Source organism: Raphanus sativus, chromosome 6 (assembly GCF_000801105.2).
Source record: "Raphanus sativus cultivar WK10039 chromosome 6, ASM80110v3, whole genome shotgun sequence".
NCBI lineage: Eukaryota > Viridiplantae > Streptophyta > Magnoliopsida > Brassicales > Brassicaceae > Raphanus > Raphanus sativus.
Genome location: NC_079516.1, coordinates 32,830,403 through 32,973,970, shown reverse-complemented (window position 1 = coordinate 32,973,970; position 143,568 = coordinate 32,830,403). Strand labels below are relative to the sequence as shown.

Here is a 143,568-nt window from a genome sequence, read left to right as displayed (position 1 = left end):
TTTTGCAATTGGAAAATAAAACTTAAATATTTAATTTTTCCTAGACGACTTACTTGTAAGTCGTCTAGTGAGACGACTTACTTAAAAGTCGTCTAAGATAAGTAAGGTTTGACCAGAATCTCAGAAAAAAAATTCTGGACGACTTAACTTAAGCCGTCTCACTGGACGACTTTCAAGTAAGTCGTCTAGGAAAAATTTAATATTTAAGTTTTATTTTCCAATCGCAAAACTAACCTGAGAAGACTTACTTGTAAGTCGTCTAGAAATAATAAAATATTGATTTTTCCTGTTTTCCCAGAGATGACTTACAAGTAAGTCGTCCAGAAAAAGTCAAATATCTGACACAATCCGGTCAAATACAAAACTAACCCGTTTATCCGAGACGAGTAAGTCGTCTGGAGTTTTTTTTTTAACAAACAAAACTGGACGACTTACAAGTAAGTCATCCAGTTTGACCAGAAGACTTACTCTTAAGTCTTCTACAGCCAGAAGACTTACGGGTAAGTCTTCTACAGCCAGAAGACTTACCTGTAAGTCTTCTGGTAAGTCTTCTATAGCCAGAAGACTTACCTGTAAGTCTTCTAGGCGAACAGATCTGGAAAAAAATCAATTTCATACCTTAAATTAGTGAGATGACTTCTTTAACACACAAAAGTCTTTTCCAACCACATAGAACCTCAAACGAAAGTAACCCACCAAGAATCATAAGCTTGAATGGTTCTATCAACCATAAAAAAATTTATAATCAAAAACTTGAGTTTTTTTGGATGAATATGGAGACAAAGTGAAAGAAATGTTGTTTTTAGTTCATAACAATTGGGAAAAAGAGAGTGTAAATCGATTTGAGATGCATTAAGAGCTTCAAATTGGTTGTTCATGGTGGTTAGGGTATTGATGGCAATGGTAATCTTGTAAATACTTGAAGATGATGAGGTTGAGAGAGTAAAAATGTCACTTTCGGAAAAAAAAAAGAAAAAAAAATTAATGGCAGTTTCGTGAATAATGTGAACTTGTGGGATGAAGAGGACAAAAGAAAAATTCAAAAAAAAAGCATAGGTTAGTTTTGTATTTGACTTTGAGTTTTAAGTCAATTTTGCAAAAAGCCCTATATATTATTCTTTGATTCTTGATACAAGCCTAGGCTGACAAAAGCTGTAAAATCTCCTAGCAAAAGAGAGGGAGCCGATCTAGCACAAGAGTGACCCGGTTTTGGACTGATCTAATCAACCAAAGGGATCTAGAGAGGAACTGATGGATTGAAGTGCACCACACGAGTGGTGGAAAGCTCGTGATACAACACAAGGTTTCTCAAGGCCGTGGAGGTGCTGGTCTCACAAGGCAAAGAGAAGGAGGCGAGTTCTTGCTTAGAGAGCTCTAGATTTTTCTTTAGAAGAAAGTTTAAAATTATTCAAGTCTGCCCTCAAAAGATGGTTTGAGAAACATACAAATGAGACTAAAGGAACATGCTCCTCTAGGTCACGAATCATAAATGAAATAAAAAAACTATAGTTTAAGATGATAACATAAATAAATGACATAAGTTTTCATAGTCTTGGACCGAGATTGCACTTAAGAGATATGTAAAGCTGGTTGTGGCCTCGTTAAAAACCTTCCTCTGGAAAATCCATTTGGGACAAAACCAAGAACAAGAAACAGAGCACACACAAAAAGCTTGGCCTAGTTGCTAGCTCCGTCCAAGACTCTTGCAAGGCAAGTTGATCTTCTATGGTAATGATCCTCAAATTGTTGTGGGTTCGATCCGGAATGAATGGCCAAAGACCTTCACTCTTTAGTTCATCTTTCTTCAAGCTTGAATCTTCAATCTTCAAGGTAATTTTCTTGATAGTATCTTTGGTAACTTCATCAGCTGGTTTAACCTGTCCAAGGTCAGAAGCAAGTATCATGCTCTCATTAAATTTATGTTGAAGTATCTTATCTCTTTGTCTAGTGATAGCTTCCTTGAATACGGTTGGTATTGGCATTTCTTGGACTATCTCTGGTTTGGTTATGTTGCTGATCATGTCCTGGATATCAGGTTCAGTTAGGTCTGATTCAAGCTCTGGTTTAATGTCCTCATCATTCTCTCCCTCTTCAAAAGGTTTTGATCTCAAAACTGGCTCATCTGCAAAACAAGGAGATAGATCAGTAACATTGAAAGTGGAAGATACATTCAACTCACCTGGCAGGTCAAGACGGTAGGCATTGTTGTTGATCCTCTCAATGATTTGAAATGGGCCGGCTCCTTTTGGCTTCAGCTTGGAACTCCTCTGGTTAGAAACCTCTCTTGCCTCATGTGTAGCCAAACCCACTCCCCCAGTTCAAATATAATCTCCTTGCGGCCTTTGTTAGCATGTTTAGTGTACTGCTCAGTTCTCTTCTCCAGATTCTCTTGAACCTTCTGGTGGAGCTCCTTGACATAAACAGCTTTAGCTTCCCCGGTTAGACTGACAACTTCAGCTGGAGGTAAGGGTTTAAGGTCTAAAGGGGTTTTCGGATTGAATCCATAAGCAGCTTCAAAAGGTGACATCTTGGTAGCTGAGTGCTGAGCTCAGTTGTATGCAAACTCTATGAATGGAATGCAGTCGACCTAGTTCTTCATGTTCTTCCCAATGGTGGCTCGAAGCAGCGTAGAGAATGTCCTATTGACAACTTCAGTTTATCCATCAGTTTGGGGATGACAAGTAGTGGAGAAAAGCATTAGTCCCCAACTTCTTCCATAGTGTTCTCCAAAAGTGGCTGAGGAACTTGGTGTCTCGGTCAGATACAATGGTACTAGGCACCCCATGTAAGCGCACAACATCCTTGAAGAACAGATCAGCTGACGCATCATTCACCTTGGCACAAGGTATGAAGTGTGCCATCTTGGAGAATCTGTCCACCACAACAAAGATTGAATCCTTGTGTTGAATCTTTTGTAACCCTAGTACAAAATCCATGGAGATGTCCAACCAAGGAGCTGTGGGAATCGGCAGTGGCATGTAAAGACCATGAGGCTGCACTCTAGACTTAGCTTTCTTGCAAGTTACACATCTTGCACAATGAGACTCTACTGCCTTCTTGAGATGCGGCCAATAGAAATGCTCCCTGACCACAGCAAGTGTTTTATCTACTCCAAAGTGTCCCATAAGTCCTCCTCCATGAGCTTCTCTAGTGATTAAATCTCTCAGTGAACACTGAGGGATACACAGTCTCCTGCCTTTGAATAGAAACCCCTCATGTAAGTAGAACTTCCCTTGTGGTCCCCTTGTACAGCTTGAGTAGATGTCAGCAAGATCCGGGTTTTCTCCATATAAGTCTGATGAACTCAAATCCCAACACATTTGCTTCCATTGTGGCGATCAAAGCATATCTTCTTGAGAGGGCATCAGCTACAATGTTCTCCTTGCCCGTCTTATACTTGATGATATAGGGAAAAGTCTCTATAAACTCAATCCAGCGAGCATGCCTCCTTTTGAGGTTAGTTTGTCCTCTCAGATGCTTGAGAGTCTCATGATCAGTATGCACCACAAATTCTTTAGAGAACAGATAGTGTTGCCATGTCTCGAGGGCTCTCACCAAGGCATACAGCTCCTTATCATAAGTGAGATAATTAAGAGTATCCCCACCAAGCTTCTCACTGAAGAAAGCCACAGATTTCCCTCCTTGAATCAAATTATGTAGTCACGATATATGACTAACTTGCAACCATTTTTTCATATTATTAAAAATGATGATTTGTAATATTAGTACCAACAAAACGTCAGAAATAGAAAGTGTTTGTGACAATTTCACTACTATTTATCCGTCATCAATTGTGACATTATTTTGGTCAGAGTAAGTGACTAACAACTAACACAAATTTTGTAACAACTTCTAACTAATTAGTGACAAACTTCTGTCACGGTTTATGACGTATCTGTGACATTTTAATCGTAACAAATTGTGTAATTTTTGTGACTTTTATATTTTGTCACAATTCGTGACAAAGTTGTGGTCATAGTTGATCGTCGCTACAACCGTGACGATTTTGATAGAAAAACTGGATTGTGACCATTTTATTGTGACTTGACTTTTTATAATTTATCACACATTGATCACAATACAAAATCTGTGGCGAAAAGATTATATATTGTGACAAAATTTATAGTTACAATAAGGTTATTTTCTTGTAGTGAGAGGGTCTTCCTGCATAATCTATCTTTCCAGTTGGATGCTCCCAAAAGGCTAGTCATTAATGAGAACAGAGTACCTAACCGTGGAAACCCAAAACATCACAATTTCAATCCAATCCACTTTACCTCAAAACCCATTGTCAACAGAAGCGCTCTAAGATACCCCCACTCCACACGATCATACGCCTTCGACATATCAAATTTGATGTCCATGAATTCTTTTGAGATAGATCTCTCTGTCCTCAAAGTGTTATCAGTAATGAGTCTCTCCTCTACAAACGCTGATTGCGTTGGTGATACAATATCTTTCAGAAAGGGTTTGAGGTGAGTGACCAGAATCCTCGAAATTATCTTGTAGAGGACCGAACATAAACTGATGGGACTCAAAACAGACATGAAAATCGGTTCATCAATTTTGGCAACAGGCAGCGATGTGTATAGTTCCATTTGGCAGGGAACTGACCTGTTGCAAAAAAAAATCATGCACCTCTTTCGTCACCTGATCCCCAACCGTGCTCCAATATCTTTGGAAGAATAAGCCATGTCATCCCATCGGGACCGGGAGCACTGCTGGCTTTGATGAAAAAAAAGCATACTTAACCTCTTCTCTATCGACTTCTCTGGCAAGTTCCTTATTCATCCCATCAGTAACTCTGCTCATGAATCCTTCAAACAAACCATGAAATCACCAGAGTTTGTCGACTTGAAAAGCTTTTGAAAGTATTCCGTCGCGACCTCCCCTTTTGCTGCTTTAGAGAAGTGTTCTTGCCTCCTATCATCCATCAGTTTGATGATTCTCCTTCTTGACCTGTTAGCTTTGACAGATACATGATAATATTTGGTTTTTAATCCCCTTTGACAGCCTACTTATCTTTGCACCTCTGCTTCCAAAAAATATTTCTCCTTTTTATAGGCATGAATGAGCTCCATTTTAAGAAAATGGGTTATCGAAATGGTGGGAAACATCGTAGATTGCTCCAGCTCTAAAGCACACTGAATCTGTTTGATCTTATCCCGCGAGTTGAAATTCTCCTTCTTTTTCCATTTACTTAGCGCCTTTCTATAGCTCTTCAGTCTATCTGAAACATTTGTTTTAAATAAGGGATGATTTGTTAGCCAAGCTTTCTTGATCTCTTCTCTAACTCCAGCCTTGTGCAAAAATCTTCCATCAAAACATAAGCTTCTTCTATAGGATTCTGAGGCAGTGATCAGCTTAACTAAAACAGGCATGTGATTTGAGCCTCGCTTATTAGATGCAGGAAAAAGCTGAAATAATTTCTTGTTTCCAAAACATATGTCTATCTTGGATTGAATCGACAAAGTTCCTCTCTGGCAACCCGAAGTAAAACTGTTCCATGTACTTGGCAACTCAGTCATATCTCCAATCTGAAGCATATTTCATCAATTGCCTGAAACGATGTCTCACTTCTTCTAGTTCCACCGATTTTTATCATTGTCTCTAATATCATTGAAATCACCTACACTACACCAACGATCTTTCTTGTGGGCGCCAATACGAGATAATCTTTCCCAAAGCTTTTGTCCATCGGTCATCACCGCTCACCATAGACACATGAAACAAAAAATGTCTTTTCCAAATTTAACATTGAAATCTACCAGATGCTTATCTACAAACTTGAAATCACTATTTACATATTTTTTCCACATTAATACTAAGCATCTGCTGTACCCGATAGGATTTACTGTCATTATTCAATCATAGCCAAGCCATGTCTGTAGATCCACCAAAACATCTATTTTCTGCTTAGTCTCCATCAAAAACAAAATGTCCGGGAAATGTTTTTTCCGCATCTCATGTAGTCTTGGAATGGCCAGGTCATGTGCACGGCCCAATCCCTGGCAATTCAAATTGATCATAGATATTTTAGATAATGTGCGGTCCCTCAAGGTAGAACCACCAATGGTTTCTTAAACCTTGCAGAGCTTTGAGATGGCTCGACATCTTCTTGTGATTTCCTCTTCATATCAGACATCATTCCTTCTCCCACCTTTTTGCCTCTTTTAGTATCCGCCTTTAACACCCTTTTACCATGGGCGTTAAAACATCAGATATTTTAGTGAAAGTGTCTTGCCTTTTTCTCCCCTTTGATTTCTTCAATAGAGTCCCGGAAGTAGTGGTTTGGTAAAAACCAGCACTATAACCCGTTGGACCTACTATAGAGAATCCATGATGATTTAAATCAGTTTGATCCAACACAGGAGGCATCTTTGTCACCACTTTTCCAGACTGCAATATTTTAAATTCAGCCGAAATTGCACTCGCCATAAGTTTCTCAGGTCTTTGATTAGTCTCAGCTTGAGAACTAAAATTATAGACCATCCATTTACCTTTATTCAGAGCTTTGGTGACCGAAGGAGGAGATTCCAGCCTTAAGAAAGTCATATGTGAAATAGGATCATTAGCTAAATCTTCGATGGATTTCCTTACTTTTCTCCCTATCTTCTCAGGGCCCGAAGCTGCACGTATATAGAGTCTCATGTCATCCAAAACTTCTTTAACGATCTTTGGTTTTCCAGATAAAGGATCCACGCCAATAAAATGTTCTTGAATAAGCCCAAACAGAGGATCAGACTTATCTATCTTCTCCAATACCTCCTGTCTTTTACTCTCCGCCGACGATGTTGCCAACTGCTTAGTCACGATTTTCGAGCTCCTGAAGATAGTACATTGAGGTTACTCATGAGTGAGCCTCTGGCAGGTATAACATCTTTTTTGGATTCTCTCATAATCGTATATGAACCCACACTGAAATATATTGAGGACAGTCTTCCAGTGGCTTCTCGACCCATTTCTCCAGAACTATGAGCCACATGTTGTGAGTATAAAAGCCTTTGTTAAGCACATCAAGCATATCATGTTAATGCTTGAAGATAAACTGAAACTTTTCCTTCGATGGAGCCACTCCTCTCACTCTATCATTTAGCTTTTATTTTCTAGGCATGTCGAGGATTAATTCAGACATCTTCTGATACTGAAGATCTAAAAAACAACCCACTAAGTTTAGGGAATTCCTACTTGTTGAGTAATACTCCATATGATCAGAAAGCACAAAAGGTTCGTCATCTTCTTAAGGCGAATGTTGCAGAAGAGTTTTATCCAGATATGACAACATTGACGATTCCCCTCTTTGACAAGCTAAAACGAGAGTTAAGTTGCTATAATCCGATGAAATCCCTTAGAACTGAAGAAGAAACGAACAGAGCCTCAAGAACAAATCTTATAAATTTTCTCAGTTCTGAGATGAGATTGCTAGTAAACTAAAAAAAATAAAATAACTTTTTGCTAAGAGAAACTTATTTTTTGAAACCCAAACACCACTTCACTGAAATGTGAATTTTAGCAAACAGGAAGAAAGCCTAAAGGAAACTGCTAAATTACGTCGAGAGAATTTCTTTGATATATCAAGGTGTATAACATATTCATAAGGATATGCAGAATTAGTTTACCACACACAAAAATACTAATTACCGCTCTTGAGTGTTGAGGTAAGGAAAAATAACATTTAATCATGTAAATGAGATGTAAAGCGACAATCACTGCGATCAGACATGATTTTCTTATAAAAATGCATACATGATTAAAGTTGAAAAGAAAGAAAGTATTTGATAACAAACAATAAAGTTTAAAAGAAAAAGGTAATGTTAATTAGGAGATTCTCTCTTCATGATTTGGCAAATGTCAAAGTAGAAATGTTGTCAACTTTATTGAATTAAACTAAAAACCAAACGATAATAAATATTTATTTTTCTTTTGAAAATATAAATTCTTCCTTTTTGAACAATAATATATTATTTTATATTAAATAACTAACACTAAGAGTATATGGATTATAAATTAAATAAAATATTATTTTAATGAGACTTAATTAGTTAATTAGAATTTATTTCTTAAAAAGAAATTCAGTTATTTATAAAATTGCCAAATGTCGTTATAGGTTTTAAAGAGTATCTCATAATATTTAAATTTAAATGAGGTATTTTCTTAATGTCTCTCTTATTTTTTCTTTTATTATTTAGATACTATGGAATTGCTTTTAATGTCCAACTAGATTTTGACCCGCACGCCCGTGCGGGTATATATTTTAAAAATATATTGCTATTTATTTTTTATGTCAATATCAAAGCTGGATAAAAAATTAAAATCTGAAGAACCGAACCGATCACGATCCGAAAGAGTAATACCAAACCCGAATCAAAGTTGATTAAATATCCAAATTATTCCAAATTTTGATATTTAGACAACCGAAACCATAACCAATTCGAATTGGATATCAAAATGTATCTGAAAAAGATTTATATACTTATATATTAATTATTTTTATTTTTAATGTATATAAAAAATTCAGAATATATATGATACTTTCAGGTTGGTTTAAATACTTGAAATATATATATATATATATATATATATATATATATATATATATATATATATATATTATATAAATAGTCAAATACAAATATCTAACATAGTGGAAGTACACTCAAAACACCAAAATTATTTAAAATAATTATTGGTTTTTGATCCAAAATTTAAACCAAACTAATTTATATGTTAAGTTTAGGTATTCTCACATATGTTATTCAGATTTATATACAATATATTATTTTATCTATAGATTTTAAGAAATTTTAAATATATAATGAATTTTAAAAAATAATTTAAATGGGTTATCCGAACCCGAACTAAACCCGCAAAGATCCGAATATAATTTGAACTGGAATTTAGAAATATTTGTATGGAGCTGAAATTTTTGACCATTGAAACCCAAAACTCAAATAGATCCGAAACGAACCCGAATGGATACCTGAACGCCCAGCCTAGTCATAATTCGATTTGAAATTTAGAAATATATGAATGAGACTGAAATCTTTGATCCCGTAAACCCGAAACCCAAACAGAACTGAAACTAACCGGAATGGATACCTGAACACCCAGCCCTAGTCACTATTATGTATTATATATATATATATATATATATATATATATGTCATCATGTAACTAATTGTATTGGTCCATCATATAAATAGTCATATAATTAATAGTATTTTATATGTACCATCTTATAAATAATCACATATATTATATTCTTAAATTTTAATGTGAAATATAAAACCATAATTTAAGTTGGTATATGAAATTAATCTTTTTGTTGTATTTTTCTTATATATATTGAAAATATTTTTTAATAATGGTTACTGGAAAATATTTTAGTAAAGATAAATTTTTGAATATATGCATATTTTAGATTAATTTTTGATATAAATAAATTTTAAATTATTATTTTGATTTTAAATATGTATATATACCATTAAATTTTATTTTATGATTATTTTAGAAAAACAATGTTTTTAGGTAATTAGATTAGTCCATTTTGTATATTTTTAAACTGATATAATGGATTTCCAATTTTTTTAATAACATAAGCAATTACTTTTTTCTTCTTGACATACTTTTATCCATGTTTTAAATTTTTAATTTTTTGCATTAGTTTTTTATGAATTATTATTAATTTTATGATATATTTTTTTGAAAATTGAACTCTTGAAATTTTTATATTTGACTAAGCTAAATAAGGTAATAATATTGTGTGTTTAAAAATTGTTTTATATAATATACTATTTATATTTCAGTTTGTGTTTTTATTTTCACCATAAAGAATTGTAAATAAAAAGAATTGTAAATATAGTGACAGAATTGTAAATAAAAGAAAATATAGTAAGAATGTTATTTAATTTATTGTAAAACAGTGGCTAAATGTTTAACTAAAAAGAAGTATTAAATATGTTATTCATGTTGCTAAACGATTCTTATTTGTTATTAATTTATTAGAAATACAATGACTAAATGTGTAAATAAAAAAAATACATATTTCTATTATCCATGTTTCCAAACATATTTCATTAATTCTCTTATCCTTGTTTCCAAACACATATCTCATTAATTATCATATCCTTGTTTCCAAACACTTTCAATGGGTACTTCAACTTTAATAAGATTGATTGTTTGGTTCTTAATAGTGAAGTCCTTCACACTTCCCACTAATATACATACGCGCACACACACAAACACGTTACACGTATTTGCTGAGAGTAAGAGCAGAGAGAGAGAGAAAGAGAGCCATGGAGGTTGAGAAGACAGAGATGAACATTACAGAGGAAGATGATGATGAGTCTAAGATTATCTACAGAGGATGGAAAGTCATGTCCTTCATCATTGGTACTAACTGATCCATATCATCTCTTAAACTGTTTTAGTTACTTAAACACTCTAATCTTGAGACGAACAGGAAAGCTAACAAAGTCCACTGTAATTTCTACGAACTTAGACTTTAAAGATCAATAAATTCTTTTTTTTAAGAATCAATAAATTCATGAGTTGATTTTTAACTTACTAAAAAGAGTTTAGCTCTAATGAATCTGTTTCCAGTTTTAACATTTTGATCTTGAAACGAACAAGAACAAGTGGCGAAAACAGTGTAAGCAATTGGTTGCATGTGCACCCACTATTTTTTACAAATTTTGTTATTTTGTTAGGTAAAATGAAAGAATATTATTAGAAAACATATTTTTCTTACACCTATTAATCTGTTTTATACACTTTATGCACCCACAAAAAATATCATCTAAATTCGTCCCTGGCAAGAACTGAAGGGAAAGGAGTTTATAAGCAGCATAAAAGCTTAATGTTATGTATTTTAACTTAGGAAATGAGACATTTGAGAAGCTTGGAATAGTTGGGAGTTCATCGAATCTTGTTATATACTTAACAACAGTTTCCAACATGAAGAGCATCACGGCGGCCACCGTCGTCAACATCTACGGTGGTACAAGCAACTTTGGCACCATCGTAGCCGCATTCCTCTGTGACTCTTTCTTCGGCCGCTACAAAACCTTATCTTTCGCCATGATCGCTTGCTTCCTCGTATGATTAATACCAATTCATTACACAGGTTTTAACTGATATTTGATGTTTGTGTCTGAAAGTATATAATCTTTTGTTTTGTTTCGTTAAAAGGGTTCGGTGGCGATGGATCTAACGGCTGTGATTAACCAGCTGCATCCAGCTAAATGCGGTAAGGAAATAGGAAGCGTGTACAAGGGGCCATCCATTGGACAGATAATGTTTCTCGCCGGAGCAATGGTTTTGTAATCTTCCTTTTGGTGCTGACCAGTTCAACCCTAAGACGAAAGAAGGGAAACGAGGGGTTGATAGTTTCTTTAATTGGTATTTCTTCACCTTCACGTTTGCTCAGATGGTGTCGTTAACGCTCATCGTCTATGTTCAATCAAACGTGAGTTGGAGTATAGGTTTAGCCATCCCAGCTATTCTTAAGTTACTTGGTTGTATCATCTTCTTTGCTGGTTCTAAGCTCTATGTCAAGGTTAAAGCCAGTGGCAGTCCCATTCATAGCATAACAAGAGTCATTGTCGTTGCGATCAACAAAAGGAGATTAAAAGTTATCGGTTCGTCTTCTGCGGGTCTGTACAACTACATAGCAGAGGACTTCAAGAACTCAAAGCTGAGCCATACAAATCAGTTTAGGTACTGAAAATAAAATCCTTCCTTCTGAATTTCTTGTGGAACACGTTTTAGGGTTTTGTTAATTTCCAGGTTTCTTGACAAAGCGGCAATCCAAACACCAGATGATAAATTGAACATAGATGGATCTCCAGCGGATGTATGGAAGCTATGTAGTGTGCAGCAAGTGGAGGAAGTGAAATGTGTGACCCGGGTGCTACCAATTTGGCTCTCCGCCGCCTTATTCTACCTAGCTTATATCCAACAAACAACCTACACAATCTTTCAGTCTCTTCAATCCAAAAGACATCTGGGTTCAGGAACTTTCCAGATTCCAGCAGGGTCTTATACTGTTTTCTTGATGCTTGGAATGACGATATTTATACCTATCTACGACTGCGTCCTTGTACCTTTCCTTAGAAAGTATACAGGCAGAGACGGTGGTATCACACAACTGCAGAGAGTTGGAGCAGGTATGTTTCTATGCATCACAAGTATGTTGGTGTCCGCAGCTATAGAGCAACACAGAAGAACGGTAGCTCTCACAAGGCCGACGCTAGAGGTTGCACCGAGAAAAGGCGCAATCTCTTCCATGTCCGGTATGTGGCTGATACCTCAGCTAGTGCTCATGTGTATAGGAGACGCTCTAGCTGGAGTTGGTCAAATGGAGTTTTACTACAAACAGTTTCCAGAGAACATGAGAAGTTTCACGGGTTCTTTGTACTACTGCGGAATAGGATTGTCGAGTTACCTCAGCAGCTTCTTGTTATCCACGCTGCACGACATCATGGAGGGATCATCGGCCGGGAACTGGCTACCAGAAGATCTAAACAAGGGGAGACTCGAGTATTTTGATACGTTGCAGCAGGTCTACTTCAGGAAGAGATCACGTGGTACTGAGGAAGAACAGATGAAGGGAGGAAACGAGTTGGTTGAGCAAAGCCTCGGAGTGGAGGAGAGGCTTAGCGTTGGAGAAGAATAAAGGAAGAAGAGCAAAGCCTCGGAGTGAGAGAGGGGCTTTGCTAAGAAGATACTTTTCTTTTCGTATAAGATAAGCATTAGTTGTTGCTTTTAGTTTTCATGATGTTATTGATGTGTGTAGAGTCGCTATGAGACCTGCAGCTATGATCGACATGAGATCATAGTATCTTTATCAGCTCAGTACTTTGTAATCGGATTTCCCTTTGTTATATTGCAATCGTACTTTTCATATATTCATTGTTAAGGGAGTTACAAGAGGGAGAGAGATCGTAACTCTAATCTTAACAAATTGGTGCGTTTGTGATCTGATCGAAGCTCGCTGTTCGTTATGGCGGATATGGTTGGATCGTCTGGAGATGGTGACGGTACGACGCCGATGAAACTTCACGAGTTGTCGTTTCTTCGCGACGAGTGGGAACGTTTGGCGAAGAACGCTGAAGATACGGCGTCTCAGTTCGCGATGGTGGAGAGACGTCTGGAAGCTGCCGATGCTAGATCTGAAGCTCGTTTCGCACAAATCACGAAGATGCTGGAACGTATGGAGCTAGCACGTGGTGGTGAGAAACCGAACGGAAAGGGGCTCGCTTCTCCGTCTGACTCCATGAGTCCGATGGGGTTTCCTCCGATGCGTTCGACGTTTGATCACGTACCATCTGGTATGGGTCTTCCTCCTTCGGTGTTTGAGAATAGGGAGGGGATGTTTAAGAAGATCGAGATGCCTGTGTTTTCTAGGAAGAACCCTTTTGGCTGGATTGCACAGGTAGAACGATACTTTCGTTTAGGTAACTTCCAGGGCCTTGATCGTTTGCAGATGGTCTCGCTGAGTTTGGAAGGTCCCGTCTTGAACTGGTTCAACGGTGAAATGGAACATGATCCTTTCATTGATTGGCATCAATTCAAGCGACGTTTGGTAGCTCGTTTTTGGCAGAGGATCGAGGAGGAGCCAGGCAAACGTTTGTTTTCTCTGCGACAGACAGGCTCCATTCATGACTACGTCAACGAGTTTGAGGAGCTTCGTTCTATTGTGCGGGGGATTGATGAATCTAACTTGGTTGATGTGTTCTTTAATGGGCTGAAACAGGAGATATAGGAAGTAGTGAAGCTGAAAGAGCCGCATGGACTACATCAGCATATTGCAGCAGTGATTGGTATGGAAGGGAGCGCCTTTTGTCAGTCAGTCAGCTTTGCGTTGCAGTCAGGGCAGTCTAAGGCAGTGCAGAACCGTTCGTGGGGTACTTCGGGATCGTCTTCGCAGCGTACAGTGCAGCTTGACACGAGCAAGATGAACCGTGGGGGTAACGACAGACCTCGTCTACGCTACACTGACTCAGAACTGGATGCAATGAGGCGTGATAACATCTGTTTTAAGTGCCGTGGTCCTTACTCCAAGACTCACGTGTGTCCCAAGAAAGAGTTGAGGATTATGACAGTGATCAATGGCTTCGAGTTTGAGTTGGTGGACAGAGAGGATACTCAGATAGCGCAGGGAGAAGCGTCTGGTACAGCTGAAGAGGTCATGGGGTTGTCTTTCAACGCGTTTCTGGGGATTGACACTCCGACGACGACACGAGTGACTGGGGTGATTGGTAATGCAGAGGTGGTAGTGATGATTGACAGTGGAGCGACGCACAACTTTGTGGCGCCACACGTCGTCAAACACACTAAGCTACCCTTGGACACTAGTCGCAAGTTTCAGGTTCTATTGGGCAACAGTGTTTCAGTGGAGGCTTTTGGTGTGTGTCGTCAGGTTCCGTTTGTGCTACAAGGTGCTGTTTTTACCGATGACTTCATCTATTTGGAGCTGGGAGGAGTTGATGTGATACTGGGAGTGCAGTGGCTAAGGCGTTTGGGTAAATGTGAAGTTGATTGGGAGCGTCAGGAGTGGTCGTTTCGTCATCAGGGGCAGATGGTTACTCTTCGTGGGGATCATAATCTGCACCAGTCCCCGGCTAAGTTTCAGAAACTGTCCTTGTCTGCAATGGAGGTGTTAGAGTTGGGTGCTACATCAGTGGAGGTTCTGAGTACTACACCGTCAGTTCAGGCTGTCTTGGATCGTTTTCAGGACGTGTTTGCGCTACCTCAAGGGCTACCTCCCTTGCGCAACCGCGAACACTCTATTCACTTGCAACCTGGAGTGACTTCAATCTCAGTCCGTCCTTACCGTTACCCACACGCAAGTAAGGAAGCTATGGAGGAAATGGTGACTGAAATGCTCAAGAGTGGGATCATACGACCTAGTAAGAGCCCATTTTCGAGCCCGGTGTTGCTGGTTTGTAAGAAAGACAAAAGCTGGCGCTTCTGTGTAGATTATCGAGCTATCAACCGGGTCACCATCGCCGATAAATACCCTATCCCGATGATTGACCAACTGCTTGATGAGCTGCACGGCGCTAAGGTCTTCTCAAAGATCGACTTACGTTCCGGTTACCATCAGATACGGATGAAGGAGGAGGACGTTCACAAGACCGCTTTCCGCACTCATGAGGGTCACTATGAGTTCCTCGTCATGCCTTTTGGTCTAACGAACGCTCCTGCGACGTTTCAGGCTTTGATGAACGAGATCTTTCGTCCATTCTTACGTCGCTTTGTCCTCGTCTTCTTTGATGACATTCTAGTGTACAGCGCATCTATTGAGGAGCATGATGAACACTTAGGCATCGTGTTGCAGACTTTGCGTGAACACTCTCTCTTTGCGAACAGCAAGAAGTGTGTGTTTGGCCAACCTCAGGTTGATTATCTAGGCCACATCATCTCTGCAGCTGGAGTCGCCACTGATCCTTCAAAGACTGAGGCGATGCAGAAGTGGCCTACTCCACGCACTGTGAAGGAACTAAGAGGCTTCTTGGGTTTGACTGGGTACTACCGCAACTACGTCAAGAGCTATGGGGAGTTGGCACACCCTCTGACTTCTCTCCTACGCAAAGATATGTTTGCGTGGTCTGCGGAGGCTCAAACTGCTTTTGACAAGCTCAAGCAGGCTATGATGACTGCACCGGTTCTCTCTCTGTCTGACTTCTCGGCTCTGTTTGTAGTGGAGACAGACGCCTCTGGGTTTGGTTTGGGAGCAGTTCTGATGCAGAACAAAAGGCATGTAGCCTACTTTAGTCACACCTTGACTCCTCGGGAACGTTTGAAACCGATATACGAACGAGAGCTCATGGCCATAGTGTTTGCTGTCCTCAAGTGGAAACACTATCTCACTGGGCGTCGTTTCGTGGTTCACACGGATCAAAAGAGCTTGAAATACCTGTTAGAACAACGCGAAGTCTCCATGGACTATCAACGCTGGCTAACTCGTCTAATGGGGTTTCAGTTCGACATAATCTACAAACCGGGGATTGAGAATAAAGCAGCCGACGGTCTCTCGCGACAGATGCAGGATTCTGTTCCGGAGACTTGTTCGTCCTTGTTTGCTTTGTTGGTTCCGAATGTGCTTCAGCTGCAAGATATTTATGCAGAAATTGAGCAGTCTGACCACATTCAGACCATTATTCAGCAAGTGCGAACCGGAGTTCCTATGAAGCTAGGATACTCTGTGGCTGATGATAGGTTGTGGTACAAGAAGCGCTTAGTAATACCCTCTACTTTGCGTTTCATTCCGTTAATCTTACGGGAGAACCATGACAGTCTTGTTGGGGGGCACTCGGGCGTTTTCAAAACACTCAAGCGCATCCAACAGACATTTCAGTGGGATGGCATGCGCAAGACAGTGCAGGAGTATGTGACTCAGTGCGTCATTTGTCAGACTCACAAGTCTTCAACATTGACTCCAGCAGGCCTCTTGCAACCTTTGCCTATTCCCTCACAGATATGGCAGGACATTAGCATGGATTTCATCGATGGTTTGCCATCATCGAACAAAACAAGTGTGATCTTTGTCGTTGTCGACAGACTGAGCAAGTATTCCCACTTCTACAGTCTCAAGCACCCTTACACCGCAGTTGATGTGGCTGCTAAGTTCACTTCGGAGCTTGTGAAACTCCACGGGTTTCCAGCCTCCATCGTCTCTGACCGCGACAAAATCTTGTTGAGTTCCTTTTGGAAATAGTGTATGAAGTTGGCAGGTACTACGCTGAAGTATAGCACTGCGTTTCACCCCCAAACTGATGGGCAAACGGAAGTGCTAAACCGATGCTTAGAGACATACCTGCGCTGCTTCACATCCACTCACCCGAAGACTTGGCTGCAGTATCTGTTGTGGGCTGAGTACTGGTACAACACCTGTTTTCACACTGCGATCCAGACCACTCCTTTCAAGGTTGTCTATGGTCGGGATCCACCACCGTTGCTGCGTTTCGAGCCTGGCTCCACTGCCAACTTCGAATTGGAAACGAACCTTAAGGAACGTGATAGCATGCTCGATCAGTTGAAGTTGTTCCTAGAGAAGGCTCAACAGAGGATGAAGAAGTCAGCTGACAAGCATCGTCGCGAGCTCTCTTTTGAGGTGGGAGATATGGTTTTCCTCAAACTCAGGCCGTACCGCCAACAGTCGGTGTCGCGACGCTTGTGTCAAAAGTTAGCCGCTAAGTTCTACGGTCCCTTTGAAGTTATGATTGGACCGGTTGCTTACCGTCTACGTTTGCCTGAGGGGTCTCGTGTGCATCATGTGTTCCATGTCTCGCAACTGAAACAAGTAGTGGGGACGACTACGCAGTTCACTCCGCTACCACAGTCGTTCTCACCGCAAGGTCAGTTCATTTTGACGCCTGACAAGATACTGGAAACACGTTACACAGCGACTGGGTGTTTGGAGGTACTTGTGCAGTGGATGGACCTACCACCGCATGAGTCTTCGTGGATGTTGGGGTGGGAATTTGCGCAACAGTTTCCTGAATTTCAGCTTGAGGACAAGCTACGTCTCGTTGGGCGGGGTATTGATACGTTGCAGCAGGTCTACTTCAGGAAGAGATCATGTGGTACTGAGGAAGAACAGAGGAAGGGAGGAAACGAGTTGGTTGAGCAAAGCCTCGGAGTGGAGGAGAGGCTTAGCGTTGGAGAAGAATAAAGGAAGAAGAGCAAAGCCTCGGAGTGAGAGAGAGGCTTTGCTAAGAAGATACTTTTCTTTTCGTATAAGATAAGTATTAGTTGTTACTTTTAGTTTTCATGCTGTTATTGATGTGTGTAGAGTCGCTATGAGACCTGCAGCTATGAACGACATGAGATCATAGTATCTTTATCAGCTCAGTACTTTGTAATCGGGATTTCCCTTTGTTATATTGCAATCGTACTTTTCATATATTAATTGTTAAGGGAGTTACAAGAGGGAGAGAGATCGTAACTCTAATCTTAACATATTTCTACTACTTTGTTGCTGGTATGATGACTCTAAACTTTGCCTATTTCTTGTTAGTCTCACATTGGTCCCGTTACAAAGATGTTGTGGCCAAGTATAGTGACATGGACAAGTCTTCTAATGAGCTTGATGAGGTCTCAGTGTAGTAAAGATCTTGTACTTATTCCTGATTGGGTTTAGGGTTTTGAGTTGGGTTTGTGATAATAAAGATAGAACATTTGAACAAAATAATACGTACAAATACAAACCAAAATATTTATCTTTTAAGGACCATCATCTCTCAAAGAACAAACAGTGAAAAACGAATCAAATCAAACAGGGACAGATTGTCCAGTGAGAGCATCATGGAGATGTAGTGACCCATCTTTCATCAAATTAATGCTTAGGCTTTTGAACCTCTCTCTTGAGTATTGCCTTGATGCCTTTCTCCAATCCGTTCCTGCTTTCATCATCGTAACAAACTCATCATAGTTTATACGCCCATCCTGCCAAAAACAAACACTCTCATTATTTACTCTTTACAAGCTCAACTGTTAGGCCTTATGGAAGGTTATTTTAGAGATTAGACAGAACCTTGTCAGAATCAACTTCGCGCATGATATCGTTTAGAACACTGATGTCTGGTTCGCCTAACTCATCAGTTAAAGCTTCCCTTAGCTCATCAAGTTCGATGTATGTACTTCCATCTTTGTCAAAATACATAAAAGCTAATTTGAAAAGCTCGTCGTTCTCTATCTTCTGCAAGTGAATGATCACAGCTACAAACTCTCCGTAGTCCAGAAACCCATTCCCATCAACATCAGCCTGCGTTCAAACCCCACAAGGATTTTCAGCTATGTTTTTTTCTTTCATAAGAGAAGAGGTGATGCAGAAAGTTACCACTTCCATCAACATTTTGATCTCTGGTTCACCAAGTTGTGAGCCAACCTTCTGAAGTCCAGCTCTGAGTTCCGGGTAAGTTATTCTACCATCGTTGTCATCATCCATCAGCGTGAACATGTCCTTGATCACTTCAACCTCTTGAATAGACAAGTGCTCAGCTATTACCTGGGGTCATCAAAGAGAGATGATAATGATCAAAAACAAATTAAAGAGACCAGACAATTTGAAAGTCTAAAAGGCAAAACACAACATACACGAAGAACTTTCTTTTTGAATCTATTCATCATAGAGAACTGCTTCAATCTTGATCTGACTATATCCCCTAACGGAACATTTGGAGCTTTCTTTGCATTCTGTATCCAAGGGTGAGCTGAGAGGCGATACGGTTAGTGATGGCGTTAGAATCAGTTGGACCAAATCAGGGTAACAAAAGAGCATAAAAAGAACATTACCTAACACTTGCTGAGCAGTTAAACGCTTAGTGGGATCAGGATCCAACATCTGCCTCACAAGGCTCTTGGCACTCTCTGATATCTGAGGCCAAGGGTCTCTCTTAAAATCAATAACTCCCCTCAAGATAGCAAGAGCAACACCTTGTTCCGTCTCTGTCAACAGAAACCACAAACTTAGGCAGACAAATCACACAAACTTTGTATATATCAAGAAAAAAAAAAGAGAAAACAAGAAGCTAACCGGCCCAAAACGGAGGAACACCACAGAGCAAGATGTAGATGATAACTCCAGCACTCCAAACATCAACCTCTGGCCCATAATCTCTCTTCAACACTTCAGGAGCCATGTAATATGGACTTCCTACAATCTCCGTAAACTTATCTCCTGCAATAAAGGAATAAACTTTACACACTAATAGTAAAAAATCAGTCTAGGCGGCAAATCCATACTAACCAAAAAGATTTATATAATTTAAATAAACTGGTTATAAACATTCTTTAAAACAGTTTTAAATCGAAATTAGTCTAAATAATAATAATATTACTAATTTGTAAAATTCCTTTAGTTCTATAAATTCATCAAAATAATTTTGTAATTAAATCCAAAAAACTAATATATCTTATAAAAATGTAGAATATATATAAAATCAATCAACAATTAATTAAGGCCTAATCCGCCTAATAGCTAATCCGCCTAGCATTTCACTAAGCATACTAACCAAAAAGATTTATATGATTTAAATAAATTGGTTAAAAACATTCTTCAAAACAGTTTTAAATCGATCTAAATAATAATATTACTACAAATCCACAAATTTGTAGAATTCCTTTTACTTCTACAAATTCATCAAAATAATTTTGTAATTAAATCCAGAAAACTAAAATATCTTATAAAAATGTAGAATATATATATAAAATCAATCAACAATTAATTAAGGCCTAATCCGCCAAATTGATAATCTAGTTATGGCCTAGCATTTCACTAAGCATACTCAAGAGATGGAAACTAGACCAGGTTTGAAGAAGACAGACAATCCAAAATCAATAGCCTTCAAGGCAGAGTTCTCCTTCTTATTAGCGAACAAAAAGTTCTCAGGCTTCAAATCACGATGCACAACCCCATTAACATGACACATCATCACGACCTCAGCGACCGTTCTCGCAACAGCAGCAGCCGCACGCTCCGTGTAATGTCCCCTCGCCACGATCCTATCGAAAAGCTCCCCGCCTTCGCACAGCTCCATCACCAGATGCACGTTCTCGCTGTCCTCGTAAGTCCCCCTGAGCTTCACCACGTTGGGGTGGTCAGGCAGAGTGGACATGATCGAGACCTCGCGGCGCACGTCCTCGACGTCGACGGCTGTTCGGAGCTTCCGCTTGGAGATCGATTTGCAAGCCAGGGCTTCGCGTGTCTCGCGGTCGGTGCAGAGGTGGGTGATTCCGAACTCGCCGCGACCTAGCTCTCGGCCTAGGATGTACTTGTCGGTGATCTTGGTCTGGTGGCTCGTGGGGATTATCACGTCCTTGATGCCGCGTGTTCGAACCGGAGATCTGATGAAATCGGAGGTGAATGGGTTTAGTTTCCGGTTTTGATTGGTTTTCTTCGGTTTAGGAGTCGGTTTAGAGTTTTCCGATTCGGGAGGCCTCACGCAGACGTTACAGTTACCCATCGCCGAGTCAAGAACTCAGCGACTAACAGAAGCTTATTGACAAAAAAAAAAAAAAAAAGCTTATCTCTTTGTTTCTATCCGGCCGGAGATGGCGGTGGCGGTGTTTCCCGGCGGAAAAACGCGGGTTCAAGTGAAGAAAAGTCGAGTCTTTCGAAATTTTCGGTTTCGGGAATGTAAAGGAGATCAAATAAGTGAGCTTCTGATTTGTCTTTATATGAAATTAACTATTGTAAATGCATTTAATATTTTGACGTGTTAACCTGAGATATTTTTCTATATTTCTTCTGGATGGGATTTTGGTCCAAGCGTGTGACTCACAAAATGAAGAAACTCTTTTTATTTTTCTTTAATGTTGAGTTTATTAGATTTAGCTTTTGCATCTAATGGTAAAATAAAAGACATGAAGAAATCACTGAAGATATTATTTTCACTTATGGAATATGAATTGTATAGTCAAGTTAATCGGTTATAAGTATATAGATATCTTCTTGCAGTTCTAAAAATATTAAAAATAAAATTATGGAACTGAATAATTATTAAATTTTTTGGGTCAACAATTATTATATATTTAGATTCATAGTAGTTATAAGAAGTGAAAATAAAAGGTACTGTCATCATATTTTTTATACGGTTATGAAACCATTATATTTTTATTATTTCAACTAACTAGTCAAATAAACTGAAAAATCATTTTGAAGTTAGTACTATTAGTTTTGTACTGTATTTGATTATTTTGCCATACATAAACTAGACTCTACATACCCCCTCATAATTATGACCTATATTCTAGACAAGAGGAAATTGCCGACAAGACAAAAAAGATAGAAAAAATTAGGTGAATAGATTTTGTCAATTATGAGGATATTTATTATGTTGTATAAAAAATAAGAGATTTTTAACAAAAATAAGTCGATCGAAGATTCCTTTAACGGAAGTCAACATAAAATACAATAAAACTCGTTTTCTTTATGTCTTCTTTATTACGAGTTCAAATGTTCAATCGTCAATTCAAACTCGTTTTCTTTTGTTGGGTTTACATTATTTTGATCTACACTACCCTTTGATGCCATTATATTATTAAAATATATTCGTCTTTTTTTTGCTAAAAAAATATTTTCTATTCGTCTTTATTAAAATATATTTTTTTGCTAAAATATAGTCGTCCCAAAATTACAACAATATATATTTCTATTAAATAGAAACGGTACAAAAAAAATAGTTTTTGCTCCTCCCTCATACGAAAAAATATTTTTGAGAAAATTACCCTAACATTTTAATTAGAACTTATCCTTAAGAAGTTTTGCTCCTCCCGCACCTTTTCTAATCCGTACTTATATTTGAAGAATTTGTTTGCACCATTTTGTTGATGTTTGTTGATAACTTGATTAAAGATTTAAATTTTAAAAGGGAAATGAAAATTATGATTTCATGTCAACTATAACTTAAGTGCTTTTGTTTAAATGGGCATAAGGGTGGATTAAGTATGTAGACGTTGAAATGTTTAAATTAAGCTATATGGTTTCATAGATAGGATTTTATATGTTTTTTTGTCAATGATTCGGCCATATTAATACATGGTAGGTCAGAAAGAAGCGGTTTCAATTTATTGCGCAACTAAACCTTTCACCCTCCTATCTATGAACTACTGAAAAACTCACACTGAGACTATTATTCATTCAGTTCTTGCACAATGTTATTGTCTCTAACAATGTGTTCATTTAGTATTTGTACAACATAGGCTTGAAACTAAACCATATATATATATATATATATATATATATATATATATATATATATATAGACAGTGACGAATGTAGAATTCTATTTTTATGGGGTGCAAACACATATAAACTTAAAATTATGGCTAAGATATGACTTTTAGTAGGGAAGGATAACTAAAATTTAAGATATATAATGCAAATTTTCAAAACTTTATGGTGGCACTTGCCACCTTCTTGGCTCACCTAGATTCGCCACTATATATAGACTCAAATCTTGATTTCTAAAGAATATGATGGACTTGCGTATCATCGGCAACTTTAAAGCGGGCATAGATTAAAACAAAATTTGAAGGAAAAGGATTTTTCTTTGTTAAAGAGAATGATTTTTTTTTGATCAAACAAAGAGAATGATTATGTTTGGAAATTGGGATGATGATTTCAACTCAAATGCTTTTTCTGCATGTTATTACCTCCTATTATTACCCCATCTTTTTGCATGCAACTTCATTAATAGAGCCGTGCCAACCCTTATAACTAACATAAGAGATTGAAAATAAAATGCCTCTATATTTTCTTAAATACTGCTATATAAATTATAACATCACTACATAGTAAAATAAGTAAAAGCTAACAAACTATATATTCATTTTAATGATTATAATAATCTATTTTATTTTTATTTATTTGACCAACACAATCATAAGATTAAGATGAAACTTTGGTTCACTACAATTTTTTTTTGTTTGTAAAAGTTAAAATTTTTGGGTCAACAATTATTATATACTAAGATTCATAGTAGTTATAAGAAGTGAAAATAAAAGGCACTGTCATCATATTTTATATACGGTTATGAAACCATTATATTTTTAATATTTCAACTAACTAGTCAAATAAACCGAAAAATCATTTTGAAGTTAGTACTATTATTTTTGTATTTGATTATTTTGCCATACAATTCACTACAAGTTTTTGAAAATTTGATTTGATTATTTAACTACCAAAACTGTTAAAACGTTATCAGATTACCGCGAGAACATTTCTATATTTTTTTATCTAAACCCATCAAATTATCTAAATCCAAGTATGTAAACATTTTTAGTATTTAGATTAGAAATAAGAAACAATTACACTCAAATGCAGTTTTCAAGTTTTTATTACACAATAAAACAGTTTATGCTATTAGGGTACTTTTTACTAACTAATCATATTTTTTACTTAAAATCTAACTAAATGAATTTGTAACTAAAGATAATATACTAACTTTACTTTTTTTCCTTTCTCACGAGATTAAACCACAACCATAATAAAGTGGTGGATCCTTGTGTCTTTTTTTCATCTTCTTCTTTCTCTCAAACTTTGCATCTTTTTTTGTAAAATGAAATTTGCTTAGAAAATTCAGATCTGATTCTTAATTTTTTTTCTCAAATTTTTTTATGAAGTCGTTTTTTCCATTATTCCATCTATCTTTTGAGATCCGTGAAGGTGTATCTCTGATGTTTGTATACACCTTATTTAATGTACACATGTTATTTTGTGTACGCTTTTTGACATATACACGTGTACATTCAAAATGAACCAAATTATGTGAATAAGTTGTACACATAAGGTAGACTGGTGTTTGCTTACTAAAAGAATACCAAACTACATAACAATAGGTGTACATATGATTTTGTGGGTTATTCATATTTAATGATTTTTAGTTTTGATTTAAGTTCATTTAATTTATTTTCCAATACATTTTATTAGCTTTGATATTTAGGAGGCAAAAATGAAAGCAATAAAAACAAGGATCATCGTGCAATTATGAAGAAGTCTTGAAATGAGAATCAAGGAGTTTTTGGTTATTTTGTGTACACTTTGTGACATGTACATGTGTACTTCGAAAATTGACCAATATACACAAGTAGGTGGATTGACGGTTGTTTACTAAAAAACCAAAATACATAATAAAATAGATCAAGTCAAACTGAATATGGTGTACATGAAAATAGGTGTACACACTGGTTGTGCATTTTGTAAAACCTTTGTAATATAAAACCACAATTTTGATGTGCAATAAACATGTTTCGAACATATATGTATATATATAATATATAATAATGTACATAACCACAATTATACACATGTACATAACCTCGAATGTACACATGTGTACACAACCATGATTGTCCACTTACATAATGTATCCATCAGGGTGTGCATGTGTACACTATGCATCCAAATATACACTAATGCTCAATATTTCACATCTACACTATTTTACTTGTATATGATACGTAATTTGAGTGATTTCTCATGATTTTAGTGATTTTTGGCATTTTAAGTTCATTTAATTTATTTTAGGACTCATTTTGAAATTATATACACTTGTACATGGTTACCAAACCACATAACTCAATGTCGTGTTCTACTTGTACATCGCTTAAAATTATATACATATACACATGTAAACATACTATACAATATACATTTGTACACGATTACCAAATCACACAAATCAAACAAAACTATATCTTAACCTTGTATCCTATTTGTACATCACTTCAATAATATACACATGTATACAAGTAAACATGTACACATACACACAAATAATCATGTATATATATACACAAGTAAACATATAAACATATAATCTTTGTACACATGTACACTTTTATATATGCACACATGTTCAAATAAGATGACTTAAGAGTTTTTTGTTCATTAAAAAAACTTAATTAATTCATAAAAATACTGACAAATATGGTGTACATGAGGATTTCATTTGTTTATTCCCTAAACATGTTGAAACAAACATACAATTAATTCATAAAAGTACTGACAAACATGGTGTACATATGCACAATGTTTTAACAGTGTAAGTGTATATATAAATGTTTAATTGAATGTTGCACCATGATAAAATATACATGTAAATATTAGTAAACAAGTGTACATGTTGATAAATTTAATATTGAGCTACTTGTATTCATAAGAGTGTACATGTGGACATTATTAATAAAGTGTACATATGTACACTATGTATCCAAATGTACACTAATGTCCAATATTCTACATGTACATCATTTTACTTGTACATGGTACACAAGCTAAGTGATATCTCATAATTTTAATGAGATTTAGCATTTGTTATTTGTTCATTTGAATGTACACATATATATGTTAAAAACGTACACAAAATAATATATGTACATTAAATAAGGTGTACACCAACCTCGGAGATACACCTTCACAGATCTCAAAAGATAGATCGAGTGATGGAGAAAACGATTTCATAAAAAAATTTGAGAAAAGAAATTTAAGAATCAAATTTGAATTTTCTAAAAAAAATAGAGAATGAAGGAGGAAGAAGACGAAGGAGAAAAAGAAGGAGAAAAAAAGGTAAGAAACTTTAAAAAATCGTAGGACCACTTTAGTTAGATAAAACGGCTCTAGTTGATAATAGTTGTTTTTTAGTTACAAAAAACTATCTCAAGAGCATAAACTGTCCTACAGTGTAATTAAAATCTTAAAACGGCCTTAGAGCGTAAAAAACTCTAGAAAGAATTACATTGTGGGTCACTTATTGAGTTTGTATTTACACTCTAGGTCACTTGTAGCTACTCACACACATTTTGCTAACTAAATACCTAACTAGTTACTATATACCTACGGTAGCTAACTAAATTTTACTTTCCTATTTCTTTTTCTCTATCGAAAAGAAATTGAATTTCATCTAATAGCTTCTATCTTTCTCTTTCCTGATTAATAATTTCTTTTATCTAACACCACTACCACCACCACCACCACCACCACCAATGATAACTCCACCACGAATACCACACATCAGTAACTGTCTTCTCTATTGCCTCTATCCCAAGCCAAACCACCTACGTACTTAAACCACCATCGGACCCAACTCAGCTTCACCACCGACCAAAAAATTGAAATCTAATTAAGATTTGTAAAGTTTCATTTAAAATGACTAAATAGTGATGAAAAAACTGGAAAATGGTGGGGGCGGCCATGTTTTGAGCTTGATGAATTGCAGGAAGGTTACAAGGAAGGAGAAGATGGCGAAAGTACAATTCTGCCCTCACTAAAAACAGAAAAATAAAGAATGTACTATCCAAATTAACTAAAACAAGATACTCAAAATCATTCAAAACATCAATTATCTTGTAAAGTTTCAATCTTGAATCAAGAAGCATGATGTTTTGCTATGTGGGAATTGAGATATTGTATAATATAGACCCAAATACATATGTACACAGATTATGTGTACAATAAAATCGAACACATCCATGTCCACAACAAAATCATACACATCTATATGTACACCCGATCTCATGTACAACTATACATATGTCACCATCTAAAAACTATTAAAACAGAAGTACAAATAAAATTTGACCCTTGTTTTCCTAAATAATTATAATAGTATGCCATTGATCTAATCATTAATTTCTTTGACCAAAAAAATCGCTTACATTCCTTCATGTAGACAATTTAATTAATTAATTTTGATGAGCATGTTGTAAATCAAGAGAATATTCTTAAAATAGTTCCTCCAATTAATAGCAAATAATTAATAGCGTGAACAGTTATGGAATATTACCAATATCTTCATCTTGGTAACAAAAACAACGCCAAAAATCATGGATCGTAATTTATAATAGTTTAGATATCTGTGATTATTTATATGATAGTATGTATACAATACTATTAATTATATGTTTATTGTGTTATTAAAGGGGAAAAAGTAGATTGTGAATTAGGAGTGGGTGTACGAGTACCCATTCGGGTTCGGTTTGGGTCTGTTTGGTTTTCGGGTTTCTGGGGTCAAAGATTTCAGTCTCATTCAGATATTTTTAAATTTTGGTTCGGATTCAATTCAGATCTTTGCGGGTTTGTTCGGGTTCGGATGACCCATTTAAATTATTTTTAAAATTTATTATATACTTTAAATTTCTAAAAATATATAAAAAATAATATATTACATATAAATTTGAATAACATATGTCAGAATACCTGAACTTAACATATAAATTAGTTTGATTTAAATATTTTGATAGAGAATTAATAATTATTTTAAGTATTTTGGGTGTTTTTAGTATTTTTTAACTATTTTAGATATTTACATTTGATTATTTATATATATTTCAATTATTTAAATCAACCTAAAAATACCATATATATTTTGGATGTTTTATATACATTAAATCTTAAAAATAATATATATAAGTATATAAATCTATTTCGAATACATTTAGGTATCCGAAATACTTCAGTTCGGATTGAATTCGGTTTGAATTCTCTAAATACCAAAATTTTGATATTTAATCAACTTCAATTCGAGTTTGGTATGAAAAACAATAAATTTATAAAAACATATACCGCACGCATATTTTGTAAAAATATACACCCGCACGGGCGTGCGGGTCAAAATCTAGTTTCCTTATAGTACATAAAGAAAAACAAGTATACATATCTCGTGTACAACTATACATATGTCACTCAACAAGATACAAATAAACATAGTACAATGAGATGTAACTTATTTAAATCTGTTTTTTCCTTTTAAATAGAAAGTGTACATATGTAGAGCTGTACATGTGGATATCGTCAAAGTCATTTAAATATATATATGTACATGTGGATACCGAATTTGCTATCAATACTGGTCAAAATCGAACTGAAAACAACCAGAAGTTCATAATCGTTTGTGCAATTATATGAGTCAGTTCTGTAAAATTAAAAAGTTTAGGGGTTAACTCAAGAGGACTTATATGCAATTTTTGAAGTTTAAGGCGGAAGTGATAACAATTGAAAATACAAGGACCAAAGCTGCAAATTAAAAAAAATGATCTCAAGGTTCAACAATGGCGATCTAGAACCCGGAACGACAACGGATTCGATCTAAGGTACACCGCAGGTCACCACGCCAGGAGAGGAGCCGCTCACGGTAAGGGGGAGACTGAATTGGCGGCCACCACAGCGGAATCCGAGCATCACTACCACCCCCAAGCTACTGTCACAACGTGAAGGAGATGAGTTGTGGAGCATAACGTGGAGGAGGAAGCTGTCATGTTGATTTCACGACGAAGAAGGAGACAAACTACGATGGTTTGGCAATCAAGTTTGGCTAAAGTTTCCACCAGTCATGGAAGAGAACCAAGAAGTAAGATCAAAAGGAGCATAATTTTCAGAAACAAAAAGATTGTATTGAAGGTGGTGGTTGCAAAAGAAAACAAAGAAATAAAAGAAAGAGAAGAAAAGAACCAAAAAGTTAAATACTCATCCGAAAGAAAGAGAAATTAATGGAAAAAGTGGATCCTATTAGTTTTGATTTAGTTTTGTTTTGGTTATAAAGTAGAGAAATTAACAACTTGAGTCACTTTTTGACTTTTAATGATAGCATAAGTCACTTTTGTATACTCAGACACTTTCTGAGTGGCTAAATACCACACTGCCCTCCTTTGATAATCCTCTCTCTCTTTCACGTTCTCTCTTCATTTTCTCAGTTACTTTTTTTCTCCTTTTTCTTTTTGTACGCTCTTTTCTCAATCTCTCTCAATTATCTGTAGAAAACATTTCAAATTCACATAGGATTCAATAATAAAACATTGTTATCAGAGAGTGACGAAGCAAGATCTAAATTTTGAGTTATACAAGTCACTGGCGTTTGGAGGGGATGTTTGAAAACGGCCATGGCGTTTTGATTATAATCAGTTAAGATTCATAATTTATGGGAAAAATTGTGTGTTTGTTTGTTTCTGACTATCGATTAATCTAATCAACATTTGTAAGTTCTAGATGTAAAACCATAAAAAAAAAAAAAAATTTCATGAAGAAAATCAATTGCGGCTCAGAGATGAGTTGCAGAAATCGTAGGAAACCCTAATTTGAAGAAGACAAGTTTATTACAAAATTGCCATTCTCTTAAAAAATTTTAAAATTAAGCATAAATGAAATGTACATGTGTACAAACCCGTTTAGTGTACATGTGTACATTATCTCTATACATGTGCATATTACATGTATAATGTACATGTGTACATATATATATATGTGTTACTTAAATTTTCTAAAAACCAAACATCAAAATTGCAAGAAATTTTCTATAGAATGCGTGGATGCAATATAAACATTATCATTGGTTTCTGAAGTGTACATGTATAAAAAACCGTTGAATGTACATCTTATATGTATAGTGTACATGTGTACACACATATATATGTACACATGTTCACTTAGTTAGTATAACGAAAGATTAGTATGGTTAGGTGTGGGCAACCGGGTGACCATTCGGGTTCGAGTAGATACTAATCGGGTTTCGGGTTTTCGGATTCTTAAAAATCAGCCCCAATCGGATATTATAAAAGTTCGGACCGGTCTCGGTTCGGATCCTCTCGGGTTCGGTTCGGATTTAGTAACAAATCATAAACCCGGTTGAACCCATTTAATTTTCGGGTTCGGATCTAAACTGGATATCGGTTATCCATATTCCTTTATTTTACCCGAACTAACTGTTTTGTGACTTCGTGTTCGACGAAGGAACGTTTCAAATGAAAAACAAAAGTACACAGAGAAAACTAACTCTATGGTTATGTCATACAAAACGTGAACAAAGAAATAACAAGTATAAAAATATTGTGCAATAGTGAAAAGCAAATACTCCAAACGTGAGAGCTTTTATTAAACTTCAAAATAAAATGAACTTGTTCATAACAAACCAAGCAGAACACACTTCAACTGAAAACGAACTAAAGCTCAAAGAGAACACCAAAACCAAAATAAAAATACGAACTAAAGCTCAAAGCGAACACCAAAACCAAAATAAAAATAAAAGACTTCAAACTTCAGCAACAGACTTCAAACTTCAAGCTTGTCTAGCATTTCAACTTCAGCTAGAATCTGTTCATTAGTTTGGACTTTTTCAGCAAACTTGATATCAGCTTTCATCCATTGCTCACTACACATCAGCACTTCTATCATGTAATGAGTGAGACAGCTTCTATATGGTTCTAAAATTCTCCCACTTGTGCTAAAAGCACTTTCAGAAGCCACAGAAGAAACCTGCATCGCAAGTAGATCCCTTGCCATCTCTGCCAAGACTGGGAATTTGATTCTGTGCACCTTCCACCAACCGAGAATATCAAACTCAAATCCCATCATAAGCTTCTGGTTCTCAACAGGTTCCTTCAAGTACATTTCCAGCTCATCTCTTGCCTCATTTTCTGTTTCAGCCACAAGTTCCTTGTACACAGAATCCATTCTCTCATAACCAAAATCTTCAACGACCAACTTCAATCTCTCCATTTGCTCTTGAGCCTCCTGAACACTCGCAGATGGTGCTTGCTTTGTCTGAGAGGATTGAGTACTTGCAACTCTGAAACGACCAGAGTACTCCTGGAACATGCTTGTAAGGAGATCAAGAACAGACGCACTCATCTCTTTGGACTCGATACTATCCTTCCCATACAATTTCTCAAAGCATAAGTTGGCGAAACCCATCTTCTTCCTTGGATCGATTATTGATGCAATGATCAACATCCTATTCACATTCTTCATGCCATCCCAATACTTCAGAAATTTGTGCAACATATCCTCAGCTTTCAGCTTCAAATCTGGGTCCAAGTTGTTAGCCAGTGCTGTGAGATTCCTCTCAATTGTCACTATCTCACCATAGCATTTGTAGGAGTTGACTTTTGAGGAAGCAGAGACAACCAAGGTGCTGTTGTAGAATATGATTAGAAACCTCTTAAGCTTCTCCACAGCATTCCAATCAATAACATCAGGCGGTCCTTGCCTCTTAACCCCATTTTCTACTTCTAAAAAGTAGTCATTATACAACCTATCCTCTGCTTCCATCTTATCAAAAGCAACTCTAAACTGTAAAGCTCTAGACAGCATGAGAAATGTTGAATTCCACCTAGTCTTAACATCTAGAGGCAGGCTACCTCGTGTCATCTTCCCGCTAGTAACCTTCTGCTCAAATGCGTTCAACCTATGGGGGGAAGAACGGACGTACTGAACTGCATTCCGGATGGCCAAAACATTTTCTCCTAAATCACCTAAACCCTCCTTAGCTATCAAATTGATAATGTGGGCACAGCACCTCATATGCAGATAGTTACCATCTAAAACCAGAGCATCAGGCGACACTTCACTGAACTGCCTATGGAATCTCCTAATAGCTGAGGTATTAGCAGTAGCATTGTCTACCGTAATAGAAAACAATTTCTGAATTCCCCAGTCAGCTAAGCATTCGAGAAGAACAGTAGAAATTGTCTGACCTTTATGATCCATGACAAATTTGAATCCAAGAATGATTTTCTTCAACTGCCATGTTGGGTCAACAAAATGTGCAGTTACAACCATGTAACTTGCACCTGCCATCAAAACAACAACATCTAGTTAGAATGATAAACAAATGTTTTCGTTTTTCAGTTTCCAGAAATAAAAAACCCTTACCTGTCACCTGAGAAACCCAGATGTCAGTGGTGAGTGAAACTCTTTGCTGGTTAGTGTACAACCACCTCTTCAACGCCTCCTTCTTCTTCACAAACATCTCCACAATATCTCTAGTAGCAGTTCTTCTTGAGTGGGGCTTGTAAAGGTTAACCTTAATGGAAATGCAAAACAAATATCATTAGTTTCAGAAATATACAAAAACATTAACAATGCAAATATACAACGCTATACCTTGTTGCAGAAGTATTTCCAGCCTGTACTTTCTATGAAAGAAAGAGGCAACTCAGCTAACACCAATAACTCATTTGAGGCTTCTCTGAAAACCGTCTCAGACACCTTTGATGATTTCACACTGCCTTCATTATCGATCCTAGCTTGATTCTTCCCTTGGCTGATCACGTGAGCTTGGTACTCTCTGCAGATTTGCAGGTGCTTCTGGAGATTGGAAGTTCCTGACTTTGTCTGGCATGAGAAAAGCTTTTGGCAGTAGTGACAAATGCACTTGTCACGGCTCTCCTTTGTTCTGGTGTAGTGTTTCCACACACCTGACCTCGGCACAATAACTTTTGGCATCTTATTTGCCCGAGAACTCTCTCCACACGGTGAGTCAGCTTCCTTCCTCTTCCCACGGCTATCAATGGTTTCACAGTCTACATGTTCAACTTCAACTTCATGTTCTTTGTCAGCACCATTGTTTTGTGGGTTTTTAGAGGACGATGAATCCATCTGCAAGCAATAAAGAAAAATCAATACTCAGGACATGAAGCACTGACACAATACGCCAATACAAGCGACTTGTATTATTATTCTAAATTCTAATAAAACCAAAAATATAATTGCCAAACATTTTCAAAGTAACGAACGGTAAACTACCAAGCTTCTGAAACAAAACAAGCATACAAAAACAAGTTGACAATTATCAGAACAGAACAAACATAAGACAACCTTTATTCTAAAACAAGTTGACAACAAATGATTTAGTATACAACACGTAAAGAAACAAATCAGTTATTGACAATACCAAAGTTCACAATCATCGAAAAGAACAAACATAAGAAATTCTTTTATTGACTAATACATAAACACAAGTAGGACAGTTTAAGAAACAAGACACGAACTTAAGAAACAAGACACGAACGCATATAAAAAAAAGTCTTGAAATGCAAACAAAACTTTTTTTTTTGGTCGCTAAATGAACCCGAAAAAACACAACTTAATACTAACTAATCAAGTACAAAGAAGAAGAAGACTACCTCTGAATGTGCTATTGACGTCTTTGAGGAAGGAAATTAAGACTTTTTGATGGGTTACTCTCTCCATCTCAAACGCTTATATAAGTGAAGATAATCTAGGGTTTAGAACTTGCAAAAGAGTAGATTCGGAAAGGATAAGAGTTAGGAAATGATTTTGGATGTTGAGATTTAGGGAGATTTAGATCTATCTAGAGAGAAAGTTGAGATTTTCTGGATATTCTACAAATCTAATCGTGAATCGAAAGAGGGGAAATGGTAAAGTTAGTCTTAGGGTTATTACATCGGATATACTGAAAACCCGAATGGATCCTGGTATTTAACCCGAACCGGTCCATACCCCATTATACCAAATAATCAGCCCCAATCGGTTTTTAGACAAGATCCGAACCCGATCCGACCCGGTTTTATCGGTGCGGGTTCGGTACGGGTTATCGGGTATGGATTATTTGCCCTGGCCTAAGTATGGTTTCAGTTGTATCATCTTGCCAATTTGGATTACTTTCAAGTGTCATTAAAAATAGATGTAGGAAATTGGTTTTGGTGAAATCAAAATTTTGAGAATATGAGTAGTCATTGCAAGTAGAAGAGAGTGCCTTATATGTACACATATTCACGTTATCCACATGTACATCGAGAAAACTATGTATATGCTATGTCTCGTATCCACATGTACATGCCACAAATAACCAGTGCAAAAAAATTGAAACTTTGTAACAAGTTAATAACATTTCAAAGAAAGATTGAAACTTTTTTGTAAGTTAATACTTTTGACATCTGCTGTGACAGCTTGGTCTTGGGAAGTAGATGTAAGTCCCTTTCCTTTGTCTTCCTTGATCACTCTTCCACGGGCTCTCCCCATCGTGCCCTACAAAACAAAGACCTGGAAAGTGTGTGAGTCTCATGAGGATTTTTCATCACACATAAACCAATTTATCAAGCATAGATCAGTAAACACCAATCGCCTAGCAAGAGTCATCAATCAAGCTAATGGAAGCATAAATAACGATTTTCCCCAAAAAATTCGAAAATCTCAATTCTCAAGAACCCTAACTTTTGAAATTTCAATTCAAGACAATTAAACTCGTTTTTCATCAACCCAACTCATCAATCAAGTTAATGGAAGCATAAATAACGATTTTAGAACAAAAAATCGAGCAAATCCCACTTTTAAAAATTTGAACTTTTTCAACCAAGAAAAATCAACTCGAAATCTCAGTACCTTAGCTTGCTTTGAGGAAAACCGAGATTATAAGGAGAAAGAGATAGGGATTTCGAGTTCTCAGCAACAAGAATCACAAAATTTCGTTGAGAATTGAGGAAATTATGTTCTTGAGCTCTTGAGAGAGTTTGAGAACTTGAAGAAATTGGGAAGGGGAGAGAGAGAGAGAGCGATGAAGAATTCAGTGGTGGGAGGAGGAAGAAAAAGAAAAAGGATAGAATAGAGATTTCATGTTTTTTTTTTTGGTAACAAATGAAGGTTTGGACAAAGTGTCCCGGTAACAACAAGTGACTCTTTATGATATTATAAAGATGAAAAGTGACTTGGAGTGTAATTGTTTCTATAAAGTAATGGAAAAGTTAAAAAAGTGTGTTAGTAGTATAAAGTGACTTAAAATGATATTATAACTCATAAAGTGACTTACAATGTAAATCTCTCTTTAGATTAAACTAATATAATTCATAGATATACCTTAATTAAAAACAGTAACTAGCAAAAATATGCCTATTTTTTTTTCGGCTAAAAACATATTTTATTAGATATTGTCAATACAAATATAATTATACAAGAAAAGAGGACAAGATCGGAACATGCTCCAATCCATCGAAGAAACAATTGCTTTTTTGGCCAAATAATCTGCGGGAACATTACTTTTGCGATTAACATGATTGAAATAAACAGACTCGAATCTTATCTTCCAATCAAAGACTGTGTTATGTAATACCACCGATGGTTAATTGCTTCTTGTTTGACATATTTGAGAATGGTAAGGTTATCTCCCTCAAATATTACTTTCTTGTATCCTAACGAAACACATGCTTGCATCGACCAAGTTAACACTGATAATTCAGACTCCACTACTGTAGATCGCCCTTCAAATTTCTTCATTCCTGCTTCCAAAAGTATACCTTGATTATTTCGTATAACCCATCCCATTGCCGATGCTTGAGATCCTTCACGGTGAGCAGAATCATAGTTACACTTAACCCATCCTAGGGGGGGAGGAACCCAGTTAGTGGTCCCTGTTGCAGAAACGTGTACCTCTATTAGAGATAATTATGCGGGGAGTGTGCGTACAGTCTAACCATTCCTTTAAATCCTCTCGAGCTTTAGTAATGACCTCAACTGCTGTATGAGTAGTTCTGTTGAAAAGTAAATCATTACGAGACTTCCATAAGCGCCATATCACCCAAAATGGTAACAATTTATGTTCATCTGAAAGGTCCGATCTTGATGCATAGGAGAAAATAGTATCTAATTTTTGATGAAGAGATACATTTTCATCAGTAATAGAAATAGGTAAACCTGATAGTCGCCATACTTGTTGAGCAAAAGGACATAGGAAAGAAGCATGGAGACTAGATTCAGTATCATGACAACACCGTGGACAAGTAGGATCCACAGGGATATGACGATGTATGAGATTATCTTTCACTGCAAGTATTCCAGAACCCATTTTCCAGATGAAGTGTTTAAATTTCGGAGGAATTGATGCAGACCAAATCTTCTTTGACAAATCTGGATTAGTCGCTAGTGGTGGGGGTGCAAGCACAAACCTCTTTGGAAGTGGTGATATAATGATAACCAGACTTAACTGTGTAGTTACCGTCTGATGTATATGGCCAGATGATTCCATCTGCCACTGGTTGATGAGGAAGATAAGACTTCTGAATAATAGAAATATCAGACTTCTCGATCAGTTCTTGGAGAACTTCCACATCCCATTGATTTGATGCTGGCTCAATGAGGGTTTTGCAAAAATATGTCTATTATTTTCTTAAGTATGACTACTCTAAGCGAAAGCTTTCATTTTCTCGAATGGAGGCACGGGCATGTCAACATCCTTAGTTAATTTTAATTTATGCATTTTTTTTAAAAAAATATTCTTACTTTAATATTATCTATATTTAACAAATAATATATACTACAACTTATATATCAAAAATGTTTTTTTTGAGCAAATATTGATGAAAAAAATAATTCATATTTTTTATTGCGAACTCACTACATAAATCTACAGTTTTCACCTCATACTTTTTACTGCAAGTTACATCAAATCGTGTGGGTGTTTGAAATGAAATTTCCAACCGTTTCTTCCCGATGATTTCCAAAAACTAGAATAGACTTAGATGTGTATTTTTGAAGATTTGATTGCCAAAAGTTTGGGAGAACTATGAAAAGGAGAAGAATCAAAACGCTTTTTTCTAAATAGTGGTTGGCAACGATGAACTGAAAATTAGGGAATATAATTTTAAAAAAGGAAATAAAAAAGATTTAATAGATTTAGGTAATATTTTGTGACAGTTATTTCCTAGATTTTCGGATTTGGTTACGGATCCGGTAGAAGGTACTTTCTACAACCGGTAGAATATGGATGAATAGGTAGATAGTGAATACTGAGACAGTAGACAAATGAGAATTTAGAAGAAAATATATTCTTCGAATGAAGACATAAGAACATTTATTAGGGCTAATGATCTACCAGTTATGCAGACAAGTGTATAAAATATATATTATGTACTCTGCCTCTGTAGATTTATATGTTTTTGGTGTATTTCGCAGTCTACCACGTGTAGATCGTTATAGTTGTAGTAGATTGCATAATCTGAAACGTCGTAGATGGTAGATCTGATATATTTACACTTTTAGATCATTTTGCAAATTGTTATTCCAAATATTTATTTATTAAAAAATTATTTTTCATATGTACACATACTTGAATACTTCAAGCTTCATATTAATTTATATGAATTTTTATAACCTTAAAGAGTAGTAGAAGTCCAAAAGTAGAAAAAAATTGATTTTGTTGTAAACGGACAGACATAATTTTTTTTGTTCTCTTTTCCCGAATTTCCCTTTTTATTATAAGTCAACTCTAATATATACTACATGTGACCCGGTAGAAGCAATTATTAAAAGAGTATATCAATGTTTTCGGAAATTTACATAATTGAAGCCATATCATATAAGTCATAACTCTAATTTTTTTTGGTTTGGTTTAATATTAAAAAAACGACAGATATATCTGGAGATCGCCCTAGATCTGTTAAGCCCTCCTTGTTCTCCTCTTGGTCTTGTGTCTCACACACACTCGCTGAGTCTGTCGTTTCCCCTGGCCCTGATCATTGATGACCTATCTGACGATTTTTTTTTACCATCTTTTATGCCCTAGATCTGTTAAGCCCTCCTTGTTCTCCTCTTGGTCTTGTGTCTCACACACACTCGCTGAGTCGTCGTTTCCCCTGGCCCTGATCATTGATGACCTATCTGACGATTTTTTTTTACCATCTTTTATATTCCTCCTTTTCTTTTTTTTTTTCTCTCCAGACAGAGAATCCAAAACGACAACGTTTAAAACCAACAACAGTCGACGCATTTGTACTTTTCTCTTCCTTCCTTCTCTTTTCTTTTTTTTTTTTTTTTTTTAATTATATATAATAAATCAACCCGAATAATCGGGAAATCAGTTCCAGTTACAAACTCGCTTTGAACAAAATCTCCAAAGTCAAACTATTACGACCTAGCTTCGCCCACCCACTAAACCCGGCACATTCCACTAGTCCGTTTTTCGAAATTCCTTGGAATCGGTTTCCGTTCTCAACCATCAACAATGATCACGGGACGGTGAGGTTCTCCTTATTGTTTCGGATGCCGGGACTTCCCATGTCGTCTCCGGAGTAGCTAGATACCGATGAACTCCACAAAGCTTATAACAGTTACCGTCTTTGAAGCTCAGGACGACCAGTAGAGGATTGTTCCAAATACTTACCACGATGCTTTGCAGATGCCACCAAAGCCGGGGATGTACAAAACGCCACACATCGCCTGAAACGCAATCTTAAACGAGAAAGCACTCACTATTGCCGCCATCGAACCGCCTACCTAAAACAACGGGCTGAGAAAGAAGCATCATCAAACCGCAATCTTCAAAACCTGCATAGAAAAAGAGAACCGTCTGCGAGGTAGCCTAACGACCGAGACTTTCCTCACATCGGGATGACGGAAACTGAAGCGAGGTCTCCACATCACCGGCCAGACACAAGCTGACCCGACCTGGCTAACCGGTGAATCCTAGCTCTGGTACAGAGAACCTGTACCGGTCTTCATGCGCTTCCGGTGAAACATTGATGGAGAAACGAGGAGGAACTAGAAGCAGGCCTGAACGAGTCCAAACATAGAAGGACACAGCAACCGCGAATCGATGAAATGGAGACAGTAATGCAAAGGAAGAGCAGCCGCAAAGTGAGCGGAGTACAGCCATAGACGACAGGACACGGACATCACCTTTAGCTACACACGATAACTCCAAAGAAGAGTAGCAACCACACAGCCACCACACCGCTAAGGACGTGCCGGTGACGGACTACAACCGCCTCCCCTGAGCAAGAGACAAAGCCTTTAACCCTCAGCAAGACCACAAGCCAACGGTTAAGAGGAAGCTCTTCCCTCCTCTCCACAACGAAGAACACTCTTCGAATGAACCAGCACGACGACCACCACGGGGAGAGAGACCACTGAACCACCACTCGCTTCCAGCTCGAGAACCCCGACGAGATCTACAAAATAAAATCGAGAACCGCCAGAGCCAAACCCTAAACGCCGACTACGCCTTACCTCAACCCTCACCGCCTCACCGGAACTCCAGATCGAGTCACCTAACCACAGATCCAACCTCTTCGGAGCAGATTAGAAATCCCGCGGCGGATCCCCTTTCCAGAGCACCTAGTATCTCGACGGATTGGAGAAAGAGAATGAAGACGGAGCAAAGTAAAAAGAAGAATTCAAGGGGAGAGAGCTTCCGGTGACCACGCGCCCGGCTGACAGCCACCGGAGCAGATCGGAGAAGATGAAGGTGGGGGTTCTTTTGCAAAGTTTGTTTTTTCTCGAGAGAGACTTTTCCCTCCTTCCTTCTCTTTGCTTAACAGATTTTGATTTTTCCCCCACAATGCCCTAAAGAATCTCAAATCATTCAGCACCATCTTTTCACATACAAAACCCTAATTTCAACCTCTTGATGGCTTCCCCGGGGAACCCCAACTCTCCGGCCGACGATGCTTCTCCGGTGACGGAAACCAAAATTCCGGCGGAGGATCCTACTTCGCTAAGGAGAACGAGGCCTTCACGCTCTTGCACTGTTAGAGCGCAGCAGCGGCGGAGAGAATGGTTAAGCCTCTCAAGAAGGAGCATCGACGGAGGGAAGAAGAGGTGGATGATGATGATGCGGACGAGGAAGATGTGAAACCGAGGCAATGCGATGGAGGAAGTTCCGGGAAAAGCAAAATCGTCACTTCTCTTGTCTCGCCACCGGAGCCTTCACAGATGCCGCGGTGGAATCTTAGGTCCATGTGGCAACTTGCTTCCGTACTCAATTTCTTACATGTGAGCTCTCTCTCTCTCTCTCTCTCTTTCTCTCCTTCTTGTGTTCTTAGCTACTCACTAAGTTCTCCTCTCTCTTTTTTGTTGCTTGAAGGTTTTTAGACCGCTTTTGAAGATCAATGCCGAGTTGTAAGCAACTGGCATCCTTTTATAATTGATTTTTTTTCCCTTTCAGAGGAAATAAAAATTGTTGAAAAAGCAACATAGGCAGGCTCTTCTCCTTGATAACTATTTAGTTGTTGATGGTCTTGGTGCTGGCCGTTCTCTTCGTGACAGGAAGCCAGTTAGATACACTTTTGGTAAGGTTATGACCTTGTTGGGAATTTACGATGGCCCCTGCCTGTACTTTGTTTTTGCATCTATGCCTGATTAAATATCCAGCTTAATCTCTACTGGACTGAAGAGCTTTACTAACCATTCAATATTACTGCAGATGATTATGATAGGTCGATAAATGAAGCTATCAAGAAAACAAAGTAAGTCTTGAGTGTTGCTTGCATTGAAACATCTCTCTGCTGTTGTTTTTCTTAACATGTTATTGCCTCTTACGTTCCACTTTTCTTGATAACCTTATCTCAGGAAGATGCATCCATCACCAGAACCTTTCCTCCACAGAAGAGAATCAGCCAGATTGGACGCTCTTGCAAATGGCAGTTCCACAAGTTCAACCCGCCCAGCTGAGCCTGTGAACGATACAGCATCTGCGGGATCTTCTGATTTTGCTTATTCTGATGAGTTCAATGAGCAGAGAGATGAATCCATGGACAGAAGGCAAGACACAGTGTATTTTTCTTCTCCCCCCTTATAATTTTCTCACCAGATCTTTGCGAAGTGAATTTGTACTAACTGAGTGTAATTTCCTGACAGTAACAGGCGCAGGCAACGGTCCCAGAGATATTCAGCCACCGACTTTGTTGAAAATGTTTCAGACAATGATGCAGAATTTGAAAGCGGTGATGACACTGTTGGGGAAGCAGTTTATGATGAAGAGTATCTTAGGAAGCGTAAACAGAAGAAGTTATCTAGTGGTTCTGAGGGAGAGGGAGAGGAAGAGAACGGAGATGAAGAGTACAATTGGGATGAAGACAATGCTGAGTACGAGGAAGAGGAAGAAGAAGAAGAAGATTCTCTAAGTGGCAGCGAAGAAGATAGTGATGAACCTCGAAGAGGTAAGAAAATGCCACGGAGAGAAGCTAAGTCAAGATCAAGGTCAAATGATTCCCGGCCAGGCCTGAGACGTAGTAAAAGAGCAACAAGGATCGATTACCAACTATATGAGTTCTCAGAATCAGACAAAGAAGTAACAGGAGCGGCTAAACGTAAACGATTGGTTGAGCCAGATGAACATTCTGATGAATCAGGGAATGGGAATTTCACAATGGGAAGTGAGGATTCGGAAGAAAATGCAAATGACCCTGAAACAGAATCTGCTGAAGAAGAAGAAGAAGAAGAGCAGCCCAGAGAGGCCAATGACAATGCAGAGAAAACAAATGGTACAGAGAATAATCAACTGAACAATTCAAACGACACAGAGCAAGAACAAGTTGAGGGTGTAGTAGGCAAAAGGCATTACCTCGATTTAAACGAGCTTGCTCCAGTATCTGGTTTTGATGATGGCCCAAGTACAGCTTCGAAGGATGATGATAAGACAGAGAATTTATAAGCAAAGACATAGAGACCGACTTATAGTTCAAAAGAAAAAGACATTGAGACCGTCTTAAAGCTGCTCCCTCTGGTCAATCACCATTGTATGTATGATAAGCAAGATATCTGCCCTGTTGGATTTTATGTTTTCAGGAAAACTCGGCTAATAAGTGAAGTGGAGAATGTTGGAGAGGCCTAAGAAGAGTATGTGTAGATTAGTTTAGTCATATTTTTTTCTTATCCTGAAAGGGGAAACAATGAAGAGGGCGAACCAGAGATTCCCTACTAGCTGTTGGTTGTGGACTTATTATTAGTGTACAGTTAACTTTTGTATTAACCATTTAAGCACGTTCATGGTCTCTTAGATTTTGGTATGAGAGACTTTGCTGAACGGAGTAATCCTTTAAAAGATGTGAATCTCTTTTTGCGTTAGTCCCATGTATCATTTGTGAGCTTGGAGTCCATTATAGCTAAAAGAAAATGAGTTGTTCTTTGGATTTCCAAGCTATTGGGAGCGGCCTTTTTCAATACTAGTCTATATCTCTTCTTCTCCTCATACTGCTATATAAACAAACAATCCAAGTGAAACAATTGCTTCTAATATGAAAACTCTTGTGCTTAGGGCATCTCCAACCCTACTTTATTTTTCACTCCAAACTTCATTTTGGAGTAAAATCTTCTCCAATTTCATTTCATATCTAACTCCAAAATGGAGTAATGGTTAGGGTTACTTCATTTATAGAGTAATCTCAGCCATTACCCAATTTTGGAGTTGAACTCTTTTTATTTATGAAACAATCTTTTTAGTCTTAAATATTTTTATTTTATATTTAAATAATATTTAAAATAATACAATAACAAAATAAAATATTTCAAAAATTATTATTTAATAGTTTTACATAAAACAGGCATAAATTAAAAAAAAAAACAAAACACAAACCATATAAAATAATATAATATTATAAAATAAATAATTTAATAATTCGGTAAATTATTTTTCGGAATCAGTGAAGTATTGTTCAAATGGAATAGATGAATTTGTTTATCTTGTGGGTCAACATTTTGATTGATAACATATGTACTTCTTGAGCTTGATGTATGCACAAACATTTAAATCATGTAAGTAGTTCAAGTTACAAAAAATCATTTTAAATGTTTTTAATGCATTATTTTGTTTTTGAATTAGGAAATTGCATATGATGAAAATTGTACCAATTAAAATTGTAAGAAAACTCTAATTGTATTTTTAGTGACAAATATTTAAATTAACTAAAATTTATTTTATGAAATTTTGTAAACATAAAGTATTCGGTTTAATTGTTAAATTCTTATAAATTGAAGGTACTATTCATAATTATTCACTAAATAAAAAAGAATTATTTGTGAATATTTTTTGTGGAGTAAGAAATAGAGTAATACATTGAAGTAAAACCATATTTCATTTTGGAGTTACACCAATTTGGAGTAAAATATGGAATAATACATTGGAAATGCTCATATAGTTCACGTTGGAGTAGCATATCTGAAATTTTAATGTATAATTGAATACCATAAGTTGACAACGTATGAAGTTTTGATAATTGAATTTGTTAGCTGTTAAAAATGTATATTGTATAGTTGGTTTATGAAATTAGTTAAATACCATTTCTTGACAATATCTCTATGATTGGTAAAAGGGGGCTTTTCAGTAATAGTTTAGTCAAGAAACTAAACAACTTGCTAGAGAATGAGTTCTTTGAGTCATTTTCAAAGGCTGATCCATGGAATTCGGAAGTAGCTGCGCAGATCACAACCAAATGAAAATGTTTCTCAATTCTATTTTATGAGAAATATGATCTTGTTAATGTTTTTTTTTTTGGTCAAGAAATCTATACTTATTAATGATTAGTTTCAGTGTTATTACACACAAGTGTGTACGATTATTACTATAAAATAGAAATGAGAAATATAATTTCCGAAAACACAAAAAAAAATGTTAATTGTGCTTTATAACTTTTGGTCATGATATATTTTTCATAACTATTATTACACATAAATGTACACCATTACTGCAATAAAATAGAATTGAGAAATATCATATTAGTAGAAAACATAAAATAAATAAAAATTCAAACAGCAAACTTGGACTTGAGATTGTTCACAGTTACATCATCAGTCCTAAACGTTTTGGTCAAAACCGCGTTTGGAATCTCAGGCATAGAACCGAACAGAGTACTAGGCAGAACAGCCGATCCTGGAAGCTGGCTGTTAAAGGAAGTTACCAAACGTGCTTTCCCTTTACCAACGTTCCACTGGAAATGAACCAACCCTCTAGGGACAACAAACATTTCTCCGGCATGTATAACCTTCGAGAACAAAGTGTTGTTTGTGGTCAAGAACCCGACGAAAACAGAGCCTTCGATCACAACTCCTGCTTCGGTTGCACGAGGGTGCGAGTGAGGAGGGTTCACCCCGCCTGGAGCGAACTCGACGTTGTTCATCGAGAGTCCTAAGGTGTTTAGACCCGGAAAGGTCAGGACGTTGGCGGGGGCCACGGCTACGCCGTTACGGTTTGAGGTGTTTAGAGGAATGCTTAAGCCGGAAAAGAAGAAGTCAGAAGCGGAGACTGGTGACTTGCAAGGGAAGCCATTGAGGGAAGGAGAGGCTTTGAGATCGCCGACGCAGAAGTCTTGTAAAGGGTCAGAGTCTGATGAGAGGGATGGGGTTACGAAGAGGCAGAGAGTTAGAAGGAAGGAGATGCGGAGAGAAGTCATGGCTTTTGAGAATGATGAAACAGAGCATCCTCTGTTTTGTATTTATAATGGTTGGGGAAAAAACTATTTTGACTTGTTCTCTCTTTTAGTCTGTTTCTCTCCTTTAATCTGTTTCTAATGTATTATAATGTTTTTTTCCATTGATTTTGTCGTAAGAAGCAAACGAAAAGACAAGAATTTGCAGAATATTTCAAAGTCAATGGTTAATTAGAGAAGGACTCATGGCTTAATCATGAATTACATAATGATTTCATGACTTAAGCTCTGTCTTTAAGAATAAAAGAGAATTTTTTAGTACTCATTTGAAAGGGAGTGATTGAAAATTCAAGATTGTTTCATAAATAAATCAGTTGGTAAGAATTTAAATAGTTTATGTTCAATAATTTGTTGGCCTGGACAGGTCTATATGGGTTTTCTAAGTGACAATTTCCATGTATAATATTTGTTTTTAATTAACTATCTTGTTCAGCACCCGAAGCCAACCGGCTATTTTGTGAACTCCAGCAATGCCGATAAATTTTACTCTTCGTGGCCAACTAGAATCGAACTGCGGACTACCATATTGGGGTTTTCATATATAATCTTTTTATTTTTATTTTTTGGTGTTACAAAAAACGTGTAACAAAAAAATATTTTTTTTAATTAGAAAGAAATAATTACTAGGCTTAAAGGTTTAGATTTTAGTAAACAAAGATTCAACCAAATTCTCAAACAAAAAGTCAGGATTTAATTTGACGTAAGACACAGGTAAAAACTTTTCTTGTTCTATTATAAAAATTCCAGTATGTGTTACATACAGATTTGATACAAGCATGTTGTTTTGATTTCTTCTTATGTATGATAGAAGAATCAAGTGTTAGCATTTATGATTCTGATGGCATTTCAATGAAACTACGAAGCATGTGCAGATTCTGAGATATCTGTAATAGTATTGCTTCTCCTTCACTAACATCTACAACATTTGAAATTTGTTGCAACAATTCACCCTTTGATTCAATGGCAATTAGTCTCTCTGTAATCTCTGAGATCTCCTTCACTAACTTATCTTTTCTGCTTCCATTTTCTGTAACAACATCAAAAGAAGATTCAGATGGTTAAATAACCTTAAAGAAACATATAACCAATGAATCTCTAACCTTTTTCTTCCTCTATGATCCCACCATTGTTGGCTGTAGTCTCCTCAGCTGAATCTTTCATTTGTTCCAAATCTACTTCATGATTTGATGAACAATCCGGTTTAGTTTCATTGTTTTCTTCATCAAGAAACTCTTCTGCTTCTCCTCCTTCGCCGTCTTGATGTTGTTGTACTTCTTCTTTGCCATCTTGTTGTTGTTGTTCATCTTCTTCTATCAACAATCCATATCTCAATCTATAAGCTTCAATTTCAGCTTCAAGCTCTTTCATATCCTCTTCTCTCTTAACCAACAAACCACTCATAGACTGCAAAGCCTCCTGATCATACTCCGCTTGCTCATCCATCATTCTCTGATACTGCAATGCCTCCATCTGAACCGCGGCTTTCTCCGCTTGAAGCCTAGTAATCATAGCCATGGCGTTGTTTGCAGCAACAGCTGAAGCACTCCTCTCTTCATCTAGCTCCATATACAAATCCATCAACGACTTCCGGTCCAGCCTGACCTGCCTGTTTAAGTGATGAAGTATGGAATCTCCATCCAACACTTCGGCGTCCGGACCATTCTGATCAATCATAGTCTTCTTCATAGACCGGACAGACCAGCGTGGACTGTTCTGAGCTGAATCAGAAAAGAATCTACTGTTACCTCCTCTTACAAAACTAGGTGTTCTATCAAGTATGTCTTTGGTGTTAACAGCTTCTTCTTCCTCAGGCAAGTCAGAGTATTTGGAAAAATCCATAGTTCTTTGGTTGAATGAGACTCTAGGAGACGGACTTGGAGCAGCGAAGAAAGATCGGTTATTACTACTATTCGGTTTCTCGGTTTTTATCTTCAACAACTCTCCACAACAAGAACAACGCTGCTGCTGCTCCTCCTGAAACCTGTTGTTGGTTCGGTATTGATCAACCTTCGAACCTGTAACCGGAAACGCCTTCTGATGTTCATCGTCGATAAGAAGCTCAAGATCTTTATGTAAGATACCAATGAGAGACTTGTAGGTATCAACATCCGTTTCTTTCTCGGTAGCGAAAGAGAGGAGACAACCTTCACACATTCTTTTGATCTCTGAGAGTTTCTTGTGGACATGACAGTAAGCTAGGGAAGAGACGTTCTTCTTGTGAGAGTCGCAGATGGAGTCGTTGTAATAGAAGTCAGGGTTTGTTCCGACAAGAACATGGTCGAGTCTGGTGCAGAGGAGGCAAGGGGTTCTGAGGTCGAAGAGTTTGGAGAATTGGTTAGATGAGAAGGCGAGGAAGCCGTCTATGAAGAGGAGGATGATGATGATCCATTCGAGGATTGCGTAGATGAAGAAGTGTGGGAATGTTCCAAGTTCGTCTTCTATGAAGTTCTTGAAGGAACGGTTAGACATTTGATCACCGATGATAGAAGGTTACATGAAGATTGAAATGGTGGCGAAAGAAAAAAGCAAAACAGAGGTTATGTTATGACCTTTCTTATTTATTCTTCTATTTTTGGAAATTTAAAAAATATTTGAATCGTTGAAGACCAAAAATACCTGAAATAACGGTTAATCGCAGATAAGAATGGAGTATATGTTAGTGCATTTTTGAATTTTTTTCAGAGATAGTATCCATTCATGGGATCGTAATGATTATCGCTAATCATCTATTAAAAGCACATAATGTATATACTAATTAATGACACCTAATAATCTTAAAATCATCATCGAGTGGGGCGAGAACACAAAAAAGACATGAAACTGGCAACATTACATTATTATAGCATTACAGGTAATGCGACAAACCCCATACATACATACATCTTATAGCTTATCCCCAAAAAACATAAGATATATTCCCTCCGTTTTTTTTAATTTTTTTAAGTTTCATATTCTAAGAAATAAAATTGTTTCAAATTTTTTTTTTTGCATTTTCAATGCATGTTTTGTTATTTAATTGTAAATTTTTAAAAAAATTAATTGCATTTATTGAATTTTTATTGACTTAAAATTATGGAAAAAAGATAAAAACAAAAAATTATGCAAATTTAATATATTTTATTAAAACGTGTGAAAAATCTAGAATATGTAAAGAACAGGAGGGAGCAAAAAACACCACTCATTGATTGATATGGGATGGCACATGAGAATCACGATTTGTTTTAACTTAACACAAAATAAAACACACAACAGAGTTTTACAAACAAGAAACAGAGATGATAATGATGAACCCTAAACAGTAACCTAGTTCGTCCATCTCTAAAGTCCTTCCTCTGTTTAATGTTTCTTTTTCCCTCTGATTATTCATTTCAGACAAGAATACATAACAGTTTTGACGACATAGTAAAGATCAAAAACAAGACTAAGACTTTAAACCCAATATGTACGTACTACTAGAACAGAGAAACAAAGAAAGAAGCAATGTCTTGTGGATTCACCTTGGCTTTTAACGTCTAAGCAACTCTGATGATGTTGCTATTGCTATCTCCATCACTGAAGCTTGGCATTATTGGACCCAACGGGTTAGAAACAAATATGCTATTGGGCCTTTGTCACAATAAGCCCACCAAGCCTCTCATTTCTGCAACGGCTACAAGAGAAACATGATAAAACAGAGTGATAAGGAGTACGGCACAGCGCGAGTCACACCTTCCTTTGCGCAACCGTTTTGACGCTCTTCTTGATGACTGTGAATGAGCTGTCAAGCCAGCTGTGACGTCTCCAGATTGTTCTTCTTATCTCTATAAAAGAAAGGCTATGGCCTCAGTTGTAATAAAGTTGAAATGAATAAACTTCAGTAAAAGAAAGTTAAAACAAACACATTTCTCTCAAGTTCTCTGCTATCTTTATGGTATCAGAGCTCAGACGATGGATGGGAATCAAGACACCGTCGCTGTCACAGCTCTTACCCTCACTCACGTTGTTACCTTGAAGCTCAAAGAAGGAAACTACCTACTTTGGAAGTTACAGTTTGAGCAGTTCCTCTCAAGCCAAGCGCTTTTAGGCTATGTCACCGGAGATCAGCCTCGCCCTGCTCCAACGGTCACCGTTCTTGCTGGAGAAGAAGAAACACAAGCGGTGAATCCGGAGTTCAACAAGTGGATCCAAAAGGACCAACTTATTCTTGCGTGGCCCTACGGTACCTTAACCGAAGAGCTCTGAAGTCTGTCTATGGTCTTCACACCTCTCATGATGTCTAGATGGCGTTAGCAAAGAAGTACAACCGTGTATCCGCCTCTCGAAGGATGGATCTTCACCGACGCGTTCAGACCATGAAGAAAGGCAACAAGACCATGGCAACCTACCTCTCTGAGATTAAGTCTCTCTGTGACCAGTTAGACTCCATTGGCTCTCCTCTCACGGAAAATGAGAAGATCTATGGCGTTCTCAACGGCCTAGGCAAAGAATATGAAGCTGTCTGTACCGTGATTGAGCATTCAATGGATACACTTCCAGGTCCCTGCTTTGAAGACGTTGTTACAAACTCACCGGTTTTGACGATAAGCTGCAGTCGTATGAGAAGGCTCCTGAAGCAACTCCTCACCAAGCTTACTATGTGAACAGAGGAGGTTACTCAGGACGCGGAAGAGGACAGAACCGAGGAGGACAGAGAGGACGTGGCTCTTACTCAACACAAGGCAGAGGCTTTCCGCAGCAGTTCGGTCAGCCTCCTAACAGAAACACTGGAGGTCAGCGTCCTACTTGTCAGATCTGTGGCAAGTACAGTCATGCTGCTTACAGATGCCACTGTAGGTTTGATGAAAGCTTTACTCCGAACGATCCTCCTCCTCAAGCCAATGTCCTCACCTCTGCAGCAAACCAGCGACCTAATGGCGCAGAGTGGTATCCTGACAGTGGCTCTTCTCATCATGTGACGAGCACTCCTCAACACCTTGATGAAGCTCATGAGTACACTGGAAACGATCAAGTCATGGTGGGGAATGGTGACTTTCTGCCGATAACACACGTGGGTTCTGCTTCAATCAACTCCGGCTCAGGTACTCTTCCTCTTCTTGATGTGCTTGTGTGTCCTGAGATAACTAAGTCCTTGCTATCTGTGTCAAAATTCACCGATGATTATCCATGTGAGTTTACATTTGATGCTACAACTGTATGTGTAAAGGACAAGCAAACCCGCAAAGTGCTCAGTCAGGGAAGCAAAACTAAGGGCCTGTATCGGCTGGATGCATCAGAGTCTCGAGCTTTCTACTCGTCAAGACAACAAGCAGCAAGTGACAGAGTGTGGCATCTGAGGCTCGGGCATCCAAATGATCAAGTGCTCAAGTATCTATCTACAACAAAGGCTATCTCCTTCAATAAGCTGTCTCAGCATCTCTGTGAAGCATGTCAAGTTGGAAAGACATGCAGGCTTCCGTTTTCAAGTTCAGTTTTTCGTTCAAGTAGAGTCCTTGAGAGAATACATTGTGATGTTTGGGGTCCTGCACCTGTTGTTTCAGTTCAGGGCTTTCGATATTATGTTGTGTTCATAGACAATTACTCAAGGTTTTGTTGGTCTTATCCCCTTAAATACAAGTCTGAAGTTTCTACAATCTTCAAAGCCTTTCAACTTCAAGTAGAAAATCAATACAACAAGAAGATTGCAATATTTCAGTCAGATGGAGGTGGTGAATTCATAAACCACTCTCTTACAAACCACTTTGCTGCTATGGGGATCAAACACATTGTGTCGTGTCCACACACTCCAGAACAGAACTGAATAGCTGAATGAAGACATCGACATATAACTGAGCTAGGACTGTCGATGATGTATCAAGCGCACTTGCCACATGAGCTGTGGGTAGAAGCATTTTACACAGCTTCCTTCCTCAGCAATTTGCTTCCTTCCTCAGTCAATGATAAGATGTTGCGCCCGTTTGAACTGTTGAATGGAAAACCTCCTGTTTACACAGCACTGAGAGCTTTTGGGTCTGCTTGCTATCCGTTTCTCCGACCTTACGCTGAGCACAAGTTTGATCCAAAGACTCTCTTGTGTGTCTTTCTTGGATACAACGAGAAGTATAAAGGTTATCGTTGTTATCATCCTCCTACTGGTCGTGTCTACATCAACAGACACGTCATGTTTGATGAGACAAGGCTCCCTTATACTGACGTCTACAAACATCTCTTGCCTCCTGCAACATCCAAACTTGGTTCTGCTTGGCGTCTGCAGTATCATCCTGTTGCACCGTCTACTAATGCGGATTCTTCTCTTCCTGATGAAGTTGGACAAACAGTCAATGTTCCTCTTTCAGTGCCACAAACGGCACCAGTTCATGTTGCACCCGAGGCTCAACAACAGTCTTCAGTCTCTGAATCAAGTTCAGCATCTGAAGAATCAGATAACAATGATGCTCCAGAGGTGGTTGCTCCTGTTCCACCGCCTGCAAACTCTCACAAGATGACGACCAGAGGCAAAGCTGGAGTTATGAAACCAAACCCACGCTATGATCTGTTCACAGTCAAAGGTCTTCCTCAGCTTCCTGGAACAACAGCTGAAGCTTTAAACCACCCCGGATGGAACGGCTCAATGACTGAAGAGATAACAAACTGCAAAGAAACATATACTTGGGGTCTTGTTCCTTTGCCTCCAGGAGTTAAACCGATTGGATCAGGATGGGTTCATAGAGTAAAACTGAACGCAGATGGTACTCTACTGAAGCTCCGTTCTCGGTTGGTTGCAAGGGGAAATGAAGAAAGAGAACGAGTTGATTTCCTAGAGACTTACAGTCCAGTTGTAAGATCAGCTACTGTAAGGATCATACTTCACTATGCTGTCATCAACAGATGGGAGTTCAAGCAGCTTGATGTTAAAAATGCTTTCTTACACGGAGATTTGACTGAGACAGTCTACATGAAGCAGCCTCCAGGATTCGAAGATAAGGCTCATCCTGACTATGTATGTCTGCTCAGCAAAGCCATATACGGTCTTAAACAAGCACCGAGAGCTTGGTTTGACAAGTTCAGTTCATTCCTTCTTGAATTCGGTTTTTAGTGCAATGTTAAAAGTCTTGACAGGAAACAACAATGCTCTGCTCAGTCAACTCCTTGTGGCGCTCAACCAACAATTTCGCATGAAGGATATGGGCCCGTTAAGCTACTTTCTTGGCATACATGCGCATTTCACAGCTCAAGGCTTGTTCCTTAATCAAGAAAAGTATGCTTCAAACTTGTTACAAGCTGCATGGATGCTTGATTGCTCGCCAATGCCCACGCCTCTTCCTCTGCAACTTGACAGAATCCCACATCAAGACACGGTCTTTGATAATCCTACCTATTTCAGGAGCTTAGCAGGAAAGCTGCAGTACCTCACGTTGACACGCCCAGATATTCAGTTTGCCGTCAACTTGGTCTGTCAGAAGATGCATGAGCCAACTCTCTCTGACTTCAACTTGCTCAAACGCATCTTGCGATATGTCAAAGGAACTATCACCATGGGCATATTTTTCAAGACTGACACTGATTCTCAGCTAAGAGCTTATTGTGATAGTGATTGGGCGGGTTGTCAAGACACAAGATGCTCCACTGGTGGATTCTGCACTTTCCTCGGCTCAAACATGATTTCGTGGTCAGCAAAGAAGCAGGATTCAGTTGCTAGTTCGTCTACAGAAGCTGAATATCGAACCCTCTCTGATACAGCTGCAGAGCTTGAGTGGATAGTTGGAATGCTGAACAGCATTGGTGTGAAGTAGTATACGGCTGCTGAAGTATACTATGACAACCTATCTGCAGTTCAGCTCACTGCAAACCCTGTTCTCCATCGCAAGTCGAAACACTTTGCTACACATTACCATTTTGCTCGTGAGAAGGTCGCAAATGGTTCTCTGGTCGTGAAACACATTCCGGCAATACAGCAGCTAGCAGATGTGTTCACGAAGTCATTGTCTCAGCAAAGCTTCTTCCGTTTGCGATACAAACTCGGTGTTGAGTTTCCACCCACCTCGAGTTTGAGCAGGGGTATTGGACCCAACGGATCAGAAACAAATATGCTATTGGGCCCTTGTCACAACAAGCCCACCAAGCCTCTCATCTCTGCAACGGCTACAAGAGAAACATGACAAAACAGAGTGATAAAGAGTACGGCACAGCGCGAGTCACACCTTCCTTTGCGCAACCGTTTTGACGCTCTTCTTGATGACTGTGAGTGAGCTGTCAAGCCAGCTATGACGTCTCCAGATTGTTCTTCTTATCTCTATAAAACAAAGGCTATGGCCTCAGTTGTAATCAAGTTGAAATGAATAAACTTCAGTAAAAGAAAGTTAAAACAAACACATTTCTCTCAAGTTCTCTGCTACCTTTAGGCATAATCGAATGTATTGAGTTGGATGGAGCAGCATCTCTGTTTAGATTGAAAGAAGGATTTGCTGAATGGTTGATATGAAATATCTTGAGGTTGGTTCTCCGGTTGAGGTTGGTTCTCCGGAGGAAGTACTTCTGAGCGTGGCTAGCAACTTGAGTAGGAGTCCTGCTCTTGACAAAGTTTCTTGATATCGCTTTCGAGTCTCATTTCCCTACTCTCTGCAGACCACGCAAGAACCTCTTGTGCTCACTCTCTGTCCACGCTACTCCTGTTTTGTCCAAACAATAATCAACCAGCCAATAGAGACAACGAATCAACCAATACAATCATCAGATGGCGGAGGCGTAACCGGCATCCGGTTGGGTTTTGTCTTCTGCATCTCCTCCTCTGGCGAAGACTTTTCGTAATCAAATAGATTGTTGAAACTCATACACTTTCTCATCGGATCAACCACGACTCTAACTCCGAACAACATGATGATCTCTCCCTTCCCGGCGGCACTGTCTCTGGTCCCTGATGAGTGATGAGTGATGAGCTACTAACGTCTATTAGAGTAGAGAATAATTTGCATATGGTTTATTAGAGTAGAGAATAATTTGTAATTATATAATTACAGTGAACCGGTTTACTCGGTTAAGGTCTTGGTTTACACATAAACCATATACAAATTATTCTCTACTCTAATATTCTCCGATTGTAAATGGGGTATCAACGATCTACCAACTTCGTGTACGATCGAGTGGGATCTGCTTTTTGATTGATGGGTCACGTGGGTACGCCGTAGATTCCCTGGGAAGGATGACTCCGATTTTTAAGTAGGTGGTTTTGGTGAAGAGTAAAAATTTTGGCAATAAAAAGAAAAAGACCGACGGAAAAAAAAAAGAAAAGAGAGAATAAAGACGAAGTATTGCATTTTGGAAGTGGGACACGTGTCGCTTCTACAGAAACAGATTTTCTGATGTGGATGTCGACGTGGAGAACCCCATGAATGAAAAAAATATTTTTTATATAGATAGATAGATTGGCAGACAAATGGAAAAAGCTAGTTTTGGTCGTAATTTAGCTTTCTTGAGGCACTTGTTTTTTTTTCAGTCTCTCTCTCAATGACTCAATCGATATTGGATTCCATTTGGTCTTGAACATAGAAAAAAGTAAAATTTTCCTGAATTTTGTAACACTTCATGTTGGATAAGTCCAATCATTGACAACTGAGGGTCTTGCTTCGAGGGAATTTGAAGAAACTCCCACAATGGATACATGATTCTACAGAAATGTACGAGTTAGACTAGCTTCCACGAGAGAATCTTTACATTAGAATAATTGTTCAATCTTCCAGCTAAGGTTCCAGAAGTTGTTGACGATTAGAAAGGAAATAATTTTTCTTTTTTGAAATAAGTAGTTAAAAAGGAAGCAAATCGTTGCACAAAAAAAAACAGGAAACAAATCAAAAGAAATCTTGTTGTTCAAGAACACAAGGTTTGACCACAGGAACACGGTCTTTACGTATGAGATGACGAGATGTGTGTATATATAAACACATCAAAGAAAACCAGAGGCAATCAGCCAATCACAAAACAAACTTGAAATCAATTTTCAGTTTTTACTCCCATACAAAAACCAAATTGTTTCTGATTGAAAGCTTTTTTAAATAGGAAAATATAAAAATGAACGGAACATCGTGGGCTGACCAGTGGGACAACTCTGACAAAGGAGGACGCATAGGGGGCAGTGCCGTTAGCGGAGGTGGAGCTGCTTCTAACTCGAAAACGGCTAAGTACAAGCAGAAACTGGGACAAGGGCTAGACAAGACCAAAGCTGTAGCTTCTTCTGGTTTTAAGAAGCTAAAGACAAGCTCTGCCATTGGTTTCAGTTGGGTTAAGGCCAAGTATCACAAAATCACAAACAAACATTAAACATCCAAAAAGAAAAAAAACATTAAACATCAATTATTATATTCACTTTGACAAGTAATATGTTTGATGCGTACTTTTAGCTTATTTGATTTTAATGTTTTATGCATCTAATATGTTTGATTTATATCTTTTTTTTTTCCACAAAGAAATTATATTAAAGTGGGCCAAGCCCAGATATTACAACCATCAGTTTAACTTATACATCTTAAGCCCACTAACTCGGGTCCAATAAGACATATACTAAACGGGCCTACGCCCCAAATCTCCAAACGAACCCGGGCCGTTTCCAAAGGGCCCAACGACAAGGAGGCCCAACCGCGTATTGCGGTCTTCACCCACGGGACGCCACGCGTCCACTCTGCCTCAACTCAGTCGTTGCCCCTCCGACACGCCGTCAGTTCTAGCCACCGCTACTCACTCCGCCGGAGCTCACAAACAACGAGCCTCCGACCACAAAGAAACCCTAGCTTTCATGCTCTTCTTCACCGGGAATGGTCACTTCGATCTCTTCGAGGATCCTTTCCATCTCCGCACCAACGCGAGCCATATAACCATAAGCAAAGCTACAAACCCGATTCATAATTGAATCACAAACCCTAACCACTGACTAAACTTAACCTAATTTCAAAAGCGAAAAACTAAACCCGACGGCGCCAGACTGAAGGAGTCTTCCCACCCCGAGAACAAGAGCTGGCGACAGAGAAGCTGACTAACGCTTCCTCCTCCCAGTAACAGAGGCGGCGGCGGTGGAGCTATTAAAGCCTTCACCTCCCGGAAAAAGACAATGACTGACGCAAAGCTTCACCACACCACCTCTTCCCCCACGACCGCGTCTTTACTCCGGATGTAGAGCGGCCGCTATCGGACAACTCCCCGAATCACCGACAGTAGAAAGTCCTGATCTAAAGCTCCGACAAGGCAATCATGCGAAGGAAGCGATGGAGAGTTAAAGCGAGGGATGACTGGACGAAAGGAAAATGTCTCCTGCGATGACACGGACGCTCACGCGCCGACCGTACGCCGGAAACACCACATATCTACTTTTCTCTCGGGAGCTTTCTCTCTCTATTTTTCTCTCTATACATTTGATTTATATATCTTTGACAACATTTGATTTTTAATGATTTATCCATCTCCTTTAATTAAATTAATTTTTTTATATACATAAATCTTACATTAGTTAAATTAAAGGGAAAATTTGGAAAAAGTCATCTCCCTCGCTTTTGTTCACCTATGGGCGCCATTTCAATCCCTAATAACAAACCAAAAACCGCCGTCAGTTCCAATCATCAGCGAACCAGAAACTTGACTGCGACGAGGATGGCGATAGAGATGCCGAGAGGTTTACCATTCTCCGTCGACACTTTCACGACGACGAAGAAGAGGATAAAGAGACATCATTTCTTGACTCACGCTCACAAAGACCACACCGTCGGGATTTCACATCACAGCGCCGTCGTCTTCCCGATCTACTCCACTTCCCTCACCATCTCTCTTCTTCTTCAACGTCATCCTCACCTTGACGAGTCTTTCTTCCTGAGGATTGAGATTGGTCAAACCGTAATCGTCGATGATCCTGATGGTTGTTTCAACGTTACTGCTTTTGATGCCAATCATTGTCCTGGTAAATCTAAACCCTAAACACTAAACCCTAAAACTGCGTAGATTTCGATTTTTTAAGAATCTCTGTTCATTCATCATCACTACAGGAGCGGTCATGTTCTTGTTTGAAGGGAGTTTCGGCAACATTCTTCACACTGGTGATTGTAGGCTTACAATAGACTGCATACATAACCTTCCCGAGAAGTATTTAGGAAGACAAGGCAACGCACCAAAATGCTGTCTCGATTACATCTTCTTGGACTGCACATTCGGGAAATCCCCTCAGAGGTTTCCGACCAAGCATTCAGCTATCAGACAGGTGGTTTTTTTTTTTTTTTTTTTTTTGTGTAAAGTTTATTCATTTTTTTTATTCTTGCTCATGAATCAGATCATTAATTGCATATGGAACCACCCTGATGCATCGGTTGTGTATCTTGCTTGTGACATGTTGGGCCAAGAGGATATCCTCTCACAAGTTTCAACAACCTTTGGCTCCAAGATCTATGTCGACAAAGCTACAAACTTGGAATGTTTCAGGTTGCTAATGGTTATAGCTCCTGAGATTGTCTCTGAAGATCCTTCTTCACGGTTTCACATATTCACTGGGTTCCCTAGACTCTACGAAAGAGCATCCGCGAAACTTGCTGAGGCAAGATCGAAACGTCAGAGTGAGCCTCTTATCATCCGCCCTTCAGCTCAGTGGTACGTTTGTGATGATGATGATGATGATGATGAAGATGGTTTCTTGAGTGCGAGCCAAGCTCAAAAGCAGAGGAAAGTTAGGTTTAGTGAAGCTGTCAAGGATGAGTTTGGTGTTTGGCATGTGTGTTACTCGATGCATTCGTCGCGGGAAGAGCTGGAATCAGCGATGAAAGTTCTGTCTCCGAGATGGGTTGTGTCAACTGTTCCTTCTTGTAGAGCAATGGAACTGGACTACGTTAAGAAAAACTGCTTTGTTAGTCGGTTTTCGTCCGATGATCCTTTCTGGAAGCTTCTAGACATCGACATGGAAGTTTCTTCTGTTGCTGCAACTGATACTCAGACAGTAACTCTCAGTTGCTGTCTCATGAGTGATGTGGATTCTGCTGATACCAAGATGGAACCAGTGATTGAATCCTCTACCGTAAAGAAGCAGCTTCTGATTTTATCCCCTGAGAGAAATAACCTTCCTGTAACTCTGTTTGGGAGAGCAAGGCTAAGTTCTCAGGTCTCTGATCAACTACATGAGAGAAAAGTTATACAGAGTACATGTGTAGAAGAGTTAAATCTTGAGGAAGTAGCTGAATATGATACCAAACAAGAAACAATTGAGGAGGTATCTTGTAGGAGCTTTTCTTCTTTTTCTTCGAAGGACACTTGCAGAGATCTTAGTGGTGATTTGAGAAAGCTATACAGATCAATGAATGCACCTGTGCCTCGGCCGCTACCTTCCCTGATGGAGCTTATGAACGCTAGAAAACGTCATCGAAAAACTTGAATTTCTAGGATGGATGGCAAATGTGTTTTAAATTGATGGGCTTCAAATAGGGCATGTAATGAACAAAATGTGATGATTCATATATGTACGTGTGCATAATACAAATATGTGTGGTTAACCAAAAGCAAAAGACTATGCGCTGATGTTCTAACATTTTGTGTCCAATTATTTATCTTTGTCCATCCTAATCTTTTGGGTGGTTATTGAAATAGTAAATATGAGTGTATGTTTGATCGTTTTGGCCTTCTTGTTCCCTCTGCTGATTGTTTTCTTTTCCATGTCACCAGAACATGGTCACAAAGTATAGGGCTCCTTTCATATACGTACCTGACATAAAGAATAGTTGTTTCCATTGTAAGTCTCCTCTCGCACATTTAATTGTACCTTGTTTTTCTGCTTTCTAGTGGTGTAACCTTATGAATATTATTCAGTAGTGGATTACGAGTTCAAGCCACCAACTAGTGAATTTGTGACACTGGAAGACGGAGAACATTTTATAACCTGGGATAGCTAAGCGGAGTCATCAGAGTCAGGATGGAGAAGCAGCTGGAACCACAAAGATAAGCTTCTTGTAAGAATCCGCACTTATTTGATTTGGTGTAAACAAAGAGAAGTCTCATGTCAATAATTCAAACCTGTTTGTGAGGGGAGAAAGAAATTCAATAAGGCAGATGACCAAGGTGAGAACTGAGTAGAAATCTTAACAGCAGCTACACTGTGTCTAAGTAGCCTGTGAATTTCCTGCATAACAAAAAGACAGCATAGGCGCATGAGATATAATACTAAAACAAACATATTAGTATTCGAGAAAGAAGAAAAAAAACTACCACTTGTAAATACATATGTTTACAATATCAAATCATTACCTTTAACTAGATAGCGTATAATTCATGATTATTCTCCATGTCTACTGCCAATAAAAAGTATAACAATCGTGTTCTAAAATATATGACTGCATAACCTTTCATATAATTTTACGTTAATGAGACCTTTTCCAGTGTCATGCATCACATATATGTTTACTATCTTCTCCTAGTATCACCTAAGAGAATCCATCAAATGTAAATCAGGTAAGTTTATTGGCTGCTTTAGTCACGCGATGATTCTCCTCCATAACTCGGATAAGTGTCGAAGCTTCATTGATTCTGGGCAGTAGATCGATTGGCGAATTCAAAATCAGAGATAACAAATAAACTGGTTATGAAAGAAAAAAGAAGGTCTTACCGATGACCTCAGGCTTGCCTTCCATACCCAAGCTCAGCTCTCCAAAGGTATGTTCTCTTTCATATACTGACTCAAGCAACTACACATCAGCCTTCTCAATCCTCAGTTTGCTGTTTGTTGCCTAGGCTTCTGAGATCATAAACAAAGCAAAGACCCAATGTATATTAAATCAACATGAGATTGTAGAAGACAGACAAAGAAGAAAGAGTAACTGATGTTCTGATGCAATCATGATGAACTGGTTTAAGTTGAAGACATCATGAATAGTGAGGGAGATGGATGATAACTAATGTAGCGCAGAAAATCTCGACGAAAGGTTTCCTACAAAATTTAGGTATGCTTATGTTTATAAGATCAAAAAGTTACTGGAGATGTGAATATTTTGAAACTGAAAAGCTCGGATTTAAGCACCTAATATTAGTCAATAGCATAAAAAAGTCATTTGCATCACAAGTTTTCAAACAGACGCAAGAAAAATGGGACAATCGAATCACCTAATGAGTCTGTATTATTTTGCTAGTGAAATGGACCATTTAAAAGGACATACAATTGAATGAAAATAAGGCCCAAAAGACTTATAACTTTATTTATTCAATATTAGTTGTTATTCTTATTTTTAAATTAATTTAGTATAACACTAAGAAAACTATATATATAGTGAAAAAATCTTCTTTAAATAGTATCTTATTTTATTTTTGTTTTGAATCATTCTTAAATGTTTTCAATTACTTTTATAATAAGTTTTAGATTTTAACAATCTAATGTCTAACAATAGTAAGTTAAGACTTTTCATGTTAAAAATTTAACTAATTAATGATAATTAATTATTAATTACTATACTTATTGTTTTGATTATTTTGGTCAAAAATGAACAAAAGATAAAAGGGAAATTGGGCTTAATAACCTAAAAAAACCATAATTCACAGTCTATCTAAAATCCCACCCTCTCTCCTCTTTTCTCTACCTATCTCTCTCTTCTCTCTCTCTCTAAATCTAATTTCTATTTTTTTTTGGTTATTCCCTAAAAAAGCCCAAAATAAAATAAAAAAGTCATCCACGTTTTTTAAAAATAAAAATTGAAGAAAATAAAAATTTAAAACCTTAAAAAAGTGGTTGTTGAAAAAGGTGAATAAATTTTTTTTTTTCTGAAAAATGGTTTTAAGGCTTTACAAATTTATTGACCAAAAAAAAAAGGTTTTACAAATTTCTAAGCCTCATAAAAGTGATTGGAAATTTTTGGCTTTCATGGTTTTACACAACTACAAACCTTCATCAGCCCAATCCCCAATCAGACCCCGTGAATCTGAGAAGTGAGCAGGAGAAGGTTAAAAGTGAATATGAAAAGTGTAAGTGCAAAGATAACACCACAATAGTAATGCAGAAGGTAAATCAAGAGAGACAATTACACAAGCACACACCAATAGCTTTATTAGAAATCGCCTTGTACAATTCAATTACAAGTTCTGCTTAATCAACCTCGCTAGCCTTTTAACACCCTAACAGTTGCTACTGAACAATTTCTAAGCTACCCGCTTATGTCTCTCCACCGTCAAGTACTTCAGCCCCTGCTTCAGCACGACCCAGAACACTTCCAAGCGCTTCTCTCTCTCTATAAGATCAGTCTCTGTGTCTCTATCTCTCTACAGACGACCCATAGCTATCTTATATAATTCTCCATGTTCCCGAAACCCTAGTCTCCAAGGAACCACAATATGGACATCTTCCATATCAATAAGTGCAACTTTCCTTTTCTTGGAATGCACTTATTCCTCTTCCTTTAAGTCATAAACTTGCTCTCCAAGTTTATTTCTCTTTGTCTTTTCTTCAAGATACTCCCTTGCTCTCCAAGTCTACACGACTCCAGCTCAGCATCTCGACTCCACATGGTCTTCACCACTCACTACGACGTCTGCTTCAGCAACTACGTCAGCGACTACTTCAGGGCGGACATCTTTACATCAACAATCTCCCCCTTTTAGCTTTGTGTGCCGATCAAGCACAACCTTCTTCTGGTTTAACAACCACGTTCCCCACCTGGAAACTTCCACGCCAATTGTGCTTTTCTCCCCCACGAGATGTGCACCACAACATGCTTTTCTCCCCCACGAGACAAGCATCATCTACTTCAGGACGTCCATCACTATGCTCTTCTCCCCCACGAGATATGCACTCCTTTAACCACGTCACCATTCTCCCCCTGCTCGATTGCATACTAAGCTAAAACAGATGCTTAGATGTCAAGCCTTACAGACAAACCCGTCTGCTACTCCATGCGTAATCATGATACAACCTCTGCTGCAGCGGAATAGATTACACTTACTGCATCACGATCTGACGCACCTGTCGAGCACCTCTCGACCCACTTCTGTTGAGGACCTGGCTTCCTTCATGCGTCGTCTCCTTGACCATGAGTCCTTCCTCAACCACCCCGAATGCCCTCTGCACTCGTTGCTATTGTCTTGGAGTGATTTCGCTATCACCCTCCTGAAGATCCTCTCGCATCACTTCCTGACGCACTTCGATCTCCTTCCCCTTTGTGCTATGGACAACTCCGTGTCCTACCTCCAGACTTGATGCTTCTTGATCTTCTTCAAGATCACTCCTACCAGAGCTGCATCCTTCTTCTGATGTCTTCTCCTTGATCTCATCAAGTAAGCCACGCTTGGCTACAAACACCTCTTCAACCCTCTTGGGTTTAGTGAACGTCTTGTTCACCCTCTTGGCTATGTTTCTGCTCTTCTCACGAGCAAAACACTCCACCTTCTTGTGTCCAACCTTTCCACAGAACCAGCAGCACATCCGATGTTGCTTCTTCTTTGGCCTGACACAGTTGCTGATGCACCGATCAACCTCCTTCCTTGTACCAGATGCACACCCATGCTTCAGACCCTCCTGTCTGACCTTCATGTTGCTGCACTGACGTACCACTTTCGGCTTGTTACTCACAGCCCCACGCTGTAGAACTTCCTGCCGTACTCCTTGTCGCACATCCCGACGTACTTCCTGACAAGCTTCTTTGGCTCCACTTTTTGATGTGCTCCCATGCACGAAATGTGACAGCCCCTTCTGTTGTACTTCTTCAGTAGCAACTTTCTTCACCTTGCTAACCTTCTGCTCAAGAGACTCATATTTCTCATTCACAGTGGCAAGTTCTTCACGAAGTTCTTCAAGCAACTCGTTCTGCTTCAGAACCATATCCTCCAATATCAGATTCTGATCCTTGACCCTCAACCACTTGTTAAGCAGCACGTGATACTCCTCATCATCTGTACTGAGATCTGAATCAGAGAATTTACTAGATCCCACCTTGCGTGCACCAAACGCAACCATATTCTTCAACACATTTTCATCTTCTTCAGACTCTGACTCAACAGACGACTGCGATGAAACTCCTTTTTCCTTCTTTGAGTTTGGACATTCACGCCGTGTGTGTCCAACACCTATACACTCAGAGCACTTTAGCTTTCTTCGGCGTACCACCGGACAATCAGCCCTTATATGACCAACTCCTTCACACTCATAGCATCTGAGATTTCCTCTCCTTATGCCATTCCCACGATCACCTCCCTGGCGACCATATTGTTTCATCTCCTCAGGGTGATTCATCCTCTTTCCAAGATTCCTGACTATCCACCCCAAGGCATCTTCAACCTTCCGAAGTCTATCAACTTCTTTGTCAGCTACAAGGGCTATACTCCCTGGCGTACCTCCTGATGTAGACACCGAGCCACTGCCTGTCTCCATCTCTTCCGCCTTCAGCATACCCACAACCTTGTCAAACTTGAGCTCATCCGTGTTTGCAGTCATATTTAGGACCGCCTTCTGAGCTCCAAACCTTGCTGGAAGACAGCGTAGCAACTTCTTCACTAGCTTCTTCTCCTTGTACTTCTTTCCAAGTACACATGCTTCATGCGCCATAGCACTGAGTTTGGCACTGAAGCTCGCCACCGTATCCGCATCTGACCACTTCAGATTCTCAAACTGCGACCCAAGACGATCCAGACGTGTCCTCTTGACACTATCATCTCTTTCAAACGAATTCAGCAGGATCTCCCACGCCTCTTTAGCTGAAGTACTCCCCTGAATCAGCTGGAACTGCTTTACTTCAACAGCTCCGAACCAGTCTCCACAGCTGTCCACGCATCTTCATTGATTCCTCGAATCAACTGCTTCATGCGAGCCTTCCAATGACCATACTGGTTCGCTTTCAACACGATTGCCTTCTGCACAGAAATAACCGTGTCCATCTTCACCTCTAGGATCACACCAGTAACTTAAGTGACCCGCTCTGATACCACTTGTAAGTGCAAAGATAACACCACAATAGTAATACAGAAGGTAAACCAAGAGAGACAATTACACAAGCACACACACCAATAGCTTTATTAGAAATCACCTTGTACAACTCAATTACAAGTTCTGCTTAATCAACCTCGCTAGCCTATTAACACCCTAACAGCTGCTACTGAACAATTCCTAAGCTACCCGCTTATGTCTCACCACCGTCAAGTACTTCAGCCCCTGCTTCAACACGATCCAGAACAGTTCCAAGCGCTTCTCTCTCTCTATAAGATCAGCCTATGTGTCTCTATCTCTCTACAGACGACCCATAGCTATCTTATATAATTCTCCACGTTCCCGAAATCCTAGTCTCCAAGGAACCACAATATGGACATCTTCCATATCAATAAGTGCAACTTTCTTTTTCTTGCAATGCACTTATTCCTCTTCCTTTTAAGTCATAAACTTGCTCCCCAAGTTTATTCCTCTTTGCCTTTTCTTCAAGATACTCCCTTCCTGTGGGTCGCGCTTCATAGACAGTTTAAGTTATGAGCTTGAAGAGATCCTCAAAATTCAGCTACTATGGTGATGTCATGAGAAAACCGGCATCCTAGGCAACTAGGTAAACCCCACATTCGAGTGGTTAACATTATCGGCAGAGAACGGTGCTTGATATTCTAGGGATTTCCGAGCGAAGCTTGCGGATGGCGTCTGATAAGTGGGCGAGCGAAGCGAGTTTAGTTAGGTCTGATATAGAACATTTTGGTTGATTTAAGCTTGTAATTCACGCTGTAATTTCCGGTTCGGATTGCTAATAATAATTACCTATTTAAAAAAAAATTAGCGAAAATGTGATTTTAGTACTATAGTTACAGCTATGAAACAGTTACGATATTCTTCCGTAACTGGATTTTTACAAACTTTGAAATGTGTAATCCGGACATCAATTTTTTTTTAATTAATCATAATTCCAAGTTAACTATTTTTTTATTCATTTGATTGTAGTTACAGCGGACTTATTAATTAAAAATCATAGCTCTCGGTTGATTAAAAAAAAAAGCATAGCTCTCGGATAAAATAAAGTCTTGATTTGTTTATAACATATCACAGAATACAATATCAGGCAATCATCTGACTCTACCAAGTGAATAAGCGCATAGAAAGCCATGAGCGAAGGGATAGTCACGTGAGAGCGCACAAGCATCCATGAGTTTTTACCTTTGAAGAACGTTAAAGACTTAAAGGCAAGAATCGAATGCTTCAACCACTCCGGTTAGAATGGGTCCAGTGCCACGTGGATTAAAATGACTCGTCCACGCTAATTTGTAAATCCGTTCACAAAAATGAATACGGACGTAGCTGATTCCCCCCCCACCCTGTCGACACACTCAACTGCCTCTCAACCGTTGGATCTTGATAGCGCCAAAAACTAAAAGGGGTAGTTTGGTAATTACGTAAATTATATAAAATTAATTTAGTGAAAAATATATGCGCTGGAAAAAAAAGACAACACTCCGAAGTAATCTCGCTGTCTGAAAAAAAGAACTGAATCGATACAGTTCAACGACTCTGTCCTCAGAAAGAGAAGAGACAAACATCTCTACCTCGTCTGTCTGTGTATTAGAGATGGCGGAGGATTTCGCAAGGGCGGTGGACGACGGGCTTAAACTAGCCAAACGGATATACTTCGGACAAGACCGAGCAGTCGCCGCGCCGAGGCTAACGGCGCCGATGGAGAGATCATCCACGCCGCAAGCTTACCTTCCTTCGGCGCCGATGGTTTACGCAGTTATACCCGACCCGGGAATCGTAGATAACCCGGACTTACCAAGCTACCAGCCTCACGTGCACGGCAGGTGCGACCCACCGGCTCTCATCCCTCTCCAGATGAACGCGATTGAGCTCCACGTCGATTGTTATCTCGACACAGCTCTAGTCACCGTCACGGGATCGTGGCGCGTCCACTGCGTTATGGGAAGCAAGAGATGTGATTGCAAAATCGCTATTCCTATAGGTGACCAGGTTCGTTTAAATTTTTTTCCGGAAAAAAAAAACTCAGATTTAATTTCTCGTTTCACTGTTAGGGTTTCATGACCTAGTTTTTAGTGATGTATGGTTTTACAGTAGCTGGAATGGTTTGATCATGTGCTGTTTGATGGATCCTTAAACTGATACTTGTATGGCTCTCTAAACAGGGTTCAATTCTAGGTGTTGAGGTTGAGATTCCTAGAAAATCTTACACAACACAACTGATCACAGCACAAGATGGTACCGAACTGGAGAAAACGGCACAACCTCAAAGTGGTGGTTTCTTGAAACCAAACATATTCACACTTACAGTACCACAGGTGATGTTGACGTTTGATATTTTTAAAATTCTACCTTTGTCTGTTATGATTCCGTTGCTAAGATATGTTTGAGAAATGCTAATGGTGAAATGAAACCATGTCTTGGTTTATACACTGCTAATGGTCAATTTAATGCTGATTCAAGCTGAAAAAATGAATATTTATATAATCTATGATATTCATATATGTGTTTATTATGATTCTGAGAAGAATGAGCTATCTCTTATTGATGCATCTGGTTTTAGCTTATTGGAAGTGGATGTGTTCTTCCTCTTTTGTTTTTGTTTTTTTTCTTTCTGACTGTGTATATAATTTATTTTATTTCGTTTCCAGGTTGATGGAGGCACCAACCTCTCTATCAAGATGTCTTGGTCCCAGAAGCTAACGTATAACGATGGACAGTTTTTTCTAGACATTCCATTTAACTTTCCTGAGTATGTGACTCCTGCGGTTAAGAAAATCTCCAAGAGAGAAAAGATTTACCTGAGTGTTAACGCCGGCACTGGCACAGAAGTTCTCTGCAAAGGATGCAGTCATCCACTTAAGGTGTGGCCACATTATATCTTTCTAAAGAAGCTACATGATATTTTAGGCTATTTTTTTCCGATCTTTATATCCTAAATCTTTCTTGTTATGTTCATGTATTACAGGAAAAAATGAGGAACGCAGGGAAGTTAAGGTTTTCATATGAAGCAGATGTTTTGAAGTGGTCTAACACAGATTTTAGCTTTTCTTATACGGTATGAACTTATACAGTAACGCATAGGCCCTAGCCTTCTGCTATTGAGCTTATATCCCTTTGTTTTAACTTTGGTAGGTCTCTTCAAGTAATACAGTTGGTGGACTTTTCCTTCAATCTGCGCCTGTTCATGATGTTGATCAGAGAGATATATTTTCTTTCTATCTCTTCCCAGGAAAGCAGCAAGGAACTAAGGTTTGGTTTTGTAACTTTTTGTTGCCTTAAAATGCTATTTGCAGTTCAATCTTAAGTTTCTTTTGTCTACTTCAGGCATTCAAGCGAGAGGTAGTGTTTGTTGTTGATATAAGTAAAAGCATGGCTGGAAAACCTCTTGAGGATGTAAAGAATGCGATATCTACAGCTCTATCTAAGCTTAGTCCTGAAGATTCCTTCAATATCATCACTTTTAGTGATGATACTTCTCTGTTTTCGACATCAATGGAGTTGGTTACTTCGGATTCTGTTGAAAGAGGTATTGAGTGGATGAACAAGAACTTTGTTGTCGCAGATGGTACTAACATGCTCCCTCCCTTAGAGAAGGTCTTTCCACCACTCACCTGTAGCTTAATAGACTTATTACTTTAGTGACTTTAGCTCCACACTTACTTTCAATACTTTTCAGGCTGTGGAAATGCTTTCGAATACTCGTGGCTCCGTTCCTATGATCTTCTTTTTAACAGATGGGTCTGTTGAAGATGAGAGACACATTTGTGGTGTGATGAAGAAACGTCTTGCTAATGCTGGATCAGTGTGGCCACGGATACACACTTTTGGGTTAGGTAAACTCTTTTCTTTTCTCCAAGGTTTTGATGTGAAATGATCAGGATTATCTTTTTATTTATGGACTCTTTGCAATATTTCAGGTGTGTTCTGTAATCACTACTTCCTGCAAATGCTTGCTAATATATCCAGGGGACAGCATGAATCAGTTTATAATACAGGTCAAAACATGGACTCCTCATGGTGACTGAAATGAAAAAAAATATTATAGTTTCTTAAACATTTTATTTATTTGTAGATCACATTGAGGAACGGTTAGACAAGTTGCTTTCAAGGGCTTTGTCCACTGTTCTTTTGAATATAACAATTGAGCCCCTGCAGACTCTAGAGGAAGTTGAGGTGAGCCTCTATGCTAAGATTGATTGCTGTCTCCTTAGACTAGATGAAGTTGATGCAAAAAGTGTTTCCTGTGACTAACTTATAGGTGTACCCTTCAAACATTCCGGACCTGACTTGCTTAAGTCCATTAATGGTGTATGGGAGATACAGAGGAAAGTTCCCTGAGAATGTGAAAGCCAGTGGTCTGCTAAGAGATTTGAGCAGATTTTCTGTAGACTTGACTGTACAAAGTGCAAAAGATATGCCTCTTGATAAAGTATGATCATCACCTTTCCTTCTCGTTATTATTCACAAGGGGGCTTCCTTCTAAAGTGCTTAACAAACTGTTTCAGGTGTTTGCAAAAAATGTGATTGACTTGCTTACTGCTGAGGCATGGTTCTCTGAAGACAACCAGCTAAAAGAAAAGGTTCGTTTACAGTTCACTTCCTCTATATTGTCATCTTTAGTATTGTCTTCTTCATAATGTTTATATTGTTTTTTTTTTTTCAGATTACTAAACTAAGTATCCAGACCGGTGTACCATCTGAGTATACTCGAATGATACAATTGGAGAACACAGAAGAAGCATCCAAACCCATCAACACTGCTGGAAAGAAAAAGGTATCTAGAAGTTATGAACAAAAGCATACTTGTTTGGAACTTTTTTTTTTTTTACCAAATATTTCAACAGACAGAAGAAACCAACGGCGAGAAACAGAAGGTGATATCAAGAAAGATACCACTACAAAACTTTGGGATAGGCTTTGGAGATACAACAGCTACCAGAGAGAATGTTCCACCAGGATTTGGAGAGCAGAGAGCACCTGATGCTGCTGAGAAGTTCGTGAAGGCTGCCTCCAGCTGCTGTGTCTCCTTGTGTAACAAATGTTGCTGCATGTGTTGTGTCCAATGCTGCACTAAGCTCAATGATCAATGTGTCATTGTCTTCACACAGCTCTTCACAGCGATTGCTTGCATTGCCTGCTTTGAATGTTGCTCACATGTCTGCTGTGGTGGAGACGACTAAGTTATAAGAAAAAATGATTTTGAATTCGAGTGTAAAGCTTTGGTGAAGCTTTTCAGTAAGTTTGTACATTTAATCTATACGGCCTGGTCAATATATAAAAGCTTTACTTGTACTGTATAGTTACTTTCAGAGGAGAAAAGTGTAAAGAACAGACAAATCCATGTGTTTTCATTCAACTTGTACTTGATCGCGATCTTGTAAACCATATTTTATATATAAAAGAATGTGATTGTGGTGAACCAACATTCAACAAAGTCCACAAAGATGGGATCATGCTAGAAAAAATGGTGACTTTGGAGTTGTAAGAAACTGATTTCGAGGTGGTTTATAGAAACTTGAACCCAACTGGCTTTTTGCTGGCGTCAGGGATCTGTGTTTACTGTGTCTTTAAAAACATGGGACCACTATGATCATCTCTGATCTCCTAAAGCTATACTTACTATTCAAGGAGATCAAAGATCATCGACAGAAAAAGAAAATTTCTTGGATACACACACATACACATGTGCTTTTATTTATATACGTCTCTTGAAACATGAAGGTTTGTTTTCATATTTGTCTGAAGTAACTTAACATTTGTGTTGTGTTAATCTAATCTCTCTTTGATTATGTAAGTATATTTTGTTTGGATATAGATTTTTAGTTGGGTTCAGAGAAGACTTAGTGGAAAGAAGCATGAGACAATTTCTGATTCTTGTGAGTAAAAATGTTCTTATATACTACAATGACTAATACATTAAAGAATCTTTGCATAGGTCATTGATCTGTTTGATGATGTTTATATATAGCTCTAGAATCATCAGGGCCTGCTTTAAGTAAAGACCTCCAAAGTTGGCCTCAAGATGAAGAAACCTTCTTAGCTATTGGAACACTTGGAAACAATATCATCTCCAAGGAAGAAGTGGAAGAAGACGCAGATTCTAGCAAAGATCTCACTGCAGTCAACACAGATGTTACAATCGGAAAGAAGAAATCACTCTCGTTTCTTCTCAAGAAGATGTTTGTTTGCACAAGTGGCTTCAAAACTCCACCTCCTCTTCTTGATTTATCTAGAGATTCATTGCCTAATACAAGAATGGAAAAGGTACTACATATCTATTATACATAGATAGATGTTTAAATAATTCAGTCACATTTATATATTTTGTGTTCAGATGCTAAGGACAATACTTAACAAGAAGATACATCCACAACGTTCAAATGCTATAGCAAAGAAATATTTGGAGAATCATAAGATTATAGATGAAGCTCGTTCAAGTGTGGAGGCAAAGAAATGGGTCAAGACTGATTCTGAATGTGAGATTTTCTACAATTTAAAGTGTTTATCTGATCATATATATGATGTATTTAACCAAGTGATATAATTGGCTTTATTGCAGTATTTAGTTAGATCAAAATAATATAATAAACAACATAGGAATATTAAAATGCAGAAAGATGAAGAGTGTAAGAGTTTCAAAATAGATGAATTGATATAAAAAAATATAGAACAGTAGTAATGGTATAGGGAAGTTTAATTCAATTTCTTTGATGATTACAGATATTGTCTTGGAGATGTAGATATCAACCAATAAGCTATAAATGGATCTGATTGATTGTCATGGTAATAATAGAATGGAAAATAAAACCAACATATTTTCTTATTGATATTTGCTTACTTTTTTCTTATAAAATATGAAATTAGGAAAAACATAGTATATGATTTAAGAAATTTTTTAAAAATATATATCTCTCTGTTTCAGGAATCAAATGACTGGTGTAAGCTCAAGTGTTCAAGACATGAAGAATAAACATGAAGATGATGGGTCATGAAATATCTTTTGATAATTACAGTTTACTGTATATTTATTTGTCTACTTCCGATTTTCTCTGTTTTTCTTGTTCCTCATCTTTTTTTCCAGATTTAAATGTAGTGAATAAATCTGTTTGCTCCTGTGTACTGTTGTAACTACAAATATTCATCTTATATAGATAATCTTATAGTTCGTACTCTATCAAATTTCAGAAAAATATTTAGACAATTCAAAATATTTGAAAAATGAGTGACTGTAGTTTTGAGTTATGTGTGTTAATCTGTTTGTGAAATTGAATTCTAATTTAATTAATTTATTGATTTAAAAATATATTTTTAAATCTGTTTTAAGATATTATTTATTTAAAAAATAAAAAAATATTTCATTTACAATACTATATGTTTGGTTAAACTTTATAGATTTCAATTTCTATTAGATTATTTGTTGCATTTTTTGTATGTTTTGTAGAATACAAATTTATCTTTATTATATAGTTTGATAAAATTAAAAACAGAAATAGAGATAAAATTCAATTTAAGTTGAACAAAAATAACAAAATGCTTTGTATATATTTATATAAAATTTATATATAGTATTATATTCTCAAATTATGTTTTACTTTACACTGAACTAGAAAATTTATTAGTTTAGTTAATATTGATTTTAAAGAGTTTTTGCTTATTTCGATTCAAATAAAACGAAGGAAACTCAAAATGACAAAATGCACAATTAAAACAGAGGGGTCAATTTATAATAACTACAGAGGTCTGGGTATTTTTTTAAGTATTTTGTTCGGACAAGATCTAACACAAACCGAAAAGTCAAAATAAGAGCAAAAGCGATAGAAGAAGAATTGGTTGCAGAGTTTCAATGTCTTGGGCTGCTCCTGATGATATCTTTTTCTCCACTTCTCTCGCCGCCTACTTAGACAGTAACTCTCTCTATCTCTACCCAGAGGCGGATCCAAGTGAAGATTATAGGTGTCACTTGACACCACAGAAAATATTAAAAGTAGAATTTTGTAAGCTGTTTCCAATAGATCAGAGTGGTGTATTAGTTTAAAAGGCTGTCATTGAACCCACATAACCTAGGATCAAATCCTTTAGATGACTTTTTATTATATTTTGACCCCTCAAAAATAAATTCTTGGGTTCGCCGTTGTCTCTATCCTTTACCCATGATATCGTATAAAACAAGAAAATATTGATTTTAATGTCTTTTTGTAGAGAAGCTTCTTGTCTTGCTTCGTGATGGAAGGAAACTGATGGGTCTACTTCGTTCCTTTGATCAATTTGGTACCTTTGTTTGTGTTTCTTTCTCTGTTGTTTACTGAAAGTCCAAATATTTTCTGAAGATGTTGTTGTTTGTTTGTGAAGCTAATGCTGTTACTTGGTTTAAAAAAGCGCGCTAAGGCTTCACTAAGGCGTGAGGCGGCCTTTGTTTTGGGGTTTAACGCCTCAAAGTCGTGAAGCAAGGCGAATTCGAGAAAGCGTCGCTTCAACCTTGCCTCGAGCCGCTTCGGACGCCTCACTTCTCATCACGCTTCAATGCTTAGGCGACTAACAGTAAGTTTCCTATCAAACCTTATTTTACATTTTAAAAAGAAATAAATCATGATTATGATTATATTTACTTTCTGTTTATGGTTCCAAAACTTCAATTCACGTGAACTGGCTAATAAATTTCTTTGCCTTTTTGAAAAAAAAAATCAACGTGATTCTTACACTACCCAAATTTCTTCTTTCTTCTTACACTTCTGGTTTTACAAACCTTTTGGTTCTCCTTTCTCCTCTGTTTTCTAAATCTCTCCACTCTTTTCTTCTCACCATTCTACTTCAACTAAGCAAGTTGATCCAGCAAGAAAGTATGCAACTCCTGATACTAAGAAATTGGATTGTTGGATATGTAACTTTTGTGGTAAAACTACAAATGGTGGAGTTTTACGGGTTAAACATCATCTGATTGGAGACTTTTCTGATGTAACTTTCTGTCCTAAAGTCCCTGATCATGTGAATCAAGAATTGAAGGAGTTCCTCATGAACAAGGCTAGCGCTAGAGCTTCTCTCCAAATGCAACAACCAGCCTTTGATTATGATGAAGAAGTAGAAGAACCACGCCCATCTCAGCCTAATCTGAAGAAACGTAAGGGTCCTATGGACAAGTTTGTTGGTCCTACTCCTCCTGATATCTTGAAAGGAAGAAAAGACAGAAAATATATTTTTAGAGTATGTAATAAAGACGAAAGGGACAAAGCTTGTAGTGCTCTTGCAAAGTGGTTCTACGATGCAGCGATTCCTTTCAATGCTGCCAACTATGATAGTTTCGGGAAGACACTAGAATTAGTAGCTAAATATGGTCATGGTTTTAAGCCTCCAAGCATGTATGAGCTGCGTGTTCCTCTCTTGTTTAAAAAAGTCAAGGAAGTTGAGGAGCAGCTGGTGAAACACAAAGCGGAATGGGTAACAAAAGGTTGTTCAATCATGTCTGATGGACGGCGTGATTCAGTTGTTCAAAAGGATATCATTAACTTCCTTGTTAACTCTCCAAAGAGATCAGTTTTCACCAAATCAGTTGATGTTTCAGAGGTTTTGAAGGACGCTAACTTTTTGTTTAGTATGCTTGATCGTATGGTTGATGAAGTTGGAGAGGCTAATGTTGTTCAAGTGGTGACTGATAATGCATCAAACTATGTTAAAGCTGGTAAAGTTTATTTCTGTCTAATCTTTATGTGTTTTTGATAATGTAGTTATAATGAATCTAACTTAAATCTTATATTTTTTCAATTCATAGGCAAGATGTTAATGGCCAAAAGACCTCATCTTTATTGCCTTCCTTGTGCTGCACACTGCATCGATCTCATGCTTGAAAATATAGGAAAGAAATATAGGAAAGATTCCTTCAATTCAGGCTGCAATAAGAAACTGCATCTTCATCAATGGCTACATCTATGGTGAATATGATGAGAAGGTTCACAGAACAAGGAAATCTGCATAGACCAGCAGTTACTCGGTTTGCTACCTCTTTCATTACACTTGGCCAGTATTACCACCACAAGGATAACTTGAGAAAGTTTGTAACTTCTCAAGATTGGAATGATTCAAAGTGGTCAAAAGAAGCAGGAGCAAAGAGGGTGAAACAAATCATTATGCAAGAGAGCTTTTGGAGAAATGTTCTTTATGCAATCAGGTTGACTAGGCCACTAGTTAACGTTCTTCGATTGGTAGATGGGGAGAGAAAACCAGCTATGGGGTATATTTATGAAGCAATGGATAAAGCTAAGAAGAAGATTTATGAAGTCTTACTATGGAGAGAAGATCAGTACAAGCGTGCATTTGAAATAATTGATGAAAGGTGGAACTGCCAACTCCATCACCCTTTGCATGCTGCTGGGTACTTCTTGAATCCTGAGTTTCAGTACAAAGCTGGAGCGAATTGTGAAGAAGTTATGAGTGGTCTATATGACACATTGGAAAGTTGGTTCCTGATGTTGAAACTCAAGAAAAGATACTCAGTGAGCTGGATTATCTTAAGAATGCTTATGGACTCTTTGGCCATCCCATGGCGATAAGACAAAGGAAAAAAAAAGCACCAGTAGAGTGGTGGCTGTCTTATGGAGCATCTACTCCAACACTTAGAGATTTTGCTGTAAAAGTTCTAAGTCTCACGTGCAGTGCAACCGGTTGCGAGAGAAACTAGAGTGTATTTCAGCATATCCATACCAAGAAAAGGAATCGCTTGACCCAAAACCGGTTGAATGACATGGTTTTTGTGAAGTACAATCGTGCTCTTCAACGCCGTTACAGACTTAAAGACACAATTGATCCCATTGACCTAGAAGAAACTGATGAGAGTAATGAGTGGCTGGTAGGAAGAATGGATGGAGATGATCTAGTGTTTGAAGATGATGATTTAACATGGGATTTGGTAAGCAAGGCATCTGGAGCTAATGAGCCTAGTTACCCTACTAGAGCATCTTCAATCAGGGCTGAAAAAGACAAGAATGCATCCACAAGCTCAATTCCACGTCAAAAAGCTTCTCAAAGGCCATCTCCAATGTTGTTGATTGATGAGGATGATGATAATGAAATTGAAGAAGATGTTGAAGATGAGGCTAATAAGTATGTGGAATCTGAGGAGTATCTAGACAGCGAAAAACTTGGTCCTCTCTTTTAAAATTGCGTTGGTTTTATTTTATGTTTTACGACTTTGCTGGTTTCATTCTCTGTTTTAAAACTTTGTTGGTTTGGTTCTCTGTTTTTTGAACACGTTGTTGGGATTATTTCTCTGTTTTAAGTTTATCTTATGGAGACTTATTTATTTTAAGTTTTAGTTGTTTAGATAATTACAAAGAACAACAGAATCTAAATAATATATCTGTGTAAACTATTAATCTTTTGTAAATGTTCAGATAACGCTTTAAGTTGGTGAGGCGTTATGAAGCGACGCTATAGCTTTGAGGCGAGCTTGGCCTTCCCAACGCCTCAACTCTTGAAGCGCTATTTCAAACCAAGTGATGTTATAGAAGAAGCTTATGAAAGAGTCATCGTGGATGGTCTCTATTATGATATTCCCTTAGGTCTTTACATAATCCGTGGAGAGAATGTTGTTTTGATTGGTGAACTGGTAAAAACTTTTCTATATACAAACAAACCAGTCTCTCTTGCATTTTAAATGACAATTGAATCAGTTTTTTTGGGGGGGGGGGGGGGGGGGGGCTCTTAGGACATTAAAAAGGAAGAGCTTCCTGGTCAGATGGTCCAAGTTTCAGAAGCAGAGATCAAAAGGGTAATTGCTTAATATATCTTGGTTCAAAGTTTGTTTGATTTTTGGAGCTTCTTGCACAAAAGGGTAATCGTAGATTCTATGTATTTTTTTTTCTATGTAGTTATGTTGTATAGTTTTATCTGTTTTAAAATTCTGGTATACGAATACATATTTTTTTTTTTTAAAAGTAATACTCAAAAACAATACACAGATGAAATCCTAGAAACTATCAAACAATTGTTCAGCAGTTTTTACCAAAAAAAAAGTTCTGCAGTTTCGCTTGTAATGTGCATGCGCAGACTTTCAGTGGAAAAGATTTATAAAAACATCATGTTATAAATCATATTGTGGATGCCCATAACCAGCCCAATGCTAGAGAGAGAAAGAGTCGGCCGCTAGTCTAGAGGAGAGAAAGTCGGCCACCTATTTCCTTTTTTCTTTTGGTTTATGATTTTTACTCTTTCTATATACGTATTTCCCTTTTCCTAGTCTTTCCATTATTCTATAACGGTGTAATTTCCTATATAAAGGGCTCCTTATGATTCATATTAATAAGAATAATATTCTATTCTCCTAAGTTTTACAACATGATTACTCTAAGAACCTAAGCTAAAAGTCCCGAACCTAAACCCTAACTCATCCCGGCGATAATCCTAGACGGCTCAAACCCTTTCCGATCGCGAAACCCTAAACCCGATCGTGAACCTCCATCCATACTCAAGGCGTTCCCGATCTAAGCTCATCTGCGACTCCATCTCAGCCCGTTTGCGATAGACGAACTCAGTCCGTTCCAGCTCGCGACGATCTCAGCATTCAAACCATCTGCGACTCGATACTCAACACGTTCGCGACCCGACATCAGCTTCAGCTCGTTCGCGACTCGGTAGCAGCTTGTTCCCGTCTCAGCTTCAATCCGTTCGCGACCTGATAGCAACCCGTTCGCGACCCGACGATCTCAGCGACGATTAGCTCGCGGTCTCCTCTTGTTCGTGACCATTCAACACAATTGGAGGTTAAGGTAAAACTAAAACCTAATAACCAAACCCTAAGGCAATAGATCAAGTCCCTAATACCCAAAATCGAATCTGATTGCCTGATTTAAATTGAAACCTTAATACTCTAAAACCTAGCCGCACTTATGCACATTGCATATCATGCAAACCCTAATTTGAAATCGAATTTGGTTGTTTGAGTGATTGAATGTTTTGAACCTGAATTTGGTCACATAGAACCGTTTGCTAGGATTGTTAAACTCATACTCGAATTTGATTGATTGAATATTATCCGTTAGTAGTTAACCCCTTGATGCATTGCTTGATTGTTTGACTGCGGTTACTCTTATGATCACTTAGAAACCGTTTTGCTAGGATGTATAACTGATTGCATAATGATAGAAACCGTTTGATAAGATTGATCATACCATGTCTTGGCCGTGCGGCTTGTTCTTGCATAATACCCGTATGAACTGAATGCATCATATCTCGTTTGGCCATGCGGCTTGTTTGAACATTGCATATCCGTTTAGCTTGTCTTGATTGCATCATATAGTGAACATTAAACATTATAATCTTAAGAATGAAATATATGATTTCAGATGTCGAAAATCAACAACTTGGATTTTGCTGCTCTAAATCTCTCTAGAGATAATTACTTGCAATGGGCACTTGATGCTAAGATCATCCTGAAATCCAAGGGACTCGGTGAGTGTCACCGAGGAAGATAATGCTAGTGAAAAAGATAGATACAGAGCCATCTTGATCATTCGCCATCATCTAACTGAGAGTCTCAAAGATCAGTATCTGACCATTGAGAATCTATTAGACCTTTGGACAGAATTGAAAGCGAGATATGATCACTAGAGAACGGTGATGACCAAAGGCTTTGTATGATTGGAGGAATCTCAGGATCCAGTAAGTCCATGGACAAGTATAACTCGGCACTGTTTAAGATTGTTTTGAAATTGAAAATGTGTGGTGAGAATGTAACATATAAGGATATGATTGAGAAAACCTTTTCCACCTTCCACACAAGCAATGTACTGTTACAACAACAGTACCGTGAGAAGGGCTTCACGACTTATGCTAATCTTATTTCTTGTCTATTGCTCGCTGAGAAAAACAATGAATTGTTGATGAGAAACAGTGAAATAAGACCTCCTGGATCAGCCCCACCACTTGAAGCACACACGGCCACAGAGGCCAAGAAGGAAGCAAATCACGTACAATCTAATGGCCAACACGGCCGTGGTCGTGGAAAATGGCATGGACGTGGCCGTGGTCGAGGTTCATTTGGCCACGGGCGAGGAAACCAACATGGTCAAGACCGTAGCCAAGGACACTCGTTTGGACGAGGTCATGGTTGAGGCCGTGGATCTTCATTCAAACCGCAACACTCAACCAACTCGACCAAATCCGTGTGCCATAGATGTGGTATGGGCAATCGTTGGGCTAAGACATGTAGGACTCCCAAACATCTAGTCGACCTCTACCAAGAGAGTTTGAAAGGGAAGAATCCTGAAGCTCACATGACCTATCAAGATGGTGAAGATGATTTTAATCATGACCAAGACAATTTTATGAATTATGAAACTTCAGACTGTCTAAAAGAATGAAGTTGATTTCGACATTTGTGTTCTTTTTGCTTTTGTGTTTTTGTTTTGAGTTTTCTATGTTTTGTTCTCTTTGAACTTGTTTTATTAAACTAAATGAATGAATGATTTTTATAAGAAGTCTCTAAGTGCCATCCTATGAATCTTGTTTTAGAAATGAACGATAACAAGGATGTATTCGTGGTGGACAGTGGGTCAAGCCACACGATCCTAAGAGACAAAATATACTTCATAAACTTAACCCTTAAAATGCCAACTTCTCGACAATTGCGGGTATAGCCAGCCTCATTGAAGGCCACGGCCAGGCTAACATCCTGTTACCTATGGGTACGCATCTAGAGATATCTGATGCCTTATATTCACCCAACTCAAAGAGAAGCCTATTGAGCTTTAAAGACATTCGAATGAATGGTTTTCATATTGAAACTAAGGGTGAGAGAAACAAAGAGTTCCTTCAAATCATTGAAATCGCCCAAGGCAATAAGAAAGTCTTAGAGTATATACATGCACTCTCTACTGGTCTTTACCATGCTAAATGAAATAGATTGGAACAACCACTTGACTGCCGCAATAGGATTTAAGGGTCTTACCGGTGTAACCGAAGCGGTTTTAGGTGCAGTTGCATGCGTTTGTGGATGTGGGTGGTTGCGGTTCTGAGCGTTATCAAGAGATTTATATGACTGGTATAACGGTTAGATATTGGTGGTTAAAAATTAAATGCATGAGTGGTTAAATGAGAAAGTAACAATATTTGCACTTTATATAATTATAAAAATATTAAAAGCATATTATTATAACAAAAATAAAACTATATTATAAATTTATACTATTATTTTTTTAATTATTTTTTCAAAAGTTTTATAATATAAATATAATATATTTTAATATTCATATTATTTCAGTTTATAATTTTAACAGAATATTTTTTTATTTTATACAAAATTTTTAATACTTGTTTTTACACTTCTACAACTGTTCTCAACTATAAACGCTAACTAGAACCACCTTCTGAATTTTTTTGATAACTCGGGGATATCTGGCGGACCGTGACCCAACAGACTAGTCTCCTAGAACCAACTTCTGAATTTGTGAGGTTTGAAACTATTAAATTACATTTTGTGTAATTGTTACAAAATACCAACAACCGCTATTAATCGGAAAAAATCATGTTTGTAGGTGGTAGTGACGAAACCAATCATACTCTTGATTGTGTAAGTTTTGGGAGTGTTCTCTTATCATTGAATAAACAAAACCTAAAACGAAAAGATAAGGCTTGCATTTGACAAAAAAATAATAATAAGGCTTGCATCTTGATTTCACCTGTTTCAGCCTGTGCTTTATAAATTAAACATTAAATTTTCAAACCTTTTGTTTGTCATAACAAGTACCACAACACTATACTATATGGTAGAATAGATATAAACAATAGTCGTGAATTAAAGGTAAAACTCGAATGGTGCATGAATAGATGTAAGAAAACAAATATAAATGGGCACGTTACTCACCTTGCCTCGCGGATCTGTATTCCTTCCCCAACCACCACACGCATTTCCCACGAGTTTGACTATCTTTTTTGTTTAATCTAATCTTATCAACTTTCTTTTCTTTTTTTAAGTCTTATCAACTTTCATAGTCCCCATAGCCCATAAACATTCCATATCGTATAATTTCCAACCAATCAACTAAATATTGTATGAATTCTGCATCGATGAAAAATATATTGAGTTTTGTATCTTTTTTTGACGGCTATTGAGTTTTGTATCTAATCGTCTTGAAATAAAGTTTCCGTCAATTATGTAAAAGAAAGCCATTGCGTTGGACGACTTTTCGTAGTTTTGATTTATGTAGTACATATTACACTATAGTATTAATTTTGTTGCGTATATATAATCCATGATTACTTTGCTGTGTATTAAATTGATTACGTAATAAATTAATGTTATGATAAAGAAAAGATAATCGGCACACATGAAAAGTTGAAAACCGCACCTAGATTTCCGTCAGAAGAAAAATACAATAAAATTGACATGGCTAGATGCAATCAACAAATCAGATTCAGGGTTTTGGATTTTGGATATCTATAGTTTGCGTAGCAGCGTAACGCAGCTCCTACAACACCATTTGTACTTGCGGAGAATAAGAATCTAACGCGTACTATATAACCAACAAGAGATGGACACGCGTCATGTCCAGTTGGTTCAGACAACGTGCACTTGCCGCCCCCTTCTTTCTAGATTCCTCCTTGTTTTGTAATTACCTGATTTATTTGCTTTCTTTTTTCTTTAAGTATCCATTTTTAGCTTTATTACTATTTTATTATATTTTCAGAACGCATAACAACAAAAACGTGGTCGACGGAACATGTGGATGGTGGAGTTGTCTTCACCTGGGACCCACTCACAGTTGGTTAACACCGTGAAGGTTTTGCTTCGTTTTACAGTTTATCAGCAATATACGATTATATACGATAATATATTAGCCGGGACTGAACATTTTATCCGTTAAAATTTGATTTGATTTATTATTCGTTGCTATTCGATTCGAAAAATTAGGATATCCGTAAGTTTTCGAAGCAAAACAAATACTAAAATTCAATATCCGTTAAAACCGAAACAAATCACAAATATTAAAATTTTGGAAAGCGAATATCCGATCCGTCAATATATAAATACATATATTTTTATTATATTTAAAGTATTACATGTATAAAACTATATAATTATTATTTTAACATATGATTTGACAGATTATATTCACATTATTACTTACTCCCTCCGTTTCAGATTAGTTGTCGTTTTAAAGAAAAAAATTCGTTTCAAAATAAGTGTCGTTTTCGAATTTCTATGCAAAATTTATTAATAAGATTCTTAAGTCTATTTTTCTATTGGTTAAAATATAGTTAGGTGTATAGGTAATTGTGTTTTTATCTTAGAAATATATAAAATTACATGTTTTATTAATATGTGTGTATAAGTCTAGTACGAAAAATAAAATGAAACAGAGGGAGTATTTAAAAGTATTACATAAAAGGAAGAGAAAATATTTATGACAATTATAATTTTTTTCTTAAGTTTTGCGTTATTATAATTGTTAACTAAGTTTAAAAATTTACAAAATATGTAGATTCATTTTTTCTTTTAATTTTATTATTTATCATGCAAAAAAATATTTTACAAAACAAATTTGCATCGAAATTTTAAAATTATTTGAATAAATCAAAATAAATGAGATATCCGTAAATAATCGCAGATATCTATTTATTTTCCGGATATCCATTTTTTTGAATATCTGTATTTTCAGAGACAAAACAAATTAGAAAATTAGATATCCGTAACATTCGAAGTAAATCACAAATACCTTTAAAACCCGGATATCTGATCTGTGGTCAGGCCTAATATTAATACCCTTGCATATAGATTTGGTTTTGCTTCGTTTTACAGTTTATCAGCTATATACGATCTATCTTATTAAAACAGAAACATTCTATTGGACCTAACATTTATTTTGTAAGTTTTTAAATTAAATACAACTTTATACTTTATAGTTAAACCTACATTAAATCACTAATGTTTCTTTATTTATACTATTATCCATGTTTCCAAACAATATACTTATTTCTTTATACTACTATTAATGTTTTCCAAACAATATATTTTTATACTACTATCAATGGTTCCAAACATACAATAATTAATCTTAGTTTTTATATCTATCATCAATACTATTAATTCTTCAACATGTCCAATTGATATGGGTTAGGTCCAATTTAAAAAGTGGCATCCAAATATAACTAACTAAAGTAACCGTATAATAATAATAAAAAAACTGCATAACTTAATATATAGTCAACCTCCATAACCACTAAGTCTTATTTTAAGGGCTACAAATATTGCAACATAAATGTACGAATATATATATTTTTGTTTCATTTCCTTACTCTTTTACTTCACCTATTAATTATCCTATATCTAATTCCAAAATCATAGTATTTATTTAACAACCAAAAATATTCAGGAATCAAAATATAACCGCCTTCTACATATAAGATATGGACTAATATACTGTATTTATGTATTTTTCCTTACTCCTATTTTATAAAATATAGAAAGTGGATATGTATGTATACGGGTAGGTTTTCTATGAAAGGCTCATATGCTTAAACTAAATTTTACAAAATATTAATAACTTTTAAGTATTTAAATGTCTATTGTAAATAATAAAATTAAATTTTAAACCTAAAATAATCTAAAAGTAAAACATAAAATTATAATTGATAATTGATAACAAAAATAAACTAATACCAAATCATAACAATTAGATTTGTTAATAGATTCATAATCCACAAGATCATATATATATATATATATATATCTTTTATATAAAAACCAAAAATCTAATTTCCTAATTAGAATACAAACATATTCTAATAATATAATTAAAAATCTAAAAAGTTAATAATTAAAAATTACGTATTGGTTTAACCAGTGGTTCAACTGGTAACCGAGTTTTGAGTTTTAGCGGATTTCCATGGGTTTTACCGGGTTTCCGTGGGTTTTACCGAGTTTCGTGGGTTTTACCAGATTATTAAACAATGATGTTTTTCCTAAAACTCAAACTGAATTACATATCAGATCCACGGGTTTGCCGGTTTAATCGCGAATCCGGATCGGTTTCAAAATATTGTGTACAAGTGTATAGTTATATAACATCACAAATTCAATATAATTATCAAAACTTTTAACTAATAATTTTTAAATATAGTAAATATGATTATAAATAAAACACAAATAAAAATTAAAAACAAAAAATATACCCACTCTATGAAGGGCGGGTCAAAATCTAGTAATATATTAATACCCTTGCATACGGATTTGTCTCATTTGTCATACTATAATGATGACCACCTGATTAGGTCTCAAATCAATCTGTAAACTGTAACATTGATTTTATGCACGGGAACATCAATTTCGATTGCGTTTCAGAAAAAAATTCTTTAGGTGTTAAACTACTATCGATTATCGTATGGTTGATGGCGTTAATCAAATGTGACGGTCTACATGTGGATTAACTTCAAACTTAAACTTCTGCCCTATTTAATCACTACTAATCAACGACTCATTGACTTTATTAGTTAGTATTATTCTGTTGCGTAATTAAAAAACATTAGTTTTCTTTTGGGTGCAATTGACAAACATTAGTTTGTATCTCTGCATGATACACGACGTTATTAACATTATTTTGAAAATGTTTTGAGAGTATTCAAATTATTAGATTGTACAGTATTATGAAGATCATCTACAAAAAGCCAAAGAGGCTTGACTATTGACGTTTAACGCGTTTTGCCTTGTTTCTATCTTGTTTCACTTTTTATTTTCGTGTGTTTTTTTTTCAAATGTATTACAAAGATATTTGAAGTCCATCGTCTTAATAAAAAGAGGTTACGTCAAGTGTTTCAAACGATATTTGAAGTCCATCTCCATGGACCATACTAGTCATCTCGCATTCTTCATACTTAAGAGTCAGGTACGGATGTAGAAATGAATGTTGTGAGGGATATTATCAAAATTGTTCAAAGAACCATACGAGTATAAAGAATGTATGATCTTAATTTATAAAAGGGTACGATCTAAATAATTGCAAGATAGATTATAAAAAATATTGAATAATTACAGAAATACCATGAATCAAACAAAATAAATAACAAGTTTTGCAGAGTCGAGATTTGAAAATCTCTTTCTTTAACTCAAAAATTGCTCCGCAATATGAGGGTTGTATGACGATTAGAGTCCGACGATAAAACTGCATTTTTCTTCTATTCACAATACTTGAATAAGAAGCCTAGCAAACCTTAATTCTATGGGTACTTTCATTGAAAAATGAAAAAAAAAAACAAATAAGAGAAAAAAGAGATTGTTGTTGTTCAGTTCTTTGTTAGTGGAATGAGAGATCATTAGAGCATGATTAAAGGGAGAGCTTATAGGAGTGCTTAGGGAGAGAGAAACAATAAAAAAAAAGGAAGAAGAAGAGAAGCAGAGGCGTCTGATTAAGCTGCGGTGAGCTGGGGTGCTTGTTCTTTTCGCGGATTCCACTAACACGTAGCGGTCCGCAATTGTTTTTCTTTAATTTTTTTTAAACCAAAAAAAAATTAAAAAATTAAAAAAAAAATCTTAAGCACCCTCATTTAAGCATTCTGGGTTGAGGATGCTCATATATATGTCAGAAAATGTCATAAATGTTTTGGGTCTTATTGGAGATAAATATTGTATTAATTTTTGGTATTAACCACATAATTAATCAGAAATTAAATACGTTTTTTAGTTTGGTGACCAAGACTAATTCTTAACAAGAGTTAATGACTTTGACCAAATTTATTCTCTCAAAGATTTGTTTATATTTTCATAATCAAATTTCTTGTTTATGTAGTGATCAATTACATAAATAAGATTTTTATATAAAATATAGGTCGTTGGATCATGATCTCATATATCCGGATCTTTATCTAAACTGAACTCAATTCTGAGTTCTAATTAACTCAACTTGATGTGCACGCTTAATTAGTTTAGTATAAATTCACATCTCTATAATTGTCTAGGGTTAGCAATCTTGTTAGAGCCACACTTTCCAATTTATGCTATTAAAGCAACAACGCTAAGACAAACATTTCCCATCCAAAAAAATTTCAATTTTAATATATGTATTAAAATTGAGTACAAAACAAAGAACACTACTAAATTTTACATAGAATTTTTAAAAACCATCAGGGGCATCTGCCCCACCCTTGGACCACTACTTAGAGTAAAATATTTTCATGTTCTAATCTAGGCATGGGCATTCGGAGTCTCAATCGGGTTTCGGTTTTATCCAATCGGGTTTCGGTTTTTCGGGTTTATCAAAATCAGCCTCATTCGGATTATTTGAAAGTTCGGTTCAGGACCGGTTTGGGTTCTATCGGGTTCGGGTCGGGGTTAGTAAATCTTCAAAGAATCGGTAAAACCCAATGTACTTTTGGGTTCGGATCCCAATCGGTTCTTCGATTTAAAAATATCTGATTTGTACCTACTTTATAACAAAAACATAAGTAAAATTAGTTTGTTTTGGTTTCAAATATCTAATTTGTACATTTTTGTAACTAAAATATAAATAAAATCGATTTAAAAATACAAAACGAACATCAACAATGATCATTCAAAATTAAACGAAAGAAAAACATATTTATTAATAAAAAGAAAACCAAATGAATGAAATCATAAAACGAAAACCACGACCTCATGAAATGAGAAACATTGTTTAATGAAAACAAAATCTAAATCAAAATATTCAAAATTCAACAGCCACCTTTAACAATTAACCTTTATATAATACATAAGTATTTTAGATGTTCAATATATCTTAATGTATTTTGAGTACATATTAGAAATTGAGATCATATTTGGTATAAAATCTTTCTAGGGTTTTGAATGTTTCGGGTTCTATCGGATATCCATTTAGATTCATGTTCTGTTCGGATAATACCCATAACCCGAAATACCAAAAAACAAGATCCATCCGGTATTTATGTGGGGTTCGGATCGGTTCGAATTCATTTTTATCGGATCGAATTCAGTTCGGATTTTCGGGTTCGGTTAATTTGCCATCCCTATTCTAATCTATTTAATCTACCCCTCACTACATACAATTTAATCTGCAAATAAAACTTAACTTATCAAATAAAATTAAAAAAAATAAAAATAAAAATAAAAACTTAACAAACAAACAAAAACATAGTAGACCCATCTTCAACAATAATACAAACCCTACACTTGACTTGATCTGAGAAAAAATTACGTGATCAGTTACTGTGCCAAAAGAAGAAAAGTTAGTTTGACTTCGTCCTTGCAGCGACAACCAATAGGATAATGTAGAGGGACAGAACAGTAAAATTCAGGGAAAACGGAAAGCGTAGAACGTGGAGAACAGTGAACCGAGACACATTTGCGATCTTTATTAAAAGAAACAATAAATAAAACACGTGTTTTTAAAGGGCGCAAAATTAGATAAAGTTAAAAGTTTTACAGATATATACTCGTGTTATTGGAGGAGAGACCCTGCAACCAATCTCAATTCACAAAAGAGAAAGAAGAAGAAGAAAAACTGAATTCTGATTGAAGAAGAAGAAGAAGACGACTCGATTAGATACCGTTAGCTATTGGAGAAACTCGTTTTGATTCGTTTCTACCGAAAGGTTTTTGTTTGTATTATAACGATGTCGAGTCCTATGGAGTCCTCTGAATTCGCCGCTACTCGGAGATTTTCAAGGAAGCCGAGTTTCTCGCAGACGTGTAGTCGTTTGAGTCAGTATCTGAAGGAAAACGGTAGCTTTGGAGATCTCACCTTAGGGATGTCATGCAAGCCTGAGGTCAACGGTAAGCAATTGATTACCTCTTTGACCAGAATTAGGTAAAGAACCTGGTTTAGCACCTAAGATCTTAAGATTTTTGATCTTTAGTTTACGTACAAGACACGTTTTCTATTTGCATAACTATGCTTATATGCTTATAAGCGTGTGAGCTAAAGTTGTGTGACCTTAAGATTCGGCTATTTCCATCGAATTATTGAAATGAATGACACTTATAGGATATAACAGAAACGTAGCAAAGAATTAAACTTTGCTCAACTTGTTAAGGGAGAGATATCTTACTTTTTGGATCATATTTTTGCAGGCAACACACGTCAGCCCACAACAACCATGAGTCTATTCCCTTGTGAGACTTCCAACGTGGATTCTATTGCGGATGTTAAACCCAAGAATCTGTTTCCTAGGCAACCAAGCTTTTCTTCTTCATCTTCCTCTCTCCCCAAGGAAGATGTTCTAAAAATGACACAGACTACTACTACTACTAGGTATGTTCTGTTAAAACATATAAATTTGATTTAGTAAAGCTAACATTTATTTGTTATCTTTTTGTCTAATTAATGGTGTTTTCTTGTAACACAGATCTGTGAAACTAGAGCCTCAAACTGCACCGTTGACTATATTCTACGGCGGGCAAGTGATTGTGTTCGATGACTTTACTGCTGAGAAAGCCAAAGAAGTGATGGACTTAGCGAGCAATGGAACCCCTACTACCTTCACCGGTTTCACATCTAATCTCAACATCATCCAGAGTGTTGCCACTAGTAACTTAACCAAGAATCAAACAGAGATCAGAAGCAACATCGCTCCTATCTCAAACCAACTTCCTCATCTCATGAAAACCGCAACACAAGGGCCTATCCAATCCTCCTCAACTGCAATGGCATGCGGTAATCTTTCTAACCTTTTTGTTTACATCTCTATGTAGCTTTAAACCTTATGTATTACACAGCTTCTAACAAATAAAAATCCCGTTTATTTTACAGAACTTCCTATTGCTAGAAGAGCTTCACTCCATCGGTTTCTAGCCAAGAGAAAAGACAGGGTTACGTCAAAGGCACCGTACCAATTAAACGATCCATCCAAAGCGTCTTCAAAGCCTCAAACCGGAGAAAACACCACCTCTTGGCTTGGTTTAGCAACTGAAATGTGAAGGGCATGGTTTAACCACCACAAACCGTACCGGGGGATATTCTTTTGACGTTAGAAAACTTCATATATTTGTATGTATCTGTTTATGATTAGCGATCAATTCTTGTTAGCTTCTGTCTTTCACTAGGGTATTGTATCATGATTGTCTTTACAAATCCCCTTTCTTTGGGCCGTCTCAAAACTAGTCTCGTATGTTAGTGAGTTTGTAAGAACATTTTGTTGACGGTAATGCTAGTTTTAATTTTAAGTTTCTTTCTTTAGTCTATTTCAAAAGCACTTTAACCGCAAACAAACAAACAAAAACGGTCGAAAAGTCCTCTAGTTTCATAAAAACTCGAGAAATCATATAATTGCTAATTTTCAAGGAAAATATAAGAGATGAACTGGATACTAAAATGTAGTAATATATATTTTATAGATCAATATCGTAAAGTTTAAATAAATCATTTTACCAAAAAAAAAAAAGTTTAAATAAATCAATATATTAGGCTATTTTCTTTGTGTATTTAGAAAAGTTTACAATGTTTACCACTATATACATGCATTTTTATATCAAAAACAGCCCAATAATAATATTCTTATTCTATAACATTTTGCCGACAAGAAAGAAAACATATTTTTGTTTTGACATAAGAAAAATGGTTTTTTACAAAATTGACTCAAAACTCATAGTCAAACACAAAACTAATCTATATTTTTTTGGATTTTTTTTGTCTTATTCACTCCACAAGTTCACATTATTCACGAAAATACCATTAATTTTTTTCCAAAAATCTCTCAACTTCATAATCTTCAAGTATTTACAAGATTGTCATTGCCATCAATACTCCAACCATCCTGAACAATCAATTTGAAGCTTTTAATGCACCTCAAATCGATTTACACTCTTTCTTTATCAATTGTTATGAACTAAAAATAACATCTCTTTCACTTTCTCTCCATATTCATCCAAAAACTCAAGCTTTTGATTCTAAATTTTTTATGGTTGATAGAGTCATTCAAGCTTACGATTCTTGGTGGGTTATTCTCGTTTGAGGTTCTATGTGGTTAGAAAAGATTTTTCTGTGCTAAGGAAGTTATCTCACTAATTTAAAGTATGAAATTGAAATTTTTTCTAGATCTGTACGCCTATAAGTTTTCTGGCTGTAGAAGACTTAAGGGTAAATTTTCTGGTCAATTAGACGACTTACCAGTAAGTTGTCCAGTTTTTTTTGTTAAAAAGAACTCGAGACAACTTACAAGTAAGTCGTATAGGATAAACGGATTAGTTTTGTATTTGACCGAATTGCGTCAGAAATTTGACTTTTCCTGGACGACTTACCAGTAAGTCATCTAGGAAAAAAATATTTTATTAAAGCTAGACGACATCCATTTAAGGCGTCTCAGGTTAGTTTTGCAATTGGAAAAAAAAACTTAAATATTTAATTTTTCTCAAACGACTTACACAGAAGTCTTCCGTATGGACGATCTGGAAGACTTACTGGTAAGTCGTCCAGGATAAGCAAAGTCGTCCAGATTTTTTTCCAAGATTCTGGTCAAACCTTGCTTATATCGGACGACTTCCGTGTAAGTCGTCTAAGAAAAATTAAGTATTTAAGTTTTATTTTCGAATTGCAAAACTAAGCTGAGACGATATATATGGAAGTCGTCTACCTTTAATAAAATATTGAGTTTTTTGTTTTCCCAGAGACGACTTACCAGTAAGTCATCCAGGAAAAATCAAATTTCTGACACAATTCGGTCGAATACAAAACTAACATGTTTATCCTAGACTAATTACAAGTAAGTCGTCTCGAGCTTTTTTTTAATAAACAAAATTGAATATCGTCTGCGTCAATGTTTAGTAAATTTTCATTTTCTCTAAAACTATAAAGTCTTTTTAACATTTTCTTATTAATTCATGTATATTAATCAATATTGGGACTACTGAATGAAATTTATAACATAATTGGTGATATTTATGAGGTTACCAACATTCATGTTAATCAAAATTTCTAGCTAATGTGTTTTTAACTTATACATGTTCTATGTTTACTAATGTGTTTTATTTTGAATTTTTGCAGATGATGCGTCAGTTACATGTAGTGTATGAAGAATAAAAGCATCCACATGCTTATAAAACAATACAAGTCAGAAGATTTAACAATTACAGAAAACTTACCAGTAAATCGTCTGATAAGTCTTCTACAGAAAACATAGGAGAAGACTTTCACTTAGTAAATTTGACTAACTTGTATTTTTAAGTCTTTTACACTAAGTTTTAAGTCTGCTACGCTAATTTTGAATTACTTATATTTTTAAGAGTGTTAAGTAACTTCAAGATATGTAAAACTTAAATTTCAAAATATGTTTTCTCCCTTAGTTTTACTAAATTTGACTAAGTCTTTCAACACAAACTTGTAAAAAATGTGATATACTTTGACTAGTTACTATTATTTGTTTCCATCTCTTAAGTACTATTGTTATAGACACCAATGATGATTATTGTTATGAGTTGGAAGAATGATTAAAATGCTTCTTAAAATATTGTATCAATATGAGACTACCACCATTCTTGTTTATTAAGATGAGAAGAAGGCCATTGGAGTTTATTATTGCATATGGAAGATCCAAGGATAAGACAAAAGCTATTGAAGGAGTACATATATTACATCATCCATTTGTAAATGTGTAAACACATTGTTAGCATATATATTACATTTTGGGAAACATTATTACTGATTTTACAAAAAAAATCACAACTAATGGAGTACACATGCAAATCACAAAACAGACCACAAACAAAACTATTATAGATCGTTCCTCTACAAAAACAAGCTTGAACTCCGCTTAATATGGAAAAAAAACTTTGTCAGACGACTTCGAGGAAGTCCAGACGACTTCTAGGAAGTCGTCTGGACTTCCTGGAATTCGTCAGGAAGACTTCCTGGAAGTTGTTTGGAAGACTTCCTAGAAGCCGTTTGACATATTATATTTTAGACGACTAACAAGTAAGTCGTCCCAGAAGTCTTCCAGATCTGAAAAACCTTCATATCCAGATCTGAAAAACCTGCACATCCAAAAATGTTCAAATGGCTTAAAACAGAGAAAATGAGTGGAAGATTAGATAGATATACTTTTATAGAACACACAACGTACATATCCAAGTGGAAGATGAGAACCATCTGATTAAAAACCTGCAAAAAGATAGATTAGTGAGAAAAACATGAGACAAAACTGAAAAAATCATATAAAATTTGATGTTTTCAAGTCTAAAAGATTAGAGTGGGTTTGGAGATTTTTAGTTTGGAAAAAAGGTAATAGATCTACAAAAACACATATCTAAAATTAATAGATCTACCTTTAAATGAGTAGAAAATGAGAACCATGTGATGAAAAATCTGCAAAAACAAGAGAAATTAGTGAGAAAGACATGAGACAAAAACAATAAATTGATAAAAAGCTTGGTGTTTAATTATAAGTTCAAAGAGATTACATAGATGTTGGAGAGTTTTAGAATGATGAACATTACATTCTTGTTGCAGCCATTTGAGAGGAGGAAAGAGAATGTGTAAATTTTTCTTTATATAAGGAGACAAAAAAATCCAATTAGATTAAATATTTTCGATTCAGAAAATTTTCAAGTAAGTCTTCTGAATATTATACTTCTTAGACGACTTACTTGTAAGTCGTCCAGAAAATTTCAATATTTTTAGCGGAAAACTAAAATATTTTTAGGCGGTAATATTTGGATGACTTACATGTAAGTCGTCTGGTTTAAATTATTCACCGTCCGACTTACAAGTTAGTCGTCTAGACCCTAAACATAACCCCTAAACTTAATTAACTAACTAAACACTTCATAAAATCAAATTAAATTTAAAAAAATGTTTACTTTTTTTGTGAGCAATAAAAGAACAAGAGACTCATATAGGTAAAAATTTAATTTTTCAAAAAAGCATTCAAGCTTTCCAAAATCTAACCCTAAGAATACGTACAATACTACAACATATGTTGTCAAACTCTAAAACCAAGAATATCATGATTAACTACTTTCACTCATCTACGTTGAAAACAATTCACTTTTATTTTATCTTAATTTATATCACTTATAACATATGTTAATTACATAATTTCAAATTTTCATTTATCAAAATATTTTTTTATAAAATTTATAAATTATTTTTAAGATCAACTGTACCAGAAGGCTTTCAAGTAAGTCGTCTAGGTCAGATGACTGGCCAGAAGACTTACTGGGGTAAAAAACATAAAAAATCGTTTTTGTTTTGTTTTGGTCCCAAGGTATTGGTTGTAATTTCAATAGCCTTTTGAGTTACTTTTGCATTTGATTCAAATTTGGGTATACTTTTGTATTTGAAATCAAGTTGTGAGTCATATTTGGCAAATCTTCCTAAGAAAAAAAAGCTGGTTCTACTTTGACATGTGCATGTTTCTTTGATTTCTTGTCTTTTTATTACAATCATGTTGTCTTGACTGCCGGAAAACATACTTTTTGATTCGTTCTTATCTGTTTAATTTCCTGATAATATGGCTCAATCAAACCTCTTCAAAGTAGATCATTCATATAATTTGTAAACACCAAATCAACTTTTCATCCGGCTCTGTACAATGGATTCGGACTCCGAGATTGAATACGACTATTATCCAAGGTTTCAACTCTACAAGAACGGTTAAATAGAATGCCTCGTGACCGAAACTTTCGTCACACTTTCACTAAACCCTCAAAACGGTATCGTTTCCAAAGATGTCGTTTATTCACCGGAGAAAGACCCCTCTCTCCGGATTTACCTCTCTTATAAACACATAGCCGGTGACGACCAGAAGAAGAAGCTCCCACTCCTCGTCTACTTCCATGGGGGGGGGGTTCATCGTGGGCACAGCTCTCTCTCTGATTTACCATACTTTTCTCACATCTATGGTCTCATCCGCCGACTGGATAGCCGTCTCTTTGGATTACCGGCGTGCGCCTGAGCACCCTATTCCCATCGCGTATGAAGATTCTTGGGACCCGATGGAATGGATATTCAGACACATCTCCGGGTCTGGTCCGGAAGATTGGCTCAACGAAAACGCAGACTTCGGTAGAGTATTCATCTCCGGAGACAGTGCCGGGGCAAACATCGTGCATCATATGGGGATCAGAGCTGGAAAAGAGAGAGGAAATGTCAACATCTCGGGGATGACTCTGTTTCATCCGTTTTTCCTGTCAAAAGTTGGAGCGGTTGGATATTTTGAAGGGATTTTGGATATTGCGAACCCGAACAGCGACAAGGGAGTGGTGGATCCATGGATCAATGTTGTCGGGTCGGATCTATCTGGATTGGGTTGCCGGGGGGTTTTGGTGATGGTGGCAGGGAAAGATGTTGGCGAGGGAAGGTTGGGTTTACGCCGCTGAGCTGGAGAAGAGTGGATGGGGAGGGAAGGTTGAAGTACAGGAGACTAAAGGTGAAGGTCACGTCTTTCATTTAAGGAATCCTGATTCTGGTAGGGGTCGTGTAGTTGTACAGAGGTTTACAGAGTTTCTTAAAGACCAGACTGAAGAATAAAGATGTCTCGAGGAAGTCTTAAGCATTTCGTTCAGTTTTGTCGGGAAGTTTTTATGTTTGTAAAACTTCAGTCTATTTAAAGTCCTATTTGTTAGTGTGTAGTAAACGTCAACCAATAAGAAATAGAACATTCAGTTTTGCAAATAAGATTGGTTATTTGCGCACTAAAATCCTGTATGAGATGTGAAAAACGTAGCAGCAAAGAAGAAATTCAAGATAACTAATTAATATAGTTCGAAAACGAATATTTGTAGACATATATATCTTGAGAATTAACTACATAAACAACAGTTCGAAGACAAAGACCTGTGGATTCATCCATACCATCTCTTTTCCTTTTTGTGAGTTGGTGATATTGGAACTCTGATAAGATGCTGATAAAAAGTGAGAACAAAGAATATCAACACAAGTGTAATATGCCTTGCTGGTTGGGATGGGCCTGAAATATTTTTTGGCTTATCTTTTGTTTTTTTTGAGGAATGCTTAAGTGGTATATGTTGGTACTGGATTTAGCTCCCGCCAATAGTAAGTAATGACTATTGATTGTGGTCCAAACCGGCCCATTTATTCTTGAGGTTCAATATGTATAATCACTTAAAGCGCATGTAGACCAAATGTCTAGGAGGATATTACTAAGTGAAAGATCATCCTCCATAAGTAGTGTATGTGAAAGAATCACTAACAACTTAACATCCCTAAAGATAAGAAAATCAAAATGAGAGATGAGGAGCACGTGCAACTATGTGATGACTTGGCAGTGACGAGTATCTTATATAAAAAAGACAAGTGAGTTACCTGAGAAAGGTACTCCTTTTGGAGCTATGAGGGCTCACGATCACCGACATAGACACTTCATCATAACAATATTAATTAGGGAGGCTTACATACATCAAGAAAGAGCTCGCACACTCACGAGGTCGAGACTGCAAGTATTCTCACAATATAAAATATGTCAACAAATATTTTGATGAGGGTTCAGCTGCTACGAATCCTTAACGGCTTTCTGATGACATAAAACGAGAGAAGAGATCATACTTTAAGAATAATTGCAAAGAAAGACGAACTCGTCATGAGTTCAAGAAGAAGAGCACGATCTTTTAGAAGATCATAAAAAAAACTTTTTAATCACGACAGTTTACGGGATCGTCTTTAGCCAACTAGAGTTCTACCGACTTGTTATTATTGTCTATAAACGACATCTCATTTGAGAACAATGAACCCAAAGTCACATTCGAAAACCAACGAAACCGACATCTCACTTCAGAACGATGGTGCCAACGTCTTGCTTGAGACGACAAAACTGATGGCGCTCACGACTAATGAAATCACCATCCCGACCTGGCGGATGCAGAAGTAGAATTAATAGGGGGCACACAAAAAAGTCCGTTGTATTTTTTACTTGAGTTGGGGGCACTTATATATATTTATAACATTTGTTAGAGAAAATTTAAAAATTAGTTGGGGGCACGTGCCCCCGTACGGTATACACTGCGTCCGCCCCCACCTAATACAATTGGTAAAAAATCAGACGCAACCGCGGTAGAATTGGTCTACAACAACGAAACCAGAAGTTGCAGCCATACTACAACATATGTTGGCAAAACCTAAACCAAAGAATATCATGACTCACTACTTTCACTCATCTATGTTGAAAACAATTCACTTTTGTTATATTTTAATTTATAACATTTTTAACATATTTTAATTACATGATTTTAATTTTTTATTTATCAAAATATTTTTTAAAAAAAATTTATAAATTATTTTTAAGATTAACTATACCAGACGACTTACTTGAAAGTCGTCTGGCCAGAAGACTTATTGGGGTTAAAAACGTAAAAAAAAAACTGTTTTTTTTGTTTGGTCATAAGTGGTTGGTTGTAATTTCAATAGTCTTTTAAATTACTTCTGCATTTGATTCAAGTTTGAGTATACTTTTGCATTTGAAATCAAGTTGTGAGTTATATTTGACAATTTTCCCTAATATATATACCAATTCGCTAATCAAAAGGCTTGCTTTCATCTACTGAACACCGCAAACAGCTGGCGTTGGATCATGGATGCAAAGCAGTTAACATGTCAAACTGAAAATAAACGAAACATATTTTTTTGTGTTAGAGAAAAATTGGAGCTTTGTTGACTTGATACAAGATGACTGTTAGAGAATATAATAACATATTTGAGTTCAGACTTCAGAGAAACTAATGAAACTATTTCAAATAATCTGCGCAACAAATTAAGGGATTTAGATGCCTCCAGCTGCATTTTTCTTTTTAAAACAACCCTTGCAGCCATAGATTCCTCCAGCTAAATATAAAAGGTTTTCCAAGTCTCATATATTCGTTTTTTTTGAGTTTCATATGCGTACTCCTTTAGCAAAAATAAAAGTTTCATATGTACACATTACTCCCATAAAATCCAAGAACAAATTTAAATTATGATTAAACAACCGAAGTATAGATGACCTAGGAAACTAGTAAAACTAGATCCATATATGAAGTTATTGGGTATAATATATAATATAATATATATATATAGAGCACTTCTTTTAAGAGCTCTCCTTTGCTTCATCTTTAGTTACATTGTCCATCTTTAAATCGCCACCCATGATAGAAGATAGAGCAGTCGCAAGAGCTGATTGAAAACTTGGATCAGTCGTGATCGCCTTTATTGTTTCCGCCGGTAAAGATTGCACTTGATGAGTAATATTCTTGATTCCAACGTGATCAAGATTAGTTTTCGTAGGATGCAGAGAAGATGAAGACGATCTTCCAAATGTGTCAAAAGATGATCCCGCGGGTTGGGTTTGAACCATATGATGGTAAGGCGATTGCTGATGGGTGCCAATGTTGCCGTAAGCTGCACGGTATTTCTCATTGAGATGACCACTACTACCACCCCAGTTCATCAATGTGTTCGTGTTGTTTGAAAAGTTGAGATTGGTCGAAGGATAACTATTAGATCTTGAGACATTACTAGGAGGAGCACTGAATCTATTGAGCATTGATAAGAACGTTTGTTGAGACGAAGAGGAGGCAGTGAGGTCTAAAGTGACGGTGGGATGGCCTGAAGAACAAGGAGAAAAAGAGGTTTGGAGGGAAGGTGATTTGGTTTTTGGATTGCCCGACAGAGAAAAGTTAAGGCCATGAAGATCGGCTGCGCCGGAGGAGGAGGCTCCGGAGAGGAGCATGGAGGCTGCGGCGGAAGTGGCGGCTGCCATGGCCGTTGCTGATGCGGGAAGTGGATGGTTGTGTGTTCCTTCGTAAGTTGAGATAAGAATAGACATATCTTCTGAACACCTTTGTACCTATATAACAACACACATTTGTATTAATATATATATTATATTATTTAGAAATATTAGTTTAGGTTTTTTTTGGGTCAAATATTAGTTTAGTTTTAGTTACCTGTTTTCTTACGGGACAAGAAGGTGCAATGGTACAACGATAGTAGGCTCGAGGACATGGATTCCCTTTAGCTATTTTCTGACCATATTTCCTCCATTGACATCCATCGTTCATCTACACAAACCCAAGAAATAAAAATAATTTAAAAAAAAAGTCAACGTTAAATACATTTTTTGCATAAGCTTTTTTTTCTTAAGAAATAATAAAATTATATTTGTTAACCCAAAAACTTTTATAATAGCTTAAAGCGTAAAGAAAACAAACTATAATTTTAATTTGCTATTTATTAATTAAAATGAAGCTTACATTTAGTTGATAGATTATACTATATAGGTTAGTATTCATATATATATATATATATATGTGTGTGTGTGTGTGTGTATACTAAACTAAATTAAAGATGTGAAGAAATGTACTAACCGTCGGTGTCTCACATCTTGATCTCACAGAAACCCTAGTTTTCTTAACAAGGTTCTGTGGTAAAAGCTCTTCTTCATCTTCATGATCATCTCCATCGTTCTTCAACCCGAAACTATTCTCTGATGGTATCTTATTACTGTTACTAACCTCCAAGGTTGTCTTTTCTTGACTATGATCAATCTCTAACTTCTCACCAGGATTACTCAAATCCTTGTATTCCAATCCCATGCTTAACCGTTGATCATTACGTTTGTCATGTTCATCAATTTTTTTTCTATCACCAGTTTCATCCATTAATCCTTTCCCTTTTTCTTCTTTATTCGTCATTGAGCCAAGGCTCAACAAAACAAGTTCCTCGCCCTTGCTAATGTTTCCTTTGTCTTCATCTTCGTCTTTGTCTTGATGATGGCTTTTAGGTGAGAACTTATTCGGGTCTTCATGTTGGACCATTAATTGGTTGTATTGTGTTTGCAGGATCTCAAAATCCTTTTTCGTCCTATTCAATGATGACTTTAGCCTTCGATTTTCCTCTTTAGCCTCCTCCATCTCGACTCTAATAGACTCCAACTGATTTCATATTACATTTCAATATATGACCAACCAAATGATATAACATATACAAACATCTATTGGATGGTTATTTTCTCCTTGATTTGATATGCATGCCTTAAGAATCGCATACATAGTGTTTACTCATAATTATTATTGTTGTTGACAAAAATGAGCAAATTCTTCTCTTGTATAATAGACATGATCCAATTAATTTGGAAAATATATTATGTTCAAACTTGTATCAAAACAGAAAAAGACAAAATTAACAGTTAAGAGATTCGAAGATCTAGCTAACTAAAAGGTTAAAGAATTCAAAATAAGCCTCGCTGATCAAGAGAACTCATTGATTAAATGGTTTTGGATAAGGAACAAACCACTAACCAAAGACAATTCATATGAGAAATATAAATATTATGTAAGTGAATACAGGATTGATTTATGCATATGCATATATGGCATATAATTAGTTTTAAATTGTAAAAAAAAAAAGCTCAATTGTGATACCTTGGATCTTATTATAAGGTTGTGTTCCTGATGAGAATCATCGCGGGATGAAACAAGTTTTCTCGTATCCTCATGTCTTTCTTCTCTTCCATGACCAGTACTTCTCAAGAAATCTTCATTTTCCATTATTCTCCTTGATATTCTTTTTTGTAAGCTCTCACAATTTGTTCACGGAACTTTTGGTTTCTATATATGCAACCTATACATCCTTTGACTATACCAATTAAACAATTTCACAAATATATGCAAGTTTCTTAAATTAATATTCAGAGGATATCATTTCTGTATATTATAATAAACTTACCGTCTCCTGTTTGGGTTTAACGATCTATTCCAAAATTTTAAATTCAATAAGAAATAATCAGTTTGTTTCTGGTCAACAATTAGTAGTATCAGTTTAAAAGAGTTTTGTAGACAAAAGTAAAAGCATTGTACATAAATTGACTATATATATTTTTACAAAAATTCTATGTACACATATTTTGCTGCAACGTTTCAGACCATCAGAAAAAACAAGCACGCAACTCTGAAATCTTGAAAGGTCAACAGCCAATCCAATTGAACTAAAAAATCAAATTAAAGAATAGCTAATTGAAATAGGATATTAAAAATTAACTAGTTCTTAAATTTTCTATTAAACAAGTACCAACAACACACGTACTTTTAAAATAATAATAAATTGTGCATCCGATTTATAAGGAAAAAGAAAAGAATAATATTGTTCGTGGATCGATAGTGTCAACTAATTGGAAGAGAAATATTCAATTTCAACGCTTATATTGTCATACACAACTATGTCTAACAAATAAACACTATTAAGGTTTGGAGCTGAAATCGTGGACCCACCGGCCGACGTGCTGCTAAAGAACACGTTAAAGAACGACGTTGAAATTTCTTGATTACATGTTACAAGTTTATCGCAAACGGGTTAGTTTATTTGATCTATATTTATACGCAACTTACTTTATCAGATAATATGTTTCAGTTAATACCACATTAGTTTTATTGGACTTGGACATGAATTCGAATGCAACATAAGTGTCGTATCTTCAACATTTTTACCCAAAAAAAACATAACGTTTGGTAATATATATATATACTTCGTGTATACTGCAGAAAAAAAACTTCATGCATGTGGTGTGCAAGCAGTGGCGGAGATAGGGTGTTGGCAGATGGATCAAATGATCCAAGTGGATCTTTATAAAAATAAATTTTTACTTGTGTGATTCTTTAAAACATAGATAAATTTTATAAATTTCAGCTAAATCACCCCTATGATATATGCTAATTTCGAAATTGACTCATTTAAAAGTTTTTTCTAGTGCCACTGTGTGCAAGTTTGGAACTATGATACAACAAAAAAATATTACATAACTTAAAGTAATCTACATAAATTTCTTGAGTGGATTACTCAGGGCTAGTCATAGGCATTAAAAATAAATAAATATATATACAAGAGTTCCAAAATCAGTATAATAGGTTTATGTGCATACAATTTTTATACTTTAAGCAGTGAAGTACATAAACAAAACTAGGCTTGGATAATTGGGTTACTCATTGATTATATGTACATGAATTGAAAAATAAATTTTTCAAAAATGACCTTCAACACTCTGGAATATGACACTACACTATTAAACAGATTCGAAAGGTAAGATCAATTAAGAAATGAGCTTACAAAGCGCCGTACGTAAATCTAGAGAAATAACTAAATGACTATCTATATAATTAATCAGTTTGCAATTTTAAAATCATATACATGACTTTGTTACAAACAAAACTCCAACCTTGATCAATTTCAAATCGTCACTAATTTAAGTTTAGCTGTTTGTCTCTTTTTTTAACGAAGTCTTATATCATTTCCCCAAATGGTTGGTAGATTTGGCATTCACTTAGTGTGATAGTCATATATATACACATTTTGAACTTATACATAAATATAATTTGAGAGGTGTAATTAACAGCTTCAGCAACATAATGATTAGAGATACATGTGATTGATATTAACAACTTCACAGTATTTAGTGGACCACGATCTAAGAACTTTTGCTGGTTGCGTAGAGTTATGTACATGCCGTTGACATTTTACAATGATTAGTCAACCTATTGACCAAGCTTTGAACTCATTTCCTTATCCTAATTATCTTTTTTCTTAAGAGTTATTCTTGGGTTCACCCCCTAGGGTGAACCTTTAGGTTCAACAACCAATATAAACTTGTTATTTTAGATTGAGTATCTTTTAAAAAAAGTAAACAAAATAATTATCAAATTGCATTACGTTTTTAAAATAAATGTAAAATAAATAAAAATATTAATTAACAAAAAACGAATTTTTGAAAAATAATTTTAAATCCGCCAGCAAAAAACTATACCCTAAACCCTAATCCTAACCCCTAAACCTTTGGATAACCCCTAAACCCTTGGGTAAATCATAAATTCTAATTCATAAATAACAAACTCTAAATCATAAAAACACTGAATTTTTTAATTCTAAATCTTAAACCTTTAGATAAATTCTAAACCTTAAGATTTATATATAGTTTTTTTTAAATACATTTATACAATTACTATTACTTTTATTTATTTTTACTTTTTTTTTTATTTTAAAACATAATATAACTTGACAATTATTTTGTTTCCTTTTTCAAAAGATACTCAATCTAAAATAACTAATTCCTATTGGTTGGTGAACCTAAAGGTTCACCCTAGGGGGTGAACCCAAAAAAAAATTCTTTTTTTAAACAAACATTAGTTACCAGGACTTCATGGACATCAGCTTAATTCCGTAATAAGTATGTGAATACAAACATATATTTGGAAACATAGGAAAGTTCAGAATAAACTGCTCCAATTAAAAAACCCTAAACCCTAACGGCTGACCTTCTCTTCTCTTCTCTTATCTCCACCGCGGTAGCGAGTCAGGACCGACTCGACTCGCAATCTGATTACCCGTTCACTCTTAGCCACGAGGGTCTCTTTGTGAACCTGAAACCGAAGCTAAAAACCCCTAATCTTAGTGCCCTTATCAATCCAATAATTGGGTGGGAGATCTCGGGAAAAGATGATGAAGTTATGGAATTGGGTAAGAGTTTTTCATCTAAGCTGAAGAGGAAGCTCAAGGACACAAACATGTTTGATAAAAGCGAGTTTCTGAGTATGTTGAACCAGTTGACTGATTTGGTGGAGAGTACTGAGGTTTTAATGGATAAAGGTGTATGTAGGCTAGTTTGGGGAGGTCAAGTTTGTGTGTAGATATACATAAAATGGTAGAAAAAGCTGGTGTTTTGATAGGTAGAGATGTATCTTGTTTGGTTTCGAGAGGTTTTGTTCGTTTAGAGATGTGGGAGGTTGTGGAGATTGATCTTAAACTCATTGGTTGGTCATTATTGAAACTCTTATTTAGTTAGTAGTCTTGTTGAGAAGCAACGGTCTGATTTGCTCTGTGTTGTGATCAAACAAGCTTCTGATCTCGGGGAGAGTGACTTGTTTTTGATCTTGATTGCAAGCCCGTCGAAGGAAGCTGTTAGGAGTGTGGTTAAGGTAAGATAATAATGGGAGAGTCAGGCTTTGTTTGCGATCGAAAATAAGTGTAAAGTTGCTGAACAAGCTTTGTTCTTTCTTATGGGTAGCTCACGACGGGTTTTCACTCTCCGAACTCTTTTTTTCTCCACTACTTGTTAGTTTTTCCTTATGTTGATGAAGTCATGTTTGCATCTGCAGCTAGTAAGTTGAGTGTTAACAAGATGAACAGTTTCATTAGGTACCTCTTTAAATGGATGAAGAAGTATGAGAGGTTTCCTCAAGTTGGTCAGTGTCCTAAAGCTACCTACATGCTTGGTTTGAAACTATGTAAGTGGGTTCCTAAACTTGATGTAACCAGATGTTTGGGGCTTGTTATTGATGAGAAGTTCTATAATCTGGATATGCACTCGGATTTGCATGAAGAGTTAAAATTGATTGAAAGAGTAGTAGGTGGTGTATAGCTTCGTAATCAAAACTCTGTTCTTTTGTGGCTGAAAGTTTGAAACTTGGAGCTGCATGAAGTTAGACTTTGGATATATGACGTTTGAGGCAGCTCTGTTTCATTTTTTGATTGTTTTTCCAGACCCTTTGTATTTTCTAGTTTCAGTTGATCTATATTTATAAATTGAATGGCTTCACCTTCATGAATATGGACATCATCATCATAATATGTCAAGCATGGATACCAAATCGTCAAAAAGTGTAGTGTGCAAGAGTGAGATTCATTGCCTTAAAAGAGCATCATCACTAGTTTCATTCGTCAAGAACAACGATCCAATATTGTATCTACCGATTTCACGAGCAATCATATTGTTCTGTAATCGGTCAAGACAAGGAGCAGGATGATATGATCTTAGACTGATTTATGAAGTTCTGGACATGGAAAATATTCAGAAATCAATTTATGATGTTAGGTAACATGTCCAGCCTATTTTTATGAAGTTACAAGGTCAAAAAGAATCAAAATCAAGTGTTTTTTTTTATGTCCAAGAAAAGTGACGAAAATCAGCATTAAATTGCATGGAATGCTTTTTTCTCTTACATGCAAATAATGCTTCTTTCAAGAATACTCTCTCTCCTTCATGCTTTGATTTTGTGATTTCCTAGAATAATAAATACTCCTTCTATTTTTAAAAATGTATGTTTTAAAATTTTTACACTTATTAAAAAACATAAAATTATAGTTACCAATGCATTGTTTTCCGTAATGAACTATTCCCCATAATTTTTAACCAATAAGATTTTAATAAATACAATTATATTTTTTTGAAATGTACAATTTGTCATTAATCAATGTATTTAAAACACAAAAATGTATTTTTTTGAAACAAAGGTTTTTTAAAAAACGTGGATCTTTTAGAAATGGATGGTGCATCCAACTTTGTTTGCAAGTTTTGTTTTCCTACAACTAAGTTTTAATCTCCTTTGAAATAAAATAAAGTTTGAGTATTATTTTTTGAACCTTGAGAGTGATTCTCACTTTTCTTACAATGGTGTGTAATATCCATTGATATTTTTTTATTTTTCTTGGTGCGTCATATCCAAAGGATCACACCGATTCTTCCTGGTACATCATATCCAAGGAATCAACCTCATTGTCGTCTAGGTGCGTCATATCCAAGGGAATTGAGTTGGTATATTGGAGGCCTTCTGCATCCTTTGTGCGACCATTCACTCCACATCCCTTGTCTTTGAAGCTCTACGGTTTCATAGTTATCCAATTTACCAACTTAGAGTGCCACAGGATACGCAGATGGACTTAAAAAGGATAAATGAACTGGCCAAAAGCATTTTTTCAGAACTATATGAACTTTGAAATAAAGAGATCAAAAATAAACTAGACAACAACCTTAAGGGTCAAAGCAGAGGTCAGGGGACAATCAAATGCATTTCAAAAAGAGAGGTTTTGCAGACTTCAATGGCAAAACATAGTTTTATGTAGTGTGGAGTTCTCTTTTGTTAAAGTTGATTCCGGGATCAGTTATTGTGGATTTGAGATCAACGTTCATTTACTTCCAGATCTGGTAATCAGTCTTTCTACTTCTTATTTGAAATCCATTTGCTTTATGATTGTAAACCTTATTACTAGAGCTGATTATGTAAAATATAGTTTTCTTTATGTAAATTTTGTAGCATTACGATGATTCTGAATTTTGGATTTACTTAGAGCATGTCCAATGGTTAGAACCCATGATGGGTTCTAATAATTAATTTAATTGTTAATTTTGTAATTTGTGAAGTTTAGAATCTTTGCTAATGTAGTTAAACTTTTCATAGTTCAACGGGAGAACTCTTTTGAAGTTCTTTAAAAAATCTTTTATTTTAGAAGTTGAATTATTAAATTTTAATTTTACAAAACTTATATATTATTGGATTTCATAAAATTTAAACAAATACGACATAAAAACATATTGTTGGCCACCCCAAGTATCTTCTTCTGTCACATGTTTTCTTATTGTCTTCTAACTACAAAAAGAAACTGATCAGAGACAATACACACAATAAAAACAAGGAGAAAAGTCATATGAACAAAAAAATATAATAAATAGCCGAGCTTCTTGTTAATTTGATGCAAATAGAAAGCCACTAAGATGGAATTTCATAAGATTTATGTGTAACAAATCATGTGTAACAAATCATATCATATGTGCTTAAACAATAGAACATACATCATTTGTATTTACAGTAAGGTTTAAAAGAACATGAGATTAGAGAGAAATCAATAGTTAGAGAGCAATCCGAGATTAGAGAATATACAAACTGAGGGAGGTTTGATTAGAGGATATACAAATCGAGATTAAAGAGAAACCGAGATTGATTTGAAGGTACTTAAAAGTACGAAATATAAAATGTTGCAACAAAAATAAACAAATCAAATCAACAAGAATATATATGAAGAAAAAGAAAAAACAACAATTATTTTTTCTCTCCAGTTTAATCCATTTTGAAACTGATTGTTGATCATCAACAACAATTTCTGGTTGTCATTCTTTGACTTTGGTGTCTAAATGTCCGCCATAGAAGATTCAGAGCAATCTTCAACATTTTGTAAGCTGCAAAGGTTACATAAGGAATTTTTCTAAGTAAAAAAGAATTATAATTAGTCATAATTTAAATTGAATTATTTTAATTTAATGTATAAAGGTATATAAAGAGTGTAATACCTCAGAGGAATTTTAAAGCCATTCATCAATAATTTCTTCATCATCCAATTCATCATCCCAATAACAGTCCACAACAAATGGTGAGTTCCGAAACTCAATATTGTCGTCCTTGAGTGTGATCTTAAAAAGAATTCACTTCCCAACAATGGAATCAAGCGACTTAGAATAAACTGGAATGTGATCAAGATGAAAATAATACAAACATTTATTAAAATATTAAAATCAAAATTAAATGAATGTGAAATATATAATATTACTCGTCGTATTACCGCATCAAATGATCGACAGATTTTCCGACAAAATTTTCAGCATTGATCGAATATCAAAAAAGTCGTCTGATCAATATCGTCATGTACAAGCACAACCAAATAATATCTAATACATATCAATATATTTACGTTGTACTTACGTGAACCACTTATATCTCTCTTCTTTTTCTAACTTTGTGGACCTGGTTCTTACTCGTGTTAGAAATATAATGTTTACTTGTAAGTAAATATTCTTTGTATAAACTATGCTTCGTCGTTGGATTACATCTATACTTAGGTTTTAATGGCGTCTGGTCAGAATTCCTCATTTGCTTCGATAGCTTTGAATGCAACTTTAACTGCTCCTCTTTGACGTTGTTTACATCCGACAAGCATATGCACTCGTGGACCGATGCAAATCCTTGGCGTAGGTTTTATAAATGAGATGAACATGGTTTCTTCGAGTGGTTCGACAAGGACTTGCCCTGTCTGTGGCGAAAGAGAAGTCTATTGGAAGCCTGGGACAAGATACGTCGACAAACTAAAGAAAACAAAGCCTTGTGTGAAGCCTTGTCCAGAGTTAATGCTCAGTTAGTCGCAGTTCAGGTAGATCGTTCGACCGTTTCATACGCTGATATTTTGAGGTCCGTGAAGATATCGTCAGAGGTGGAACCATTGAGTCAGAAAAATAATTCCATCAATTTGTTGTTTATTCATGGGGCGGTTTCTTAATGGCAACAGCTGTTGTTGTGTTCATGCTTAAAAGATCTACGTGATTTCTAGTTATCGGTAATAAATATAAAGTGTTGCTATTATTGTGCTATTCCCATTTGCTTTACGATTGTATAATCAAGTTTTGTATGTCCGTGGTTGTTTAATATGTAAACCGTCCATGCTTTGTAATGTATTCCATGTTACCATGTTTAATAAAATTTAACAAATTTTTCTAGACTATATATCCTTAATCGCTTTTGCAACGTAGCTTTAGTTTTGATTTATTTCACTTGGTATCCTATTTGTACATCACAAACGTAAAAGATTTCGCCATTAAATTTGAAATTTCTAGGGACTAAATGTATAAATACGTGACATTCTTATTAATTATGGTTACTGAATATATTTGTCTCACATCCGCCAACTTGTGCTTTTCGAAAACGTAATATACGCGGGAATATAAGTGAAAGTGTCATTTCGTCTGACATCACTTGACATGTGTATCTGTATTTGATATTGCCTACCGTAGAACTGCAGCCTATTTACACTATTTCGATGTTGCTACGAGTAATCAGTGTAATTTCCCCTTCGCCTCTCTATCCGACTAACTAAATAATGTTTTTCTTGCATTGATTACTAATTAACTTCTGTTTTATGGTTTTTTAGCCAACTTGGCCTTTTTAAAAAAAAATAGAGACAAAATAGAACACCGGTTGATGGAGGTAATCTAAGACAATAAGATAAGAAGAAAAACATAACATAATTATTGCCAAAGACATTTTACCATGAAAATAATGGGTTGATTTTTATAACTTTAGCTTTAAGAAGTTTGTTACTAAAATAATAAAAACATTTCCAATTCTATTCTATTTTTTACTTTAAAACACTCTATTTTTTACTTTTAAATAGAGTAAAATGAAACATGAAATAGAAAATGCTCTAACCTAACTTTCTATCTCATTTCATAATAAAGTTTACTCCATATGCGGAGTAATATATTTTTGTTCATTATTTTATTATAAGTAAAAAATGGAATATGATTGATGCATTTTTAATATATATTTCTTTTTACTTTATTTTCAAGGAAACAATTTTTTTTTTACATTGGATATACTTTTACCGGTAGGTTTAAAAAAATTACTAATAAGCTTTCTAAAATAAACTAGGGCTTTTTTAGGGAATAACAAAAAAAAATAGAAATTAGATTTTTAGAGAGAGAGAAGAGAGAGATAGGAAGAGAAAAGAGGAGAGAGGGTGGGATTTTAGATAGATTGTGAATTATGGTTTTTTTTAGGTTATTAAGCCCAATTTTCTAATAAACTACGTATATAAATGTATATAAACTTGTTTTGTTTTTATTTTGTTGTTTGTACTTGTCAGGTAAATTAAGTTTTAGCGGGAAAGTTTATGTAGTTTGCGGAAGAGTATCCTTTTATCGTTTTTTATTGTTTTAGTACTTGTCAGCTAATCTAATTGCTAATTTAACCATTAGAAACGTATCTTTGTACTGGCTTTAGTTTTCTTCTAACCTCTAAAACTTTATTAAAATACGGTTATACTTTGGGTACTGACCAATCTTTGTATGTTAATAATAACTCTATTTTCTGACATGTGAATTGATATACATATACACCAATTCCTCCAGTTGTTGCGGTGAACCACGTAATTGTCTTATATATGGAGATTCTTTCTGCACTTATTGTATAAGTTAATTTTGAAGATATTCAATATAGTTTTATTTACACTAGGACGTAAATGGCAGTCCCTCATCTATCTTATTAAAATAGAAACATTCAATTGGACTTAACATTTATTTTGTAAGTTTTTAAATTAAATACACCTTTATACTTTATAGTTAAATCTACATTAATCACTAATGTTCCTTTCTTTATACTACTATCCATGTTTCCAAACAATATACTTATTTCTTTATACTACTATCACTGTTTCCAAACAATATATTTTTTATACTACTATCAATGTTTCCAAACAATACAATAAGTAATTTTAGTTATTTTATATCTAACGTTTTCTCTTTAAAATTTTATAGAAACGTCATAATTTCATAAATTGTAAAATAATGAACTTTGAAATTTGGATTATAAGATTACAAATTATGAAAAAATTATAATTTAAATCAAATTAGATTATATATCGGTCATCCATCAGTTCAATCGGTTAGTCTCGGGTAGTAATTTTTTTAATATGAATATTTTAAGAACCTAAATTGAATTGTCAGATCTCCGGATTAACCGGTGTAATCACAATCGGGTTGAATTTAAAAACACTAATTTAAATGCAAAAATATTTTAAATACACACTCTTTAAAAATTACCAAAATATTTATTAAGTTATTCGTGAAATTTTTCATCGTAAAATATTCCGCGATTCCAAAGCACGGGTCAAGATCTAGCAAATTTTTAAAATGCTATCGATAATGCGATTGTACTCCAACAATTTGTCAGTGTCTATTGCTTGTGGGAGCATGTCCCTTGGAGTGACTCGGATACGCATTTAATTCCCTTATTCAATTTTGTTTTTCATAAGTGGCTACCATCTCATTCAACTGGGTTTCTAATAAATTGTTTTCCTTTTTTTTTTTGGTGTAACTTAATTCTCTTTATGCGAAACGATGCACGTGAAAATAACGTTAAAATTAGGCTTGTTGCGTTTATATTTTAAAGACACCGTTGGAAATGTAATGAACGTTAATTATTTAATTGGCTATACATTAAACTATAGTCTGAAAAGAGTAGATTTGCTTATACAATATAATATAAATAAGTAATACCCATTTTAAAATGTGTTGATTAATAGTATCTTCAAAGACTTCAAAAATATATATTATTCACTTCTAACTAACAAAAAATATGGTTTACATGTAAACATACATTATATTAGATCAATAGCTAGTAAAAACCCATCATTTTTTGTGCTTATTTAATGTTGCCAAACATATGTTTACCGTTATAAACATAATTTAAAGTCATTTGTCTTACTAAATATAGATAATTTCATTTCACAATTACTTCTTTTTGAAGTGACTATTTTCAAATGCTGCGGCAAATCCATCTACATTATAGACATATAGTCAACATTCAACGGCCCTATTTATATAAATAAGGCTACGAAGGGGGTATATATATGCACAAGTACCACCCTTTTATCTTCGTATCCAAAAAGAGTCTCTGATCATTTCCCTCTTAAGACGAAATAGTTATAGGAAAAGAAATTAAGGTCTTTTTATATTGGACGGTCAGCTTAGGAAGATGAAGAAGAGGCAAGCGGTGATAAAACAAAGAAAAAGCTCCTACACTACCTCTTCTTCCAGCAACGTACGTTACGTTGAGTGCCAGAAGAATCACGCCGCTAATATCGGCGGCTACGCCGTTGACGGTTGCCGTGAGTTTATGGCAAGCGGTGGCGAAGGAACTGATGATGCTTTGACGTGTGCTGCTTGTTGTTGTCACCGGAACTTTCATCGGAAGGAAGTTGAAACGGAGGTTGTTTGCGAGTATTCTCCTCCGAGTTGAATCAACTATTTAACAAGGATGGGGAAAAGAATAAAAAAAAATACAACAAGAAAGGTATTGTTGATTTTTAACTAATAAAAGGAAACTTTTTTTTTGCTTTGGAGTTGATCTATTGAGTTTTTCTTTTGGAGAGCTGTATTTATGTATGTATATGTTCACAGATGTTTATTCATCAGATACTTACATTTACGCCGATCTATATGATTAATGATTCTTAAATCTTGATGTGATGGAATGCTATATACATACTTCAAATATATTTGCCCTTTCCTTGTACAAGGCGTCTAATTTGATCTATTTAGAACTACAAACAATTTCTATTTAGTAACTTAAAAGTGTCAAGAGTTTTTTTTGACTAAAAGTGTCAAGAGTTTTAAGAAGTAGTCTATGTAGAAAACAAGCCGTCGACAATTTTTGTTTGATGGATTCTGAAGACGTACGTAAACCGTTCCCCAAAAACGCAAGTCTCCAGTCTAGACTAATCTTGACTGAGCTATCTTATTATAGTTTATATTTGTATGCCAATTGTTGTAAGCGGATATGTAAGCCAATTGCCAACCGTTCCCCATAAAACTTCAATATTATTAATGACATTTACAATTTAGCAAAAAAAGAAAGATAAATTCTTATTTGAATTGGAGGATAAAAATCCTTATAAGATAGGAGCACTTGCGTTGAAAGAGATCAATCCTTAGGGGCACTTGCGATCTATATATTTAGCACATGTTTATGGTCAATGACAGCAACTGAAAATGGGGATATACATATCTATATGTGGGAACTCAAAATTAATAAGCGGGTTTTATTTTTGGACTTATTCTTCTTCGTATAGACCTTACTTTTAGCACGTAAAAATTAAACATGGCAACAATGCATTTACAAGTACCAATAAGCGCTTTTCCCTTTGTCTATTTCTCTTGAATACTGGACCCACCACTACACATGCAAAAGATTCCGAAAAATTATTCTAGACATCAAAAGAAAATGGTTTTAACTAATTTTCTATCCGATGAAATATAATACACCATATTTGTCGTGGCCATTTGACAGTGTTGGAGGTCAATTACAAATTTGAAATTAAAAATAATATTAGGGAATCTAGTATGATTAGGATTACCTATAGATAAGTCCTATAAGTTATATTGTTGATATACTTAAATCTTATAGATAGACTCTACAAGATACTATATTGTCGGTCTTGTCTTTGTATATATATCGATGTACATGATTCACATGAATGCAAGTTAACAGTTTATATCATTATACAACCTTATATGGTATCAGAGCGGTCGATCTTTGTGGATCAAAGTTAAATTAAAAAGAGCCACCCGATGTTGGACCACTTCAAAGAAACAGAGTTCCCTTTCTCGTCAAAGTCATTAGTACCATCTTCTAGTTCAACTACTCCACCAATCACTCTTCAGGAAGTTCTTGATAACGATTGGGACATTTCACAAGTTACTCCCTTACCAGATAGGGGGAGTTCCGTTATTGACACGCAACAAACAGCCTCATCTACAGAGCCTACAAATGTGTCATCTCCAGTACAATCAGATGTTACTATTCCACCTGCAGCTCCTCCGTCTGTTCCAATTCCGGAAGCTCCAACATCAGCATCACCTGCCCCTGTTTCTGAAGTTCAGAATATTTCAGTTTCAAGTGATACAACAGGCCGTAGTCAACGTGTCAGGGTCCCGTCTGTCAAACTTAAAGACTGTTACCTACAATGCCATCAGTATAGAAGAACCCACTCTCTCTCTCACAAGCTCTTCATCAACGTTCTCTACAAACAATCCAGGTATTACGCCCTACCCATTGAATGCATATGTTTCTGACCTCAAATTTTCGGTTCCCCATCAAGCATTCTTAGCAGCAATGACCGCTGGAGAGGAGCCACGAAGTTACTCTGAGGCAATCAAACACAGAGTCTGGAGAGATTCTATGAAACGAGAAGTTGTTGCCCATGAGGAACTTGGCACTTGGGATCTTGCTACACTTCCTCCTGGCAAAACCGCAATTGCTTCAAAGTGGGTTCATCGGATTAAGTACAATGCTGATGGAACAATTGAACGTCACAAATCACGTTTAGTTGGCTGTGGAAATAGACAAGTCGCCGGTGAAGACTATGACGAAACATTTGCTCCGGTCGTCAAGATGACCACAGTTCGAAGTTTACTAAGTCTTGTTGCTAAAAGAGGGTGGGAACTCCACCAAATGGACGTCCACAACGCCTTCCTCCATGGTGATTTGGAAGAGGAAGTATATATGCGTCTCCCTCCTGGTTTTACTCACTCTGATCCGCGCAAAGTCTGTAGATTGCGTAAAGCTATTTATGGCCTTAAGCAGGCCTCTCGTTGCTGGTTTGCAAAGCTATCCAATGCACTTCTTGAGTTCGGTTTTGTTCAAGCTTATGAAGATTACTCACTGTTTATATATACGAAGGACTCCAAGGAGGTTCGTGTGCTAGTCTACGTTGATGATCTAGTCCTAGCAAGTAACGATTTGTCGCTTCTTACAAAGTTTAAAACTTATCTGGGAGATTGCTTTAGAATGAAAGATTTAGGCAAACTCAAATACTTCTTGGGAATAGAGGTTGCTCGGTCAGATGAAGGCATCTTTCTTTCCCAACGAAAGTATGCGTTGGATATCATCAAGGATTGTGGGTTGCTTGGCGCTAAACCAGTCTTTATTCCAGTTGAGCAGAACCATCAGCTTGCCTCTGATAAAGGTCCTCTGTTTTCAGATCCACAAAAGTATCGACGTCTAGTGGGACGTCTTGTCTATTTGTCCAACACACGTCCTGAACTCTGCTACGCAATCCATTTGTTGTCTCAGTTCATGAAAGCTCCTCATGTAGCTCATTGGGATGCAGCGTTACGGGTCGTTCGGTTTCTTAAAGGCTGTCCTGGACAGGGTATTCTACTTCGATCAGACAGTTCTCTCAAGCTCTCAGTTTATGTCGACGCTGACTGGAGTACTTGTCCTATTACACGACGTTCGTTAAGTGCGTTTGTGGTTCTTCTTGGTGGAAACCCCATTTCGTGGCGAACAAAGAAACAAGACACATTATCTCACTCTTCCGCTGAAGCTGAATATAGAGCTATGGCTGCAGCTACGAAGGAGATGTAATGGATCGTTCCCTTGGTAAAAGAACTTGGCATTGAGGTTAACAAGCCAGTGGCGTTTTACTGTGACAATAAGGCAGCGATCCATATTGCAGCCAATCCCGTTTTTTATGAACGAACCAAGCATATAGAACGAGATTGTCATTGTGTCCGTGATGCAGTTAAAGCTGGTCTTATCTCTACTACACATGTTCGTACAAAGGAGCAACGGGCTGACATTCTCACCAAAGCTTTGGGTCGAGCACAATTTGAGTTTTTAGCATCCAAGTTGGGAGTTCAAAATCTTCACTCTCCAACTTAAGGGGGAGTATTAGGGAATCCTAATATGATTAGGATTACCTATAGATAAGTCCTATAAGTTATATTGTTGATATACTTAAATCTTATAGATAGACTCTACAAGATACTATATTGTCGGTCTTGTCTTTGTATATATATCGATGTACATGATTCACATGAATGCAAGTTAACAGTTTATATTATTATACAACCTTATAATAAATATGATAGTTAAAAGGAAATTATAAAGCCGGGTTGTTCGTTTGCATGTTGAAGAACTATAAAAGACAGTCCTCGACATTGACATTTCTTCGTTACAAGAATATACTGAGGTGGAGTTTCTTTTTTATTTCTCAACGGACGGAGTTAGTTTCCATTTTTCATGTGTGTGTGAATCATGATACTTTGATTCTTATGCTAAAGTAATTTATATAATAGTACAGATCATGTTATCAAATCGTTTACGTTCATGTATTTCAATTCGCTCAGTATCTATTACAAAGTTAATTTGAAGCCACTACATATAACAAAAAGCAAGGTATGTTACAGTACCACAAAAAGAAAATATTGGCTGCTTCTGCTCTCATCTAAGTGGCCACTCGAATTTGTTGGAAAATACCACTGTAGTTTTTTATTTTTATAATGAAAAAAACACTATGGAGAAGAACATATGATTTTGTGAATCTCTTGGCATTTCTTTCAACTATAGTAAGCTTTTTAAGTCTTGCGATAACTAAAAAGTGGGGAACTATGGGACCCCATATGTCACACAATCAGCTGATGTTATTCATTTTGACTTTAAAAGTCGGACTAAAAGAGAACTAGAAGAAAATGAAAACAATCTGCTAACAGCAATATTCGCACCGACGAGCTTTAACAACTCATGAACTTGGGCTTTTCCACAATGCTTCGCTCTGAAGCTTTATAAGCAAATGCTGATTCCCCCGAGGGTTCAAACTCATTGATGTATATTCAGATAGTTACATTTACGACAATCGATATCATGATCAATGATTCTTCAATGTTGGTGTGATGGAGTGTATATACTTCAAATACATGTGCCTTTGCCTTATAGTTTCTTAGAACTCATTGAGAACTATATTATTTTAAGCAATGCCATTAGAAAAACAAGGAAAACTACTTTGTTTTAAAAAGAAGTCAAATACATATTTACAAAACCAGAGAAATGGTTAAACTATTATTAAATAATACTAAATTGTAGCAACATAGACATTAAATATTTTCATAATGAGATAAAAAATTAAAAATTAGTTTTTATTCAGAACATTTTTTACTCAATGTTATGAAAAGAAAAACGAGCAGAATGCTGCCAAACAAACTCTTTGCTTTGACCAACCGTCCACACAACTGTTCTTATCTCGACCTCATAGTCCTCACAAAAGTGTATTCTCTTCAGGTTTTGTAGTCATAGAAGAAGCCTTCTCTTCATCTCCTCTTTTATATGCTTCTACTCTATTCTGTTCTTTTTTCCTCGACTTCTATCCGTGAGATATCAAACTAGATCCCATATCAGAAATTAGACAAAAGAGAATTTAATATATAAAAAGAAATTCAATTTTAGTTAGTATAAGGCTTTTTGCAAAGGAAACAAAAATAAATTCATGCAAACTTGCTTTTAAGATCTAAAGTGGATTATATCGTACTAATCGGATAATAAAGAGTTGGACATGAATTTCACCAACCCAATAATTGGTATCAGAACTAGGGTTGACGAAGATTTGCAAGAAAACCAAAATATTTTTCGAATGGGACTCTTCAAGTCGGAAAATAAAATATGTGACAGAAACGTCAGAAGATCATAAAACCTAAGATGTTGTGGGAGAACATTCTGATCGAGATGTTATGGAAGACACATTATCAAAGAAAACCCTCCGAGTACTGGTATACCAAAATGATTCGCTGAAGGAAAAATACACGAGATCATTGTGGCCTTTAATTTGAAGGTGAGAATGTAAGATATCAAACTAAGTTTAACATCGAAAATTACACAAAAAGTCTAATATATAAACAAAACTTCAACTTTAATTAGTACGAGGTCTTTTAGGAATTAAAACCAAAAATAAATCCATATAGACTTGCTTCTAAAATTCAAAGTAAACAATATCATATTAATCAGATAATAAAGAGTTGGACATGAACTTCACCAACCCAACACTATCCACTTCAAACAAGCTCTGACTGAGGCATTGTTATTGGTTTCTTTAGTATAGATGATTTATTAGCTCTTCTGTTTTCTCACCCAAAACCGTATGCACCTCCCATGGCCCATTGCATACTACTACTCTTTCTATGTTCTCGTTTTTGCGATATTAAACGAGTAGCTGATGTCTAAAACATTTACATCGACCACAAAACGATGACAAGAACAAATTGGAACAAGCATGATTATATAGGAAAAGAAAAGAAACAAATTTAATTTAACCTTAGGCGGTGGCCCTTTTGTACTTTGTAGAAACAAGGCATGAGACCCGCGTTGGACGTCAATCTCTTCCCCAATCCGTTGGTCTCTTTTCTTGACTCACCTAAACAAGTACAATCCATTTTACCAAGAGAAAAAGTTAAAGTTTGCACACATTGTAGAATAGTATTCGTATAGTTTAACCGTTGATTTCAGCTGCGAAGTGCTCTTCTCTCTTTTGAATGAATTTTCTCTTTAGTTTTTAGATAAGAAAAGGAAAACCAGAGAAATAGGCACACTTCAAGAGGAAACTAAAACCTGATTTAATAGGATGTAACAAAAACTTTTTTTTTGTAATATTTCTTCATGTGTATGTTTTGATTTCTTGGTTCATCCCTAAATTTTGTAAATTCAGTTGACAAATAAAAAAAGCTGTGAAAATTGGGAGTTCTTTTCTAGTAGAATTCATCTACAGTTTTTAATCCAAGTCTTAATTTAGCTATAGATGGTTATATGTTGAATTATATTTTTTTGTGTTTATACATTGAAATTTCTCAATTATATTGGTTAAATATATATATCAAATAAAAGGAAAAAAGAAAAGGAAAAAATAAAAAGAAAAAAAGAGAAAAATAAATCAAAGTGATAAAAACAATAGATCAAAGGCTAAAACTAATTAGAGATAGATATTTTTTTTGTGGTTATACATTACAGTTTCTCAATTATATTACATTCGAGCCCTCACATTAAAATTTAGATTGATAAATATCATTTATAACCTTAATCAATAATAAATAACTAAATGTTTATTAGATGTGATTTTTTGCAATGAACTCTCACGTTAAAAGTTAGAGTGATTAATATTATTAGTAATGAACGATAAATAATTAATTTTTATAAGATAATTTTTTATGAATCAATATATAAATGGGAAAAACTAGAAACATTTTTTAAAATAAGATAATTCATACCTATACTCGGGTTTTATCCGAAAACAATTTTTTAATTAGAGAATTAAATTAAGAAATACAAAGATGTAATAACTAAAGTTTATTATACAATTGTTTATGAATTAATATATATATATATATATATATATATTTATATAATTTGGGTAAATTGTTTTTAAAAAAAATAAAATAATGTAATTCCTACATATATAGCCGTCAAATGGTCGGGCCGACCATGGGCAAACCATGGATAAATTGTTGTGGACGGTCCATCGTCAGGGCCAAACATCACACGGTCCGATTGGGCCTACAACCGATATGTCCATGGGCGATATGGTCTATGACCAATTGGACATTGGGCAAGCCCAAATTACTAAAATTCCAGTTTTTTTGAATTTGGGGGCAAATAAAAAATCAATTCATCGACTCTCTCATCTCTCCTCTCTCGACTCTTCTTCTTCTTTCTCCTTCAATGGCATCATTGACTGATCTGGGTTTGTGGGTTCACTCGAAAATCAATTCTTAGTGTCATCACCCTCCACGGCGAATCTCCGGTCACCACCCTCCACGGCGAAGCTCCGGTCATCTTTGTTGCATCAGACAAAGCTCGCTCTCATCACCCTCCACCTTTGTTAAATCAAACCAAGCTCTCCGGCGATCTCTCTCACTCTCAGGCTCCATCTCCGGCGACCTCTCTCACTCTTAGTCTCCATCTCCGGCGATCTCTCTCTCAAGTAAGAGTCGGCTCCATCTCTGTAACGTGATTAAAGAGTCTCTGGTTTGTGGGTTTGTTGATTGATCTGGCTCCATCTTAATATTGTGGGTTTGTTGATTGATCAGTCTCCGTAACAAGCTTAGTTTTAACAAGTTCATATAAGAGTCTTTGTGATTGATTCATGGTTCTACGCTTTGTGATTGATTCATCTAGGTAAAGAGTCTGTGGTGTGTTGGGTCATTAGGATTAGCTTCTAGTATAAGGATTATGCTCATAAGAAGGGTTCATCAAGGCTTTATGTTCTCTTATGCAAATAATTGCAAATAAATAATTACAGATTTTATAAAATTTAAATAAGTGCAAATAAATAATTACAGATTTTATAAAATTTAAATAAGTACAAATAAATAATTTAAATATGAAAATGAAACAATAAGTATATATAGTTTAGATTCAATAAAAAAGATAGATTGGGTGTCCATGGACTTGACCATTTACACATAGTCTTTTTTGGGTTTGGACATTTTTTGGACCATTGTCCATATTGGACCAACCAATAGTGTCCATTTCGCCCATGGACAATTTGGTCAAGCCCAAATGGGCTCTGGACAGCCCATTTGAGAGCTTTACCTACATATACTCGGTTGGTATCCGAAAATAATTTTTTAACCATAGAAAAATTAAATTAAGAAATAAAAAGATGTACAATTAATTAAGTAAAAAGTTTAATTTTGTAAAGTTTAATTATATTATTTACGAAGTTCTTTTTAACACTTGAATTAAAATTGAAGTTGTTTTATAAGATATTTTTTATGAATTAATATATAAATTAGCCATAAAAAAGAAAGATCCTACATAATATTATTAACCGAAATAATATTTTAAATTATAGAAAATTAAAACTAAGAAAAGATGTATAAATAGTATTTAAGTAAAAGAAATCAATTTTTGTAAATTTAATCATACATATGATAATAAATATTTGTAACATGACTATGTCCATATACGCGGACAGAACACCATTATACATTGATACATTATAAAATACAATGTATATTCTAACTATATTGATATAGTTTAAAAAAAATAACTGAACTATATTGATATAGTTATATATTGAATTATAATTTTGTGGTCTACATTGTATTAATTTTCCCAAACTACAGTTACATTCAGTTTTTTTCCTAGAAATTCTATAATGATGTTCGATCACGACCAATAAAACCAAATGATTGAACTAAAATGGGCAATTGTCTAAAATAGCACTTTTTGAAGTTTTTGTCTCTAAAATAGCACCAGAAAGAGAAAGTCACAAAAATAGCATTTATTAACTGTTCAAAAGACTCTAATACCCTCACTTTATATCAAATAAAACAATTGGAAAAAATATTTCGATCTCTCTCACGCGACTCCGACGTCGAACCATCATATCTTTCGTCGTCTCCCCTCTCGACATCCTCGCAGTCTCCGCCCCTCGAATCTCTCTCGCCGTCTCCGCCGCTCGAATCTCTCTCGCCGTCTCCGCCGCTCGAATCTCTCTCGCCGTCTCCGCCGCTCGAATCTCTCTCGCCGTCTCCGCCGCTCGAATCTCTCTCGCCGTCTCCGCATCTCGAATTCTCTCCAAGGTACTCGCTTTCTCCAAGGATTTCCGATTACATGCTATTTCTGATTTTATGCATTGGGAAATTACATTTATTCTCTTGATCTCTCACATGTCCCACTTGCTTCTCTATATGGTATCTGTATGACGAATCACTCTGTAAATTGGAATCAGCTTTATTTAATTATTTGCTATCATTATGATTCACCCATTCAAGTATATGTTCTTCTGTGTTTAGCATTTGTGGAATGTGACTGAAACACTCTTGAAAGATTTAACATATGTTACAGACGTCTTGCTTTTACTTGCCTTGTTGCGTCCATTTGTTACGATATCTCCTTGATGTTTCTAACCATAAGACCACACATAAAAATAGGTTAGCATTTGTTAAATTATAGTATCTTAAGCTGACTTGTGTAGAGAATAGTCGATAAGGCTTGAAATTTCATATATGCACTTCTCTGCTACTATCTGAACACAGAAACAAAAAGTCAATACAATATTTTCACAACTCAGAACATTGATTTCATTAGAACAAAACATTTTGGAAGTTTTTGTGCATAATTATGATAGTCTTCCTGATTTTTTTTTTTTTGCAGAAGGAGACAGAGCTATCAAATGAGACACCTGCCTCTCCATTCTCTCCACAGACTGGGATTCAAGATTTTTCCCCTAATGTGAAGCATTTTTAATAATTTTATCAAGAAAGTACTAAATGTGGTATCATTACAAAACACATATGTTATATAGGATAGCTTTTGGCATTTTCAGGATGGGTTTCCAGAAAAATAAAATGAGAGTGTTTTCTTGCATAAGTCTTTTTTGAAGAGAATCAAAATCGGAATGTTAAACAATCTTTGTTCAGGATGGCTATACTAAGTTGGGACTTAATCTTTCAAAACAAAAAAAAAACATAATCAAAATCTATAAGAAAATTCATTGGATATAGAAATCATCAAATAGAGTTTATTGTCTACAAAATAGATAACACATATCAAAAAGAGAACATTAAAATAGAATAGCTTGAAGAATTTTCAATAATTCTATCGAGAAAGTGTTAAATGTGGTATCATTATAAAACACATATGTTATATAGGATATAGCTTTTGGCACTTTCATGATGAGTTTCCAGAAAACTAAAATGAGTGTGTTTTCTTGCATAAGTCTGTTTTCGAAGAGAATCAAAAGCGTGTAAGGAATGTTAGACAATCCTTGTTCAGGATGGCTATCCTAAAATTGAAATTAATCTTCAAAAAAAAAAATCAAGAAAGTGTTAAATGTGGTATCATTATAAAACACATATGTTATATAGGATATAGCTTTTGGCACTTTCAGGATGGAGTTCCAGAAAACTAAAATTAGTGTGTTTTCTTGCATAAGTCTGTTTTCGAAGAGAATCAAAAGCGTGTAAGGAATACTAGACAATCTTTGTTCAGGATGGCTATCCTAAAATTGAAATTAATCTTCAAAAAAAAAAATCAAAAAAGTGTTAAATGTGGTAATAATATAAAACACATATGTTATATAGGATATAGTTTTTGGCACTTTCAGGATGAGTTTCCAGAAAACTAAAATGAGTGTGTTTTTTTGCATAAGTCTGTTTTCGAAGAGAATCAAAAGCGTGTAAGGAATGTTAGACAATCCTTGTTCATGATGGCTATCCTAAATTGAAATTAATCTTCAAAAAAAAAATCAAGAAAGTGTTAAATGTGGTATCATTATAAAACACATATGTTATATAAGATATAGCTTTTGGTACTTTCAGGATGGGTTTCCAGAAAACTAAAATGAGTGTGTTTTCTTGCATAAATCTGTTTTCGAAGAGAATCAAAAGCGTGTAAGGAATGTTAGACAATCCTTGTTCATGATGACTATCCTAAAATTGAAATTAATCTTAAAACAAAAAAAAATCAAGAAAGTATTAAATGTGGTATCATTATAAAACACATATGTTATATAGGATATATCTCTACTTACATATTCATTTGTTGTTTGTTTGCATCTATTGAATGTGTTTAGGAAATGTTGCTTAATACATTGTTAGTCTTTTGTTGCTTGTGCTTGTGAAACTTTGTAGTGTTTATAAAAATTTCAGGAAGGATTTGTGTAGTTTCAGGAAAGCCTTCCAGAAAATCGGATGGTAACAAAATTAAAACTTTTTTCTTGGTGTCTTGTTCTCCTTAAGCATGTTGATATCTTTGGTTGGTTCGTGAATTTTCTTATGACATTGTTAGTCTCTTGTTGCTTGTCCTTGTAAAAATGTGTAGAGTTTTAAAAATTTAAGAAAGATCTGTGTAGTTTCAGGAAAGCCTTATAGAAAATAATTATCCAGACAATCTTAAAACAATTCTTGTTCAGGACAGCTATCTTAAATTTGAATAAAGTCTTCCAAAATCAGAAAAAAAATCAAATAATTACTAAGCTAAAACTTAATAATTACTAAGCTAAAGCTTAACTGAACCTTTAGATCGATGTCTATTCAAGTCTTGGAAATGGTATGCTACAAAAAAAGCCTAATCATTCAAGTTGGCGAAGAGAGATTTGTATCTTTGAGCAAGACCAAATATCCCAAGAGTGCCTCCAGTGTGAAATCACTACAATGCTCGAATTATCGTCCTCCTGCACAAGCTCTGTTGATCTCTCCCAAGCAGCTAAAATATACATCCACTAAAACACCCGTCTCTTGTGCAATCTCCACTTCTCCTTCCAAGACCTTCCCAAATTTGCAAGAACAAAAAAAAGAAAATATAACTCGAAAATTTATGGCTAAAGCAAAAAAAGACTAAAGCAAAAGAACCAAGAAGAATCAAACAAGACTAAAGAAAAAAATAAAAGCATCAGTTACAGTGAAAGAAGCTTCTTTGCAGCCATCTGGTGTGCTCCTTCTTTCCCAAATATGAAAGAAGCTTCGTTACAGTGATGACAAACTAAGCAACTCATGTTATCTACAAGTCCCAAGATCTAAGTATAAACACGCAGAAATGTCAAGAAGCAAAGATGAAACATCTACAAGGAGTTCCATTGACATGCATTTAACTCCATAGTTCTCTACCGGAATCATCTTCATATCCTCAAACACATAGAGATTACATTACAAAACGCTAGTGTGAAATGTAAGATGCACCCTCTTCTAATACCTTACCTTGGTTTACTTGAGACTTGTGATTGATACTCATCATGATTGGAACAAATGGTCCTTACACATCAGCATCAAGCAACCCAATCTTCAGTTTTTAATTTGTTAGCTAATGCAATAGCTAAGTTAACTAAAATCAACCATAAAGTGACATACTTTCACTCTTCACATTATCATTTTGAATTTCATTCTCTCACAGAAAGTTTAAGGAAGATTCTCTGATGTTACCAGCAGTAGAAGACTTTCCAACTCCGCCTTTACCAGACGCAATTGGGATGATGTCTTTGACCCCGTCTAACCGGAGCTCTGTCGTCCTCCCGCCGGCACTTGCAGAGATCTGCAAAAACACAAAAGCAAATATTTTTGATAATCTGCGACTCCAAACATCTCAAAATCTCAAAATAACCAAAAGAGTAAGGAGAAGTTTGTACAGATTTGTACCCAGAGACGGAAGATGCGTCACGGCGACAAAGAGACCGAAGAAGCGCGAAGGAGGCCATGGAGGAGAGAGAGAGAGAGAGAGAGAGAGAGAGAGAGAGAGAGAGAGAGAGAGAGAGAGAGAGAGAGAGAGAGAGAGAGAGAGAGAGAGAGAGAGAGTTGATTTTGAATCTGAAGATGGTGGATCGGATGCGACGGAGGAGACGACGACAATGACAAACAATTGTTTTTTGATTTTTTTTTTTAATTTCTCAAAGGAGTGGATATAAAAGTAAATGACACACTTAATGAAACCTATTTTTGTGATTTTTGATCCTGAGTGCTCTTTTGGGGATAAAAACTTGGACTAGTGCTATTTGGGTCATTTTCTCAACTAAAATAATTAAAAATTAAATGAAATTACTGGGGTAAAATGTTTTAGGTACCCATTTATTTATTTAATAATTTTTGAAAACAATACTTAGATCTGCTCTAATATTTGATTTAACATCCGCAAAATGATCAGCAGATATCTCTTGAATAGCTTGTGTCTACGAACAAAAGAACGTTGAACCGTATTTCTTGCATGCATAAATAGGCTTGATATCAATGATGACAACGACGAGTGTGAAAGCAAAGACGACTTGAATTGCTTCTTCGTGGATGCTGGACTCATCGACGGTGTTATCCCTCATGCGATTATGGACTTATTTGTCTATGTTGATGAAGTAACTTATCCCGCAAGCAGTACCGGCTTAGGCTTCAACTGGTGACCACCTTTTATGAAAAAAATTATGATGAATTTGTTGTTCCTCAAATTAATACCAGTTATGTTGATTTTTTTGTCAAATTATTATGTATGGACCCTACCACATTCCTCTATGTTCCTCATAAAAAGATGAATTAATGAAGAAGTATTTTCCCCTTGTAAAATTGATAAGGAATGTCTGTTCCTCAAGGTTCAATTATTTTTTTCAATTCAATTCTTTAAATGAAAATTTGCTCAACTTTTTTCTGTTCATTTTTTTCATTTTCATGGTTACCAATTAAAGCTACAGATAGGGTGCCGTGAGTGCGACCTCGTCAGGAACCACCTCAAAATAATTTTTTTTTTTTTTTTTTTTACTTTTTGTCAATTTTTTGTTTTCATATTTTATTAATACGTATAAGTAAATTAAAGTCAAATAATATTATAAAATATGTTATTTTAACTTTTAAAAATATATTATTAATCAAATATCAAACAAGGATAAACACAATAGCTATTTTATTGTAATTTTGTAAACATCTGATTAGTTATATTATTACAACATTGAAAATATTACATAAATGATTATGTAGTCGATAATTCTACCACCTTATAAAAAGACACGTCCGATATATGAGATTCATGTTTGATGATACGACATGCACCATACTGAAGATTTCTTTTAACTATTTTTTCCATAATCTGCATAATTTCACTACAAGAAAACACGCTGATACTGAGGGACTTTTTCCTCGGTATGTCGTCGGAATAACCGTATTCCGACGACATACCGAGGAAAAAGTCTCTCGAAAAAATGTCCTCGAAATTTCATTTTCCCTCGAAATTTCCTCGAAATTTTGTGACGGAATTTCGAGGAACAACAATTCCGAGGAAATTTAGAGGACATGCGTTCGTCGAAGAAGTCCTCGATATATATTGAGGAACCATTCCCTCGGTATATACCGAGGATTATACCGAGGGAACCTTTCCTCGAAAATTTTCGAGGGCCATTTTCGAGGAAGGTGGCCCTCGAAAATTTTCGAGGAACAGCTGTCCTCGGAATATTCCGAGGAACATTTTCGAGGAAGGTAGCCCTCGAAAATTTTCGAGGAAAAGGTCCCTCGGAATATTCCGAAGACAGTTGTTCCTCGGAATATATTGAAAATAATTTTTTTTTTGAAAAAATTATTTTTGAAAAAAATATATTTTTAAAATTTAAATTCGAAAATATAAAATTTAAATTTAAATTAAAAACATATTATTTAAATTTCAAAGTCATACAAATCAAAATAAAACATTTCGAGTTTTTGAAACAAATTAAACTACGGGTTTTGGACGTTCGGGTCTTGCATGGTCGGGAACTCCACGTTGGCATTCGGGTTCATGCTCTTCATCATCGCCATCATTTGCTCATTCAGCTTCCTCTGTGCCTCCCAGCCCGCCTCTTGACTCGCCACCATGGACTCCAACGCAGATATGCGAGCATTCTTATCCCTCATCTGACTCAGAAGGACTTCTTGATCAACAAAGGACGACGGTGGTGCAGAAGCAGACGGAACCGAGTTGGACCGACGAGCCAAACCGAACAAACGGTCCTTCTTCTTTGGAACCACCTGAAAAAGAAAGTGTCAAATTTAAATAATATAAAAAATGAATTGAACTTTAAAAAAAGAACTTACCGTTTCAACGATTTGGTTGATCCGAATCCGAGGCAACGGTCGATCCCGTCGAATCGTCATCCTCGGTTTGAAGCTGAGACACTTCCTCTTCCATCTGACTTTCGATGAGGGTGACCACATCCCTCACAACACCATCATCAATCTCGCCGGTCTTCTTGTTGGTATACGCCGTCTTTATTAGGGTGTAATGATCAACCGGCTCCCCCTCATTTTCTTCCGCCTTGAAAAAAACATAAATTAAACAAACATTAGTAATTAAAAGAAATGCACAAAAAAAAGTATTAGAATCTTAAATAATATAATAAAAACCGAGAAGCTTACCAAGCGATCCCCCAGACTGGCTAAAGATTGAGCACCCAAGTTATGGATGTACATGCCCTTCCCCTTACGGTCACTCTTGCGGTTGGTGGAGTTGGTGGAAGAAGTTGCTCTGACTTCGTTCTTACTCCAATGCACACCCAACTCCTTCCAGACGTCGGGGTCCATCCCCTTTGGGATCTTTTAAAAAAAAAAAATTGTTAAATAAATAAAAAAAATATTTTAATAAAATTAAAAATTGTTTCATAAATAAAAACAAACCTTGTTTATTTCCCACTTCTTCTTCCACGTGTGCATCTGCTTCCCATAGTTCTCCATAACTTTATGGACGAAGTGGTAATAGATAAACAACGTATCATCGGCATTCCAGTTGAATTCTTGCTGAAAATAAAACACAGTTAGTAGAAATTAATATTAAAGATTAAAAAAATAAGTAAAAAATAGAATACTTACCGCAAACTGTTGAAACCACATATGCTGCTTCTCGAGAGGGAAGTCGGTGAAATTCGGATGTCCATTGTCGAGGGCCGAGTACATCATACGGTTGATCCATCCGCTGATCCCGTTCCCGGATCGGTCGAACCTAATAAAAATAACTAATTATTTAACATGAATCAAATTTTAATGAAAAAAAATAGGTTTAATTACCATGTCTGACCCCATCCACATGGATACTGAGTGAGATATGGAAGATGGTCACGACCCGGCTGTCGAACAAACTCCGCAACTCTCAGAATTGCCGGATGAGCAGGAGCATGAGCAGGAGCAGGAGTGGGTGCCACACCGGGAGCGGGAGGAGAATGAGAGGGAAATAGAGAGGGAGATGTATGGTAAGAGCTGTGGGGCGATGCGGAACCCGAAATGGAGCTGCTCCCCGTACCACCACGACCACGACGGTGTCGAGAGCGGGTATGTTCGTCTTGAGACCTTTATATAAATTTTTTTTAATTTGTTTATATATTAAAATTGGAACAATAATAACAAAAAAAGTTTAAATATATAAAAAATAGTTTAAATATTTAAAAATTATTAAATGATTACAAAAAAGTTTAAATATATAAAAAAATATTTTTAATATTTAAAAGTTGTTTAATAATTACAAAAATAGTTTTAATATATTAAAAATAGTTTAATAATTAAAAAAAGTTTTAATATATTAAAAATTGTTTAATAATTACAAAAATAGTTTTAATATATTAAAAATAGTTTAATAATTAACAAAATAGTTTTAATATATTAAAAATAGTTTAATAATTACAAAAATAGTTTTAATATATTAAAAATAGTTTAATAATTAAAAAAATAGTTTTAATATATAAAAATAGTTTTAAAAATCAAAAAACGTTTAAAAAATAAAAAAACGTTTTAAAATATAAGAAAACGTTTTAAAAAATCATATACACATTTTTAAAAATAAAAAAACGTTTTAAAAAATCAAAAAACGTTTTCAATTATAACCAAAACACAAAATAAATCAAAAAAAAATATAACAACAATCCAAACAATAATCCAAACATGCAAATCCTAAGCTATCCATTCAATCCTAGAATTTCCTTTCTAACAACCTAAATTTCGAGATCTATGAAGAGAGGAAGAGAAGAGAGATGAACTTACATGGGAAGAGAGGAGAGGAAGAGAGGAGAGGAAGGACGCCGAGAGGAAGAGAGGAGAGGAGAGGAGAGGAAGGAGGCCGAGAGGAAGAGAGGAGAGGAGAGGAGAGGAAGAAGGCCGAGAGGAAGAGAGGAGAGGAGAGGAGAGCCGCCGCGCAGGAAGAGAGGAAGAGAGGAAGAGAGGAAGAGAGGAAAGAAATGGGGAAGAGATTTCCTCAAACCTAATTTATGAGGGGTCCGACGGACAGGGTCCGTCGAAATTTCCTCACAATTTTTTATGTTGGTCGTCGAAATTTCCTCGAAATTCTCTTATCTGATTTTCGCGAAAAAGTTTGGCGGCTAGGGTTGCCGGGTTAATGAAAAACAGTCCGAGGGAACTTTTCCTCGAAATTTCCTCACAATATTGTGAGGAAATTTCGAGGAAAGAGGATTTGGGGTTTTGAAAACATCGATTTTTTTCCCCTTTGTCATTTCTTATACAAATGTAATTCATAATAATGAGGTTTCTTTGTATAGATGATCATAAACAATAAAATAACACAATTACAAAAATTATTGTAAGTATTTCCTTTAACGTTTATTAAAACGTATAAGTGTTTATCTTATGTTGTGTGGTTTTCGTCTCAATCCGCAAATCATTGTTTTCGGTTTAAAACCCTAAAGTTTGACTTCATAATCTGGCTAAGACACTTAATGAAGGTTATATACGTGTTATTCAATCCGCAAAACGTTGTTTTCGGTTTAAAACCCCTTGTTCCTCGAAATTCCCTCGAAATATTGTGAGGGAATTTCGAGGAACTACCAAAAATTATGTTGGCCCTCGAAATTTCCTCGAAATATTTTGAGGAAATTTCGAGGACGTTCAAAAACTATGTGTTCCCTCGAAATTTCCTCGAAATGTTTCGAGGGAATTTCGAGGAACTATCTGTTTTAAATCAAACCCCTAAACCGTTAAGGGTCATTCTGAGGAAATTTCGAGGAAGTTCAAAAAACTATGTTTTCCCTCGAAATTTCCTCGAAATATTTCGAGGAAATTTCGAGGAACAAGCTGTTTTAAATCAAACCCCTAAACCGTTAAGGGTCATTCCGAGGAAATTTCGAGGAAACCCTATTTTCCCTCGGTATTTCCTCGAAATTCATAAAAAAAAAAAAAATCTACTCTGATTCCGAGTCATCATCACCAGATGAATCTGAATCTGGATCTTGGTGAAACTCTCCAATAACTGGTTCATCCTGTGCGTGAACGACGGCTTCCTCTGCGAAGTCGGTGAAATCTACTACAAGGCCAACTCCTGCTACATCTTCTGCTGCACATAAGTTACTGGATGTGATTGGTTGTAGTGGGTCTTCCAGCTCAGAACTCCCCTGAACTCGGCCTCTCGGGTTGAGTCTGGTAACAGTAACCCATGGATCATCTCTGTTCCTTACCCGGGGGTACTTGATATAACAAACCTGTAACATTTTTAAAAAATTTAGTACAAGTTTAAATTATTACACATGATGACCAATCATTCTGAATAATTAACATTTACTTACCTGATCGGCCTGAGAAGCAAGAATGAAAGGATCATAATATTGCAGATTTCGTCACGAATTTACTGATGTAACACCAAATGCATCTGTTCTCACACCTCGATCTGGAGTGATGTCGTGCCAATCACAATAGAAAACAGTACAGCGCAATCCAAGCATGCCCAAATACTTGATTTCCAAAATTTCATGTATGTGTCCGTAGTATACATCATCTCCCGATGCAGAACAGACGCCAGCATCATAGGTCGTACGCGAACGTTTCGTCTTTTCAGTTGTGAATGCATATCCTCGAGTACAAAATCTCGAATATGACTTCACAACATAGTTTGGTCCAACCACCATCTCGCGTATCCAATCGTCAAATGTTTCACCTCTGGCCAAACCAGCAGACACCTATTAATAGCACATAATATGAATTAGTATAAATATGTGATAAATAATTTTTTAATTAGTATAAATATGTGATAAATGATTTTTTAATTTGTTTAAGGCACTCACATAAGTAAAAACATCCATCCAGCAAATTCTTTTTGCTTCATTTCTTCTAGTTCTGCCTCTGTAGCGTATCTATATTCGAACCGCTTTTCTGCCATGAAAATCCTATGATGACAAAAATGTAATTAATTAAGATATAAATGTTAATTTGTTAAAATAAAAATTTGTAAGATAATAAACTTACCTCTCATATTGAAGAACATCTTCGCAGTTGGTGAGCAAATATGTTTGCAAATGACTGCGCTCCTGCTCAGTAAGTCGACGGTCCTTTGATTTTCCGCTAAGTCGTCCAACATCTGTGAAAATGTCAGGAACCGTAACATGGTATGTTGCCCGTTCGCCTCTATCATCATGCCGAGCAGGTCTTCTGTTTTTGGTCTGAACTTCTGCTGGAAAGTAGTACTCAGCAAAGTTTGAAATTTCTTCATTGATCATCTGTGCGACTATAGAACCTTCCACCCTACTTAGATTTTTCACCATCTTCTTCAAATGGAACATATACCGCTCATACAGATACATCCATCTATACTGCACAGGACCACCAAGTTCCAATTCTCTTGCCAGGTGAATAACAAGATGCTCCATAACATAAAAAAATGAGGGAGGAAATATCTTCTCAAGGTTGCACTGAATCACGGCTATGTTAGTCTTCAGATTTTCAATACCTTCAAGAGTCACTGATCTGGCGCATAAATCGCGGAAGAAAGCAATTATCCCTGCAATTGCTTCATGAACATTTCGTGGTAATAGTTCCTTGAAAGCAAACGGAAGTAAGCGCTGCATCAACACATGACAATCGTGACTTTTTAAGCCAATAAACTTTCCTTCTTTCTGTCGATACAGTTACGCAAATTAGATGCGTAACCGTCTGGAAACTCCACATCGTTTGAAATCCAATCGAAGAACGCATTTTTTCCCTCTGCATCAAGTCGGTATATGGGAAAAGAAGCCCTACCATTCCCATCAACATGAAGTTCTGAACGATCACATATATCAACTAAATCCAGTCTTGACTTCAAATTATCCTTTGTTTTACCTTGAACGTTAAGGATCGTGTTGATGAGGTTGTCAAAAAAGATCTTCTCAATATGCATGACATCTAAATTATGCCTTAGCAAATGATCCTCCCAGTATGGCAGATCCCAAAATATACTTTTTGTGCCAGTTATGTAGGTTTCCAACAGCATCTACCGGAAAACGCGCATGTCCACCGACGTCTGGCGTCCTTTCTGCACCAAAATCTCTTAGTTGTGTCTTCAAACCTTTTCCACTAATTTCCGCAGGTGGACTGTCAAACACCCTCTTGTTCTTCGTAAACAAATTCCTACTCCTACGATATGGATGATCAGGTGGTAGGAATCTCCTGTGACAGTCAAACCAACACGTTTTCCTTCCGTGTTTTAGTTGGAAAGCATCAGTGTTATCTTGACAATATGGACATGATAGCCTTCCATGCGTTGTCCATCCAGATAACATACCATATGCTGGAAAGTCACTTATTGTCCACATTAGTACTGCCCGCATTTGAAAGTTTTCTTTACACAAAATATCGTATGTTTCAGCACCTTGAGCCCATAGTTGTTGCAACTCATATATTAGTGGCTGAAGAAACACATCAAGTGATCTCTTAGGATGCTCTGGTCCGGGAACGAGAATGGAGAGAAAAAAAACTCTCGTCGCAAGCACAAGTTTGGGGGTAAGTTGTATGGTGTAACAATGACTGGCCATAGAGAATATTGTCTTCCACTCTTCCCATACGGGCTGAAACCATCAGTACATAATCCAAGGTAGACATTTCTTCTCTCATACGCAAAGTCAGGATACTTTGATTGGAAATGTTTCCACGCTTTTGCATCTGAAGGATGTCTAATCTCACCATCTGTTGAGTGCTCCGCATGCCATCTCATTCGTTGCGCTGTGCGTTCCGAAAGATACAACCTCTGCAACCTTTCCGTCAAAGGCAAATACCACATCCTTTTATATGGCACTGGAACTCTTCCACTCGTATCTTTATAACGAGGTTTCCCACAAAATTTGCATGTAGTCCGCTGGTCATCCGCCCTCCAATAAATCATGCAGTTATCGCTGCATATATCTATTACCTGATAAGATAAACCAACCCCAGCTACGAGTTTTTGAACCTCATAGTATGAACCTGGAGCTACATTATCCTCAGGTAGAATACCTTTAACAAAATTAGCAATCGCATCCACACAGTCTTCAGCCAAGTTATAATCTGTTTTAATGCCCATCAGTCTCATAGCAGATGATAAAGCTGAATGACCATCTCTGCAACCTTCGTACAATGGTTGCTTTCTAGCATCCAACATTTCATAAAATCTCCTAGCTTCTGCATTGGGTAAATCTTCCCCTCTAAAATGATCATTTATCATCTGCTCAGTACCTACACCATAATCTACATCCGCTCTAATTGGTTCTTCTAATCTAACCGCCGGCTGAGGTTCGCTAGTACTACCAAGTTCATAATCAGTTTCCCCATGATGATACCAAATTTTGTAACTTCGTGTAAACCCACTCAATAATAGATGAGTCCAAACATCCCACTCTAATAACTTTTCTATTTTTACAATTAGAGCAAAGACATCTTAACTTACATGTTTCTGCTTCCGGTTGTTGGCGAGCTACCCTCATGAACTCGATTATACCTTGATTGTATTCTTCCATAAGCAATCTCGTGTCCGGATCCAAATGAGGTCGATCGATCCAAGAACGAAAATAATTTGAAGAAGACATGTTTTTTTGGAATCAAATTCGTGAGACTAGGAGAGAAGAAGAAGAAATGGAGTGAATGAAGAGGAAGAGGGGTGGCTGTATTTATAGATGAAATCCTCCCGGCATACTGAGGAAATTCCGAGGAAATTCCGAGGGAAACCGACATTTCCTCGAAATTTTTAAAATCCCCCAATGGCTCTCCCAACGGCTCTCTAACGGCTACAAGATGTCGTCGAAGTATTAGAAATATCCGTCGGTTTTTTCCGACGACCGAGGTTTCCTCGGTATTCCCTCGAAAAATACCGAGGAAGTTGGTTCTCCTCGAAATTTCCTCAAAAAATAGTGAGGAAATTTCGAGGAAACCACATTTCTTGGTTTCCTCGGTATTTCCTCGATATTTTTTCAGAAATTTCTGAGGAACTCATTTTCCCTCGGTATTTCCCTCAGAATCAGCGTATTTTCTTGTAGTGTTTGCATTTTCTGGGATTTGAACTTTAGACATCACGGTTTAAAAGCATCAATGAACCCTTAGTTTAACCACTGGACTAGAAGCTTTCTTTTATAGTAATTTTAAATATATAATTTTCTAATAACATTTTGTAAAAAAAAAATATTAATGGAAAGCCTAAGAAAAGTTTTTGCCCATGGGCCCCTATTTCTATTGAACCGACCATGTCCGCAAGTAGAAAGTATTTCACTTGGATGTGTTTTGAAAGTTAGTTTTGGATCTTGTTCCTGATTATTTAGATGATGATGATGATGAATAGCAGTCTCATACTCAAGAAGCCGTTCAAGTCTCATTTGATGAACCAGTAGTATCAGGTTTGTTCTGCAAATGATGACGCTATAGCTTCAATTCGATTCATTCTTAACAAATTAGTATTCGCAATTTGTGAGGGTCGTTCTAGCTATATACAAAATTCTTAATTAATAATAACACTAGGAAGAATTCTCGTGGTCAAGTCCCAAATTAGGAAAATAGACAACAGAAAATGAAAATAAAAATAAAAAGAAAAAAGAAAATAACAAAATACAAGAAGACCACTACAAGAAATCTGAGTATCAATAGCACAACATGATAGCGTTTTTTCCGATTCTGCTATGGTTGATATACCTCTTACTTTTAGATAGCGTTTGTGAAAATGCAAATGCTATATTTGGTTAGTCCGATTTTAATTTTGCAAACGTTTTTTTTAAAACATAGTATACATAGCACTTTCGGTTTTGAAACGCTAGGCATAACTAAAGCGGGAAAATAGTTGATTTTTCCCTCTCACCCTTATTTCATTTTTCCTCTCACTCTATTTTATTTACCTCCAAAAACCCTATACCCTAAACCATATACACTAACCCCTAAAACCAAAATTTTAAAAACACAACCCTTAAACTCCAAACAAAAACTTTAAGCTCTTATATTTTAACATGAAATCTTGAATTTAACTTCAAATGTTAAATATAAACTCAAAAATTAATATTTTCAAAATTTAATGCCAAATCTTAAATCAATACTCCAAACCTTTAACCTTCAAACCATATACTCAAGCCCTCATTCTAAAATCTAAACTTTAAAGCTAATCTCAAATTAATCATATACACTAAAACACAGCAAAATATTAAAATAATTTTTTATTACTCAACTTCAAATCTAAATTTAAAATCTTAAATCCAAACCCAAAATATTATATTTGTACTTTACACAAAACTATACACTAAACTCCAAATTCTAAACCTTAATTTCAAACTTGAATCCTCTAGTTCATAAACTATAAACTCTATTTCATATATCCAAATATAAATCTCAAAACTATAAATTTAAAATATTTTCTTAAAATAATTTTTATTTTCGAATATATCATAAATATTTTATATTAAAACACAAAACAGTTGTCAAAAAAAAAAAAATAAAACACAAAATAAAATAGAAAACTGTTAAGAAAAATAAGAACCAAATACAAAAATCTGATTGGTCAACACAAAGTGGCCAATCACACACAAAGGCGGGGATCATGCTTTCTGTAATCACAGCCATTGATTAAACTTTATGAAGGGTCCAGATTGATCCTACTTCTTCTCCTGTCTTTTTCTCTGTCGCTTTTGTTTTCAGATCCAAAATTTTTTAAAGTGTCTAGACACACAAAACTCATCTTTTCTCTCGTATCTCCAGTTTCCTTCTCCATACAGATACATGGAAGGTCACGAGACAAGTCACAACAACAGAGGAGGAGCATCCCATCTACTCTATTATCTCTCTCCACCGCTCTTTGTCTCTCTCTCAGTGTCCTGCGGTGACGGAGATTGAACCGTGATGCCTCCTCTCTGTTCTGTGACGAAGTGACGCCTCCTCCCCTACTTTGTGACAGATCTTTTCTTCTCCCTCGTCTGTCAATTTCTGATATCTTTCGTAACCTCTTTATCGTTCTCTCTGTTTGTTTCCATTGGTATTCATCCTTCTCTTTTACCCTCTTTGTTGTTTACTTGATTCATTTTTTTGGTTTGTAAGAAGGTTTCACAGAATCAGAGCAAGGCCGGAGAAGACAGAGCAGCGGCGTCGGAGAAGACAGAGCAGCGGCGCCGGGGAAGACAGAGCAGCGGCGACAGCAGCGGCGTCGGAGATGGTACCGAAGCGGGGCTGGTTGACGGCGTAGGTTAAAGCAGAGCTTGGTTTGACAGCTGAATTAGGTTTAGCTAAAGTCAATTTGTTTAGTTAGGGTTTAGTTAATCAGCCAATTGGTAATTGTAACCAATTACTGTACCAATTTCTAATTGTAAACCATGTATCCAAATTTCAATTTGTAATATAACTCGATTTAGTTATAAATAAATCTTTATTTTATGTTCTTTAAAAAATAATTAACTAAAATAAATAATTATAAAAACAAATAATTTAAAATAAATAATAATAAAAATGATATTAAATAAAATTTAATGGCATACAAAAAATGCTATATTAATCATAAAATAGTAGCAGTGCAAAAAACCGCTATCTAATTTGTTCGACCTATTATCGCGGCCGATGATACAGCATACCTAATAACGCTATTGTATCGTTACATAGCGTTTTTCCGCTGCTATTAATACTTGATTTTCTTGTAGTGGACATTAGCATGGAGGACGAGCTGTGATTTTACCTTGGAGACATGCCCATGAGCAGGTCTAGAACAATTTTCTACTGGGGGCACAATCTATTTTATTAAAACTGAAGTACAAATAAAAATTCACCCTTAATTTTTCTTAATATTTACCAACTTGTGCCATTGATACTAAATATTTTTTTAATAAAATCAAAAATTAAGTGTAATTAATGGAATATCTTTTTAAATGTTAGTTACCTTAAATTTCAAAACAAAATCTCAGTAGATGTGCACAATATCTGACAATAACTAAAAAATGGAAAATTATTTTGCTAATATTAAATCACAATGTATTTTTGTTACATGCATAAATAAATTATTGATAAATAAATTATTGATTAAATTGTTGTCTATTTATGACATGATTGGTTGATTCCACTGCATCTATAGTTTTTATTATAAACGGTGATTTCATAACAATATATAGGAATTCACTATTTTTAATCTATATTATTAAAATTGAAGTATAAATTAGGTTTTTTTTGTAAACATAGATAACAATTTTTAAAAAGATGTTTGTTTGGAAACTTGGTTACCATTTTAAAAAACAGGTTTTTTTGAAAACATGAATATCAATTTAAAAATAGGTTTATTTGGAAACATGAATAGCGATATAAAAAGATATAATATTGTTTGGAAACATAGATAGCATTATATTAAAAAAGAATGAATTTATGTTATTAAGAAAAATTGGAAATCTATTATATTATGAGAAACTATATATTTGTGTCAATTTTAAAATATATGAAAATGAGCTAATCTAATAATCTAAAAGTATCATTTGTCTAAAATAATCATAAAACAAAATTTAAACTTTATGTACATATTTCAAATCAAAATAATAATTTAAAGTTGATTTATATCAAAATTGATTTAAAATATACATATATTCAAAAAAAATATTTTTACTAAAATATTTTCCAACAACCATTATTAAAAAAAATCAATATATGTGATTATTGAAAATATAATATATGTGATTATTTATATGATAGTACGTATAAAATACTATTAATTATATGTTTGGTGTGTTTTAAAGGAAAAAAAATAGATTGTGAATTAAGGGTGGGCATTCGGGTACTCATTCGGGTTCGATTTAGGTCTGTTTGGGTTTTGAATTTTCAGGATCAAAGATTTCAGTCTCATTCGGATATTTCTAAATTTTGATTCGGATGCGAATTCACATCTTTGCGGGTTTGTTCAGATTCGGATAACCCATTTAAATTCATTATATACTTTAAATTTTTCAAAATATATAAACAAAATAATATAGTACTTATACATTTCAATAACATATATTAGAATACCTGAATTTAACATATAAATTGGTTTGATTTAAATATTTGGATAGAGAATCAATAGTTATGTTAAGTATTTTTAGTGATTTGAGTATACTTTAACTATTTTAAATATTTATATATATTTTCAACTATTTCAACCAACTTATAAGTACAATATATATTCTGTATGTTTTATATACATTAAATCAAAAGAATATATATATATATAAGTATATAAATCTATTTCTAATACATTCTGGTATCTATACCTGAAATACTTCGGTTCGAAATGGATTCGTTTTCAGTTCTCTAAATACCAAAATTTTGATATTTAATCAACTTCGGTTCGGGTTTTATACTTCTTTTGGATCGGGATCGGTTTGATTTTTTAGATTTAGATTTTTGCCCAACTATGATATTAACATGAAAACAACATATTTTATAGAAATATACACCCGTACGGGCGTACGGGTCAAAATCTAGTATCACTTATAAGTAAACTCATTTATAAAATAAAATTATTTACAAATTGATCCTCCGCAATTTCATTTTGTGGAATCTTTTTATCACAAATCATTTTTTATTTTCTCAAATATTTTTTTTCTCAACAACACAATCATTTAAAAACTGATCACTTATCCGGTTCCGCAAGCTAATCTTCTCAATCTTCATCGCATAAAAACATCTTTCAGCTGTAGCAATTGCAACAGTTAAAGTCAATACTAACTTTAAAAGCTGATACACCTGAGGATGTGAAAGATGTTTCTTTATCTCCACCATCATACATACTAATATTATAATTTAGATTAGCTATTTAGAATAGGGACACGAGTAAACGATTGCCATAATATCGACCGACGAGAATAAGTCGATATCGATCGACATAACCAAATCTGCCACGACCGATGACAACACATTTACATCAATCAACATCTATTTCGGTCAGGTATTTCGTTCTAACTTGTTAAATTGAGTACTTATGGTTTATTTCTCACCAATCTCCGACGTGATCACACCATTATAGTGTTATTTAAGTCTGGGGGGGAGGTTATACTGATATTGTGTTTTAGTTTTGAAAAAAAAAAAAAGACAACAGATTCAAGTGTAGACGATTGCTCACCACATCGACTGATGAGGCTAGCTTGATATCGATCGCCAGCACTTCACATCAAACGATCGATTGTCTCTTCATTGTGTCAAACGATATCTCTAACCATCGACCGATGTGACGATGTCGATATCGTTCGACAGCGCTTCATCTTCAACGATCAATTGATACTTCATTGTGTCGATCGTCACCGACATTAGCGAGCTGGTATATCGTTCTTACTTGTTAATTTTGTGCTATTGCTTTATGATTTTCACCTTACCACCGACTGTTTTACACTGGGGACAGTGTAATTTAAGTCTGGGGGGATTACTAATGGTTATTTACTTTATTTGTCTTATTAAAATGTTTTCAAAAAAGTTTTTATTGAGTCAAGAAGGGGATATAATCTTAATCGATTTACTACTTGTCATTTAACCACTCTTTAGACCAGTCTTAGACTTACTGATTGCAGAAGTACTAGAGATACTAAAGTGGATCAACCTGTCAACTATGTTTGCACTTGCTGAAATTGTTTGAAGGAACCAAAGCTGACCTCCAACCTAATACTGACTTGATTTGCTTGTCTTGGGGCTTGGTAATCATTGGATCGGAATCCTCCTGCAAGTCTGGAAGGTAAAAAGTCTATGTGTTTCTGGTTCCCTTCCTTCTTTCTCTTCGGCATCTCAAGATCTAAGTTTATAAAGAAAAGATTAATATGATTTCTTGAGAGGCAGAGGGATAGGTAAATTACCTACGACCCCATTATTCTAAATCTCAAGGATGATCACACATTGTGGAAACGAGGGATAGGTAAATTACCTGAGACCTCATTATTCGCTACACTGTGTCAAAATGTATGAGTTACAAATGCAAATGTTAATGAGATAGACTAGATGACCTTTGTGGCATCAAAACCTGTTGAAATTGAAAATAATAAGAGATTCAGAGAAGAGAGATGAAGGGAGAAAGGGATCAGAGAAGACTACCTGTGTGTTCAGAAACTTGTTTGAGTTGAATCCATGTGTCCTTTGATCGATACTCCCAAGGTAAAGCCTACACTTTTATTTTTATGCAAGAAATGAGGTTAGTAGAAGGGATTGTTAGACATGATCTGTTAGGTTGTGGAACTAGTGGAATTTGGTTGCTATACTAGGATATGGTATAATGTGCTTCTAAGGTTAAGATGTTTAATTATTTGGTTTGCACTAATAAAGAGATGATGAACTGAGTTTTTAAAATCCTTTGAGCTTCTGCTGTTTTCAAACCTCTTTCAGAGAGACTGCCTGGTTGTTTTGCTTGAGGACAAGCAAAAGGGTAAGTCTGGGGGAGTTGATATACCATGGATTTTACCCATTTTTATCCATGGTATATAAGTGTTTTATATACTATTTACTATGTATTGGAGTCTATTTAGAGTATTTACAGGTTCAGGGACGATTTGGAGATATACGGTGATTTTGGTGCCTTTTGGAGTCTTTCGCAGTGCAGGACTGCACAGACGCTTTAGATGTTAAGCTCTCGATGGAGACCTTCCCACCGTTGGATTTATCCCATCTTTTGACACAAGATATAGCTTTGTGTTAGCTTTTCAATCCCACTGGTGTGAGATCAATCCAACGGTTAGATCGGACGTTATGCCCATTTTACTGAAGAGTGGTCAGTCTGCCTCGCGAGAGAAGGCTGCCGAGAAAAGGATTGTATGTCGATCGATGCAACAGAGTGCATGTCGATTGACAGGGACATCAGAATGTGGGCTGAGTATATTTAATGACCGACTGAAGCCAAGGAGTCACCACAAAGTTACCAAAATACCCTTGACGACCAGAAACCCTATTTATGTTATTTCTAAGCCATTGTTGACGACTACGCTTTCTACGCTATCTTATTTTCATTGTTCTTAGTTTAGGAGAGAAGAGAGGAAATCCTTCAGAGTCCTCTTGGAACTCCTTTGGTTTTTATACCTATTCTATTGCAATTTCATCTATTCATCTATGATCTCTGTTACAGCTATCATGTCTGAGTAGATCCACCTGTTAGGTTTAGGGTTATAAGGGATTAGCCCCAAATATAGAATTGCTAAGTTGTGGTATTAATCATTGAGACTGTTCTTAATGCTTGTTCTTGAGTAATTAACTTGAACTTGATCATAGAATCATTAGGTACAAGCGAGAGCTTGGTCTCTTATCTGACTTGTCTTCTCTGATCTAGGATTGCTAGATAACAGCGACAGCTGGTTTAGAAACCCTAGCGAACACATGTTCAACCCGCGCATTAAGCCTACTAGAAGCGCGTCAATCGATATCCCGACAGGTGAATCGATCGACGAAGCGAAAGGTGTATCGATCGATACTCCTATAGAGTCATCGATCGACACTTTCTAATTGATCATCCCGACAGGTAAGATCATTGGATCTAGTAATAGATAACCTATACAACGAGAGTTGATATGTTATTCTTATAGTTGAGTTCTATAATATCATAATTTAGTATCTATATCATTATAATTCCAGCCTGAATAGAAACCCTAGATCTAGCTACCATCCTTCCATAAAACAACTCTTAGTTACCTTCTCAACAACTGCCTTGTTCACTTTGCTTTCATTTATTTATAAAATTCATATTTACTGCTTTATAACTGTTTGCCTAGTTTAACCTTAATATCTATAGTTTAGTGTGTGCCCTAGCTCTCTGTGGATTCGATCCCTAAGTACTACAATCGAACCTCTTATTTGAGAGAGTAAGATCACTTGTTAGGGTAATTTGAGTGATACCACTCCTCCCACATATGTGTATATCTAGTAAAGCAGTTGATTAAACAATAAATCAGTTTATGTCATATTTGCTTTTTCTTTTGAATATGAAATTACTTTGCATGAATAGTGTTAATTAGCGTCAATCTTGGACTAATTATTAAATGTTTTAAAGATTAAACTTGTGAATCAAGTTTTGCGTGATTTAATATCTAAGTCTGAATACAAAAAAAATAACGTGGATTAGAAAACAAAAAGCTACAATCAATCTTGTTTTAAAAAAAAACGCTACAATCAATCATAATTGCAGCACTGATCATGGCAGCCTAATATTAGGAATCAGAAAGATTGACTAATAGTCTTTAATGATAAAAACAATTTATAGAAAACAGTTTAAAAATTACATTAACTCATATGAACCCCAAATAATATTTTTGAATCAATCATACAATTTTCGAATCAAATTGTATGTCGTCACAAAACTGGGAAAGGGTTCTGCAAGAACAATAGCCTTCAAATATTTAAATCAATATCAATAAATTTATATACAATATAAAATATAATGTTAATGTTAATATATACAATATTATATATCTGTTAATATATAGGATAAGCCAGATTTACACGTTTATATCTATTATGTGTAACAAAATTCATTCACATTCTGGTTCAAAAGTTTGACAGCTGAGGATCGATAACCTTTTAGACACATGTTTATGTAAGGACAAAAAAATAAAATTTTTAGCTATAGTTATGATACTAACGAATTTGTTATATTCATGTAAGTTGTCTAAACTCCCATTTGAGGGATATACAGTAAGATCATTTTTTTGGAAAAAAATTACATTTTAGGACTTATAGTTTAGAGAGAAGAGGATTCCTAATACCTTACTGAATTTATATACACCGAAGCATAAATATAAAAAGATACATATAAAATTCTGTAGCATATAACATGTTAATATATCAGAGATATTTTTCCATTTTCCTGTAGCTATCATACTGATTTTTTGTATATGCAGATACTTCTAATATGTCAATCCACGTAAAAGGTATAACATACGCTATATTAAAATTCAATTCCCATGATAAATGATATAAAATACAATGCACTAAATATTAGTAGTACCAATGGCATTTGATGTAATAAATCTAGTCTTTTTAGGGTAGTTCTATCTCAAGGCTGAGGGTGTATGAGAGCATAACATGTCATCAAAATGGCAACATTGTAATAAGTTTACTCATTGAAGGTAATTATTTTAAATTACTTCTTAATTAATAATAAGGGGATATTGTCTACATTAATGAGTTTTGTGTTTATTGAAATTTTAGTTACTATCGTAAATAAGATAAAATTCTGTTCACAGTTTTCATAAGTTGATCATAATCGAGAACCTAAATTTCTTTCAATTTATTAATAAACACTTTCTTCTGAAATTTGAGATATTGTTGAATTTCTATTTAATCGTAGGGTTTTTTTGCAAAAATGACTCAAAAGTCAAAGTTAAATATAAAACTAACCCATGATTTTTTGAAACTTTTATTTGTTCTATTCATCCTAAAAGTTCGGATTATTCACGAAAATGTCATTACTTTTTTTCTTTTCGAAAAATGAGTTTTTTACTCTATCATCCCCATCTTCATTAAGCATTTACAATATTGTCAATGCCATGAATACACCAAGCACCATAAACAACCAATTTGAAACTCCTAATGCACCTAAATATCGATTTTTCCTCCTCATATCTCATTTCTTATACACTAAAACAACATCTCTTTCAATTTCTCTCTATATTCATCCAAAAAACCAAGATTTTGATTAAAAAAATTTTAAGGTTCCTAGAGCCATTTAAAATCATGATTCTTGGTCATTAACAAGTGGGTCGCATTCGTGTTGAACTTTTGTGTGCCTAGAAGAGCTAAGCAAGTTATCTCACTGGTTGAAAGTATGTAATAAAAATTATTTACAGATCTGTTAGCTGAGAAGACTTCCGTTTAGGTCTTATGGTCATAGAAGATTTATACGGAAGTTTTTTTTGTCAATGAAGATGTTAGTTTTGCAATTGCCTTTATGTGTGTTTTTTAGAGATGGATTTCTGGAAGTCTTCCGACTTTTTTTTGTTAAGAAAAAAAATCTTGAAAATATCATAGAAGACTTATCGGTAAGTCTTGTCGGATAAAAATGTTAGTTTAACAATTGACCGAATTGTGTGAGAAATTTCACTTTCTTTTGAAGACTCCGAAAAGTCTTCTCAACAGTCGTTGGAAGTCTTTTCACTGTCAGTGAAAATCGTCTCAGGTTACTTTTCCAATTGAAAAATAAAAATTCAATATTTAATTTTAATTAGATGATTTTTATGTAAGTCTTTTGACAGAAGACTTGCACGAAAGTCTTCCAAAATTTTATTATGAGATTCTGGTCAAACCATTAGTTATCACAGAAGACTTCCATTTAAGTCTTCTGTCAGAAGAATAACATGGAAGTCGTCTAATTAAAAATTAAATATTTAAGTTTTGTATTTCAATTACAAAAATAATTTGTGACGACTTTCAGCGATAGTGAGAAGAGCTCCACCGAGTGTTCTGAAGACTTCTCTTTAAGTCGTCTAGAGAATAATAAATTTCTGACATAATTTTGTCAATTGTAAAACTAATATGTTTATCCTAGAAAATTTACCGGAAAATCTTGCTAATATTTTTGATATTTTTTCAACAACAAAAATAAGCCAATATTTACTAAAGAAGACTTCCAAATAATTCTGCTATAGAGTATACTTCTGTGGAAATCTTTCTTTGTAAATTTTCAATTGCAAAACTGACTTATATGGAAGACTTCCTAGATGTCTTCTGGCGTAAGGCTTATGTGGAAGTCTTCTTGCTGAAGGCTTCCGTGGAAGTCTTCTAAGTCGATGTATACTAAACATTCATTTTCTCTAGACTTAAAAAAAACTTCAATACTTTCTTGTTAATTCATGTATATTATTCGATGTATGGGCTTCTGAATAAAATTCAAAACTTAATAGGTGATAATTATGGGGTTACCGACATTAGTGTTTATTAATGTTTCTAGCTAATGCAAGAAAACTTTTGAGGAAGTATTCTACGCTAGTTTTTGTCAAACTTGTATTTTCAACTTCAAGATATATTTTTAACTTTCAAAAGTGTGTAACTTCAATAATACCAATCCATATGGTTTTTCAGATCATAAGATATATTTTTTAACTTCCACGAAATTTAAATTTCAGTTTCTATTTAAAATTTGATTTTCCGGTTAAATTGTAATTTCCCTCTTATATTTTAATTTCCCGCTTTAAATTTTTCACTTGAAATTGAAGTCTTCCGAAAAGATTTCTATCGAAAGTTTTATATGTTTGAACTTATGTAATGTTTAATTTTTTTTTGAATTTGACAAAGTTTTCTTCAGAAGTCGTTTCCCTTATTTATAGTAAATTTGACTAAGTTTTTGTGTTATTGTGTTTTGCTATTTAAGTTGTATCAATAACTTCAACAATATCAAGTACTTTTGGTAAGATAATATTGTAGACATGAATATACTTACCAAATCTTTTTCATTAATATCTCTTCAAATTTATAAAAGAATTCACAACCAAAAAAATACATATACAAATCACAAAATAAACAAAACTATTATAGATCATTTCTCCACCAAAAAACCTTGAACTCCATTATATGTTAGAAGACTTACGAGAAGACTTCCCAGATTTCTTCCAAAGTTTGACTCAGATCTAAAAAACCGTTAAATCAAAACCATCAAATGGCTTCAAAACAGAGAAAATGTGTGAAAGATGAGATAGATCTACTTTTATAGAACACACAAAACTACATATAAAAATTTCTAGATTTACCTTTAAAGGAGTGGAAAATGAGAACCATGTAATAAAAAACCTGCAAAACAAATAAATTAGCGAGAAAGACATGAGGAAAAATGAGAAATTGATATAAAGTTTGATGTTTTCAAGCCCAAAAAGATTAGAGAGAGGTTTGAGAGTTTTAGAGAGACATTTTTGTTGCAGCCATTTGAGAGAAAGAGAGGAAATGTGTAAATTTTGTTTATATAGTGAGACAAAAGTTTCTAATTAGGTTATTTTCGATTCGGAAGACTATTAGAAAGTCCTTTAACGTAAAAGAAAAACACAAAAGACTTCATGGAACATAGGCCTGGGCATTTCGGGTATTGGTTCGGTTCGAGTATTTCGGATTTCCGGTTTTTCGGGTCTAGGAGTTTAGGAGCTGATAGGGTAATTTCAAATTTTCGGTTTCGGGTCGGTTCGGATCGTACCGGGTCCGGGTCGGATCAGGTCTTAGATAGGTGGACCCATTCGGGTAACTAGAATTTATCGGTTCGGTTTTGAGTCGGGTTCGGGTCGGTTCAGTTCGGATTTGACCTAAAAAATACCTAAAAATACAAAAAATATCTGAAAATATTAATATATCCGAAACTATTTGAAATTTTATTTAAAATTTGTGTTTTTATTATATTAAAATGTGAATATATATCAATATATGCGAGATACAACAATAATTGGTTGTCTCCTAGTGGTTGACCCCCTTGCTCTATAGAAAAATAACCCGTCTTCGACTCCCCCTCGATTCATTTTATTTAATTTACATTATTAATTCGGGTACCCATCTGGTTTCGGGTTCGGGTCGGGTCGGGTCCAAGACCCGCGGGTTCTCTACAACAAGATCCGATAGAGTAATTTGATCGGGTCGGTTCCTAT

General features: G+C 35.7%; 12 protein-coding genes, 2 long non-coding RNA genes and 5 pseudogenes across 15 annotated transcripts; 13 read left to right on the top strand and 6 right to left on the bottom strand.

The window, feature by feature from the left end:
• Window positions 1-6,055: 6,055 nt before the first annotated feature.
• LOC130495771 (uncharacterized) lies at window positions 6,056-6,985 on the bottom strand. The gene is made up of 3 exons (XM_056987276.1): window positions 6,918-6,985; window positions 6,245-6,826; window positions 6,056-6,194 (listed from the first exon to the last, which is right to left on the bottom strand). The coding sequence occupies exons 1-3, from the start codon at window positions 6,983-6,985 to the stop codon at window positions 6,056-6,058; spliced, it is 789 nt and encodes a 262-aa protein (XP_056843256.1).
• A 3,260-nt stretch (window positions 6,986-10,245) lies between these two features.
• LOC108813084 (protein NRT1/ PTR FAMILY 2.9-like) lies at window positions 10,246-13,033 on the top strand (annotated as a pseudogene).
• A 5,176-nt stretch (window positions 13,034-18,209) lies between these two features.
• LOC108813085 (calcium-dependent protein kinase 10) lies at window positions 18,210-21,173 on the bottom strand. Its single transcript, XM_018585520.2, has 7 exons — window positions 20,315-21,173; window positions 19,544-19,687; window positions 19,303-19,455; window positions 19,105-19,220; window positions 18,848-19,015; window positions 18,542-18,772; window positions 18,210-18,453 (listed from the first exon to the last, which is right to left on the bottom strand). The coding sequence occupies exons 1-7, from the start codon at window positions 20,970-20,972 to the stop codon at window positions 18,280-18,282; spliced, it is 1,644 nt and encodes a 547-aa protein (XP_018441022.1). The 5' UTR covers window positions 20,973-21,173; the 3' UTR covers window positions 18,210-18,279.
• Window positions 21,174-34,002: 12,829 nt separating this feature from the next.
• Window positions 34,003-34,803, bottom strand: LOC108812886 (uncharacterized). Its single transcript, XR_001943509.2, has 2 exons — window positions 34,625-34,803; window positions 34,003-34,270 (listed from the first exon to the last, which is right to left on the bottom strand). It is a non-coding gene; the product is annotated as an uncharacterized LOC108812886 (long non-coding RNA).
• A 3,637-nt stretch (window positions 34,804-38,440) lies between these two features.
• LOC108808422 (DDT domain-containing protein DDR4-like) lies at window positions 38,441-42,076 on the top strand (annotated as a pseudogene).
• A 1,547-nt stretch (window positions 42,077-43,623) lies between these two features.
• Window positions 43,624-44,493, bottom strand: LOC108809615 (germin-like protein subfamily T member 2). Its single transcript, XM_018581758.2, has one exon. It carries the CDS (start codon window positions 44,395-44,397, stop codon window positions 43,753-43,755), a length of 645 nt encoding a protein of 214 aa, XP_018437260.1. The 5' UTR covers window positions 44,398-44,493; the 3' UTR covers window positions 43,624-43,752.
• Window positions 44,494-45,202: 709 nt separating this feature from the next.
• On the bottom strand, window positions 45,203-46,938 carry LOC108811126 (probable myosin-binding protein 5). The gene is made up of 2 exons (XM_018583176.2): window positions 45,534-46,938; window positions 45,203-45,460 (listed from the first exon to the last, which is right to left on the bottom strand). The coding sequence occupies exons 1-2, from the start codon at window positions 46,900-46,902 to the stop codon at window positions 45,261-45,263; spliced, it is 1,569 nt and encodes a 522-aa protein (XP_018438678.1). The 5' UTR covers window positions 46,903-46,938; the 3' UTR covers window positions 45,203-45,260.
• A 7,134-nt stretch (window positions 46,939-54,072) lies between these two features.
• On the top strand, window positions 54,073-54,733 carry LOC108810563 (uncharacterized). Its single transcript, XM_018582666.2, has one exon. The coding sequence runs from the start codon at window positions 54,454-54,456 to the stop codon at window positions 54,700-54,702; it is 249 nt and encodes an 82-aa protein (XP_018438168.1). The 5' UTR covers window positions 54,073-54,453; the 3' UTR covers window positions 54,703-54,733.
• Window positions 54,734-55,952: 1,219 nt separating this feature from the next.
• Window positions 55,953-58,018, top strand: LOC108806534 (uncharacterized). Its single transcript, XM_056987365.1, has 3 exons — window positions 55,953-56,326; window positions 56,412-56,623; window positions 56,693-58,018. The coding sequence occupies exons 1-3, from the start codon at window positions 56,023-56,025 to the stop codon at window positions 57,779-57,781; spliced, it is 1,605 nt and encodes a 534-aa protein (XP_056843345.1). The 5' UTR covers window positions 55,953-56,022; the 3' UTR covers window positions 57,782-58,018.
• Window positions 58,019-64,793: 6,775 nt separating this feature from the next.
• LOC108813701 (uncharacterized) lies at window positions 64,794-68,616 on the top strand. Its single transcript, XM_018586331.2, has 13 exons — window positions 64,794-65,308; window positions 65,482-65,634; window positions 65,968-66,180; window positions 66,285-66,374; window positions 66,452-66,568; window positions 66,644-66,913; window positions 66,996-67,152; window positions 67,237-67,314; window positions 67,392-67,492; window positions 67,578-67,748; window positions 67,825-67,899; window positions 67,983-68,093; window positions 68,164-68,616. Exons 1-13 carry the CDS (start codon window positions 64,913-64,915, stop codon window positions 68,497-68,499), a joined length of 2,268 nt encoding a protein of 755 aa, XP_018441833.1. The 5' UTR covers window positions 64,794-64,912; the 3' UTR covers window positions 68,500-68,616.
• A 133-nt stretch (window positions 68,617-68,749) lies between these two features.
• LOC108810987 (protein LAZY 3) lies at window positions 68,750-70,449 on the top strand. 2 transcript variants are annotated; one of them, XM_018583056.2, is made up of 6 exons: window positions 68,750-69,040; window positions 69,135-69,195; window positions 69,288-69,583; window positions 69,654-69,795; window positions 70,040-70,102; window positions 70,242-70,449. In XM_018583056.2, the coding sequence occupies exons 1-5, from the start codon at window positions 69,035-69,037 to the stop codon at window positions 70,057-70,059; spliced, it is 525 nt and encodes a 174-aa protein (XP_018438558.1). In that variant the 5' UTR covers window positions 68,750-69,034; the 3' UTR covers window positions 70,060-70,102; window positions 70,242-70,449. The 2 variants fall into 2 exon arrangements, with proteins under 2 accessions (XP_018438558.1, XP_056845262.1); XM_056989282.1 differs by lacking the exon at window positions 70,040-70,102.
• A 516-nt stretch (window positions 70,450-70,965) lies between these two features.
• On the top strand, window positions 70,966-74,689 carry LOC108808424 (uncharacterized; annotated as a pseudogene).
• A 37-nt stretch (window positions 74,690-74,726) lies between these two features.
• Window positions 74,727-77,418, top strand: LOC108808425 (uncharacterized). Its single transcript, XM_018580576.1, has 3 exons — window positions 74,727-74,915; window positions 76,651-76,756; window positions 76,916-77,418. The coding sequence occupies exons 1-3, from the start codon at window positions 74,727-74,729 to the stop codon at window positions 77,416-77,418; spliced, it is 798 nt and encodes a 265-aa protein (XP_018436078.1).
• An 8,325-nt stretch (window positions 77,419-85,743) lies between these two features.
• On the top strand, window positions 85,744-87,461 carry LOC108813647 (protein TIFY 10A). The gene is made up of 4 exons (XM_018586264.2): window positions 85,744-86,066; window positions 86,364-86,544; window positions 86,639-86,946; window positions 87,043-87,461. The coding sequence occupies exons 1-4, from the start codon at window positions 85,907-85,909 to the stop codon at window positions 87,207-87,209; spliced, it is 816 nt and encodes a 271-aa protein (XP_018441766.1). The 5' UTR covers window positions 85,744-85,906; the 3' UTR covers window positions 87,210-87,461.
• A 4,237-nt stretch (window positions 87,462-91,698) lies between these two features.
• On the top strand, window positions 91,699-92,949 carry LOC108810171 (probable carboxylesterase 1; annotated as a pseudogene).
• A 2,115-nt stretch (window positions 92,950-95,064) lies between these two features.
• LOC108808426 (probable WRKY transcription factor 61) lies at window positions 95,065-97,813 on the bottom strand. Its single transcript, XM_018580577.2, has 4 exons — window positions 97,638-97,813; window positions 96,582-97,148; window positions 96,162-96,275; window positions 95,065-96,061 (listed from the first exon to the last, which is right to left on the bottom strand). The coding sequence occupies exons 1-4, from the start codon at window positions 97,761-97,763 to the stop codon at window positions 95,303-95,305; spliced, it is 1,566 nt and encodes a 521-aa protein (XP_018436079.1). The 5' UTR covers window positions 97,764-97,813; the 3' UTR covers window positions 95,065-95,302.
• A 2,704-nt stretch (window positions 97,814-100,517) lies between these two features.
• On the top strand, window positions 100,518-101,679 carry LOC108808427 (uncharacterized; annotated as a pseudogene).
• Window positions 101,680-108,427: 6,748 nt separating this feature from the next.
• On the top strand, window positions 108,428-109,063 carry LOC108810687 (mini zinc finger protein 3-like). The gene has a single exon (XM_018582784.2). It carries the CDS (start codon window positions 108,555-108,557, stop codon window positions 108,816-108,818), a length of 264 nt encoding a protein of 87 aa, XP_018438286.1. The 5' UTR covers window positions 108,428-108,554; the 3' UTR covers window positions 108,819-109,063.
• A 23,577-nt stretch (window positions 109,064-132,640) lies between these two features.
• LOC130495460 (uncharacterized) lies at window positions 132,641-133,412 on the top strand. The gene is made up of 2 exons (XR_008934735.1): window positions 132,641-132,976; window positions 133,079-133,412. It is a non-coding gene; the product is annotated as an uncharacterized LOC130495460 (long non-coding RNA).
• Window positions 133,413-143,568: the final 10,156 nt, after the last annotated feature.

What these genes read in the sequence shown, in the direction of transcription:
- LOC130495771 (XM_056987276.1), bottom strand. Translation starts at nt 6,985, where the DNA reads ATGTGGCTCATAGTTCTGGAGAAATGGGTCGAGAAGCCACTGGAAGAC. An exon ending in TGTCCTCAATATATTTCAGT is followed by an intron (nt 6,827 to 6,917) that starts GTGGGTTCATAT and finishes TACTATCTTCAG; the next exon opens with GAGCTCGAAAATCGTGACTA. An exon ending in AAATCAAAGGGGAGAAAAAG is followed by an intron (nt 6,195 to 6,244) that starts GCAAGACACTTT and finishes CCATGGTAAAAG; the next exon opens with GGTGTTAAAGGCGGATACTA.
- LOC108813085 (XM_018585520.2), bottom strand. Translation starts at nt 20,972, where the DNA reads ATGGGTAACTGTAACGTCTGCGTGAGGCCTCCCGAATCGGAAAACTCT. An exon ending in AACTGCTCAGCAAGTGTTAG is followed by an intron (nt 19,221 to 19,302) that starts GTAATGTTCTTT and finishes ATCGCCTCTCAG; the next exon opens with CTCACCCTTGGATACAGAAT. An exon ending in TCAAAATGTTGATGGAAGTG is followed by an intron (nt 18,773 to 18,847) that starts GTAACTTTCTGC and finishes GTTTGAACGCAG; the next exon opens with GCTGATGTTGATGGGAATGG.
- LOC108809615 (XM_018581758.2), bottom strand. Translation starts at nt 44,397, where the DNA reads ATGACTTCTCTCCGCATCTCCTTCCTTCTAACTCTCTGCCTCTTCGTA.
- LOC108811126 (XM_018583176.2), bottom strand. Translation starts at nt 46,902, where the DNA reads ATGTCTAACCGTTCCTTCAAGAACTTCATAGAAGACGAACTTGGAACA. An exon ending in GATCATAGAGGAAGAAAAAG is followed by an intron (nt 45,461 to 45,533) that starts GTTAGAGATTCA and finishes ATGTTGTTACAG; the next exon opens with AAAATGGAAGCAGAAAAGAT.
- LOC108810563 (XM_018582666.2), top strand. Translation starts at nt 54,454, where the DNA reads ATGAACGGAACATCGTGGGCTGACCAGTGGGACAACTCTGACAAAGGA.
- LOC108806534 (XM_056987365.1), top strand. Translation starts at nt 56,023, where the DNA reads ATGGCGATAGAGATGCCGAGAGGTTTACCATTCTCCGTCGACACTTTC. An exon ending in TGATGCCAATCATTGTCCTG is followed by an intron (nt 56,327 to 56,411) that starts GTAAATCTAAAC and finishes TCATCACTACAG; the next exon opens with GAGCGGTCATGTTCTTGTTT. An exon ending in AGCATTCAGCTATCAGACAG is followed by an intron (nt 56,624 to 56,692) that starts GTGGTTTTTTTT and finishes CTCATGAATCAG; the next exon opens with ATCATTAATTGCATATGGAA.
- LOC108813701 (XM_018586331.2), top strand. Translation starts at nt 64,913, where the DNA reads ATGGCGGAGGATTTCGCAAGGGCGGTGGACGACGGGCTTAAACTAGCC. An exon ending in GATGCAGTCATCCACTTAAG is followed by an intron (nt 66,181 to 66,284) that starts GTGTGGCCACAT and finishes CATGTATTACAG; the next exon opens with GAAAAAATGAGGAACGCAGG. An exon ending in TGCTCCCTCCCTTAGAGAAG is followed by an intron (nt 66,914 to 66,995) that starts GTCTTTCCACCA and finishes AATACTTTTCAG; the next exon opens with GCTGTGGAAATGCTTTCGAA.
- LOC108810987 (XM_018583056.2), top strand. An exon ending in TGAGACAATTTCTGATTCTT is followed by an intron (nt 69,196 to 69,287) that starts GTGAGTAAAAAT and finishes GTTTATATATAG; the next exon opens with CTCTAGAATCATCAGGGCCT. An exon ending in GGTCAAGACTGATTCTGAAT is followed by an intron (nt 69,796 to 70,039) that starts GTGAGATTTTCT and finishes TGATGATTACAG; the next exon opens with ATATTGTCTTGGAGATGTAG.
- LOC108808425 (XM_018580576.1), top strand. Translation starts at nt 74,727, where the DNA reads ATGAAGCGACGCTATAGCTTTGAGGCGAGCTTGGCCTTCCCAACGCCT. An exon ending in TTGTTTTGATTGGTGAACTG is followed by an intron (nt 74,916 to 76,650) that starts GTAAAAACTTTT and finishes ATATGATTTCAG; the next exon opens with ATGTCGAAAATCAACAACTT. An exon ending in CCTGAAATCCAAGGGACTCG is followed by an intron (nt 76,757 to 76,915) that starts GTGAGTGTCACC and finishes TATGATCACTAG; the next exon opens with AGAACGGTGATGACCAAAGG.
- LOC108813647 (XM_018586264.2), top strand. Translation starts at nt 85,907, where the DNA reads ATGTCGAGTCCTATGGAGTCCTCTGAATTCGCCGCTACTCGGAGATTT. An exon ending in ATGCAAGCCTGAGGTCAACG is followed by an intron (nt 86,067 to 86,363) that starts GTAAGCAATTGA and finishes ATATTTTTGCAG; the next exon opens with GCAACACACGTCAGCCCACA. An exon ending in CAGACTACTACTACTACTAG is followed by an intron (nt 86,545 to 86,638) that starts GTATGTTCTGTT and finishes CTTGTAACACAG; the next exon opens with ATCTGTGAAACTAGAGCCTC.
- LOC108808426 (XM_018580577.2), bottom strand. Translation starts at nt 97,763, where the DNA reads ATGGAAAATGAAGATTTCTTGAGAAGTACTGGTCATGGAAGAGAAGAA. An exon ending in CAAGATGTGAGACACCGACG is followed by an intron (nt 96,276 to 96,581) that starts GTTAGTACATTT and finishes GGGTTTGTGTAG; the next exon opens with ATGAACGATGGATGTCAATG. An exon ending in CTTGTCCCGTAAGAAAACAG is followed by an intron (nt 96,062 to 96,161) that starts GTAACTAAAACT and finishes GTTGTTATATAG; the next exon opens with GTACAAAGGTGTTCAGAAGA.
- LOC108810687 (XM_018582784.2), top strand. Translation starts at nt 108,555, where the DNA reads ATGAAGAAGAGGCAAGCGGTGATAAAACAAAGAAAAAGCTCCTACACT.